Source organism: Mesoplodon bidens, assembly GCF_964165515.1.
Source record: "Mesoplodon bidens genome assembly, chromosome: X".
Taxonomy (NCBI): Eukaryota; Metazoa; Chordata; class Mammalia; order Artiodactyla; family Ziphiidae; genus Mesoplodon; species Mesoplodon bidens.
In genome coordinates this window covers 96,411,502-96,524,908 of record NC_138163.1, presented here as the reverse complement: position 1 = coordinate 96,524,908, position 113,407 = coordinate 96,411,502, and the positions used below count along the sequence as shown (strand labels likewise).

Genomic DNA, 113,407 nt, shown 5'->3' with positions numbered 1-113,407 from the left:
GATTCTGTTCTCCGCCTCTAATTTTTTAAAAATAAAAGCCTTGATGCAACTGGATTGCTTGTGAGAACCAGAGAAAGCACAGGTAATACAAAATGCCCTCCCAGAGTTCAGCCACAGTAGTTTTGTGTGAATAACTACCATCTCTATATAGGTACCCAGACAGGGAACAAGGCATATGATGCCAGCCTTCCTAAGGCTCCCAGTCTAGGGATGAGACAGATAATAAATAAGCAGAAAAGTAAATACATAATTTCAAATTGTGATAACTAACAGGAAGAAGAAATATCAAGAGAAAGTAATGAGCAGAGGGCCTACTTTAGATTTGGTATACAGAGAAGGCCGATCTCAGGAGGCATTACCTCAGCTGAGACCTAAAGATTAAGCTGCCAGCAGTACAAAGCCTGGGTGGGAGTTGGGGAGAGTGCTCCAGGTGAGGGGAGCAATGAGAGAGAGAAAGATTAAAAAGAAGAAGAAAGCATAAGGGGAAATATTAGTAGGAGATATTACATCCCCTGAGGCTCAGGGTAAGTGACCTGCTCAATACCACACAGCTAGTCAGCGACAAATGAGAGGATTGCTGAGCTCTATCCTGAGAGATAAAACTGAACAGAAGGCTTCTGGGGCTTCAAGGAAGCATCTAGCAAGAGACGTAGGGACAAAACAACAGGGACAGGGACTCGGAGTACTTTCTAAGATTCTGGAACTTTTGTCAATATTCCAGTTTTAGTAATTTTTGTTAACCCCTCTCTGTTTCCCTGAAGGGGCTGACAGCAAAACCTTTGAATGAAAATCATGAGTATCAAATTACTACAAGTTTCCCGGGTGCCAGGCCATGGCCCCTTGTCCCTGGGGGCAGCAAAGAAGGGGGGACTGCAGGCCTGGATTCCACATCTCAGTCAATCCTGCGAAAGCTGAACCTCAAGACACAGAGCAAAGGCTGACAGCTCCAGAAGGAGAGAAAAGCAAGCTGAATGCCTGGGTTTGTGGAAGAATCCAAAGCAGGAGGGCTAGATGGTTGGGTGCATGGTGGGGGATTGAAGGGATGGAGGGGGCTCAACAGTTTATCAGAAGACTCAGACAGAGGTTATCTTGCTGAAGGTCCCATAGCAAAGCCAGGAGCAGAACCCAGGTCTGACACATTCCACAGCCTTTCTATTAAATCACTTCAGATGATTTCTCCCACAAGGCCTCTTTAATGTTGCTGTTAGGTTGTTTTTAGAATGATTTTTTTTTTAAAGTGTGTGTGAGTGAGAAGAGTGTGAGTGTGTGTTGAAGAGGGGCCCGATTAGATGAATGTGCTTCTGCTCTTTTATTTGCACATTTCCTCTGTGTTTACCTATGACTTCGTGGGATTATTCAATAAACGCATTTCTTGCTGATGAGGGAACCTAATTCCAGAGAATTCAGGGAAATCCCTGAACCTGAAGAGAGGGGCCTGAAAAATATTGAGAATCCCCTTCTGACCAGACCGTTTGGACTCTTGGGACAGCTGAGCAAGGGTAGAGAGGAAGCGTCCAATGGTGTCCATGGGCAGCCATCCTGAGCTGTAGGCTGGGCCTCCATGATTGAGGTTCTGTGGGAATATAAACCTGGAAGGAAAGTCAGACAGTGACAGAGGTAGAGACACCAGTCTTCCAGTGTTAGAGAAGGACGAGGCAGCTGAATGTTGAAAGAGCAAGAACAGGATAAGAGATCTGGGCAGCTTGTCATCTTTTCCTGATCCTTTCTTTCACTGTGTAGATTCCTTCAACTGCAACTGCTATCAGTTTCCAGCTTCTCAAACACAGTATAGATGTTAAGAGCAGAAACTCTGAAGTCTCCAGTAACCTTGGCAAATCACTTAACTTCTCTGAACCTGGTTTTCCCCATGTGTAAAACAGGAATAAGGATGGTACTCATCTCATAGGATTGCTAATGAGGTTAAGTGGTATGGAAAGCAATTGGAACAGAGCCTGGAACACAGTGGGCCACTAGTGCACAGTATATATTATTATTTCTTACATTGAATGCAAATGTCAATGACTATTGAATTATCTATACCACTGTGTACTACTTTGAGGCCAAGTTACAGAACCACTGGCCTGGAAGGAATGCTAGAGATTATCTATTGCTCTTTTAAAATTTGAGACACGAGGAACCTAAGACCCAGGGGAGACAAGTGCATCTGAGGAAAAGGAAAAAGCTTGTGCAAAAGCAAAAGGTAAGAAAGGGAATGAAAACGGATTTAAAGTGGTTGTAAGCCAGATGAATGAGTGTGTGTATGCATGTGCTGGAGGGGTGGGGAGAAGGGAGGAAGACTGGAGGGTATATAAGGCTATAGAAGAAGCAAAGACAAGAATATGATGTGCTTTTGTGTCAAAGTCAGGAGTTTGGACTTTACCTAGACCAGTACAGTCTATTAAAAATATAATGTGAGTGGTGATCATTTTCAAATGTACAGAAATACCAAATCACTATGTTGTGTACCAGGAACTAACACAGTGCTGTAGGTCAATTATATTTCAAAAACAAACAAGCAAACAAACTCATAGAAAAAGAGATCAGATTTGTGGTTACCAGAGGAGGGAGGTGGGAGTAGGGGGAATTGGATGAAGGTGGTCAAATGTACGAACTTTCAGTTATAAGATGAATAAGTACTAGGGATGTAATGTACAACATGATAAAGATAATTCACACTGCTGTATGTTAAGAGAGTAAATCCTAAGAGTTCTCACCACAAGGGAAATTTTTTTCTTTTATTTTGCATCTATGTGAGATGATGGATATTCACTAAACTTATCGTGGTAATCATTTCTTGCTGTGTGTAAGTCAAATCATGCTGTACACCTTAAACTTATACAGTTCTGTATGCCAATATATCTCAATAAAACTAGAAGGAAAAAAAATAATGTGAGCCACATATGCAATTTTAAATTGTCTGATAACCACATTAAAAAAAGAAAAAAGCAACAGACAATATCAACTTTAATATTATATTTTATTTAAACAAATATATAAAAATATTTCAACATGTAATTAATATAAACAATTATTAATGACATATTTTACATTCTTTTTTAGTACTGAATCATTGAAATCTGACATGTATTTTACATTTATAGTGCATCTCAATTTGAAGTAGCCACAGTTCAAATGCTTAAGAGCCATGGGTGACTAGTGGCTAGTGTATCTGTTAGTGCAGATCTAAGTGATGGGGAGCCACTGAAAGGTTTCAAGCTAGGGAATGCCATAGTCTGATGTGTGCTTCAGAGCAAGAACTCTGGTGATGATGGGAAGGGTGGATCGTGACAGGGACTCCTCAGGATTGCTATGTATAATTGCGCTGGTTGTATGGTACAAGAAGCATGAAAGGGGGCTGAGATCTAGCCCACATTCCACTTATCATGCCAAGTACTGGCCCAACACTGCCAGCTCAGAGGAAAGTGAGCCTTTCCTTAACTGGTTAGCCCAGAGGCAATGCCTGTTTCCTAATTTTCACAAAGATGCTATATGTGCTAGCAGTAGCCCTGGGGAATACCAGACCAGTGTTGGAGGCACAAACCTCATTCCACAACTCCAATGGATAAGAAATATCACTGCTCTTTATAAATCAGAGTTAATTCCATTTTGAGCTCCCAATCCCATAAGTCTGGAGGGAAACTCAACCTAAGTTATTCTTGGGACCCCTGACTCTGAGTTGTGCCTAGGTTCTGGAATTCTATATGCACCAGCACATGGCAGTATGGCCCTCTAGTCATCAAGCCATCTGCTCACACTGGTAAATGTTGACATACACATTGACCCCTGTGCAGGGTCCTTCAGGTCCGGCAGCACTGTGATGCTTTTGTGAAAAACTTTTGCTTCTGGTCTCAACTTCCTAGGTTCCCTACCTCACCACTTCTCACTAGGGCCTTCCCCATACGCTGCCCAGAAGCCAGGCCAGGCTCTGCCACTCTGGAATCCACAGAGCTCTTTCTCTCCTTCCTTTATATTGGAGAAGTCTCTTTTTTAATCTGGGAAATTCCTCTTCCTTTTCTATTTATTCCAAGATGTTTTTTCTTTACTGCAGATTTTTCCCTCCCTCTGGGGCTCAAGGCTCTTGTGAACAAAAGCCAGCAAGTATTGTGGGAACTGTCAGTTTTCTGCTCTTCTACAAACCTCCTGGTGACCAAGAGGGCCAGAACCTGCTTAATGGAAGAAAATAAAAGGAGAAATATATGGGGTGAAAAAAATATATATATAAGCATATTAATCTCCTAAAATATTATCCAACTATAGAGCAACAGGAACTCTCATACACCACTAGTGGAGGTATAAATTGGTACAACCTCTCTGGAAAATAATTTACCAGTATCTTTTAAAGATGAACATATGCATGTCAGAAATATAATATATAGTTATACATCAAGTATAAATGAGTGCCTATGCCACCAAAAGACGTGTATAAGAGTATTTGTAGCAGCACTATTCTTAATAGGCCCAGAGTGGAAATAACCCAAATATCCATCAATCATAAAATGTATGATTTAACATACAATGGAATATTATACAGAAGTGAGAATAAAACAACACACAACAACATGGTTGATTCTCACAAACATAATGTTGAGCTAAGGAAATTAAGCACAAGAAAATCATACAGTATGATTCTATTTATACATAAAGTTTTTAAAATGGCAGAGCCTAGCTGTGGTGTTGAGAGCCAGTATAGCGGTCACCTACAGGGTGAAGGGAAGGGGTAGTATTTGAGAGGAAGCATGAAAGAGGGCCTTTTGGATGCTGGTAATGTTCTGTTTCTTGACCAGGGTAAGTTCAGCTTGTGGTAATTTATCAATAATATATTGGGCTTAAGACATGGAAGCAACCTAAATGTCCATCAACAGATGAATGGATAAAGATGTGGTACTTATATACAATGGAATGTTACTCAGCCATAAAAAAGAATGAAATAATGCCATTTGCAGCAACATTGGTGGACCTAGAGATTATCATATATTAAGTGAAGTAAGACAGAGAAGACAAATATCATATGATATCACTTATATGTAGAATCTAAAAAAAATGATACAAATGAACTTATTTACAAAACAGAAATAGATTCACAGACATAGAAAACAAACTTATGGTTACCAAAGGGGATAGCAGGGAGGGGGGGAGATAAATCAGGAGTTTGAGATTAACATATACACCCTACTATATATAAAATAGGTAAACAATAAAGACCCACTATATAGCATAGGGAACTATAGTCAATATCTTGTAATAAACTATAATGGAAAAGAACCTGAAAAAGAATATATATATATATATATATATATATATATATATATATATATATATATATATATATATAACTGCTGTACATTTGAAACTAACACAACATTGTAAATTAACTATACTTCCATAAAAATGCATAAAAATAATAATATATTGGGCTTATAATTTTGTGTGTTTTTGTGTATATAGCCAATACAAAGTAGAAAGTTGAATAAAAAAATAAAAATATCAGCCTGTCACACCAATTAGCTGACTGTAGCAATAATCCAGGTAGTAAAGAATAAAGACCTGAATAATTTATGATTGTGGAAATGAGGGAGAAGCAAGGATCAATGAATTATTGGATGTGGACAGTATAGAGGGGGAGGGGTCAAAGACAATGCCTGGGATTTGGGCTTGGACAACTGTGCAAATTATGGTGTGATGGTTGAGATAGGGATCATTGGAAGAGGTAAAACTAGGTGAATGAATGGGTAATGAAATCTGGTTGGCACATGATGAGCTCATAGTGTCTCTGGGACATTTGTGTGGAGAGGCATTATGGCATGGGGTTTAGAAGTGAGGGTTGATTTTTGATTCTGGATATGATCGAGTAAACACACACCTCTCTTTATCACCTACTGAGCTTGACTCTAAAACTTGTACAGAAAGCATGAGCAACTCTTTAAGAACTCGGCATATATCAGCAGACAAATCAGAGAACACTAGAAATAAAAGTAACACCAAACTGGTGGTAAGTTTACCACTTTTGTTCCTCCAGCATCTCCCACCACACACTCCACACATTCTGAAAACTGGAAGTGAGCAGAGTGGTGCAAAAGGAGATCCAGGAGGAAGCCTCTAGTTCTGGATGGAGGAGCAGCAAAGGGAAATCCTAAGCCCCAGACAGAGTGCAGAAAATACACGGGTGCTTTCTTCTCCCTCCTCTTTTTTCTGTTCCCTCACGCCCCGGTCACCAGGTAGTCCCACAGCCGGGTATGGGAAACGGCAGAAGCCAAAACTCTGAAGGAGAAGACCCTTCCTCTCTCTTCAATGCACCTGCAGCCCTAAGAGGGAGAGGCGTCTCTGTCACCCCCTTCCTTGTCCCCTCCCACTTGTCCCCTCCCAGTCCCAGCGCAATCCTGGACATGGGTTCTTTCTAGCCCAGAGAACCAAACATGGAAGCCTGGGGAATGAGGAAGTACTGGAGAGATAACGAAGTATGAGGAGCTCAGGAAAGCCGCCCGATAGAGCTGTTTACTCTTGACCCCTGGGTGCTTTAAACTGCTCCTAATTAGCATAACGCAGATGGAAAACTGAACTGTTCTTCACGAGGACCCAACTGACTACTGGTTGGAGAATGCATAGGAAAGACCTGCTAAACGGTGCACAATTTAAAAAACCCTGACATTGGAAACACAGCCTCCAGAAGGAACAAAACAAAAAATGACAACATTCTTCATAGGAGGGGGTGAGGAGTGACTATAAAGGGACAGCACCAGGGCGGTTTTGGGGGATGATGGAACTGTTCTGTATCCTAGAACTGAAAATCAAACAAAGAAAAAGTCAATTTTATTGAATAATAGTTTTAAAAATAAAATGAAAAAAAAAGTGAAGGCTCTAGAGACAGGACTGCCTGGATTCAAATTCTGGGACCTTACTTACTAGCTGTGTGACCCTGAACAAGTTACCACCCCGCTGGGCTTCAGTTCCCTCATCCATTAAATAGGGACAATCACTCCTAATTTAATCAATTAGGAGTCTGGGATTAACAGATCCACACCACTATATATAAAGTAGATAAACAACAGATTTACTGTACAGCACGGGGAACTATATTCAATATCTTATAATAACCTATAACAGAAAAGGATCTGGGGGAATTCCCTGGTGGTCCAGTGGTTAGGACTCCACTCTTTCACTGCAGAGGGCCTGGGTTCAATCCCTGGTCAGGGAAGAAAAGATCTGAGATATATATATATTATAATATATATAATTATATAATTATAATTACATAATATATATAATATAATATATAATATATATAATTATATATATTATATATATAATTATATAATATATATATAATATATATATAATTATATATATACATCTGAATCACTTTGCTCTACACCTGACACTAACACAATATTGTAAATCAACTATACTTCATTTTAAAAATCAAAAAAATAGGGACAATCACGGTTCTTGCCTCCTAGAGAGATTGTGGTGGTAAAGGTTCAATGAGGTAATACATGTAATGTGCTTAGAACAGTGCCTGACACAGAGTATATGTTCAATAAATGCCATGACAGATCAGCATAAGGGCTTGGGGCACAGGAGACAGGTGAGAGGACTGTAGAAATTACCGGGTGAATCACTGCTGGGTGTATTTCAGTATTTGTAACCCTGGGAAGAGTAGCTGCTGTGACCTTTTACTTTTAAGCCATCCAATCTGCCCAGCCACCACACTTCTTCACTTCCCTCCTGACCTCCTTTCAGTTTTCACACACTTCCTGAGTCTCTGTTTTTGGCCCTAGGCTTGCCCTTCAGTTCATTGACTGGTTATGATCTCTCCAAACTAAAGTATTCTCTAAGTTGTTCTCTACCTTGGCTGTAGATCAGACATTCTTCAGAACTATTGGCCTGGACTAGAAAATGTCAGTGTCATAAAAGACCAGCAAAAAGGCCGGGGAACTGTTCTAGATGACAGGGGGCTAAAGGATAACTCCATGCAATAAGTGGCTTTTGGATGGGATAGAGGGGAATGTCTACAGAAGTCATTATTGGGATATTTAAGGAAAATGAGTATGAATTATATGTGGAAGAATGTCCTTGATCCTAGGACATACACACTGAGGTACTTGAATATTCTGATATCTGCAGCTAACTTTCAAATGGTTCAGCAAAATAATAATTATTATGTTATAGAATAATAATTATACTTTCACCATTTTTAAAAATACATAAACATATATCCCCACATGTTTCACCATTTTAGTCAGTTGTGTGCTAGATAGATAGATAAAGCAAGATTGCAAAATATTAATAGTTGGTGAAACTGGATAAAGGGTATATGGGTACTCGTGCCAATCTTATAACTTTCTGTACGTTTTAATTATTTTCAAAATAAAAAGGATTGATAGACCATCCCCTGAAGATTTTTCAAAATACACATGCCTGTGTTGCTGCTTCAAGCTGACGAACGAAGACCTTCCCTGGGCAGGACCTAGGGATCTGCATTTTAAAAGTTCGGGGCCACCCCCCTCCCCAGCAAAGAAGCGCCACTGTGGAATTTCATCTCAGACACAGCTCTACCTCCTCTGGTTCTTGGTTTCCTTCAGGACCCAAACGTCGGCACTAGTTCTCTTTGGCAATGTTGCAGCTCGGCCTTCCTTTGTAAAGCAGGTGCAGCTAGGGAGTGGGAGTGGTGAGAAGATGAAGTGAGGGTGAATCTGGGGGTACTCCAACATTTATCAGATGGGCAGAGAAAAAGGATTCCATGAGAGACTGAGAAGGAGGGGCCAGGGAAGTAGGATGGAAACCCCAAGAGTATACTCAAAGGCAGATAAAGATATATGACAAATCATTCTAGGTGTGCCTGGTCTAGAAGTTGCATCAGGATGAGAAGTAAGTTGCTATATCAGTTCAGAAGTGGGCCCTTCGTTGACAGGGATTTCCCTGGCAAGCCCCCTCTTCCCTCCAGCAGATAGTCTGTGCCACAAGGCTGGCTGACAGGCACCTGAAATCTCAGACAGGAGAAATCTCTTTTTCAAAAGCAAGGTTTCTGGGAGACAGATGCTATCAAACCCCAAGAGGAAGGTTAGCAGGTCAGGCTGTTTGACTTTGCTTCTGCCTCCTGCCGAGTTCTGGAAAAGGATTTATATTTTCTGGGAGGTGTTGTGTGAAACCCCTTCAGGGTCAGAAAAAATACACCCATTTGTCATTTGGGGGTTGGGGGGAGAATGGAATCTGGAGTAGACTGTTCTTAGCATCTGGTGAGAGTGAGAGTGTGAAATACAGGCGGTGAGACAAAGTGCAGGCATAGGGAAGGTAAGTGAAAACCTACCACTCTCCCCTTTACCAATTGGCTCCATCACAGCTGGGGTTTTCCTGACAGTCATCCTTTACCTCCCCCACCTGCCCTCCAAGAGATGTGCTGGCCCTGATATGGATAAATCCTTTCAACTGTCAGTAAAGTCCAGTGAGGTTGGCATTTTAAAAATGAAAAATGAAAGGGAGGAAATAACCAGAAATAAACAAAGGAAGTAAAGAACAGTTGAGCAGCACTCCCTCCAATCTATCCATCCCACAGCAGATCGAGTGAACATTCCAGAACATAAATCTCACCCTGAAACTGCTGGGCTTCCAACCTTTCAAATGGTTTTTCATTGACCTTAGAAGTGAGTCCAAAATTGTAAACATGATATACAAGGCCCTTTGCAATCGGACGCCAGCTAACTTTTCTAGCTTTGTCACCCATCACCTCCCCTTCACACACTCTGCATTCCAGCTACATATGTCTCCCCACTTCCTAAACAAGCCACACTTTATTCATCTCTGAACTTTTGCACACGTATGGCCACCCACCAGCCACTTAAATCAAGCACAGTAGTTAAGAGTACAGACTCCAGAATCAGGCTGCTTGGGCTTAATCCCAGTTGTGGGCAAGTTTCTGATCTTTTTTGCTTTCATTTTTTCAGTTGCAGAGTGGGGCTACCAAGAGGGGTGCTGTGAGGATCAGATGAGAGACATGGCACAGAATCAGCACACAATCCACATTAGCTGTTGCTCAACAAACATCGGTTGGCTGGCTGCCCAGTAGGTGGGAGGTCCTTTGCATCCATCCATCCATCCATTCATCCATCCATCCATCCATCCACCCATCCATTTATTTAGTTATTTATTTATTTAACATCTTTATTGGAGTATAATTGCTTTACAATGGTGTGTTAATTTCTGCTGTATAACAAAGTGAATCAGTTATACATATACATATATCCCCTTATCTCTTCCCTCTTGCATCTCCCTCCCACCCTCCCTATCCCACCCCTCTAGGTGGTCACAAAGCACCGAGCTGATCTCCCTGTGCTATGCGGCTGCTTCCCACTAGCTATCTATTTTACATTTGGTAGTGTATATATGTCCATGCCACTCTCTCACTTTGTCCCAGCTTACACTTCCCCCTCCCCGTGTCCTCAAGTCCATTCTCTACGTCTGCATCTTTATTCCTGTCCTGCCCCTAGGTTCTTCATTTTTTCTCCATTTTTTCTTTAGATTCCATATATATGTCGCATCCATTTATTACATGCTACTTCCAGTCTAGAGGAAAGGCAGACATGTAAACAGGACGTTATAATACAGCGTGATCAAAGTGAGGATGGAGCTGTGTGAGCCAGAAGGAGCAACTTGTGGGGTCCCTCCCTTCCACCCTTAGCTGGATGCACCTCAGATGACACCTCAAATTCAGTTTTTAGCCAGGCCCTGAGGCTTGAGAAAGACAGGAGAAAGTAAAGAATTTCCAACCTAGGGCTGGCATTCAGACTTTAGGCACCAGTACAACCCTACTGGCTGTTAAAATATTGAAATAACTTTCATACTCATTGACAAAGGCCCTAAGCACCCCAAGTCTTCCATAATGCCTCCTTCCCCTCTGCCTCATGCAGCCTGGATCTGGGGAACACTGAATGGACACCATCAGGGACCACCCTTATTCCCCCCAGGGCACATGCCTGCCAGCTTGTCTGGAGGTTTTTTTCACTCTGGTTCCCCTCCCCCCTAACCCCCAGGACCCACCCTCCATCAGTCGTGGCCCTGGGGACTGTGAGCAAATGTGAATTACCAGTTTATCCCCTGAGGATGCATTTTGAGCATCACCTCTACTTGAACTTGGGGGTACTCCCTGTTCCATGAGTCCCAGGAGCTGTGTCTGCTTGTTTGTTGAGATGACTGCTGCTTTGGGGGTAGCTTTTGGCCTTCTTCTGGGCCCTGGCTTATGCCTGCAGTACCCTTTGGAAATCTCTGCTTTTCCACCAACCTGGATTCCTTCCAGCCAGCCAGCCAGCCCACTCCAGAGGTTCCTGTCACCTCCTAGATGTGTCTACTCCATTCTGCACTACACCAGGACTTATCCTGACAAGTGACTTTATGGACAAGGCCCTGGTATTCTATGAAGCAGTACAGAGTGGGAGCTTTGGAGCCAGGATTATCTGGGTTTGAATACCAACTCTACCACTTCTAACTGTGCAAGTTTCTCAGCTTCTCTGGGCCTCAGTTGCCTCATCTGCAAAGTGGGACAATAAGAGTACCTACCTCATAGAGTTGTTGGGAAGATTAAAGGACAAAATAGTGGGAAACACTTAGATGAATGTCTGGCATATAGTAAAAGTTCAGTAAATGTTAGAGATTTATTAGTTTTATTTTGCACTGAAGCTTTAATGGGCACATTTAGGTCTATTTTTAAACATTTTCACCTTGCTTGTTGCCTCTTTGCACAACACCTCCAGAGAGGTAGATATTGAAAGATATTGATTAGCATCCTGATTTTTGAGGTGAGGAAACATACTTGGCTACTATATCAAATGATGAAGTGGTATTAAGTGGCCATGGTTAAAGACAAATTTTCTGATTCCCCATTTAATGTTATTTGTCCCCGTCAGGGAACACTGAAATAGGTGGATAGTTATTCATTCAATAAATATTTATTGAATGGCTACCATGTGCCAGGCACAGTGCTGGGCACTGTGGATACAGTAGTGAACAAGACAGGCAGGTCCCTGTGCTCCTGGAGTTACCATTCTAGAGGGAAGAGACGGTCAATAGGCAAGTAAGTTATGATAAAGAGGATGTATCAGTTAGTGTGATGAAAATAAAGCAGGGTCATGTAATAAAGAGTAACTGTGGCAGATAGGGTGATGAAGGAAGTTTTTTCTGAGAAGGAGACTTTTATGACAAGAAGTGGGGTGAGCTGAAAACCTTTTCCCCTTGGATACGTATCTGGGATCTGGGCGGGAAGTTCTATAAAGGGGGAGCTCCCAAGGTCCTGCTCTGGGCCACCGCAAACAAGTGGAAGGGGCAGGAGGGAGGGCTGCAAGTTAAAGGTGGCTGAGAGCCTGAAGTCAGAAAGACTTGCTGAATTGGAGACTTTCTGGAAAGAGGCAGAGGAGCAGAGAAACTTGTGAACAGTGGAAGGGGATTTTTTTTTTCCTACAGGTATTAAGTGTAAATATATTTAAAAATAAACTTTATTGATCTAACTTAGACAGAATAATGTTAACTAATTTTAAGTGTACAGTTTGATCAGTCTTGAGAAATGTATACACCTATGTTAAATGTTTACATATCCCCTATCAGGATACATAGTTAACATTTCCACAACTCTAAAACGTTCCCTTCATGACCCTTTGGAATCAATTCTGGTCAGCTATTTTGTAGAATGTCCCTCAATTTAGGTTTATCTGGTAGTTTCTCATGATTAGACTGGGATTATGGGTTTTTGGCAAGAATGCCCTTCTGTTGACATTATATCAGGAGGTACATGATACCAAGGTGTCTTTACTGATGGTGTTAACCTTGATCACATAATTAAGGTGTTACTGGTGGGCTCATCCATTGTAAAGTTACTCTTTCCCCTTGGTAAGTAATAACTATCTTGGGGGAGATACTTTGAAACTACCCCATAAAGATTTAAATTGGCTTTATATGAAACCTATATGTTGAATTAGAAAGTGTTTTATTTTACTTAGTTTGACTAGTTAGGAGCATGGTCTATTTTTCTATTTACCTGTTTTTCTTTTTCTCATTCATATATTATAGTTGTTTAATAAACATGGATTCTGAATTAATGGGAAGACAGTGTGATAGAATGGAAAAAGAATAGTGTTTGGCATGAGGCAAACCTGGATTTGAATTCCAACTCTCCCACTTACTGATGTATAACTTTTAAAAAAGGCCTTTAAACCTGACCCTCTAATTTCACAGCTGTAAAAAGCAGCTAATAACAAACCATCTCACAAGGTTTTTAAAAGAACTAAAGCACCCGGTAGTGTCTGGCACTCAGTAAGTTCTCTGTAAATGTCATTTCTTGCCTTCCTTAATACATAGGTGTTTAATATTATTGTCACTATGGTAATTAGACTCTCCTCTTTCTGGCTGGGTGGCTCGAGGATAGAGAAATTCAATCAATTCTTCCAGATTTTTTTCATGTTCTGACACCACAGAGACCTCAGTGCAGTGGAACTGCTGGACTTTTTACATGTCTCTGAGTCAGTGAGGAGAAAGCAGCTGCAATTGTTTTATAGTTGATGGCAAATTCTTACAGCTCACAAGTAAATTCTATCCTATACCTTTGCAAAGCTCATTCACTGCCTCTCATATTTGGGGATTTGATTTTCATGGACGTAAAAATATATCATTTGCAAAGGTGGCATTTTTATTTTTATTACTCCTATATTTCTACTTTTTACTTTTCTTCTTCCATTATTAGAACTATTGTAAAGTAGAATTTTAACTGGGGCAATCTTGTGTGGTTCCTGTTTTTAACCAGAATTAATCTGAGCTTTCTTTGGAAAGATATACTCTTAAGTTTAGCAAGAGAGAGAACACTGCGATACCCCTCTCCTCACCCCTGATTGTTTTTTAAGGTTTAAGTGAAACTTTGCTTTCTCTGTCTTTTGTTTCCTTGCTCCAAATTTTATTTCCCCTTTCCTAAACTTGTTTGATTTATTATTTGTTCCCTCCCGAAGTTCTTTAGGCAGGGATTTAATTCATTGTTGCTTTTTTGTACTGATGAAGGCTTTCAGGGCTATACATTCTCTAAGTACTGCCTTGGCAATCTCCCATAAAGTGGTCCTCCCATAAAATGTCTTACCAATTTTTCCTTTTACCACATGCTCCATTATGTTTTGGCCTGGCACTATTACTAATCCTCTGTATTACAATATTTGACATTTTGATACTCTGAATTAATTTTGATTTCTTAAATGGTACATTAAATCTATTGATTCTGGGAGTTTGGGATTAGCAGATGCAAACTATTATAGATATAGGATGAATAAACAACAAGGTCCTACTGTATAGCACAGGGAACTATATTCATTATCCTGTGATAAACCATATGGAAAAGCATATGAAAAAGTATATATGTATAACAGAGTCACTTTGCTGTACAGCAAAAATTAACACAACATTGTAAATCAACTATACTTCAATTAAGAAAAAAACTATTGATTTTGATTACCAAGCTTTTTCTGCTGCCCCCTTAAATTTTGCCCCTGAGGAAAATGTCTCTCTTGCCTCACCTCAGCCTAGGCCTGGCCCTGTGGTAACCTCCCAGATGAGTTCTGCTCACAACTTTCTTGTGAAATGGAGGCCTGATGTTCAGAAAGACTAAAATTGTCAGCGATATCAAACCAGTGATACTGCCTGCCAGGAGATAATCCTGTTTTCCTTCTCCTTCTGCTCCTGTCATCCCTTTCCTACTGTATGTGGGGCTTACAGCTCAGCAGAAGCCCTTGTCCATTTCTAGCTGCTGGCAGTGAGCATGGCCACATTGCTAATAGGATGCCTGGGATCATTTCCCCATTTCGAGGGGTGAAAGGTCAGGGTCTCACCCTCCAGGAATAAACCCCAAGGACTGTTGAGCTCCTCCAGATCCTTGCCAGGGCCCTGTCTGGCCCAAAGCATTCCTTTCTCTGCTGGAGTCTGTCAGTTAGCTCTGGCAAAAATCAAGTTTCCTCACCCTCATCTTACCTCATCCACACAAGTTTCCCTGAGAAATTATGGAAGAGAAACGCTTAGAATCCTCAAATGTCAGAGCTGGAAGGGCCCTTAGAGACCATTTTGCCCCAATGGCCCTCATTTAACAGAACATATAACTTCCTTTGCTCTATTTCCACGTTCCAAAGAATCCCCAAGGCCACCTCATAATAAAAATCAGGAGTAAGTCAAGAGCCGAGTTAATCAAGGAAGTAAACTACTATGGGACCCAGCTGTGCTCAGGGAGGACTGAGTCATCAGAAATGCAGACCTGGTCCCGGGATTTGTTTATTAAGGATTTTCTTCAAGGACAAAGAGAAGGTTCTGTGGTAGCTTAACTCCAAAGCTTTTCGTGGGGTCGGGATGCGACTAGAAAAGGTTTGATTAGCTTTAGCAGGGCTGGGGAGTTTTAAAATCCTGGCTTTGAAGGAGCCTACCTTTACTTCTATCTGACTGGTCCAGGCATTGTGGAGAAGTTGTTAAAGTTTGTCTCTATGCTTCTTACCTCCCCCAAAATGTGCCTTTCTGGGTCCCACACTCAGAGAATCTTGCTTTCAGTTTGGAAATATATCAAGGGCACTTGCAACTGTGTTAGGATGGGCTTTGAGAGGTACAACTTCAATCCCATATCTAATTTGTAACAAGCTTCTCTTTGCAAAGCATCATTACATCTATTCCTCTAGTTTAACCTCTAAACGGGGGGGGGCTAATTTTTGTCTACATTTTACAGATAAAGGAAAAGCCTCAGAGTCTACCTAGGTGACTCTAAGGCCATGCAACTAGTAAGAGGCCAAAGCTTTAACTTTTGAGTCGAGAAGGAAGCCACATCCTGTGCTTGTTCTACTAAGCCACAAGCACCTCAAAGGTGCCAAGGTATGCCACAGCAAACTAGCTAACAGAGGACCACAGGGCTGAAACCACTGTCTTGATCTGATTTGTAATGAGTTATAGTATTGTGATAGACTTCTGAGAAGCATAGAACATATCTAGGAATTTAGTGCTAGTCTCAAAAGAGACATTGGGATTCACATAAGGTGGCTGTGAAGAATTTACCATTCCGTAGCTTTGTTCTCTGCAAATTTTTCTCTCAGACTGCTGGAAAACAAGGAAATCTCATCAGTTGAAGGAAATGACTTATAAGGAAGCTTTATTTTGTGTTGGGAAGGATCAGATCCCATTGTAGTTCTGGATAGTGTTTAGCCATGTGCAGTGAACACTGGGAGTGTATGTGTGTCCATGGGTAATATACTTTCTTTGGTTTGTTTTTCATCTAAGCTAGCCCATCTGCAAACTCTTAAAAGTGATCAAGAAAGCTGCATCCTTGGGATTAGAAGGGGGATTATCAAGTTAACTGTGCAATTCTGGGAGAAAGAGGGGGACCACAGGTGGCAAAACTCTAAATAGCTTGTGAACTGAGATTTGGATAAACCGGATGACTTAGGAACTTGGACATGGGTTATATCCCTGTGTCTTGGGTACTTAGAAAATAACCCAGGGTGAGATCCGGACACAAGTCCAACACTGTATCACCAGTCCTTGAAATTGGACGCATTCCCCTCCCTTGCCTCGGATATATCTGACCAAGAAAACAATGACACAATTTAAAAAAAGTTTTTTTATTCACGTTCTTGCCCAGTTTGTTGGACACCCTGTATTTGCACAGTCCAACTGCTCAGATGTACTGGAAAATACAGTCGTGCAGCGTGCAGTTCACTGGCCTGATGGTAGAGGGTGCTCCAGCTGGGATAGAATGCTGCTGGGGGAGGGGAGTAAACGGTGAGGAGGAGAAAGAATTGTTGGCTCACAGGTTAGTGAGCAGCCAGTCTAGCAGCTGCTTTCTAGCCACGTTTCCCACGGCTTCATCCAGTGGTTGTTCCTTGGTGAACTTCATGACCTCTTGAAGAAGATCTCCTACACTGTACCCCTTCTCTGCTGCTTTAGCTGAAACTTCAGGAAGCTGTGGAGAGAGCAGATAGCTTGAGTCACATGATGCTTTTGGAGCCAGGGCCCCGACAGAGAAAGTCAACTACACCCCACCACCTTCCTGCCTATGATTCTAGGATTAAAGGCTGCCACAGGTACAGGACTGGAGGCTGCTGACATGGCTTTCCTTTTTTCTGGACCCTCCACTAATGGCATAGACTAAAATGCCAAAGGTCCTTTCTTTTTGAGCTTCAAAAAACAAACTCTGGAATCAATTGTGTTCACTAATACTTCTCATCAGGTACTGGGATCCTTCAGTTAATCTGTACTGATTTCTAGGTCAAGGTTAGGGGTTGCCATTCCCCTGCCTCCCTAAAAAAAGTACATGAGATTGGAAATAGGGAGGATAATTTGGTTCAGTATTTTATTTCTCTGGAATCCATCTAATGTAGGAAACACAGCTGTGGTGTGTGTGTGTGTGTGTGTGTGTGTGTGTGTGCACGCACATGCACGTGTGCAAAACATAAGACTTAAAAATTGCTCCCTGATGTTTTACCAAATAGTTTGTTGAAAGGATTACTCATAAAATGAGCTAATCTCACTCTCCTCCTCTTGGAAGTACACAGGCCTTGAGGTGTCCAGAGCCCCACGTAATTAATGGTTCATCACTTTTGTGTCTTTATGAGGTGAGAGTAATTCATGAGTCACATGATAAAGAACAGACTCAAAAAAATGGACTGCTTCTTGGGCTCTAAGTACAATACCGCCTCCCTGCCCCTACCCATTCCAACCCTCTTTCTTCTTGTTCCTTGTTGCATTGCTTACCTTCTTCAGTTGTCCAGCATCATCTCCCATTAAGTAGAGCATGGGTATGTTAAACTGTGAGGCTGCAATCCACTGCAGGACAGCCTGGAGCTGCTTTCGCAAGCTACTTGTTGAGCACTGATTATTGACAATGACTTCAGGTCCAGGAGAGTCTTGATAGTTCTGTGACATCGCAGCATCATGACTACATCTGGGGCCACCGGCCTGGTAGTTGGGGTTGTTGGTCAAGGCTGCTTGTTCTTCCAACTCAGCAAGGGCTGCCCCATTGTTGCTATACTTAGCCATGATAAGGCACAGCTTCATCACAGACTCTACCAGTTGATCTATAAATTGTTGGTTCACTTGCTTCATCCCACTGATAAGGTCAAGTTCTTGATTGTCCTGGCATTGTTCTTCCCCTTTGTCAGGCCTCTTGGACATGGAGGCTCCTTTGTCTGTCCTGGGCTCAGAACGTTTGTTCTCACCTTCACATAGATCTCCACAGTTGAAGGAGCTCTCACTAAGTAGTTTCTGAATCAGTGACAGAACGATGTTTGACATATCCAGCCTCTGGGAGTCCAGGTATTGATTCTCCTTTAGAGAAGTGGATGATCCAGGTGCTCCACGAGATTCTAGATGTTTCATTGAAAGTGCCTTGTCACTTTGGCTACCTCTGCACTTTTTGTATTGGGCACTCTGAGTCATATAGCCAGTGGTAGAACAAGGACAGTCTTTAAATGCATCTTTGCCCTTGGCCTGCTGGGTCAGATAGTATTGGATCAGCCTAAGGGCAGAGACAATCACGTCCTTTGCCAGTGAATCCATGGAAAGGCTGATCTCTCTCCTTTCCTCCTTATTGGCGCATGCTTTGCCAGCCATCTTGCCTTGATTGCCTTGATTTTGGTTCCACATTGTCAGGCTCTCCTTGAGGGTATGTCCACTGACTTTCTCCACACTGGTCGATGACTTGCACTCCTCTGGTTTCATTTTGCCTTTGCCCTTCCCCTTCATCTTGGCCTTCATAGCTGAGAATTCGAGACTTTTGTTCTTGCATCTGGGATCATGGCACCCAGGCTTCAAGGATGCATATGACGAACTCTGAGACTTAGTTTCCTTTTTTCCCCCAAGAAGAGCACAGACAAGATGCTTCAGCATGGCCTCCATGATATCAGCAGTGTTTTGTTTCCCATGGTTGAACAGATTCCTCTTGACAGTTGAGACAAAGTCTGAGTTGGCCATCAGGACCCTGGTGATATTATGTAGGTTCTTCTCGCAGGAGTCAATCAAATCGGACACAATTTCCTTGGTGTGTTTTAACAGCACCCTCCTCAGGACCACACAAGCTGGAATTGTCTTCCCAGAGCTATGAATGCTCAAGTTCTGCATGACAGAGACCATCGTGTCAGATGCTGCTTGATTTGCATAAACCATGGACATTTTGCTGATCGAATCTGCAAATTCTTTGTTGTCTCTTTGGCACATCTGTTTGTCTCCACCTTTGCTCTTGTTGGATAATTCACTATACAGAAACGTTTTTTGGCCACCTTCCCTACACTCCTCCCCAGTGCCCTGCCTCTCTGCAGAGGTCACTTCCACAGCATCATGGGCCATTTCTGAAGTGATCTTGCTCACAGCACTACGAGAGCTGTTTTTCCCTTTGTCCCCACTGGGTGGATAGATTGAATGATGAAGACATTTGCTTCCACCTTCCAACTTCTTGATTTTCTTATGGGCCATCTGGATCACCAGAGGAGATAGTCGGTTGACATAGAAGGAAGGGTCGTCCGTAGAACATTCTCCATCAGGGGAGATAACTGCCCTCTGATTGCTAGGAGATTTGGCTGGTGGGGTGGAAGGACTCTGGTTATTGGTGTTTTGGGCCGTTGTCATTTCCAGATGTTGGCCTTGAGGTCCTTTGGCCATGTAATCTATTTTCAGTTGATCGGCATAGACTCTGTAGTAGTTCCCAGTGGGCAGTTTGTGATATTTGCCCTCTGTGTCTCCTACTTTATGTCTACAGCTAGAGGATGAGGAGCTAAGTGCATGTTGGAAACACAAGGTGTACTTCTGAAGATCACTGAATAGACAATTGAGGACACTTATAGGATTAGAAGGAGCTTGTTGGAAAAGGCACATTGATCTCTCCATCTAAAAAAAGAAGACCTATCAATAAGGCTTTGGGTAGGCTACTTCTTTCCCCTATTGTATTTAGAAGATATATCTTCTAAGTTGCACAGATTAGGGATTTGGCCTTTAGTATATGCATGGGCGCATAACACACAATTATATCCATTAATACACGTTCAAGCACAAGTAGTAGCAACAAAAGCTCAGAGTAGATACATTTGTACACTTAACTATACACAAGTGTTATCAATATGTTTGTCAATTTCATCTGAGTATGCGTGCTTATTTCAATATATGTCAGTGTCTCTGTCGTGTGTGTATATGCACATCAATATATCAATTCATGAGTGTGAACATGTGTCAGTGTGTATGTGTGTGCATATGTGTATGTCAATGCACAATGTGTGATGTCACCGTGTGTAAGCATGTGTCATAATGTGCTGACATCATACCCATTGTATATGTCAACTGTAGAGGCCAGCATGTGCATGTTAGTATGTATATTTTGTATATGTGTGTGAATGTAAAAATATGAGTGTGTATATCAGTGTGTCTCTGAATATGAAAACAGGCAAGTGCCGAGTTGAGAGAGCTGCATATGTGTTTATGATATAAATCCAATAGCATGTATCATGCAGCTATAAATGTATTTATATATGTTGAAGCATACATTCAGGTATTAGCATACATACTCATCAATATATTAATATATAATTAATGTATAATATATTAATAAATATGTCTGTTAAAAATGAATATGTATAAATAGGTGATTGTATAATGACTGTGTATATTGATATATTAGGTATCAGTTTATGTTATATTTATGTACTATGTCAATGATTGATGTATGTCAGTGTTGCATACACACTGGCATTTGAGTGTGTCTGAGTACATGAGTGGGGATATCACTGCATTTGTGTCAATATGTGTATCAGTGTACACAAGCATGTGCGTTAATGTGTCACTTTGTTAAAGTTTGTATGTGTGTTTATCAACATGAGGTATATTTATTTTTTTTTATTTATTTTATTTTATTTTTTTTTAAATTTTATTTTATTTTTTATTTTTTCGGTACGCGGGCCTCTCACTGTTGTGGCCTCTCCCGTTGCAGAGCACAGGCTCCGGACACGCAGGTTCAGCGGCCATGGCTCACGGGTCCAGCCGCTCCACGTCATGTGGGATCCTCCCAGACTGGGGCACGAACCCGTGTCCCCTGCATTGGCAGGCGGACTCTCAACCGCTGCGCCACCAGGGAAGCCCATGAGGTATATTTATAAGTGAGTATGTCTGTACCTGAGTCTGCATGGTCTGTTTTGATCAAGGCCCGTGTGTATCAATGTGAGTGTGTGTTTATGCATAGTGTGCCTGGATGTATATATAAATGTTTATGTGTATCACATGTGGGCACATTAGTGTGTCTGACTCTGTATAACTGTATATCTTTGCATATGTGTGTAAGTCATTGTTATGACTAGATCGCTATACATAAGTTTGTTATTTCAATGCTTGTGTGTGTTTGTCAGTGTCACATGTAGCCAGGCATGTGTGTGGCCTGGCTACAAATTATTATGAATTATTTTATAAATTATTTTTTGTTAATGTATATACATGTATATATTTATGTGTATGTCACTTTGTGTAAACGTATATGTGTATATCTATACTTGTGACTGTGTATGCCCATGTTTGGATATGTGTATACATATTGTGTACACATCTACTCAACACTAAGTACCATTGCCCTCTTTGCTCCATTCATTGCTTCATCACCATGAATTCCTGGAAACGTGAGGTCATAATAAGGTCCACTTTTTGAAAATGGGCTTCAGTTACAATCAAGTAGACCTGCATTGTGTGTAGTAAATATGGGCTCCTCTTTTAAAAACAAACAAACACCAGAGATTGGTTCAGGATGGCAGAGTAGAAGGACATGCTCTCAATCTCTCTCGCGAGAACAACAGAATCACAACTAACTGCTGAATAATCATCGACAGGAAGACACTGGAACTCACCAAAAAAGATACCCCACATCCAAAGACAAAGGAGAAGCCACAATGAGACGGTAGGAGGGGCACAATCACAATAAAATCAAATCCCATAAATGCTGGGTGGGCGACTCACAAACTTGAGAACACATACCACAGAAGTCCACCCACTGGAGTGAAGGTTCTGAGCCCCATGTCAGCCTTCCAAACCTGCGGCTCCACAACGGGAGGAGGAATTCCTAGAGAATCAGACTTTGAAGGCTAGTGGGATTTCATTGCAGGACTTCGACAGGACTGGGGGAAACAGACACTCCACTCTTGGAGGGCACACACAGAGTAGTGTGCACATGGGGAACCAGGGGAAGGAGCAGTGACCCCATGGGAGACTGAACCAGACCTACCCGCTAGTGTTGGAGGGTCTCCTGCAGAGGCAAGGGGTGGCTCTGTCTCACTGTGAGGACGAGGACACTGGCAGCACAAGTTCTGGGAAGGACTCCTTGGCGTGAGCCCTCCCAGAGTCCACCATTTGCCCCACCAAAGAGCCCAGGTAGGCTCCAGTGTTGGGTCACCTCAGGCCAAACAACCAACAGGGAGGGAACTCAGCCCCACCCATCAGCATTCAAGCAGATTAGAGTATTACTGAGCTCTGCCCACCGGAGCAACAGTCAGCTCTACCCACCACCAGTCCCTCCCATCAGGAAACTTGCACAAGCCTCTTAGATAGCCTCATCCACCAGAGGGCAGACAGCAGAAGCAAGAAGAACTACAATCCTGCAGCCTGTGGAACAAAAACCACATTCATAGAAAGAGAGACAAGATGAAAAGGCAGAGGGCTATGTACCAGATGAAGAAACAGATAAAACCCCAGAAAAACAACTAAATGAAGTGCAGATAGGCAACCTTCCAGAAAAAGAATTCAGAATAATGATAGTGAAGATGATCCAGGACCCTGGAAAAAGAATGGAGGCAAAGATCGAGAAGATGCAACAAAGGTCTAACAAACCTAGAAGAATTAAAGAACAAACAAACAGAGGTGAACAATACAATAAGTGAAATGAAAAATACACTAGAAGGAATCAATAGCAGAATAACTGAAGCAAAAGAACGGATAAGTGACCTGGAAGACAGAATGGTGGAATTCACTGCTGAGGAACAGAATAAAGAAAAAAGAATGAAAAGAAATGAAGACAGCCTGAGAGACCTCTGGGACAACATTAAATGCAACAACATTCACATTATAGGGGTCCCAGAAGAAGGAGAGAGAGAGAAAGGACCCGAGAAAATATTTGAAGAGATTATAGTCGAAAACTTCACTAACATGGGAAAGGAAATAGCCACCCAAGTCCAGGAAGTGCAGAGAGTCCCATACAGGATAAACCCAAGGAGAAACATACCAAGACACATAGTAATCAAATTAGCAAAGATTAAAGACAAAGAAAAATTGTTGAAAGCAGCGAGGGAAAATGACAACATACAAGGGAACTCCCATAAGGTTAACAGCTGATTTCTCAGCAGAAACTCCACAAGCCAGAAGGGAGTGGCATGATATACTTAAAGTGATGAAAGGGAAGAACATACAAGCAAGATTACTCTACCCAGCAAGGATCTCATTCAGATTCGATGGAGAAATCAAAAGCTTTACAGACAAACAAAAGCTAAGAGAATTCAGCACCACCAAACCAGCTCTACAACAAACGCTAAAGGAACTTCTCTAAGTGGGAAACACAAGAGAAGTAAAGGACTTACAAAAGCAAACCCAAAACAATTAAGAAAATGGTCAGAGGAACATACATATCGATAATTACCTTAAACGTGAATGGATTAAATGCTCCAACCAAAAGACACAGGTTTGCTGAATGGATACAAAAACAAAACCCATATATATGCTGTCTAAAACAAACCCACCTCAGACCTAGGGAGACAACAGACCTGTATGCAGAAAACTATAAGACACTGATGAAATAATTAAAGATGATACCAACAGATGGAGAGATATACCATGTTCCTGGATTGGAAGAGTCAATATTGTGAACATGACTATACTATGCAAAGCAATCTACAGATTCAGTGCAATCCCTGTCAAATTACCAATGGCATTTTTTTACGGAACTAGAACAAAAAATCTTAAAATTTGTATGGAGACACAAAAGACCCCGAATAGCCAAAGAAGTCTTGAGGGAAAAAAGCAGAGCTGCAGGAATCAGACTCCCTGGCTTCAGACTATACTACCAAGCTACAGTAATCAAGGCAACATGGTACTGGCACAAAAACAGAAATATAGATCAATGGAACAAGATAGAAAGCCCAGACATAAACCCACGCACCTATGGTCAACTAATCTATGACAAAGGAGGCAAGGATATACAATGGAGAAAAGACAGTTTCTTCAGTAAGTGGTGCTGGGAAAACTGGACAGCTACATGTAAAAGAATGGAATTAGAACACTCCCTAACACCATACACAAAAATAAACTAAAAATGGATTAGAGACCTAAACGTAAGACTGGACACTGTAAAACTCTTAAAGGAAAACATACGAAGAACACTCTTTGACATGAATCACCGCAAGATCTTTTTTGATCCTCCTCCTAGGGTAATGGAAATAAAAACAAAAATTAACAAAAGAGATCTAATGAAACTTCAAAGCTTTTGCACAACAAAGGAAACCATAAACAAGACGAAAAGACAATCCTCAGAATGGGAGAAAATATTTGCAAACGAATCAACAGACAAAGGATTAATCTCCAAAGTATACAAACAGCTCATGCAGCTCAGTGTTTAAAAAACAAACAGCCCAATCAAAAAATGGGCAGAAGACCTAAATAGATATTTCTCCAAAGAAGACATACAGATGGCCAAGAAGCACATGAAAAGTTGCTCAATATCACTAATTATTAGAGAAATGCAAATCAAAACTACAGTGAGGTATCACCTCAGACCAGTTAGAATGGGCATCATCAGAAAATCTACAAAGGACAAATGCTGGAGAGGGTGTGGAGAAAAGGGAACCCTCTTGCACTGTTGGTGGGAATATAAACTGATACAGCCACTATGGAGAACAGTATGGAGGTTCCTTAAAAAACTAAAAATAGAATTATCATATGACCCAGCAATCCCACTACTGGGCATATACTGAGAGAAAACCATAATTCAAAAAGACACATGCACCCCAAAGTTCATTGCAGCACTATTTACAATAGCCAGGTCATGGAAGCAACCTAAGTGCCCATCGACAGACGAATGGATAAAGAAGATGTGGTACATATATACAATGGAATATTACTCAGCCATAAAAAGGAAAAAATTAGGTCATTTGTAGAGACGTGGATGGATCTAGAGACTGTAATACAGAGTGAAGTAAGTCAGAAAGAGAAAAACAAATATCGTGTATTAAAGCATATATGTGGAACCTAGAAAAATGGTACAGATGAACCGGTTTGCAGGGCAGAAAGTGAGACACAGATGTAGAGAACAAACATATGGACACCAATGGGGGAAAGTGGCAGGGGATGGGGGTGGTGGTGTGATGAATTGGGAGATTGGGATTGACCTGTATACACTGATGTGTATAAAATGGATGACTAATAAGAACCTGCTGTATAAAAAAATAAATAAAATAAAATTCAAAAAACAGAATAACAAAAAACCCCCAAACACCAGGTATATCCTTTTATTAAGACCCCAAAATGGAGTTGGCCACCCCCAACTGAACCCAAGACTCTTTGGAGAATATTTTTTAACTGGTTTTCCCTTCCTCAGGGGCTACTCTCATCACTCCAAAGGAATCTGGGGTCAGAAATGATGTTTCTGGTTATAATATGAGCCTAGGAACACAGAACAAGAAATATTTGACTCCTTTGCACTGAAGCCAAATATCCTGTTCCAATATCAGCGACTCGAGGCTTCTAGGACTGTGAGAGTGACTTGTCATGTGCTCTAATGCCTACCCCAAACCAGCCTGCCAGGTGTAATTTGGGATATTTACACAAAAACAAAAGGATTCCATATCTGACAGTGGTGTGCAAGCGTAATGGTGTTGAACTTTATGCTACCCAACAGCCTGGGTAATCTCTTAGACGACAGGGTAGGGCAACTACAGTTTTTGGTTGTTGTGGATTCGCTCTTCTTCATATCCTCTTTCTTCGTTGTTGGACACTGGGCAATGTGGGGCACACAAGTCCATTACAAGCCAGCAAAGAACATTGCAAAGGATCTTGCTTATAAGCCCATATCTTTGTTAAGATAAGCATAGCAAGATTTTTTGCTGTAGGTACCTGAAATTAGCAGAGGGCATTCTGAGCCTCTGTGATAGTGTCATTGTAAGCTACCTGAGCATTGAACTTACTGTGACTGTGAGCTTAGACCTGTGTTCTCTAGAATATCATAATATTTAAATTTTGGGCCTGTTTGACAATAGTTCTCTTACTATCTCTGAACCAGAGTCCTCAGATTCAGCATTGGGCTCTGGGAATGAGAAAGGGTAGACTCAGAGTCTAAGTCTATACCTTAGAGGAGTCTGGCTTCTCAGTATCCTTGATCACAATAATTTCTTCTTCTTCCAGGTTCTCCAGGTTTAAGTCACCTTCTGAATTGGAAACAGCAGCATCCTATGGAATTAAAGGGCAAGATTCTTGTGAAAAGTTGCTTTTTGAGACTTCTCCAAGCTGACCGCTAGGCTACTACTTCAAAGCATGAATGTCATGTCTCCTATTATCCCCTTTCTTTCTGAAGGAAACGTAGGCTTGTAAGGCTAGCTAGTCTTTGAAGAATGAGATAAAGCTCCCTCTACAAATTACTACTCCCTCCCACTCCACTGAAGGTATTCACAAAGCCATCAGTCTCAGGAACCATATTCCATTAAACATCAACCTTTTGGACAGGGTTTCCCCCCCACACACCACTTTTCTGACATGCTATCTTCCATGCTTTCATTCTTTTAGCCCTACCAGCAACTTAAGTGGCTTATAAAATGAGATTTGTTATCAAGAATGACAGTAAATTCCAAACCACGGATCATGGGCTCATGAGAATGATGGCTTCCCACCTGAGTCCCCGTCACCTTTCCACCCTCTGCCACAACCTTTCCCTTTCCTCATGCTGAAACTGATAACCCTTCTCAGCATCCTCCCACCCATTCCAACTCTGATGGAAGCAGAGAGTACCCGCCTTAGAATCTTTATCTTCCATGTTCAGGGTGGACACATCAACAAAGCATATCTGCATCAAATTAGGATGGTGAATTTAGAAAAATTCTAGAGAAAAGGCTTTAATTTCTCTGGGAGATGAGAGTAGCACCTACCTTATCGGGTTCTTGTGAGGATTGATTGAGATAGTGCGTGTAAAGCTTTCAGTAGAGCACCTAGACACAGTTAAGTACTCAATAAACAATAGACAAATGAGTTTTATTAGGCAGACAGGATGTTTTGTAAATGTTTGAATTTTATTTATTTTTTATACAGCAGATTCTTATTAGTCATCAATTTTATACACATCAGTGTATACATGTCAATCCCTATCGCCCAATTCAGCACTCCACCATCCCCACCTCACCGCGGATTTCCCCCCTTGGTGTCCATATGTTTGTTCTCTACATCTGTGTCTCAACTTCTAGGTAGACAGAATCTTAATGTTACTATATTTCCTAAATGAGAATACCTACCTGTGAGAGAAAGAGGCCCCAAATACAACATCCACATTTATTGAGAAAACTGAGAAGAGAGATGGCTTGCCCTACTGACACAGACTCAAAAGTGGAACTTGTATTACAACTCGATTCCCCTGGCTCCCAGTTTGGAGCACTTTCTACTACACTAATGTTGCCAAAATGTGGTGTTTTTACTGTTGATGACATAGAAGATTTTAAGTGGTACATGGATAAACATTTATGTGTTTAATGGGTGCTTTTTATTGTTATTCATTAGGAAAAATACATATTTTGCCCTCCTGAAGGAGTCCAGCTTTAGGGTAACTTACTGGTAGCTAGGCGACATTATTATGACTTCAGAGGTGTGAGATAATAGAGGCTGGTAACTAGGCAACCACCACCCCTGGCTCCCCTCAGGCTCCCCCACCAGCCTCCCCTCCTCAGCTCCTTCACATCACTCCTCATCTTGCCCCTCCCTTGAATTGTCCCTGTGTGATGTGTGAGCCCATTTGTCCCCCACAGACCTTACTGAGCGTGATTCCTTGGAGAAGTCACAGTACCACTATCCATTAGTCTATCCTGGGCCCCAGGATATCTATACCCAAATGCCAAGCCTTTCTTGGTAGGAGTCATTTTGTATATTACCACATTCTGGTCCTGATCTTGCTGTCCTGTTGGGCTGTAGAGATCTACCTTGCACATGCCCCTGTGGCTATGTAACCAGTCAATATTATTATCAGACATCTGGAAAGAGAAAGAAAATAAATCTGAAAGTCTTATATGTGACTTTTAGAAACTGAATCAGTTTGAATAAGAATCCCTGAAGGGGGTTCTGAAACCCATCTCTGTTTCATATAGGTTTAGGCTAGGAACTGGTGGGGTAAGCCATGGGGGAAGAACACTCTGAAATGTTTGAACCTGATGACCAAGATCATTATCTTTTAGCTCAATCCATAGTCTTCTTTAATTTAGATTCCCCACAGCAGGTATTTGGAATCATGGGAGTATCATATTGACTTGGGAAAATGCCAGTCAGGAAAAATGACAGGCTGGGAAGTAAATTTAAAAGGAGGTCTAGAGACTGTGGGGTTAAATTTAGTGATTTACTTCTCCCCAACCTCATTAACTAAATCTCACCTGTATCCTCTTTTCTTTACCCACTCTTGGGTACCTTCAAATAGTCAAGCTCAATCCCCTTTAACTGGATTTTAGCTAAACCTAGTCTAACCCGAGTCTTTCTCATTACATTAAAGAAAAGTGAAATTACTTACCACATAGGGCCACTAGAAAAGACTAAGGTCAGTACCAGTAAAGTGAATAATTCTTTTTATTAAAACAACATATAGAAAAAGTTTCTGAATACTGGGAACACTCAGTCTAATAGCCATAAGTATACCTAAGGGACAAATGTCTGCGGGAAGACCAGACCCTGATCCCATACGACAAAGTTTATTTGAAAGAGAGAATGATCTCTGCCAACTTCCTTCAACTGCCCTGCCACCTCCCACCCCAGCCTGGAACTAAAAGTAAAAAGGAAATGGCAGAAGCCACTGACTGATTTTCCCTATGTAAGACACATTTGGGAGGATACAGTTAAGAGCTCAGTAGAATTGTTTTGGTATCTGGGGTTGAATTTGATTTATCTTTAAAATTTAACAAGAGAAACATTTTGGGCCAAGTATTAGAGGGCAGTTGAATTCCTTTCCCTTCACTTCCTTCAAAATTTAGACCCCTTTAACCTCTGGCTCCCTCCCTCCCTCCCTCCCCCTTCTTTCCGCCTCTCTCCCCTTCTCTCCCTCAGACCTTCCTTCCCTCTCTCTCCCTCCCTCCATTCTCCCTCCCTCCCTCCCTCCCTCCATTCTCCCTCCTTCCCTCTCTCTGCCTCCCTTCCTCTTTCCCTCTCTCCCTCTGCCTCTCTCTTCCTGTCTCACTCTCAACATTTTAGTAACAACTATCCTCTGATGGCTAGCCTTTCACAGGATACTACTACATTTTGACACTTTACCATTCCCCTTACCCCGCTCCATCTCATTTCCCCAGACCTTCTTGGACTCTCCCTTCAAAAATCTCTAGAAATCCCTGAAAAAGTTTTAGGAAGAGGTTTTCCACATCCTCAGAAGAGGGAGTTTCTTTTTTTCAAGAGCTAGAGATCACTAGCCTAGAGAAAAAGAGGGGGAGGCATAGAGGTCCCTCATGTGATTTGGATATAACCTCAGTCCAAATCCTAAAAAAGACTGCAAAAAATAAAATTTATGAACTTATTACCTTGATAATGAAGTTATTTTAGACCTTGGCTGAAAATGTGCCACCTAGAAGGGAGATGTGCCCCTTGAGATGGAAGTGGGCAATGCCAAGTTCTTGGGCACCTGCTGCTGGCTGCCACCCCGTCAGCTGTTGGATGAGACTGAAGGAGCCAGGCTCTCCTCGCTGCTTCTGACCCTGGCACATGATAACAGGGTTTGTTGGGTCATAATGCCTGAAACAGTAGGAACCTTAGCAAAGCGGGGCAGGCTGGCAAACTCAGTAGCCCTTCTCATGAAAAGCACACCAGGCTGTCTGCTGTACATTTTTTCTGTTCTGTCTAGAAGGGTACACATATTTCGTTTACATTTTGTCCAGCTCACAACTCCTTAAGACCTTCCTTCTCATTACTCTTCAGGCTAGACTTCCAGAACAATCTAGTCATATTAGTTACCAGTGGAGGTCTGTATTTTTCATATACAGAATGACCACCAGCCTCTGTGAATAAAACAGTATTAATTTTCACATCTTAGCTTATTTCTCTTTGGGTTTCCCTCTAGATATTTAGAGTTATGTGGCAAGAGATCTTTGGATTTATGTAGAAACAGAGAAATGTTAAAGTCCTTTCTGGGTATCCTGAATAAAAATATGAATGTAGAAAGTTTGAGGCTGCCTTAGCAGCTTCTGTGGTTTCACCTCATCATCAAGACACCCCCTTGGCTAGTCAAAAAGAAGTCAGAAGATGCCCCTACCTTTGTAGTATCAGAGTAGGCTATTTCGTAGGAACTTGGAATGATTTTTTCTTGTAAATTTGGATGCTGTGATGACCCTTCCAGTCTGACTCAAGATGTTGCTACTTTCCTCAACCCTCCAAACTATCCTAAAGACTTGACTGCCAGTTGGTACCAGAACTTCTACTTCATGACATCATTCTTTCTATAGAGAACAGTGACAACACAAAGACAGGGGCTCTATCCTTAGGATTCTGGTTGTCTAAGTGGTCCAGCAAGCTTTAACCTTTATCATGAGACATAATTAGCCCCCCCCCCCAAAGTCAATCCACTTAGGTCAGGGTCAGCCTTTCAGAGACTCCTCAAGCCATGAAAAGACCTGAGCGCCACTTATTCTTTTACATTATGGTCAGTGCTAGATGGCTGGTTACAGTATTCCTTAAAGCATTATCCATTACACTTTGAGATGCGTTCAGTTTAGCCCCAGTTTGGAAACATTAGCCCATAACCAAATGCTCTCATTGTGCCCAAGTCTCATCTCGTTTTCTCCTTGTCCTTTCTTCACCTGCCTTCACGTTAACCTCGTGTGAATAACTGTATCTGAATTAAAAATCAGTTGAGATTACCACCTAAATCATAGAGTTTCATATCCTTGGTTCTACTTCCATTTCTTCTTTTATCTGTTACCCTAAAATTACATGTCTTAACCCTCCTCTACAATTCTGACCTTGTCAATTCATGGCATCAGAGACAAACAGAGCTTGACCTTTGTTAAAGGTGGCAAGACCTATTTTATTCAGGCTACTGAAGTAAGGGAGAGACTTCAGATGAACAGAACTCAACTCCACTGAAACAAAAGGCTTTTTAAATACTGGGGAGTGCTAAAGGAAAAGTGCTGAGGGAAATTTTTGGGGTGGGAGGTTGATCAATGTGATCAGGGCATCTGTGTTTGCTAACTGGTACTTAACAAAGTTAGGTTCCTACCCTTTCATAGACACTGAGAGATAGGGGCCCTATCTTTCTTGATGATTACATTTCAAAGGGATGACTCCCAGGTCTCTGAGAAAGATTTTCCTGGGTTGTAGAAGATACATCTCAAAAGGAGAGAGAAAGGATTTACAATCACAAGTTTTCTAAAGTAAATGTTCTGAGAAAAGGGAGGTCAGGGGGCTATAGTAAGGTTTTGGCTGGAATAAACAGTAAATTCTTTTGGCACTTTTGAACTTTCTCAGGCAGGCATTTTAAAGAGTCTGGGGTCATCATCCTAGAGACATGGGCTTGAGGTGACAGAAGCTATGCTGGTGTTTGTTCAAGTCTCTTAATGTAGGGAGTGGATGGAATTGTGCTGAAAGTTGTAGTTCTTATAAGGCCAAGGTTGAGGCCTAGTTGAGAAGGCAGCTCAGAGGAGCCTGACTATATCAAATCATCATGTTGTACACCTTAAATATATACAATTTTTATTTAAAAATAAGTTTGGGTCAGGAGGGAGGCTTTGTCAATGGTGATGAGTTAGAATACATAATATAGGACCTGCTTTTCCTATACCACCCATTTGTCAAGGGGAGCTTTTAATGATTAAAGAAAAAGTTGGAACTCCTGTGTCTGGCTCATGTCTGTGGAATAAGAAGCAAAGTAAGAAAATGTTTATTTATTCTTCAATCACAAGAATGTATACCCCTAAGATAAAAACAAATAGACAGTAACCACCAAAAAACCAAAAACTTCTGTCTCCCAGCCCAGAAGGGAACAACTGTGATCCTGGCCTGGAAAATGTCTTACCATATCCCCTAAATGACAAAGAGAGAACTATTATGGATGATTAGAGGCCTGTCCCTTGGCACCCCAATCCTGTCATCTTGGAGGCTAACCAGGAGCAAACAAGAGCAGCATTTGAATTGGATGGGGAACCAATAATGAAATGTAAGGAGGTTTAGTCATAGGTTACAGTGTATCCACTGCCTCTTTTTCTCCTGCTGAAGCTCTCAGACTGGTCTGTACTGACTAGAGATGGGGATAGATGGGGGAGAAGGGATATCCAAAGAGTTAAAAGAAGGAATATGGGGGCTTCCCTGGTGGCACAGTGGTCAAAAATCCACCTGCCAAAGCAGGGGACATGGGTTTGAGCCCTGGTCTGGGAAGATCCTACATGCCACGGAACAACTAAGCCCGTGCGCCACAACTACTGAGCCTGCGCTCTAGAGCCTGTGAGCCACAACTACTGAGCCCACATGCCACGACTACTGAAGCCCGCGCGCCTGGAGCCCGTGCTCCGCAACAAGAGAAGTCACCCTAATGAGAAGTCCGTGCACCACAATGAAGAGTAGCCCCTGCTTGCTGCAACCAGAGAAAGCCCGTGTGCTGCAACGAAGACCCAATGCAGCCAAAAACAAACAAACAGGTAAATAAATAAACAAAAAGAAGGAATATGCTATGTAAGTGTACGAGTATGTGTGAAGTAGTATGCACTTAGGTTAACCTTTAAGAGCCAAACACAGAGATGTTAAACACAGAAGCTTTGGTTATCATTTTTTCCCCTAATCATCATCTGTTTTCTAACCTTGTTTATTCTACCCGAACATCTCTTCCACACAAACTTGTGAATAATTATACAAGTCAACACTTTAAATATGCTTTCAGTTTGCATTTGGTTTGAAAGAGCTATTAAGATAATAAAAATGGGACCTGTGTCTGTAATGTAATTATTATGAATAATGGCAAAGTGAAATTTAAATGAGTTGAATGATCAGCCTACATGAAATCACTTTCTGCCTGTTAGTCCCACTAAGGATCTTCCAGACTCAAATTTAGCCTACCTAATTTAGTTTATGTGATGACACAGTGACCATTTGGAAAATGGGCCGTGATGCTAATGATTATCAGACATTATTTATTGTGGACCAATACAAATGGGAACTCCACTTCTTTTTCTCCTGAACTGTTTTCCAGACATGAGAATACACAATGTCATTTAGAGTAGCTTCATGCAACCACACTAAAGTGAAAAATTAGATAGCTATTCTGAACATCTCAGCAATGGTGCTGCATAATTACTTCTGTCAAGTATTTATGTTATGTCTGTACTGTGCATATCAGTCTGTCCTTTCCTATGAGTGATTGAAGCAGTGGAGGGAGAAAATAAAAGACTCTTTAAAAGCTATAAACATTCTCATTTTTTAAATTTCAGAGGGCAGCTGTTAAAGGAAAGCAGACTCAGATATGTTGGGATTTCCTTTCAGGTAGTGACTAAATTAGGCAGCTAAGGTCTGTTCTATTGCCTTGTAGAGAATGACTTACAGCTATTTTTGAGGGGTGGGCTTGGCTTGGCAGTGGCCATTTCTAGTCAGGCCCCTCCCTCTTATAATTGTGAAATTTCCCTCCTGTGATTTCCTAGAACATTTGTTTATCATCTGTATAATTCATCTAACATTGACTAGGTCTGACCTCCTAGAGTTAATTAACTTTCCCTATTCCTGGATAACCTACATTGAAAGCCTGGGAGGCAGGTTTTCTGTCTCTTTCGTTGTATCTGTCACACTACTGGGCACACAGCTGGGCTCAAGAAACAAATGATGGCTTTGAAATTTCAGGCAGGAAACAAGTCAGAAACCACATAAACATGGAATCTATAATAATGACAAAAACCTTGGTTAGCTATTTGAGGGGGCAGCCTTCTTCTTCGAGCAATAATTCTTATACTTCAGTGTGCATCAGAATCACCTGAAGGGCTTGTTAAAACAGTTGGGGAGCTCCCAGGATCAAGAGGGTAATGTACCTGAAAGGGGCATGAAAGTTCTGCGTACACTTATCCCCACCCCATACTTTGCCCTGTACATCCCTTCTTTTTGGCTGTTCCAGAGTTATAAACCAGTAAATGTAAGTAAAGTGTTAAAAAAAAAAAAACCAAAACTAAAAACAGATAGTTGGTCCCCAACCCAGAGTTTCTAATTCTGCAGGTCTGGAATGGGGCCTGAAAATTTGTTTGGTACTGTGTTTTGTATGCATTATCTCATTAAATTCTCACACAATCTTCTGAAATGGGTACTATTTTCGATTCCGATTTTTTTTTTTTTGGCAGTACGTGGGCCTCTCACTGCCGTGGCCCCTCCCTATGCAGAGCACAAGCTCCGGACACACAGGCCCAACAGCCATAGCTCACGGGACCAGCCGCTCCGCGGCATATGGGATCCTCCCGAACCGGGGCACGAACCCCCGTCGTCTGCATCGGCGGCGGACGCTCAACCACCGCGCCACCAGTGAAGCCCTCGATTCTGATTTTATGAAGGGGTAGCTGGAGCAGAGAGGCCATTTGGTTGGTGGTCTGGCACTGGCCACTACCATCACCTTGGAGGTGGGTGTCTGTGTGTGTGAGCAGAGATTAGTAGGCCTTTTCTTTCTTCTCGGGTCCGAAGACGCAGAAGAGAAATTCCTTGAGAAGAAAAGTATCGAGGTATCTACTCTGATCTTTTGGCCCCATCTGGTGGCTTCAGGTCTGACTGAACCAAGTGCTGCTACGTTATCTCCCCCTGCTGGTGAGAATGGTGTGGTCCAACCGCGAGCCTGAGAGATCGCTTTTCCTGAGGCAGCTTTTCCTGAGGCAGCCTTTCCTGAGGCGGTTTTTTCTGAAGGCGGTTATACTGAGGAGATTATTCTGAGACGGTTAGTACCCCCGACCCCAACCCCCAGCCCCTCTTCCGTGTGTATTTGTTTTCTTTGTTTTGTATTTTTTCCGTTTCTGGTTGGTTAGGAGCTCCTATCCAATGTATAGCATTATTCGAATCCCTCTGTGGCTTGTTAAAGGTACAACATATTTTTCTAGGTATTAAAAGAGCCTTTTGCCTTATATATATAAACATATAAATATATAATTATATCCCGTGTCAGAGCTGGAGATGTTGGTGAGGCAACTTGGCTGTTAATCGGATTCTTTTTTTCCTGTCAAACCCACAAACTTGTCTCGAACATCTGACAAAAAAATATTTAAATACTTAAATATTTAAATACTTAAATACTTAAATTATTAACTGATGACAGAGTTTTTACCCTTCCCTCCAGCTTGTATCATTATCAGCGAGTGAATGTTTTAAACGAAGACCACCGTGGAGGAGAGGAAGGGGATCTGGGAGCACGATGCCTCTCAGGTTCCCTCACAGCCCTTGTAGCGGGTCCCCACCTGCCCCAACAAGCACACTTAAGGATCATTAAAATAGGATGAAGACTACCCTAGTCTTCAGCTTTGCGGTGTAGTGTGGCCCCGTGGGGCTATCTTTTTAATCAAGATGGCAATGGGGGTAATGAGTTCCTGTGGCCACTAGGAGGTCGCAGCTGCTTGGAAAACGTGTTTGCACACAGTACAAATATCACCCCCGTACACAAGCCCACTTTGCCAAGGCGTTCCTCAAATGTAAAGGGAAATTGGTGAGTGCTTCCTGCCAGAATCACTCCCCATCCTAAAAACTGCATGTTTGTGTATATTATATTTATTGATATATTTCCTTAATGGCCCTATCATAAAGATGTGTATAGGTTCAAGGAAAGCAGTGACTGTCCAACTCTATAGAGCACCTAACAGGACCTCGTGTACTTAGCCACTCAGTAATCAGTAATCACTTTTGGTGATGTCAGAGTGATTACGACAATAGTGATGGTGTTAAAATAATCACTCAGCAAGTGTCCTCTGAAGTCCTTCTCAGTTTTACATTCACCTTGCTTTGGGGCTTATCACACTCTGCCTTGTGTTATAGTTAATTCATTAGGAGCTTTATCTTTCCAAATACAGAAATGCTTGAGGAGAATGACTGTTTTACTCATTTTCATTTACCCTGCAAGAAATAGTACTAGGTTGGTCTGTATTAGTAAGTGCTTAAGGATGCTTACATAACTGAAAATTAGTGTGTACACCTGAAACCAATATAATGTTCTATGTCAATCCTATCTCAGTAAGAAAAGAAAGACAATCATTGGTAATGGTTGTTCAAGAATTGCTATGCCCGGAACCATACAGAAGTGCCTGGCCACGGCCAAGAATACTGGATCATGTTGGTCCAAACTGCCTGGCTTATTTCAATACCTTCCTAACTGGTTCCACTGAGTTTTTCCCTTGCCACTCTTCAACAGAATATTTTTAGAAGAACAATATATTGTATTAGCTACTGTTATTTTTTATAACAGCTTTATTGAAATGTAATTCAAATACCATGTAATTCACCTAACGTGTACAATTCAATGATTTTTAGTGTACTCACAGAGTTGTGCAAACATCGTCATAATAAATTTTAGAACATTTTCATCGCCAAAAAAAATGGAACCTCATACCCTTTACCTATCACACCTCAGCTCCCCCAACCCTATACCTCGTCAGCCTTAGGCAGCCACTATTCTACTTTCTGTCTCTATAGATTTGCCTATTTTGAACATTTAATATGTGGAATCATACGATATGTGGTCTTTTGTAACTGATTTCCTTCACTTAGCATAACTTTTCCCAGTAAAGGGTTGTGACAACATGTGTGAAATGTTGTTTTGTGAAGGAAGCTCATTAGAGACTCAGTCATGCAGGCACCCTCTGCCTATAGCACATACCAAAAGTCCAGAGTCCCAGGAGGAAAACTGGTGTTCATCAGAAACCATGTTGTTTGGACAAACAGTTAAAGCACAGTGAGCTATTCTTATCAGTTAGGGTGGTGGGAACCCTCCCCAAACTCAAGTTCCCAGATCCTAGCCAAGGGCCAAACTTGCCAGCAGGATTTTCAATTGATAGCATTCTCAGGCCTGCTATGTTAACTCTTTGCTATACAGATTTTGATAGGGATTGCACTGATTCTGTAGATCAATTTGAGGAGAATTGCCATCTTAACAATATTAAATATTTCAACCAACGAACATGGGATGCCTTTACATTTATTTAGGTCTTTAATATCTCTCAGTGATGTTTTGTGGTTTTCAGTACGCAAGTCTTTTTTTTTAACATCTTTATTGGAGTATAATTGCTTTACAATGGTGTGTTAGTTTCTGCTTGATAACAAAGTGAATCAGTTATACATATACATATGTTCCCATATCTCTTCCCTCTTGTGTCTCCCTCCTTCCCACCCTCCCTATCCCACCCCTCTAGGTGGTCACAAAGCACCGAGCTGATCTCCCTGTGCTATGTGACTGCTTCCCACTAGCTAGTGATTTTATATTTGGTAGTGTATATATGTCCGTGCCACTCTCTCACTTCGTCCCAGCTTACCCTTCCCCTTCCCTTGTCCTCAAGTCCATTTTCTAGTAGGTCTGCGTCTTTATGCCCCTCCTGCTGCTATGTACTTTATAACCATTATTTTTTTTAGATTCCATATATATATGTGTTAGCATACGGTATTTGTTTTTCTCTTTCTGACTTACTTCACACTGTGTGACAGACTCTAGGTCCATCCACCTCACTACAAATAACTCAATTTCGTTTCTTTTTATGGCTGAGGAATATTCCATTGTATATATGTGCCACATCTTTTTTTTTAACATCTTTATTGGAGTATAATTGCTTTACAGTGGTGTGTTAGTTTCTGCTTTATAACAAAGTAAATCAGTTATACATATACATATATCCCCATATCTCTTCCCTCTTGCGTCTCCCTCCTTCCCACCCTCCCTATCCCACCCCTATAGGTGGTCACAAACCACCGAGCTGGTCTCCCTGTGCTATGCGGCTGCTTCCCACTAGCTATCTATTTTACGTTTGGTAGTGTGTATACGTCCATGCCACTCTCTCACTTTGTCCCAGCTTACCCTTCCCCCTCCCCATATCTTCAAGTCCATTCTCTAGTAGGTCTGTGTCATTATTCCCATCTAACCCCTAGGTTCTTCATGACCTTTTTTTCCCCTTAGATTCCATATATGTGTTAGCATACGGTATTTGTTTTTCTCTTTCTGACTTACTTCACTCTGTATGACAGGCTCTAGGTCCATCCACCTCACTACAAATATCTCAATTTCATTTCTTTTTATGGCTGAGTAATATTCCATTGTATATATGTGCCACATCTTCTTAATCAATTCATCTGTCGATGGGCACTTAGGTTGCTTCCATGTCCTGGCTATTGTAAATAGAGCTGCAATGAATATTTTGGTACATGACTCTTTTTGAATTATGGTTTTCTCAGGGTATATGTCCAATAGTGGGATTGCTGGGTCATATGGTAGTTCTCTTTTTAGTTTTTTAAGGAACCTCCATACTGTTCTCCGTGGTGGCTGTATCAATTTACATTCCCAGCGACAGTGCAAGAGGGTTCCCTTTTCTCCACACCTTCTCCAGCATTTATTGTTTGTAGATTTTTTGACGATGGCCATTCTGACTGGTGTGAGGTGATACCTCATTGTAGTTTTGATTTGCATTTCTCTAATGATTAGTGCTGTTGAGCATCATTTCATGTGCTTGTTGGCAATCTGTATATCTTCTTTGGAGAAATGTCTATTTAGGTTTTCCGCCCATTTTTGGATTGGCTTGTTTGTTTTTTTGATATTGAGCTGCATGAGCTGCTTGTAAATTTTGGAGATTAATCCTTTGTCAGTTGCTTCATTTGCAAATATTTTCTCCCATTCTGAGGGTTGTCTCTTCATCTTGTTTATGGTTTCCTTTGCAGTGCAAAAGCTTTTAAGTTTCATTAGGTCCCATTAAAAATTTTTTTTTAAAGGGCTTCAAATGCTTGGCTTTTTATTTATTTATTTATTTATTTATTTATGGCTGTGTTGGGTCTTCGTTTCTGAGCCAGGGCTTTCTCTAGTTGTGGCAAGCGGGGGCCACTCTTCATCGCGGTGCATGGGCCTCTCACTATTGTGGCCTCTCCTGTTGCAGAGCACAGGCTCCAGACGCGCAGGCTCAGTAGTTGTTGCTCACGGGCCTAGTTGCTCCACGACATGTGGGATCCTCCCAGACCAGGGCTTGAACCTGTGTCCCTTGCATTATCAGGCAGATTCTCAACCACTGCGCCACCAGTGATGCCCTGATTTTTGTTTTTATTTCCATTTCTCTAGGAGGTGGGTCAAAAAGGATCTTGCTGTGATTTATGTCATAGAGTGTTCTGCCTATGTTTTCCTCTAAGAGTTTTATAGTGTCTGGCCTTACACTTAGGTCTTTAATCCATTTTGAGTTTATGTTTGTGTATGGTGGTAGGGAGTGTTCTAATTTCATTGTTTTCCATGTAGCTGTCCAGTTTTCCCAGCCCCACTTATGAAGAGGCTGTCTTTTCTCCATTGTATATTCTTGCCTCCTTTATCAAAAGTAAGGTGACCATATGTGTGTGGGCTTCTCTCTGGGATTTCTATCCTGTTCCATTGATCTATATTTCTGTTTCTGTGCCAGTATCATACTGTCTTGATTACTGTAGCTTTCTAGTATAGTCTGAAGTCAGGGAGCCTGATTCCTCCAGCTCTGTTTTTCTTTCTCAAGATTGCTTTGGCTATTCATGGTCTTTTGTGTTTCCATACAAATTGTGTAACTTTCTGTTCCTGTTCTGTGAAAAATGCCATTGGTAGTTTGATAGGGTTTGCATTGAATCTGTAGATTGTTTTGGGGAGTATAGTCATTTTCACAAGGTTGATACTTCCAATCCAAGAACATGGTATATGTCTCCATCTGTTTGTATCATCTTTGATTTCTTTCATCAGTGTCTTATAGTTTTCTGCATACGGGTCTTTGTCTCCTTAGGTAGGCTTTTTCCTAGGTATTTTATTCTTTTTGCTGCAGTGGTAAATGGGAGTGTTTCCTTAATTTCTCTTTCAGATTTTTCATCATTAGTGTATAGGAATACAAGAGATTTCTGTGCATTAATTTTGTATCCTGCAACTTTACCAAATTCATTGATTAGCTCTAGTAGTTGTCTGGTGGCATCTTTAGGATTCTCTCTGTATAGTATCATGTCATCTGCAAACAGTGACAGCTGTACTTCTTCTTTTCCAATTTAGATTTGCATGTATCTTTTTCAGTTAATGTTTTTTTAAAATAGATATATACCCAGGAGTGGAATTGCTGGGTCATATGTTAGTTCTATTTTTAGTTTTTCGAGAAACCTTTATATTGTTTTCCACAGTGGCTGCACCAATTTACATTCCCACCAACAGTGTACTAGGCTTCCCTTTTCTCAACATCCTCACAAACACTCGTATGTGTTGTCTTTTTTGATGATAGCCATTCTGACAGGTGTGAGGTGGTATCTTATTGTAGTTTTGATTTATTATGCATTTCCCTGATGATTAGCAATGTTGAGCATCTTTTCATATATCTCTTGGCCATCTGCATTTCCCCTTTGGAAAAATGTCCATTCAGGTCTTCTGTCCATTTTTTAATCAGAGTGTTTGTGTTTTTGATGTTGAGTTGTATATAGCTTTTTTAGTGCATGTTCTAGGTATTACATTATATATACACAACATATCACAATCTACTGGAGTTGACATTTTATCAGTTTGAGAAAGTCTAGAAACTTTTCCTCCCTTTACTCTCCTACATCTATATTATTATTTTAAACATTTCCTCTACATACATTGAGAACCATATCAGACAGTTATACATTTTGCTATAACTGTCAGACATAATTGAGAAAGCAGCATCAGAAGGAGTCTATTGTATCTACCTGTATTTTTACTCTTTCCACTGTTCTTTCTCCCTGATGTTACAAGATTCCTTCTATTACTATTTTTCCTACTTTGTAAACTTTCTATTCTTTTAAGGGGGGCACCCAAGAATGGCTTGATTTCCCCTTCACTCCTGAAGGATATTTTACTTGGATATAGAATTCTGAGCTGACAGCTCTTTTTTTTTTTTTTTTAGTACTGGGAAAATATTGTCACCTTCTTCTGGCCTGCATGGTTTCTGATAAGAAATCTATTGTCTTCAACAAAATTTTGCTCTTTTAGAAAGGTGTCATTTCTCTCTTGCTGCTTTCAAGGTTTTTGTTTTGTTTTTTCTTTAGTTTTCAGAAGTTTGATTATGATGTGTCTTTGTTTGAATTTCTTTGGGTTTACCCTGTTTGGGGTTCGCTTAGCTTCTTGAATCTGTAGGTTTATGTCTCTCTCAAATTTGGAAAACTTGCCTAAGTATTTATGTAGGAAAGATTACCAGAAGTAGAATCTCTGGGTAAAGGGGTTCAAACTTTAAAAATTCACTAGAGGGCTTCCCTGGTGGCGCAGTGGTTAAGAATCTGCCTGCCAATGCAGGGGACACGGGTTCGAGCCCTGGTCCGGGAAGATCCCGTATGCCGTGGAGCAACTAAGCCCGTGTGCCACAACTACTGAGCCTGCACTCCAGATCCTGCGTGCCTAGAGCCCGTGCTCCACAACAAGAGAAGCCACTGCAATGAGAAGCCTGCTCACTGGAATGAAGAGTAGTCCCTGCTCACTGCAACTAGAGAAAGCTTGCATGCAGCAATGAAGACCCAATGCAGCCAAAAATAGAAAAAAAAGATCACTAGATATTTTCAAATAACCCTCCCAAAGTTAGTGGAAGTTTTTATTTCTGCTGGCAATGAATAAAAATGCCTGTTTACGCACCCCTTTACCAACAGAAATTATTATTAATCTATTAAACCTTTGCCAATGTCCTAAATAAAACAATGCATTGTTGTTTTAATCTACATTTATTTTTAGTGAAATTGAGCATATTTTTATGTTTATTGACCATTTGTATTTCTTCTCTAATTGTTCATTTTCTTGTCAAATTTTTTGGTGGGTGGTTCTTCTTTTTCTTGCTGATCATGCAATTCTCTTTGTACATTTTGGAAATTATTCCTTTGTCATCCGTGTTGACAATGTTTTTGGTCAGTTTGTTGTTAAGTTTTTTAACCTTGTTTTTGTTTTTGTTTACTTGTTTTGCCAAACAAAAAATTAAAAAATTTTAGCTACTAAAATTTATTGAGCCTGTTGCTATCTCTAGATTTTTGTCCTGTTTAGAAAGGTTTTTCTTTCTGCAAGGTTATAAAAATTTTTAAAATATCTTGTCTAGTATTTCCATGGTTTCATTTTCACAATTAAATCTTGGATCCATGAGAAATATATTTTCATGTAACAGTGAGGTAGGTAATAGCAGATCTTTCCTATCAGGTTTTAATACAGGGATGTAGTGGGGAGGGGAAAGGAGAGTTCATGAAATGGTTGTATGCCTGGGTGGAGGGAAATACTGGAAAATGGTAGAGTCAAAGGGCTGTCTCCTCTTTTCTTAGTGTTCCCTCTGACTGCTACCCAAAGGAAAGGTTAAGTCCACTGGAGGTTTGAAGGTTGTGAGAAAATTTTTTTTTTGATTTTTGGAAAATTATAATTTTTACTCATTAACTTTTTTGTTTTTGTGAAGAAGTGGAAAGAAACAGGAAAAATAAAATTGCTTGTTTTGTGATTTTTGTGTTGCTGTTGTTTTGGTGGATGGACCTTTTCCTCTTTTGACTAAAGAAGACTTGTTGTGACTTGTGTTAATACTATATTTCCTTTATAGTGCATCCCAGTGGGACCCTTGTCCACAGTGATGACCCTTAAAGGAAGATACTCCTTTACTTGGTTAACAAATATTAATATTTTTCATCCATCTGTCAAGGAGGCAGGTATAGGGTAGTGCTTATATGTTTGGTCTCTGGAATCAGACTGCTTGGGTTTGAACCCCAATCCAATAGCTTACTATCTGTGTGATCTTGGGCAAGTTACTAAACTTCTCTGTACTACAAGTTCCTCTTCTGAAAAACAGGGACATTAGCAACTCATTGTATTGTTGTGAGTGTCAGAACAGTGTCAAATATATTGTAAGCAATTGATAAATGTGAACTCTTCTTAATGCTAATCACTGGAGATAAGAGCACAATAGGAGTAGTCCTTGCAGTTGTGGACCTTCCATTCTTGAGTGAGGAGGTAGGTTAAAAAATTACAAATAGCAATAATTACTCTAAAAGAAATGTAAGGACCTAAATGGGAAGGAAATCTAAAAAAGAGTGGATATATGTATATATATAACTGATTCACTTTGCTGTACAGCAAGAAACTAACACAACATTGTAAAGTAACTATACTCCAATAAAAATTAAAAGAAAAAAGAAATGCAAGGGGCTGAGGTAAAATATTAGGAAGTGGGAGAAGAATCCTACTCTAGATCACATGGTCAAGGAAGGCCTCTCTGAAGAGTGGATATTTAAGGTGAGACTTAAAGCATGAGAAAAAAATAGTAATTTAAAGAAGAGAGGGAAGAATGTTTCTGACAGTGGGAACATCATGTGCAAAGTTCCCGAGAAGAGGGATTTTCTGTATGTTCAAAGTTTGGGAAGAAGATCATTATGGCTGCAATGGAGTAAATGAGAAAGAGAGTGGTATGAGACAAGGTTAGTGAGATAGGCGGGACTTGTAGGCCAGGGTAAGGAGTCTGGATTTTATTTTAACTTCTGTGGGAAACCACAAAAGTAGGAGAGGGACATGATACACATTTTTTTAAAAAAAGACTGATCATACTGTATTGTATTTGCATTAGAGAAGACCCAGACTGGAAAGGGGGAGAGCAGCTTGGAAGCTTTTGACTGTGGTCCAATCGAGAGACTATGGTTGTAGTGGAGATGGAGGGAAGTGGATGGATATAAAATATATTTTTGAGGTAGAATCAACAGGACTTGCTGAAGGATTGGATTTGGTAGGGTAAGGTGGTGGAAAAGAGTTTGAATCAAGGATGATACCCAGGTTTCTGGCTTGATTAACAGGCTTGATGTGGTACCAGTTTCTGAAATGGGGGACATTGGAGGAAGGATCAGGTTTGGTGAAGGTTGTGAATACATTAAGTTTGAGATGTCTATTAGACATCCAAGTGGAGATGTGGAGTAGTCAGTTGGATTTATGAGTCTGGAGTTCAGGGCCAGCTTTTAGATGCTACTTAAAGTCATGGATCTGGATGTGATAACCTAGGGATATTAAAAAGAGAAGAGGGCCTGGGATCATGTGACTATTTTCCATTTATTGTAGAAGCTATGAGATAGTAAAAGGAGAATGGACTAATAATAAGTGTAAAGATGCAGTTTAGTGGTGGAGTGTCTGTTGTATATGCAGGAATTCCTAGATTTTATTCCTGGCATCTCCATTCTCTCTCCCTCCTCAGAAGACAGGGCAGGGCTATACACTCTTCAAGTCTTTTGTCAGTTACTCATATATATATTTTTTAGCTCCTGGAACAAAGCAGGTGCTCAATAAATATTTGTTGAATGAATGAATTAATGTAGGAATGAAATGAATGAGCATACCGGTTGTATTACCTGCTTTGCCACAATGTAGCATTGTGACATTAGGCAGTTAGCAAGCTACAGTTTTGTTGTCTGTAAAACGGCAATAATAAAAGTACCTACCTTTTTGGACAGTGTTGAAAACAATTTAAAAATTTATAGCAATTAGCACAGAGCTATTGCTCAATTAATGTTAGCTACTATTAGCTCTCTGCACTTTGGGGGCTATCCATAAAATAAGGGCAATAATTTCTGCTCTGCTTCCCTCACAAAGGCACGTTTTGGCCGCGACGCGCAGGCTTGCGGGTCTTAGTTCCCTCACCAGGGATTGAACCTGGGCCACGGAAGTGAAAGTGGCGAGTCCTAACCACTGGACCGCCAGGGAATTCCCAAAAGCTTATTAATATTAATGTTTTAATTGCTCTGAACTTCACTACATAATGCAGCGGCTCTCGTCATCCTCCAGCAGGATTATTTAAATGAAAACGAGTCTTTTTAAAGAGACCCAGCGCTCCCGCTTGTCAGCCCAGCCCAGTCCCACCAGGGTTACAGGAAACCACGCCCCGTTGTGAAGTCAATTAGCTGCGGAGTTCAGTTTAAAAATACCCAGCCCCGCCCCTCCTTGCTAGGCGAGCTCAAGTCTCAACTGCACGCTGATTTGCCCTTGCTGGCCAATCACCACTGCTCTGCCTCCTGGGCTGTAATTTTCAAAATTCGCTACTGGGCTGATTGGAGAGAGCACAGGGTAAGTTGAGACGGACGCCAGTTGCTGCGACGCGGAGCTCCGGTCATTTCCCGGGCCTCTCCTGGGCTAGGACTGCGTCCGTGGTCTTTCGTCTTCTGCCCTCAATCTCGATATGAGGTAGGCGCCTTTGAACTTGTACTGCCCGCTTGAATGTCCGGTTGTGTCGCACGCGGGTGGGTCCTTGAGCCTCACTCCAGTCCCTTGTAACTCACTGTCTTCCTTTGCCGGGATGCATGGGATCCCTGACACGAAACCTTTGCTTTTTCCTGTCAGTCAGCAGTCTGCGGAGAGAGCCCTGTACGAGGTTGGGCAGGGAGTGTGTATTAGTGGGAGAGATGGCAAAGCAAAAAAACAAACAAAAACAACAAAAAAACAAAACTGGGTCCCAGTTTTTAAATGGGGCTACCAGCACACATGCCTGAATCAGAGTACATTTACATAACGTCTTTTCACAGGCGAAACTGTGCTGGATCAATTTCATCCACAGGACGTATTTAAGCTAGAGAATGCTACTTGAGGGATGCCTTTTGAACTACACGTTGAAGGATATGAAGGAAGATGGAAACATGTGTCCTTCCTCCCTTGTTGTCTCCACTGGCTCTCTTCTATCACCACCTCCAACCCCTCCAACTCTGGCTTTCCACTGCTCTCTGCTATGGACCCTCTTGGAATCTTAGAATGTCAGAAGTTGAAGGGATCCTAGAACAGTGCTTCTTAAATTTTAAAGTGCATACAGATCACTTGGGGTTATTAACTTGCACTTCCTGATTTGGTAAGGCCTACCTCGGGGACTGAGATTTTAAATTGCTAACAAGCTCCCAGGTGATGCTAATATTGCTGGTCCATTGACCATGGTTTAAATGTCGAGGAGACTCTGGTCCCACTATCTCATTTTATTAGGTGGGGGAAGGAGGCCTGGAGAGGGAAAAGGGACCTGCCCAGTGTCACTCAGCCAGCTAGGGCAGGTTTAGAACTAGACCCTAGGCATCCGTCCCAGCTCAGTGCCGCTTTCATTGACACCATGCTGCTTTCTCTCCCCAGTGTCTTGCTGTCTGTAACCTGCCTTTATATATAAAAAGAAGTCGCTACTGTTCCTGAGATTGCCTTGATCTGCAGTTTTGGACTCTGAGCAATTGGGCTTCTAAACAAGCCAACTTGCCCCTGTGTGGGTTTCAGCACCAGTCCTGGGATGCCCAATGGAGTCTTCAGCACTCATCAGTGTGTATGTAGGGGAGATGGAAAGTCTGGAAAGTAGAAAGGATTTTAATTTTTTTGTCCAAGTAAGGCTAAGGGTTCTGTAGGTAGTAGAAGTTGAGAGTGTTGTGCAGAGTGTCCTTTTATGAAAGCATGTTTTTGGTGATGTCAATCCCCTCCCCCCACCTAGTGGCAGGGAAATTAGTTACTTAAGTCAGTGTCTGTGTCCCCCAAAGCAAGTGATTATTGTTCAGGATAATGAAGGTGATACATGACCATCATCTGAAAAACCTTATTCTCTCTGAGGTTTAGTCAACCTGTGATGTCATCAGCTGAAAGTTTTCTGGCCTGTTGACTCCAGTTTGATTTTTTCTTTCCGCTTGAAAGATAAAGATTTCAGAACATGAGTCTTTGGTCATCTATAAAAAATTGTATGAGGTGTGAATAATAATAGCGGAGTGAGTGGTTTTCATACAGTGCAGTTAAGGGTGGGTTCACTCAATTTAGCTTTATTGCTGCTTGGCTGAGTTTTGAGGGATGAGATGGAAAATAGGTTTGGATTTGGAGGAGGAGAAGGAGAATAAGACGCACCATTTATTCTGAGTACCAGGTTAAGCTTTGCACATACAAATTTACATTTGAGCCACACAATACCTCTGCAAGTAAGAGGTGGTATAGCTCTTTTGCAAATGAGGAAACTGAGGCTCTAAGATGCTAAGTTGTCTAATTTAGGAGCCCAATTGCTTCTTTAAAAAAAGTCTGTTCATTCTAACTCCTCATTACTCCTCATACTACCACACTATGGCCTTTCACTTTGGACTGTAGGCTATTTTGGAATCTTTTTTGCATACGATCAGAGAGACTGGATGGTATTTTAGGAACGAGCCCTGGAAAGAGCTGGGTGTTCTATGCTGCTTAATAATTTGTCCTGTGTAGTAAGTCACTTAACTCATCTGGGACTATAAAATGGAAAGAATGGTACTTGCCCTGCTTACCCCCACAGTTTTGTTGGGAGGATTAACTGACATAGTAAATGTGAAGGCACATACTTGCACTGACTTTTCCTTGCCGACAAAATATTTAATATTCTCCATCCAAAGGAAAGCCCAAGTTAGCCTTTCTTCTTTCTTAAACCTTCCCCTCAAACTGCAGTCTTCTCTGCAGTCTTACCAGCGTGGCCCCAGCCTAGCTTGCAGCCTCTTTCTAACTCCTCCCCAACACATTATTTATACTCCACACTCCAGGCAACCTGGATGTTCCCAAACTTGCTGTGCTCTGTGTGTTCAACCCTCCGCCTAGGCTCAGGCTTTCTTTGCCTGGAAAGCTCCCCTGTGTACTTGGGAACCTTTTTGTCATTTAAAGTCCAGATGGAATCTCCCACAAGATTACTGACTTTCCATTGTGTTTCTAAAGTACTTTTTATCTACCGTTTTTAAATCATTTGTCATATTTTTATGTTACTGTTAGAGCTGTGCCTGTGAATACTTCTAGGGTAAGATACATGATTTATTTGTGTTTGTATCTCCATTGCCTGAAGTATCTGGTGCATTGCCTTTAGGGTCTCTCTTATGGAAGCCTGTTCTTTGTCAAATGCAGTTGAACTTGGACACTGAAAATGGGTGGGGTTGGAAGGGCAGTTGTATTTGAGTGGGAAGGGTCTCTTGGATATCCAAGAACTGATTCCTCCTAATTATGTATTTGCTTGTAAGATACATAAGTATACCATAACTATTGGGAACTCACAAACTAAAAGAAATTTAAGGAATGTAGAATGGGATCCCACACTGAGATGGGATGAAGGTAGGACTCTCCCAAGGTCTGTAATGACTGTTAAATTTTTATGTCAAGTGATTTTCAACAAGTTAGTTCCTTCTGCTGTTATCTTTTTATTTTATTTTTTTCTGACTGGGTGTCTGGAACTGGATTACAGTTTCTTGATTGAATGCAGCCTTTGAATACCCTCTGGCCTATTGTGCATACGTGTGTGTGTGTGTGTGTGTGTGTGCAGTGTATTCTTTTGCTTTCTCTGTAGCATCATTATAATTGCTGTGGCCAGGACCCCATGCCATTTTTTTTTTTTTTTTTTGCGGTATGCGGGCCTCTCACTGTTGTGGCCTCTCCCGTTGTGGAGCACAGGCTCTGGACGCTCAGGCTCAGCGGCCATGGCTCACGAGCCCAGCTGCTCCGCGGCATGTGGGATCTTCCTGGACTGGGGCACGAACCCGTGTCCCCTGCATCGGCAGGCGGACTCTCAACCACTGCACCACCAGGGAAGCCCAGACCCCATGCCTTTTAAAGAACATTAACCCTACCAGCGAGCCTCCATACTGTATGATCTGTCATGTTCTTGATTATTTTGTATGCAAAACTGTTAATTTGTCCCCAGTGTTCCTAGGCTAAACTAGGGGGTAGGCCACAGTCCCAGTGCCCACAGGGGGTGGAAGGCACTGTACTGAGCTTTTTACATAGAGTATCTCATTTAATTTGAACAGTGCCCTGCAGAGGTACGTATACTTATCTCCATTTTACAGATGAGATAACTGAAGCCTAGGGAGTTTAAGTCACTTGCCCATGATTAAGTGTGGTAGAACCAAGATTTGAGCCCAGATCTGCCTAAATCAAAGTATGTTTTCTCCTAGGGATGCTATAGAGAGACTGGGTTTTCTCAAGGATCTCCAGAGAATTCTGATATTTCTGGTGAATGGTGTTTTAAAGAGTCCTTTTCTGATTGCAGCCCTGCCTTGGATAGATGCTGCTGAATCCATAAGAAATGCCACTGCCACTACCACTGCAACGCTCCAGATGTGAGACTAAGAAATCTCAGTCCAGCAGAATTATGCCCAGTGATCATGGCCCATCTGAAAAGGTTAGAGCAAGCTGTCCCTCCCAACAGTGTTTCAAATAAGCTCTTCCTGTGTTGGTTCAGTCCCTATCCTTATCCCTACATCTTCTGAAATATGTGTGGTTTAATCTGAGAAAGTGGGAAAGGGTGGCAGACCTTGTAGTTGGAGAAGATCAGCAAATTAGGACTTAGGGAGAAAGTGTCAACTCTTCTTTCCCATAAATGCATGGCTAAGATGAAGGCCGTCCTCCATAACCTTCAAAAGCAAACAATACTCAGTTCTCATTAGTGATCACATCTATACTCTTACTTTCTCTGAGATGCTCGAAGCACCTTGCCAGGTGGCTGCTTGGTACATCCTGGGGAGAGTATGAAGACTAGGTCAACAAATGTATTATAATGCTTCTTACAGCTATTACATTTGAAGAATGGGCCAATTTTCAGCCTGCTGTTTTAACCTTGTGGATAGTTTGTCATTCCGACCCTGCGATGTTCTATGTTCCTCATCATTCATATTTTAATCAGAATTTTACTAACCTGATGAATTGTCATTAAGAGAGTATTTCCTGGAGCAAACATCATTAGGCCAATTTATTTTCCTTGATTGGTTTTTTCTCAGCACAGATAAACACTTTCTAATCATTTTCATTTTTGTCTCACTGAAATGATTTTCTTGGAGGGGCCAAATGTGTTTTTCCTATGTAAATTTGGCAAGAAAGATTTGATACATTGATCAGATTTTTGTCCATATCAAATTTTCTGATTAGAGTTCTGCCACTGTAAGTTTTCTTTTGTGGCAGTTATTTTTCCAAATCCAACTCTCTCAGGGCACATTTTGCAAATATAAAGTTTATTGAGTTCAGTTTCACCCATTGATTTTATTTGGGGCTGGTTATTTCTACCAGTAATATTAAGTAGGAATTGGATAACAGACCAACAGTTAATTTCTTAGCCAATTTGAGAGAAAATACTAATTTATTTTTTGCTAATTATTTCCACTAGGATTATTTATCATGAACTAGATAAGAGACTAATAGTGTACTTATTTCTTAGCTTAATCAATTAAAAAACAGAAGTAATTCTTCTCAGCTCTTTCAGGATTGCTCCACTGTGCTAGATTGTTCTATTGTAATATGAATCCAGTTCTCTAAATTTGTAATCACTTACTGTGTCATGTACTAACTGTCCATGATGTAAATAGAGAACAGGGAAAATAAATGGTCTGACCTCAATGTTCTGCTTCATATTATAACAACTCTCTGACATAGGTAGGGCAGGGTTCTCAATTCATAAAGGAAATCTGATACTTAGGAGACTTTCACCAAGTGAAAACTGTTAGGGAACAGAAAAGCCCTACAGCGTGATTTACCTTAACCTCTAACCCCACAGAGACAGTCTTGCTCATTTGGGAGTGGGGTAAGGCATGTGTAGATAAACACTACCTAGAAAGGAAGCTCCCTTTGATCCAAAATATTCACCCTTCCTCCTTTCCCCCACCTCTCTCTTGTATACACTAAAAGGGATTAATATGAATTACCAAACTCCTTTCTTAAAATACAGAATTTTCCCTATGAGGTTTAAAAACATATTGGACTATATACTTTTAAAATACTATTTCTGCCCATTACAGTTTACATAGATTTTTAAAAAACATGTTTTCTCTTATCTGATCTTCAAATGAGGTAGGTTATTATTCCAATTTTACTGATGAGGCAATTGAGTCTCAGAAACTAAGTGACTTGTGCGAGGTCAATAGCTAATAAAGAGCTGATTCTGGATCAGTATCTAGGTATGTGTGTTATTGTCCTTATTGAGAATGTCTTAAATCAACTACTTAACTTAAGAGACACTTAAATTTTGTTAAATAATTGAACTAATTTACCTGGGAACGTCCATATTAAAGGAATGACTGGGAGTTGTAGGGTGGTGGGGGTGGTGATGGTTAATCTTGGCTAGTATAGCCATGAATATGAGAGGAGTAAGAGAGAAAATTAGCTTCACCAAGCTAGTTTGCTCATTCTGAGAGTTACACTGACAGTCATCTTTTCTCCTCCCAGCCTTGTCCCTATCATCAATGATTACCTCCTTCAGGGACTCTCTAAGCAGTGGGTGCCAAAATTTCCTTTTGTTGTAGTTTATTGGGGTTTATTATAGGCGTCTGTAGTTGCTTGGAGTTTCAGCCATTCCCCCCCTGAGCCCCAAAGATGACCTGAAGTCCCTGAAAAGACTGTTCACAATTGGATATACGCATTTACCTCTTTTACTTTTTTAGAGAGAGGAGAATTACCAAACAAAGATATCTCCATCTTCACCTCAGGGACCACTCAAAAAGAGGTCAGCTTTTGAAGATCTCACCAACGTGAGTATGCTAGTCCAATCCTCTGCCATGGTATTGCATAAGGTTTAGACAACCTCTTCCTTGAGGGACCTTTCCAGTTTACCAAACTCTGACCCTCTCTAGAATGTTGAGAGCCAATTTTATTTGGAATCAATGACCCAATTTCAGAAACTGCAGTGGCTCTTCTGCTGGCACATACCATCTGGATTAATTGATGGAGCTCTCTGGAAGCAATAAGAGTGATTATCAGGTATGAAATTGTAGACAAATATGAGAACTTTGGGATCTTGCATTTAGATAAAGTCCAGAGGTGGCTCAGCTGGTTGTGTAGGCCTTGGAGGCAAGTACTTTGGTAGATTCATTGTAGTCTAGGGCGGTGTTTATCAATTCAAGCACTCTGGGCATTTTGAACAGGAGAGTTTTTCTATTGTATACGACTGACTTCATCCAGCATTCCTAGTCCCTAGCATTAAGTTCCAGCAGCATCCCAGTCATAATGACAATCAAAAATGTCATCTGATGTACAGAACCATTGATGACCACAGTTCCATGATCTGGTTTTCAACTATGGAGATCTAGAAACTCAATTTTGGCTAGAATTCTTGAGTTCACTTCCAAGTTACCTCCCTTCTGGTGTTATTAAGGTGCCAGCAAAAAAAATCAAATTTACTAGTTAGAAAGTTACTAACTGAATATAGAATTGAGTCAGAGGTAATCTTTGGTCTTAGAAAATAATAATAACTGATGTCTCCTGAGTGTTTACCACATGTCAAGCGCTATTCTAAGAGTTTTCCCCTGTATCCACTCTTAATCCTCATAAAATCCTTTGAGGCAGATACTATAATTATCTCCACTTCACAGATAAAGACTTGCCCAATGTTGGTTTTGAAGTCTGTTTCATCTAGGATACAGAGAACCCTAGTGAACCCTATCCTGCCCTCTATAACAGTGTCCTTCTGTGGCTACCAGAATTCTTACATCTGCTAGATAATATTTTACCCCCTTGGGCAGGATTGGATAAGCATTGGCAAAGTTCTCCCCTTTGTATCTCTGCTCTTTAGATGCTATGTGACCACCTTTGTGCTAAAACAGTCTTTTCCCCATGCAGATTACAACATGTATGATTGTGTTACAGCTTCCTGCATAATCAGATTTACTCTAGATTGGTTGAAAGAGCTACCTCCCACACAGACCTGTAAGGTTAGATTCATTTCCTGACTTTTTTAACCATGGCTCTAGAAACTTGGTTGAAATAAGGTAGCCACACAAATCAGGAGCAGATGCAGCCCATCTTAATGTAGCTTCCCTTGGCCTCCAGAGTCCCGGATGGGAGTCCAGTGACACTGTGCAAAGCAAAGTCTAACTGCATATGAAAAACTTCCCTGCCATGTCTCAGTCCTTTTTTTTTGTTGTGAAGTTTATATCATCATTTATAAAGAACAAACACAAATAAATTAATAGGAAACACATGCTAGGACCCTCCTGATTCTCCAACTGAATTCAACATCTGTTAGGCCACATACTTGTCCAGGGTTGGGGATGCAAGGCATCCCTGAGCAGTATCTCTGCCTCTAGCTTTTCAGAAGCTCAGAAAGCCCATTTCCCTTTTGCGTTCAAGTCCTGGTCACCTTGAATGATTTTTGGTGCTTTCCAGACAAAGTTCTATCATTACAGTGTACCTAAGCCATTCCAGGGTTGGGCATTTCTGCAGACGTCTGAGCTCATTTCTTTGAGGGTTGAGGACTCCTTTCTCTCTGAATTTTGGGGATTCCCTTTATGATGATTTGCTTCTTCCTGTCAGTATTACTTCGTTTCCATGTCCCCATATCTGTCTTCTCCTCAACATTCACCACAGTGAGGTCCTGGCTTGCCAAAAGAGCTGATCTGTTTTAATTAGTTAGTCTGCTGTGAGTGTTCTTTTTTTCCCTCTCCTTTATCCTTTCAGCATGGGAAGGACTTTTGATTTGTTAGAGCTGGTCCAAAGCCAGTGGATGAGGAGATAAAGTCTATTTCCTAAATTATTTTTTGTCAGTAGGATTGTCATCTCTATTTTCCTATTTTTTGGTGAAAGAATTACGGGGAGACACTGGTAAAGGTCCCCTTGAGCTTAGATCTGAAAATATTAGTGCTTTGAACCTTCACATATGGCAAGTTGAAAGTTTCACCCTGAGGATTAGGGTCTCCACCTCTCTCCTGCCAAGAATGCACATCTTTTCCAATGCTGGATCTCAGCCTGACACATAAGGAGTTTGTAAAACTTTAGGTGAAATTAAAATGGAAACTGTGTCAAGCTCTTTGAAGAGCAGAAGTGGACAACGACTTGAGGGCCTAAGAAAGAATTCCCTGTTGGATTGTAGTTACTTATTATGATACGATGATACAAAGGCATAATTTTTTTCATACTTCATTTGGAAATAATTTCAAATTTATAAAAAGTTGCAAAAATAGAAAAACAGTACAAAGAACACACATATGCTGTTTACCTAGATTCATGTATTACTAACATTTTATCCTATCTGCTTACATACACACATATGCTGTTTACCTAGATTCATGTATTACTAAGATTTTATCCTATCTGCTTACATACATCATGGTCCTTTACCATGAAGTACTTAGGGTATTTCAGTGTATATAGAGAAAGAGTCTCTATACACTATTTCTCCTCAGAGAAATAGTCTTATATAAACACAGTGCAGTCAACAACTTTATAAATTTACATCGATATAGTGTTTTTATGTAATCTATTGTCCATATTCCAATTTTTTTCCATTGACTTTGTAAAGTCAATGTTATAAGCATTTTTTCCCCTCCAGTAAAGGATCCAGTCTAGGGTCGTTTACTTGTCATGTCTCTAGCTTCTTTTAATCTGGAAAACTTCCATAGCCTTTCTTTGTTTTTTATGATATTTTTGAAGAATACAGTCCCACCCAACCCCCCCTTTTAAAAATAGAACATTCCTCATTTTGTGTTTGTCTCATGTTTCCATGTGATTAGATTGATGTCATGTACGCTTGGCTGGAGTACTGTATAGGTGATGTTCTGTCCTTAGAGTATCACATCTGGAGGCACACGACATCCATCTGTCCCTCATTGGTGAGGTTAATTTTGATCACCCAGTCAAGATGTCGTCTGGTTTCTCCGCTGTATAATTACTGTTTTTTTTTTCCTCTTGCAACTGCTAATCTGTGGGACACACTCTAAGAGACTCCAAATAGCCACTCTTCATCAAAATGTCCCCTAGATTTAGCATTCATTGATGATTTTTGCCTAACACAACCTTTATGATGATTTTTCCAACTCTAGCACTTGCTCCCCATTTACCAGTCTACAAGCAGAGGCCTCCCTTCTTCCCTGTTTATTTATTATTGGTATAGACTTATGACTTCCTGTTTTTTCAGTGGTTTGTTGTTCAGCATTGTATTTTATTATTTTGGTGCTCAAATTGTCCCAGATTTGGTCACTAGGGTCCCCTTTAATCTGACTACTGTGTCTTTGTGACATACTATCATCATTTTTTGAGCATTTTCTTTCCAGCATAACAGGATGTTCCAGGACGTTCTTGTACCTATTTTATTGCCATGGAGTCAACCATTTCTGTGAAGAATTCCTGTTCCTTTTAGTGGGGAATGGTATTAGAGACCAAGATCTCAGTGCTAGGTGTGCTACTGGGGTGTCTGCTTTTTCTGCCTTTTCTGCATACAGAGTTAGGAAATGTCTGCATGTATATATACATATAGATACACACATATCTGTACTTAAACATATATATATATATATACACATATACACATATGTCTATATATACAAATACACACACTCCTGTATACTCAGATGTTATACACATATACCTATTTAAGAAGTCATGAGTCCACACAGCTCCCATTCCAAAACGTACAGGGTTCTTTCTTGTATTCCTCAATCCATGTTTATATGTTCCTTCTCTACAATGAGAACCATGGTTCCCAAGATCATCAACACATTTACTCAATACTATAATACATCTAAAAGAGTTTCAGAATTACTTCTTCCACACCACCATAATAAACACACCTACTAAAAAGAGTTCCAGATTTATTTGCAATATTCTCCACCATCCCACAAACGCATCCTGACTGAGGACGTATTTGGTGAGGGTGTATAGTCTGTGTTTACTTGGATTAGTTGTTTACTATCTTGTATTTCCTTCTGTTTTCTTTCTTTTGTCTTTCAGTGTGGTTATGGTATTTATTTGGAATATAATTAGATTCAATTTGTTTCATTTTAAAGGCATAACTTTTAAGATTATTTTTACTGACATTATTCACAGTCCCATGGTCTCTTCTACTGTTTAATAGAATTAGTCATGATTAGAGTTTCTGGTGGAGCTCTCCAGAGCCCCATGTTAAATAAATATCCCCTCAGTGAGATGGGATAGATGTATCACAGGTAGTGTTGTATTAGAGGTCTATCCTGAAAAGCTAGTTGATCTTGGTATACTCAGGCAGCAAAGCCAGTTATATTGCCTTTCCCCCCCACCCTCTGAACATCTTATGGGGTCAAAATGGAATGTGATGTTTACAAAACATCTTTTTGAGAATTTGCCAGCCAGTATGCCTGACATTGGTGATCAGAACTACATCATATGTATCTTGAAATCACTTAGGGCTGCTATTTAGCTAATATGCACCAGGACTACTGTACTGCTAGCTTCCATCATGACTAGTTGGCACCAGTACCATACTGGTTGTAAGACGTTTTGATCAATGTTCCTGGGAACACCCAAACAAGGTGTCCAGGGTGTGGATGTGTGTCAGGACCTTCCTGTGAGAACCACCTATTGGTTAATTTGAGGTTCTCTCCCTCTATCTCTCCATTTCCTTGCTTCCTCCTCCAGACCAGCCCCCCACCTTTATTTTTTTCTTGCAGGCTTCTCAAAGTCAACCTGCCAAGCCCAAGAAGGAAGCCAGTAATGAGCTTGTTAAAGTTGTTTCCAAGAAGATAAACAGGAGCACACCTGCTCCTCGGTGAGTATGAGGGCACTCAGATGGCATTGTTTTATATGGTAAAGGAGAGGGTGTGACATCCTTTTGACTGCCTTTTGTCCCCATTGAGAACATTTTTAGTGAGCTACAGTGGTGAGTACTACATTAACTCTGGGTACTTAGATGGACTAAATTGCTGAAGAATTACAGGCCTCATCTCACCACCACCCCCAATCTTTCTCTCTCTCTCTCTCTCTCTCTCTCCCCCCCCCCCCGTCTCCCTCCCTCTTCCTCTCTCTCTTTCTCTCCCCCTCCCTCTCCCTCCCTCCCCCTCCCTCCCTCTCCCTCTCCCTCTCCCTCTCTCTCTCCCCCTCCCTCTCCCTCCCTCCCTCCCCCTCCCTCCCTCTCCCTCTCCCTCTCTCTCTCTCTCCCCCTCCCTCTCCCTCCCTCCCTCCCCCTCCCTCCCTCTCCCTCTCCCTCTCCCTCTCTCTCTCTCTCTCTCTTTCTCTCTCTCTCTCTCTCCCTCTCTCCCTCTGTCACCCACCCACATGGTGTGTGCATATTGAAAGAGCTGTTGTCATTGAGGAATTTGACAAAAGGTCTTGTGCTCATCTTTTCTCTATTTTAGTACTTCAGTCCTTGACTGAGCTACTCTGTGGTTGAGAGTGTGGACTCAACTTAACTTTTCAGGGGATTCTCAGCAGCTGGCTGATAGCTTGCCAGTCTGCTTATCCCATTAGAACCCTTAGGGGGATGTTTGTTCTTTGTTACTGTAGAGAAACTACTATCTCCTTAGGCCAAAAATGTGTGTTTTCTAGCTGTTATAGGGAACTGATCACAGGTTCTGCAAGTAGATAGGAGTATTCTCATCTAGGATCGGGAAAAGGATTTACTCCTAGGAAATCTTCTATTAGAAGAAGAGTTAGAAAGTGGAGTGAGACCTTTTTATATCCTCTCCTCATTCCAGTGGGAATTACTTCTTTCTGGAAGAATAGAATAGATCAGCTAGATAGCTATAACCCGGCTAAGCATGGGTTCCAAATGGTAAGGGGAAAAGTTTGGGGAACTCCAAAAAATTAACATGCCAGGTCCACAGGACACTTTGCTAATTACCCAGTAGAAAGAAATCATACCAGAAGATTAGCATTTAGCCCTACTCAGTTTCTTGCTGAAATGAAATTCCTGGGATTTGCATGTGTATTTTGACCTTAATTTCCTGTGTTATTTTGTCTTGAATTTCTTTCAGCATTCTGACTTTAGCAGGGAAATCCTCACAAAATGCCATAAACATTCTTGTCCTCATTCAGAGTTCAGTGAAATGGACCCTAATAATAGTGCTAGAGCTAATAGCTAACATCTATTGAGAGTTCACTGTAATCACACATTATCCTAAGTGGGTTTTTTTTTGGTAACAGCTTTATTAAGATATAATTCACATACACAATTCACCCTCTTAAAATGTACAATTCAATGTTTTTTTAGTATATTCACAGAGTTATGCAGCCATCACCACAGTGAGTTTTAGGATGTTTTCATCAACCCCAAAAGGAACTCTACCTTTAGCTACCACCTCTCAGTCCTCCCCATCTGTAGGCAACCACTAGTCTACTTTCTCTATAGATTTATCCATACTGGATGTTTCCCAGAAATGGAATTGTACAATGTGTCATCTTTTGTATCTGGCTTCTTTCACTCAGAATGATGTTTAAGGGTTCATCCGTGTTGTAGCAGGTATCAGTACTTCATCCTCTTTTATTGTCAAATAATATTCCATTGTATGAATGTACCATATTTTGTCTATCCACTCATCAGTTGATGAACGTTTGAATTGTTTCCACCTTTTGGTTATTGTGAATAGTGCTGCTGTGAACACCTGTGTAAAGTTTTTGTTTGAACGCCTGTTTTTAATTCTTTTGCATATGTAACTAGAAATGTAATTGCTGGGTCATATGGTAATTCTATGTTGAACTCATTGAGGAACGGCCAAACTGTATTCTATAGTGGTTGCACTATCTTACATTCCTACCAGCAGTGGATGAGGGTTTTGAATTTTCCACATCATTGCCGTTTTCTGGGTTTTTTGTTTGTTTGTTGTTTTTTTAACAGCCATTCTAGTGAGAGTGGGATGGTATCTCATTGTGGTTTAGATTTGCAGTTCTCTGATGACTAATGATTTGGGAATCTTTCATGTGCTTATTGGCCACTTGCATATCTTCTTTGGAGGAATGTCTATTCAGATCCTTTGCCGATTTAAAATATTTGGTTATTGATCTTTTTATTATTGAGTTGTAAGAATTCTTTATATAGTTTACGTACAAGTCCCTGATCAGATATATGATTAGGAAGTACTTTTCTTCCATTCTGTAGGTCTTTTCATTTACTTCTTGGTGTTCCTTGAGGCATAAATGTTTTTAATTGTAATGAAATCCAATTTATTCTTTTGTTGCTTATGCTTTTGGTATCATAATCTAAGAAACCATTGCCAAATCCAAGGTTATGAACATTTACTTTTAAGATTTTTTTCTTTTTAGAGATTTAAATTTTTAGCTCTTAACTTAGATTGTTGATCCATTTTGAGTTAATTTTTCTTGTTGGTGTATGTTAGGGGTCTAACTTCATTGATTTGCATGTATTGATAGATACCCAGTTGCCTTGGCACCATTTATTGAAAAGACTAATCTTTCTCCACTTAATTGTCTTGTCACCCTTGTTGAAAATCAGCTGACTGTAAATGTGTTTATTTCTGAACTCTCAATTTTATTCCATTGACCTACATGTCTTTCATTATGCCAGTACTATGCTATCTTGATTATTGTTGTTCTGTAGTGTGTTTTGAAATTGGGAAGTGTGATTCCTCCAACTTTGTTCTTCTTTTTCAAGATTGTTTTGGCTCTTCTGGGTTCTCTGCAATTCCATATAAATTTTAGAATCAGCTTGTCAATTTCTACTAATAAGCCAGCTGGGATTCTTATAGAAGTTGCCTTGAACCTGTAAATCAATTTGGGGAGTATTACCATCTTAATACTAAGTCTTCCAATCCAGGAACATGGGATGTCTTTTCATTTATTTAGATCTTTAATTTCTTTTAACATATTTTTGTACTTTTCAGAGTATAAATTTCTCACCTCTTTTATTAAATTTATTTCTAAGCATTTTATTCTTCTTGATTCTATTGTAGATGGAATTGTTTTCATAATTTCATTTTCATGTTGTTCACTGCAAGGATATAGAAATACATGTGATTTCTGTATATTGATCTTGAATCACAGAACTTTGCTGAACTTGTATATTAGTTCTAATAATATTTGTGTGTGGGTTCCTTAGGATTTTCTATGTATAAGACTATGTCATCTGCTAATATAAGTAGTTTTACTTCTTCCTTTCCAATCTGGATCCCTTTTATTTTATTTTCTTCCCTAATTGCCCTGGCTAGAACCTTTAGTACTGTGTTGAATAGAAGTGTTCAGAGTTGAACATCCTTACCATCCAAGAGTTGAATGACTGACTTATTCTGGTTTTCCTAGGACTTTCCCAGTTTTAACATTGAAAGTCTTGCATCCCAGGACCCCTCTCAGTCCTAGACAAACAAGGACAGTTGGTCACTCTATTGAGGAAGCCTACTCTGATCACCCCAGGCTTTAGACATCATAGACACTAAATATCTACTTTCTATACCAGTGTTTTTTAAGAGCTGGATTTGGAGAGGCAGGCAGGAGCAAGATCACCATGGCCTTATGGACCATGGCAAAGAGTTTGTACTTTATTCAAAGAACAGAGGGGTTCAGTTCTAAAGCGTCAGCAATGCTATATTAGTTATTCACTACTACATGACAAATCCTCCACCCCCCAAAAAGAGAGTTGGACATCCTCGTGTTCTCCTTGATCTTAGGGGGAAAGCATCAGTCTTTTACAATTAGCTGTGACATTAGCTTTGGGTATTTCATAGATGTTCTTTCATAGTAAAGGAATCTCCTTTCTAGTCCTAGTTTGTTGAGTGCTTTTATCATGAAAAGGTATTGAATTTTGTCAAATGATTTTTCTAGATCTATTGAGATGGTCATGTAGCTTTCGTTTTTATTCCATTAATATGGTGTGATAACATGAATTGATTTTCAGGTGTTAAACTAAGTTTGCATTCCTGGGATAAATCCTAGTTGGTCACAGTGTATAATCCTTTTATATACTGCTGGATTTGGTTTGCTAGGATTTTGTGGAGGATTTTTGCATCTGTGTTCATAAGATATATCAGACTTGAGTTTTCTTCTGATGTTTTTGTTTTTGGTATCAGAATAATATTGGCCTCATAGAATGACTTGGGAACTATTCTTACCTCTTCCTGAGTTCATGTAATATTGGTATTAGTTCTTCTTTAAATGTTTGGTAGAATTCATCAGTGAAGCCATCTGGGCTTAGATTTTTCTTTGTGGGCAGTTTTTGATTATTAATTCAGTGTCTTTACTTGTTATAGCCTGTTCAGATTTTCTGTTTTTGAGTCTGTTTTGGTAGTTTGTACCTCCCTAAGAATTTGTCCACTTTGTCTAAATTATCTGATTTATTGGCATGTAATTGTTCTAACAATGATTTGTTTTAAGTGTTTTTATGCATATCAATTGCTCAAATCTTTACAATGATTCTATAGAAGAGGTAATATTATGACCCTCATTTTACAGGTGAAAAAAGTGAAGCATAGAGCATTAACTTGCCCAAGGTCACCCACCCAGTAAATGGAGGAGCCAGGGTTTGGATCCAGGCAGTCTAGATTCAGAATGCATGCTCTATCATAACTAGCCTATCTGAAGACTACTTCTAAAAGTTCTCATCAGGAGGGACCTGGAACCTATCTGGTCAGATGGAACCTTTTGAGGCACTTCCTTTTCTTTTTTTTTAACAATTCAGTAATTTTTAAAAAAATTATATTTATAGAGTTGTATAGCCATCAGCACCATCTAATTTTAGAACTTTTTCAGCACTCCCCCAAAGAAACTCATACCTATAGTCCCTTCTCTTTCCCAGTCCCTTTCTACCCTCCTCCCTACCCCTTCCCAGCTTCAGGCAACCACCAACCTATTTTCTGTTACGGATATACCTCTATGGATATGTCTCCTCTGGATGTTTCATATAAAAGGAATAATATAATATCTAGTCTTTTGAAGGTACTTACTCTTGTTCAGACTGATCGTATTTACCTTTAATTCTCTCCCTTTTCTTATTCTGATTTCTAGTCATCCAGATATTTGGTCACACCAGGTTAGTCACTCTGATTGGATATGCAGTCCTATTCAAAACAAAGCTTTGCATCTGACACATGTGAACAAATGTTTATGTTGGTCTTTTTTATTATCTCCACTAGGAAAGCATCTTGTGAATAGCCTAGAGTGAAAGGAATATGGTTAGATACCATGAACAATAAGTACCAGCCCAACTTTCTCTTATAAGCCTTTTATAAGCCTCTCTCTTATAATCCTCTCTCATAAGCCTTCAAACAATATTAATTTCAACCTGAATTTTATCAGATGCCTAGTGCTGATAGACAAAGACAAATAAATGCAGCTAGTGAGGGAGACATATATAAGCCAGTCACTCATACAATGTGGTATTATAATAAAAGCCTTTGTATATAAATAAAGCTAATATATATGAGAAAGCATAAATAACATGGATTTCAGGGGAAATTTTTTAGAAAAGCATGGGGGCCTAGGTCATAGAAACTATACCGTGTGCTACTTAGTTGATTTACTATGGTACCCATTGATTTTGACCCTCTAGTCTCTTGGGGTTGAAGCCCTTTCCACTTCCATACATTTAGTAAGTAGAGTGACAAAACGAGATGGTAGGTGAGGATTCTAGGAACTACATTCTTCTTACCCAGACATTGTTTCCTTTACAGGTGTAATAAGCTGGAACTCTCACCAGTAGTAGTCTCAACCACCATGGTGCCAAATATTATAGATAAACCGCACATTCTGGAGATATCTACCAGCTCCAAGACACCCACTACTGAGGAGTCATCTCTTTTCAAAAAGCCATTCATTTTAAAAGAGGAACCCACTACTGAGGATACAATCCTCATCAAGAGGTCATTAAAGAAGAGCATAAATCAGGGAGAGGTGTCCCTCTTAGAGAAGCCACTATCCTTGCAGGAGGAGACTGACAGTGATGTTGTAGTGCCAGTGACTTTTGGGAAGAAGCATAAAACTGAGAAGGCAGCCATCAACAAGAGTACATTATCTTTAAAGAATATGTGCACACATCAGGGGAAGCAGTCCTGCACGAGGGAGGAGTTGGCCTTGCAGAACATCAGTGTTGAAGAGGATTCTTTCTTTATGGAGCCCACGAACTTTAGGAAGAAGCCTAAAACTGAGGAGGCAACCACCACCAAGGAGCTGTTATCTTTAAAGAAAAAGTGTACCACTCAAGGGAAGATGTCCTATATGAAGAAGCCACTAGTATTGCAGAAGATCACCTCTGAAGAGAAGTCACTCGCTAAGGAGCTGTTGTCTTTTAAGAGAAAACCTACCACTGAGAAGGAGTGCCTTTTCCAGGAGCCATCTACGTTGCCAAAGAAGCACACCACTGAACAAGAACTGTCCATCTTGAAGAAATCATTGGCCTTGCAGGAGAAGATCGACACTGAAGAGGACTCCGTCTTTAAGGAACCATTGGCTTTTAAGAAACAACCTACCACAGCGGAGACAACCCTCACCACAAGGCCATTATCTTTAAAGAAGAAGTGCACTACTCAGGGGAAGATAGCCCACTTGAAGAAGCCATTAGTATTTCAGAAGACCATCTCTGGAGAGAAGGCATTCATTAAAGAGTCACTGTCCTTTAAAAAGAAGCCTACTACTAAGGAGGAGTCCCTCTTCCAGCAGCTATCTGTGTCGCAAGAGAAGCACACCACTGGTGGGGAGGTTACCCTTTTGAAGAAGCCAGGGGCATTGCAGGAGAAAAAGGATGGTGAAGATGAATCTCTTATGGAGCCAATTTCCTTGAGGAAGAAGCATACTACTAAGGAGGCAACCCTTTCCAAGAAGTCATTACCTTTAAAGAAGAAGCGTACCACTTGGGGGAAGAGGTACCGCTTGAAGAAGCCACTAGTATTACAGGAGACCACCTCTGAAGAGAAGTCACTCATTAAGGATCCATTATCCCTTAAGAAGAAGCCTACCACTAAGGAGTCCCTTTTCCAAGAGCCATCAGCATTGCAGGAGAGGCACACCACTCAGGAGGAGGTGTCCATCTTGGAGAAGCCATTGGTCTTGCAAAAGACTCCAACTGAGGAGGAGTCCCTTTTAAGGGAGCCTTTGGCTTTTAACAAGAAGCGTACCATTGAGGAGGCAACCTCCTCTAATAAGCTGTTATCTTTAAAGAAGAAGTGTACCAGTCAGGGTAAGATGTCCTGTTTGACCAAGCCACTAGTATCGCAGACCATTTCTGAAGAGAAGTCACTCATTAAGGAGCCATTATCCTTTAAAAAAAAGCCTACCACTGAGGAGGAGTCCCCCTTGAAGAAACCATCTGCACTGCAAGAGAAGCACACCATTCAGGGGGATGTGGCCCTCTTGAAGAAGCTATGGCCATTGCAGGAGAATATAGACAGTAAAGATGAATTTCTTATGGAGCCAGTGTCATTTAGGAAGAAACATACCACAGATGTGGCAGTCTCTACCAAGGAGTCATTATCTTTAAAGAAGAAAAAGTGTACCACTCAAATGATGATGCCTATCTTCCAAGAACAGTTGGACTTGCAGAATATGATTGGTGAAGGTGAGGACTCCTCCTTTATGGAGCCAATGTCATTTAGGAAGAAGTCTTCAACTGATGAGGCAATTCTTACCAAGACACCGGTATCTTTAAAAAAGAGGCAAATGACTCAGGGGAAGACGTTCCTCTTAAAGAAGCCACTGGTCATAGAGAAGACTACCTCTGAAGAGGAATCACTCTTTAAGGAGCTGTTGCCCTTTAAAAAAAAGTCTACAACTGAAGAGGAGTTCCTCTTCCAGGATCCATCTGTACTGAAAGAGAGACACACCACTGTGCAAGAGGTGTCCTTCTCAAAGAAGCCATTGGCCTTGCAGGAGAATATCACCACTGAAGAAGAATCATATATTAAGGAGCCACTGACCTTGGAGGAGAGGTCTACCACTGAGGAGGAATTCCCCTTTCAGGAGCTATTTTTATTGCATGTTAAACCTACCAACAAAGATGAGCCCCTCTGCAGGAAGTCTTTTGCCTTGCAGAAGAAGAATGATAACAAAGAGGACTCCTTGAAGGCACTGTTGGCTTTGCAGGACAAAAGCACCACTGAAGAGGAGTTTCTTTTCAAGAAACCATTGGTTCTGAAGGAAGAGCTCTCCCCTGAGGTGGCAGTGAGCATAGAGGGGCAATTATCTTTAAAGAAGAAGCCCACTGCTCAGGGGGAGGTGTTCCTCTTGAAAAAGCAGTTGGCCTTGCAAGAAAACATCACCAGTGAAGAGGAGTCCCTTATTAAGCAGCCACAGGCCTTGCAGGAGAAGCCCAGCATTGAGAAGGAAATCATCTTGAGGGAGTCCTTGGCCTTGCAGGAGAAGCCCACGAGTGAGAAAGAGACCCTCTTTGAGGAGCCCTTGGCCTTGCAGGAGAATCCCACAATTGAGGAGGAGGCTATCCTGAAGGAGCCCTTGGCCTTGCAGGAGAAGCCCAGCAGTGAGAAAGACTTGTCTTCCAAGGAGCCATTGGCCTTGCAAAAGAATCTCACTCACAAAGAAGACACGTTTCTCAAAGATTTCATCATCCTCCAAGTTGAAACCAGCCCACATGTGTCCACCATTGCCCCTGACTCTAGAACAGGCTTGTCCAGCACTGTCACCATGTCCAGTGTGGGCAAGTTCAGTACCACAAGCCAGTCCAGTACTTGTGAATACAGTTCCAGTGAACCTTTCTCATCTCAGGACAAGAGATCAGAGAAGGAGGTATTCTGCTTTCTTTCTTATTAAATTAGATGAAGTGTTCTTTGTTGTCCTGGAGGTGGCTGCTAGCAAAGATATTTTTTTTGCCTTCCTAAGCAATTGGTATTAAATCAAGTGGGCCTTGTAGAATCTCTTGACTTCGTGATTAGCATAGTGATGTACCTGAGCAATTAGAAAGTATTTATTCCAGGAATACCCCCAAGGGTCTGGAATACTGTGTGTGTGTAAATATATATATATATATGTGTGTGTGTGTGTGTGTGTGTGTGTGTGTATGTATGTATGTATATATGTATGTATGTATATATACGCCTTTCAGTAGTGGTTAGACAATTTCTTTCAGGAAATTGCCTTTCTTAGTAATTGCAATCTGCATTACATTGGACCTTAGCTAAAGATGGGTTAAGTTCACAGAGGCATCTTCCAAGGAAGATGGTCTTTAAGTTGTAAATTGGAAGGACTAAAGGATGAGATTTGGCAAGCAGGAGAAGAAAGACCCCTCTTGTAGGCAGAACAACCTGGTTAAAGGTGTAGAAGGGAGGAAAAGGCTAACAAGAAGATGAACTGGGCCAGATCAAAGCACTGAGACATAACAAGGGACCTAAGAAGACAGGTGACATAATTTGAAAGAGTAAGACAAGAATGTCTTTCTTGGAGAATCTTGAGCTTACCTGTAAAAATAGTGTCAGGTTCTTAGGGCAGAGCAGGTGTGTACAGGAGGACTAAGCATTTCTTGGTTACTCAACAGTATGAGGATTACAGGGCCAAGGGGTGCTCTGTTATGGCCCAGGACATATAAGGCTTGAGGAACCTTAGGAGAAGATGACAGTGGGAAGAAAAGAGTCATTTTTTATGTATGTGTGCTAAGCTTTTCTTGGAATCTTTCTCTTAATATGTCTTTCTGGTGATTTCCAAGCAGATGACCCCACTGGAGGATATTGACAAGGACCACAGTGATCCAGTTTTCAACTCAATATATGCTAAGGATATCTTCAGTTACATGAAGGAGAGAGAGGTGTGTAGGTGGTGAGGGTAAAGGGCAATGATTTCCAGTTCTCATTTTCTCATCACACATCCTTCAACTGCAAGTGTAAAGGGGAGGTAATAATGATGATGAAAACAATAGTAGCAGCAACTGACATCTACTGGTAGCATACTATGAGTTAAGTATTGTGCTAAGGGATTTATAAACATTATCTTGTTTAATTTTCCCAATAACTTCATGATGGTAGGTATTATTATCTCCTTTTCATAGTTGGGGGAAACTGCTCAGTCAACACAAATAGTATGTGGTAGATCTGGGATATGAACTAAAGTCTAATTACCTTGGAGACCATAAGCCTACACCTCTAATTGCTGAGGAGGTAATCTCAGACACAAAATTGTCAAGCGGGCTCTTTCTGAGTGACTGCTCTTAGGGATCTTTTCCCTTCTCTATGCAAGTTTCTGGCATCATATGTAAAACCAGACCTTTTATTCCAGCTCTCCAGCCTGTTGAAATTTTCTTTCTCCTTTGAAATCTGCCAGTCTCTTTTACCACTAATATTCATCAATTCCAAATTTTCTTCTGTCTCTCAGTGGAACAGATGGGACCAAGGTTATCTACTAACTAGAATTTTAGCAGGCCATGCATAAGAGGAAGGATGAATATCTCATCTTCTCCCTAGAGACACAGCAATAGATTAACTGACTCCAGAGCCTGTACTTTTTCTAGTATACCTTGGAGGAAGCAAGAGATAATTTTACTATACTAAAAGTGCAGGCCTTAGCTCAGCAGTATTGGTGTCACTTGAGGATCTTATGGGAGATTGGGATTGACATATATACAGTAATATGTATAAAATCAATAACTAATAAGAACGTGCTGTATAAAAAAATAAATAGAATTAAATTTAAAAAAAAAAGGAATGCAGAAACCTAGCCTCACCCCAGACCTTCTAAATTAGAATGTGAATTTTAAAGATCCCCAAGTATCTTTCACATATGCATATTAAAGTTTGAGAAGGATTCCTCTACACAGCCTGGTATCGTGCTTTAGACTGAATTGCAAAGAAGGGGCAGAATCTCTTTGGTATTCATCTATAGTCATAGGTGTATTCCTGCCCATATTCCATATTCTCCTGGACTCCTCCATATCTACCCTGACACTTAGATATCATGTGTGTCCATTTCCTAAGGATAACAGAAACTTGTCTGGAAAAGGATACTTTTATCTGCCCCTATCTGATACCAGCTGAAAATAATGATTTAGAACCCTGAGGAAATTACTTATGTTAGGTTACAATTTTTTTTTTCTGAGATATTAGTTGCAAATATTTTTTCCCAAGTTACGATTTTTGAACTACAAGAAGAGTTTACTTGTTAACACTTCTTTCTTCTTGCTGCCAGGAAAAGTTCATACTTAAAAAATACATGACCAGGCAGAATGATATCAACAGTGACATGAGGGCCATTCTCGTGGACTGGTTGGTGGAGGTGCAGGTAAGCCTGACAACTGCTACCTTAAGGGGCTGCTATTCTCTTTATCAATTATTCATTCAGCATTGCCAGGTCCCAAACGTAGTAAAAATTTACTGGGTCTACAGAGCTGAATAAGCCATGATTCCTGCCCTCAGGGAGCTTATGACCTAGGGGACAAGATAAGACAAGCAGGCAGATAAGAACAATACAAAGTAGAATATACTAAGTACTATAAGAATGTTATTAATAAGTCACTTGGAGAACCCAGTGGAAGGAGAGAGATTTCTAGAAAAGGCAATGATGGTGTGGCAGTTTAATCAGTCTCAAAATCCTGTAAAAGTATATCTTGTGATTTGGATAGAGGTTACTGACAAAGTCTCTCAAGCTTTGGATGGGATGGGTAATAGGAAGGACATTGTAGCCCCAAACAGGGCAGATGGCTGTTTGTTGAGGGTTGGATGTTGAGAGAATATTGTTATGAATACTTAATTATCACTTTATACTAACAAAGGATAGCCCAGAATAGTACCTGGACGTAGTGGGTGTCAATAAATATTTGTTGAATGAATGGAATTGAAAGGATTGCTGTGGAGTTTGCAAGGAAATATAAGGCATAGTATATGCCCAGCAGAGTCTTACTATATAATTGGGAAGAAAATGTAATATAGTTTAATATCCTTTAAGTACCAGAGTAATGGTTCAGGCTCACTTTGGAGTGACAGACCAGGGAAATGTGGTAGACATGGTATATTTGAACATCAGCAAAGCATGAAAATGTCATCTTATGGAAATGATGCAAAATAGTAAATTAGATAAGAGTAGAATTTGAGTAAATATTAAATAAATAAAATTGATCACAAAGATCGCTGATCATTACCAAGCAAGAAATAGATTTCTAGTAGACTGCCAGTGGACTTTGTTCTGATCAATATTTTTATAAGTGATGTAGATGAGAACAGGGAAGATTATCTCATCAAATTCACAGATGGCATGAAACTGGGAGTAGGGATAGGAAATAAATGGATAACAGATAAAATATCTCTAGCAGCAGGAATGATGAACTGAATCTTTTTTTAAAAAAAAGCTGTTATTATTTTATTGCACAAAATTCACAATTATTATAGCAAAGTAAGAAATTATAATTACTTATGATCCCATAACCTACAAACAGTGTTAACATTTGTGTGTTTATTATCCCCCGCTTTTTTTTTTTACATCTTTATTGGAGTATAATTGCTTTACATTGTTGTGTTAGTTGCTGCTGTAAAACGAAGTGAATCAGCTATATGTATACATATATCCCCATATCCCCTCCCTTTTGCATCTCCCTCCCACGCTCCCTATCCCACCCCTCAAGGTGGTCACAAAACATCGAGCTGATCTCCCTGTGTGATGCAGCTGCTTCCCACTAGTTATCTGTTTTACATTTGGTAGTGTATATATGTCAGTGCCACTCTCTCACTTCGTCTCAGCTTACCCTTCCCCCTCCCCGTGTCAAGTCCATTCTCTATGTCTGCATCTTTATTCCTGTCATAGCCCTAGGTTCTTCAGGACCATTTTTTTTTTAAGATTCGATATATATGTGTTAGCATATGGTATTTGTTTTTCTCTTTTTGACCTTTGTAACATTTTGAGATTGACTTTTATCACTCACCATAATTCCCTTGAGATCTGTCCAAGTTGTGTGTATCAATAGTTCATTCCTTTTTATTGCTGAGTAGTATTCCATGGTATGGATGTATCAAGGTTTGTTTAACCCTTCACCCATTGAAGGTCATTTGGGTTGTTTCCAGTTTCTGAGACTGTGAAAAGAACATCTATAAACATTAATTTAAAGCATTTTATGTGAATATAAGTTTTCATTCCTAACGTCAATACCCAGGAGTGGAATTGCTGTGTCATATGATAAACGTATGTTTAACTTAATGAGAAAGTGCTACAGAGTGACTGTATCATCTTGCACTCTCACCTGCAATATATGAGAGTTCTAGCTGCTCTGCATTCCTGGGCAGCACTGGGTATTGTTTTTTTTTTTTAAACTTTAGCCATATAGATGTGTAGAGGAATCTCACCATAGTTCTAATTTGCATTTGCCAATGATGTTGAACATCATACTTGTCATCTGTATATCCTCTTTGATGAAGTGTCTGTGTCTTTTGCCCAGTTTTAAATTGGGTAGTTTATTTTCTGTGTCAAGTTATGAGAGTTCTTTACATGTTCTGGATACAAATCCTTTGTTGGATGTGTGATTTACAAACATATCCTACCAGTCTGTAGTCTTTTGATTCTTTTATCTGTGTCTTTCACAGAGCAAAAATTTCTAATTTTGATAGTCCAGTTTTTCAGTGTTTTCTTTATGGATTGCAATTTTTGTGTCATGTCTAAGAACTCTGCTTAAACCTAGGTCATGAATATTTTCTCCCGTATTTTATCTAAAAGTTTTATAGCTTAACATTAAATCTATAATCCATTTTGAGTTAATTTTTGTACAAGGTATGCAGGTTTTGAAGTCAAGTTTCATTGTTTTGCATATGGATGTCTAATTGTTCTAATACCATTTGTGGAAAAATATACTTTCTCCACTAAATTGCTTTTGCACCTTTGCCAAAAATCTGTTTGCCTTATTTGTGTGGGTCTATTTCTATACTTTTTAAAATATTCTGTTTCATTGTTCTGTGTCTATCCCTTTGCCAGTATCACAGCCTTTATTTCTATAGTTTTATAGTAAGTCTTAAAACGAGGTAACATGATACTTCCAACTCTATTCTGTCTTTTTTTTCAAAATTGTTTTAGCTATTCTAGTGTCTTAGCCTTTCTAGACAAATTTTAGAATCAGTTTGTCTATATCTACTAAAAAATCCTGCTGAGGGTTTGATTGGAATTGAATTACATGTTGTGCAGAAAACAGTTAACATAACAGGCATGATGCTGCTAGCCTTAGAAAGGCCTGTTTGCAAGGTTGCCCTTTGGCTGGCATCTGGGAACTTGATTGGTAAACAGTTCCCTACACTGCTGTAAAATTCTCCCCTAATGATAACTGTGCCTAAACTCTTTGTGCAAACAATATGGTTTATTCTGAACACCTGCTTTCCTTCTGCGAGTCTGGAATTTTGGTCCATGTTAGGCAGAGTGTTTATGTGACCAGCTCCCAGTAAAATGTTAGGCACTGAGTCATTAATGAGCTTCCCTGTTACACAACACTTTACACATATTGTTCCATCTTATTGCTGGAGGAATTAACTGCATCCTGAGAGACTCTGCAGGAATAGGACTCTTGGAAGCTTGCTTCTGGTTTTCACCAATTTTTGCCCATGCTCCTTTTCTCTTCGCTTTGTATCTTTTGCTATAATAAATCATAGCCATGAGTGTGACTATGTGCTGAGTCCTGTGAGTCATCCTAGGAATCATTGTACCTGGGGGTGGTCTTGGGGACCCCCAATACACATCTATAGGTGAATTTGAATAGAATCAACAATTTTTTCTATGTTGAATCTTCCAACCCATGAACCGTGAATGTAGTATGTCTCTCATGTATTTAGATTATCTTTGATTTTTTATGAAGAACCATACAGATCCTGTACATGTTTTGTTAGATTTATACCCAAATATTTTCTTTTTTTGTAGCTATTGTAAATGGTATTTAAACATTTTTTTTGGTTTCCATTTGTACAGTGCCAATATGAAATATTGATACTTGTGTGTTGACCTTGTATTCTATGATCTTGCTAAAACTCACTTATTAAATCTTAGGAGTTCTTTTTTTGGTAGATTTCTTGAAGTTATCTACATAGACAATTATGTCATTTACAAATGGAGACAGTTTGATCCATTTCCAGCCTGTATACATTTAACTTCATTTTTGTGTCTTATTGCACTGTGCAGGACTTCATTATGATGTTGATAGGATCAGTAAGAGTGGACAGCCTTGCCTTGTCCCTGATCTTCGGAATAAAGCAGTTAATCTTTCACCATTAGTTTGATCTTAACTGTAGAGTTTTTGCTGCTACCTTTGATCAGGTTGAGAAATTTACTTTCCATTCTTAGTTTGGTGATATATATTTATCATGACAATGTTAAATTTGTCAAATGCTTTTTTCCTGCATCTACTGATTTATTTTTTTGGCTTTAGCCTATTGATGTGGTGGATTATATTGATTTTTAAATATTGAAGCAGGCTCATATTCCTGGGATAGACTCCACTTGGTTCTGGCGTATTATTCTTATATATTGCAAATCTTATATGCTAATATTTTGTTGAGGATTTTTGCGTCTGTGTTTATGATGGATGTTGGTCTGTAGTGTTCTTTTTAAAAATACCTTTGTACTGTCTTTTTCTGGTTCTTTAGTTCTTTCTGGAAGAACTAAAGAGCAAACAATGATGAACAACAAAATAAATGAAATTAAAAATTCTCTAGAAGGGTTCAATAGCAGAATAACTGAGGCAGAAGAACGGATAAGTGACCTGGAAGATAAAATAGAGGAAATAACTACAGCAGAGCAGAATAAAGAAAAAAGAATGAAAAGAATTGAGGACAGTCTCAGAGACCTCTGGGACAACATTAAACGCACCAACATTTGAATTATAGGGGTCCCAGAAGAAGAAGAGAAAAAAGAAAGGGACTGAGAAAATATTTGAAGAGATTATAGTTGAAAACTTCCCTAACATGGGAAAAGAAATAGTCAGTCATGTCTACGAAGCGCAGAGAGTCCCATACAGGATAAATCCAAGCAGAGACATGCCAAGACACATATTAATAAAACTATCAAAAATTATATACAATATAAAAATATTAAAAGCAGCAAGGGAAGAGCAAAAAATAATATACAAGGGAATCCCCATAAGGTTAACAGTTGATCTTTCAGCAGAAACTCTGCAAGCCAGAAGGGAGTGGCAGGACACATTTAAAGTGATGAAAGGGAAAAACCTACAACCAAGATTACTCTGCCCAGCAAGGATTTCATTCAGATTCGACAGAGAAATTAAAACCTTTACAGACAAGCAAAAGCTAAGAGAATTCAGCACCACCAAACCAGCTTTACAACAAATGCTAAAGGAACTTCTCTAGGCAAGAAACACAGCAGAAGGAATATACCTGCAATAATGAACCCAAAGCAATTAAGGAAATGGGAATAGGAACATACATATCGATAATTACCTTAAATGTAAATGGACTAAATGCTCCCACCAAAAGACACAGAATGGCTGAATGGATACACAAACAAGACCCATATATATGCTGTCTACAAGAGACCCACTTCAGACCTAGAGACGCATACAGATTGAAAGTAAGGGGATGGAAAAAGATATTCCATGCAAATGGAAATCAAAAGAAAGCTGGAGTAGCAATTCTTATATCAGACAAAATAGACTTTAAAATAAAGACTATTAGAAGAGACAAAGCAGGATACTACATAATGATCAAGGGATCGATCCAAGAAGATACAACAATTGTAAATATTTATGCACCCAACATAGGAGCACCTCAATACATAAGGCAAATACTAACAGCCATAAAAGGGGAAATCGACAGTAACACGTTCATAGTAGGGGACTTTAACATCCCACTTTCACCAATGGACAGATCATCCAAAATGAAAATAAATAAGGAAACACAAGCTTTAAATGATACACTAAACAAGATGGACTTAATTGATATTTATAGGACATTCCATCCAAAAACAACAGAATACACATTTTTCTCAAGTGCTCATGGAACATTCTCCAGGATAGATCATATCTTGGGTCACAAATCAAGCCTTGGTAAATTTAAGAAAATTGAAATTGTATCAAGTATCTTTTCCGACCACAATGCTATGAGACTAGATATCAATTACAGGAAAAGAGCTGTAAAAAATACAAACACATGGAGGCTAAACAATACACTACTCAATAACGAAGTGATCACTGAAGAAATCAAAGAGGAAATTAAAAAATACCTAGAAACAAATGACAATGGAGACACGACGACCCAAAACCTATGGGACGCAGCAAAAGCAGTTCTAAGAGGGAAGTTTATAGCAATACAATCCCACCTTAAGAAACAGGAAACATCTCGAATAAACAACCTAACCTTGCACCTAAAGCAATTAGAGAAAGAAGAACAAAAACATCCCAAAGTTAGCAGAAGGAAAGAAATCATAAAAATCAGATCAAAAATAAATGAAAACGAAATGAAGGAAATGATAGCAAAGATCAATAAAACTAAAAGCTGGTTCTTTGAGAAGATAAACAAAATTGATAAACCATTAGCCAGACTCATCAAGAAAAAAAGGGAGAAGACTCAAATCAATAGAATTAGAAATGAAAAAGGAGAAGTAACAACTGACACTGCAGAAATACAAAAGATCATGAGAGATTACTATAAGCAACTCTATGCCAATAAAATGGACAACCTGGAAGAAATGGACAAATTCTTAGAAATGCACAACCTGCCAAGACTGAATCAGGAAGAAATAGAAAATATGAACAGACCAATCACAAGCACTGAAATTGAAACTGTGATAAAAAATCTTCCAACAAACAAAAGCCCAGGACCAGATGGCTTCACTGGCGAATTCTATCAAGCATTTAGAGAAGAGCTCACACCTATCCTTCTGAAACTCTTCCAAAATATAGCAGAGGGAGGAATACTCCCAAACTCATTCTACGAGGCCACCATCACCTTGATACCAAAACCAGACAAGGATGTCACAAAGAAAGAAAACTACAGGCCAATATCACTGATGAACACAGATGCAAAAATCCTCAACAAAATACTAGCAAACAGAATCCAACAGCACATTAAAAGGATCATATACCATGATCAAGTGGGGTTTATTCCAGGAATGCAAGGATTCTTCAATATACGCAAATCAATCAACGTGATACACCATATTAACAAATTGAAGGAGAAAAACCATATGATCATCTCAATAGATGCAGAGAAAGCTTTCGACAAAATTCAACACCCATTTATGATAAAAACCCTGCAGAAAGTAGGCATAGAGGGAACTTTCCTAAACATAATAAAGGCCATATATGACAAACCCACAGCCAGCATCGTCCTCAATGGTGAAAAACTGAAACCATTTCCACTAAGATCAGGAACAAGACAAGGTTGCCCACTCTCACCACTCTTATTTAACCTAGTTTTGGAAGTTTTAGCCACAGCAATCAGAGAAGAAAAGGAAATAAAAGGAATCCAAATTGGAAAAGAAGAAGTAAAGCTGTCACTGTTTGCAGATGACATGATACTATACATAGAGAATCCTAAAGATGCTACCAGAAAACTACTAGAGCTAATCAATGAATTTGGTAAAGTTGCAGGATACAAAATTAATGCACAGAAATCTCTGGCATTCCTATATACTAATGATGAAAAATCTGAAAGTGAAATCAAGGAAACACTCCCATTTACCACTGCAACAAAAAGAATAAAATATCTAGGAATAAACCTACCTAAGGAGACAAAAGACCTGTATGCAGAAAATTATAAGGCACTGATGAAAGAAATTAAAGATGATACAAATAGATGGAGAGATGTACCATGTTCTTGGATTGGAAGAATCAACATTGTGAAAATGAGTCTACTACCCAAAGCAATCTACAGATTCAATGCAATCCCTATCAAACTACCACTGGCATTTTTCACAGAACTAGAACAAAAAATTTCACAATTTGTATGGAAACACAAAAGACCCCGAATAGCCAAAGCAATCTTGAGAACGAAAAATGGAGCTGGAGGAATCAGGCTCCCTGACTTCAGACTATACTACAAAGCTACAGTAATCAAGACAGTATGGTACTGGCACAAAAACAGAAAGATAGATCAATGGAACAGGATAGAAAGCCCAGAGTTAAACCCATGGACATATGGTCACCTTATCTTTGATAAAGGAGGCAGGAATGTACAGTGGAGAAAGGACAGTCTCTTCAATAAGTGGTGCTGGGAAAACTGGATGGGGACATGTAAAAGTATGAGATTAGATCACTCCCTAACACCATACACAAAAATAAGCTCAAAATGGATTAAAGACCTAAATGTAAGGCCAGACACTATCAAACTCTTAGAGGAAAACATAGGCAGAACACTCTATGACATAAATCACAGCAATATCCTTTTTGACCCACCTCCTAGAGAAATGGAAATAAAGACAAAAATAAAGACATGGGACCTAATGAAACTTCAAATCTTTTGCACAGCAAAGGAAACCATAAAGAAGACCAAAAGACAACCCTCAGAATGGGAGAAAATATTTGCAAATGAAGCAACTGACAAAGGATTAATCTCCAAAATTTATAAGCAGCTCATGCAGCTCAATAACAAAAAAACAAACAACCCAATCCAAAAATGGGCAGAAGACCTAAATAGACATTTCTCCACAGAAGATATACAGAATGCCAACAAACACATGAAAGGATGCTCAACATCTTTACTCATTAGAGAAATGCAAATCAAAACTACAATGAGATATCATCTCACACCAGTCAGAATGGCCATCATCAAAAAATCTAGAAGCAATAAATGCTGGAGAGGGTGTGGAAAAAAGGGAACACTCTTGCACTGCTGGTGGGAATGTGAATTGGTACCGCTGCTATGGAGAACGGTATGGAGGTTCCTTAAAAAACTACAAATAGAACTACCATATGACCCAGCAATCCCACTACTGGGCATATACCCTGAGAAAACCATAATTCAAAAAGAGACATGTACCAAAATGTTCATAGCAGCCCTATTTACAATAGCCCGGAGATGGACACAACCTAAGTGTCCATCATCGGATGAATGGGTAAAGAAGATGTGGCACATATATACAATGGAATATTACTCAGCCATAAAAAGAAATGAAATCGAGCTATTTGTAATGAGGTGGATAGACCTAGAGTCTGTCATACAGAGTGAAGTAAGTCAGAAAGAGAAAGACAAATACTGTATGCTAACACATATATATGGAATTTAAGAAAAAAAATGTCATGAAGAACATAGGGGTGAGACAGGAATAAAGACTCAGACCTGCTAGAGAATGGACTTGAGGATATGGGGAGGGGGAAGGGTAAGCTGTGACAAAGTGAAAGAGCGGCATGGACATATATACACTAACAAACGTAAGGTAGATAGCTAGTGGGAAGCAGCTGCATTCCAGAGGGAGAGCAACTTGGTGCTTTGTGACCACCTAGATGGGTGGGATAGGGAGAGTTGGAGGGAGATGTAAGAAGGAGGTGATATGGGGATATATCTATACACATAGCTGATTCACTTTGTTATACAGCAGAAAGTAGCACAACATTGTAAAGCAATTATACTCCAATAAAGATGTTAAAAATATAATATAATTTGGGAAGTATTCCCTTCTCTTCTCTTTTCTAGAAGAGATGTGTAGAATTTATGTTATTTATTCTTTAAATGTTTGGTAGAATTTGCAAGTGAAACCATCTGGGCCTGAAGTTTTTTCTTTTCTCTGAAGAATTTTATCTAAGAATATAATTTCTTTAATAGTTATGAGATTTTTCAAGTTATCTGTTCATGTCAGATGATATTTGGATGTTTGTGGTTTTCAAAGAATTGGTCCTTTCATTTAAGTTGTTGTATTTATGTTCATAGCATTTCCTGATTATGCTGTCTTTCATTCTTGATATTTGGTAATGTGTGTCTTCTCTCTTTTTGTTTATCAGTCTTACTAAGAGTTTATCATTTTTATTGATATTTGCAAAGAACCAGGTTTTGCTTTCATTTGTTTTCTGTTTTTCTGTTTTCAGTTTTATTGATATCTACTCTAATTTTTATTGTTTCCTTTTTCTTGCTTTGGGTTTAATTTGCTCTTCTTTTCATAGTTTGAGGTGGAAGATTAGATTATTGACTTCACACTTTTCTTCTTTCCTTTTTTTAAAATTTATTATTTTATTTTTTAATTTTCACACACACACTGTATTTTATTTTTACAAGAGATAAATAAACTGACACCAAGCATTGTAAATGGATGACCACAACAAAAGCAACAATGATTGCAATTACCAAACACAAAACACACTCATACTATGTCATAATATTGACATTCAGTCCAGTAATCCTCTGCTGTAACAGCTCCTTTACTTTGCAGTGAAAATTGATTTGTATATTTTTTGCCTCTGAGTCCTTGTGGGATTTTTATTTTATTCAAACAGAAAGTCACAAAAATTATAATCATCCTCATCAGTTCACCCCGTCCCATATAATATTTTTTTTATATTCATCTTTTGTTAGCACTTTTATGAATTCATCAGTTTTCCATTAGAGTTCCGAAAATGCTTATTCATTCAGTTCAGCAGTATAGTCAGTTACCAGAAACCTGTACTTGTCAGAGTCTTTTCCATGCATTCCTTGAAGATGAAACCCTTTTATAGGAACATTTTTGCAAAAGAATCAGACTACACCCAGAACTGTCTGTAAATGACAAAAGACTTAAAAATGACCATAGTTAAAGATTTGATGAAAGTTCATAATAACACAATTGACAACGAAATTTAGTTATTTCTGAGATATACATTTTAAAGTAATAACTAGAATTATGACTTATAGCATTATACCAGAACATATAAGATTTTTAGAAATTTCATGTAATGTCTGAAACATTTATATTAACATATTTCCATACAAATAACCCAAAGAAATTTTAGTATTAGTTGTTTTTTTAGTTTGTTTGTTTTTTTATACTGCAGGTTCTTATTAGTCATCAATTTTATACACATCAGTGTATACATGTCAATCCCAATCGCCCAATTCAGCACTCCACCATCCCCACCTCACCGTGGATTTCCCCCCTTGGTGTCCATATGTTTGTTCTCTACATCTGTGTCTCAGCTTTTGCCCTGCAAACCGGTTCATCTGTACCATTTTTCTAGGTTCCACATACATGCATTAATATATGATATTAGTTTTTCTTCTTCTGACTTACTTCACTCTGTATGACAGTCTTTAGATCCATCTACGTCTCAACAAATGACTCAACTTCATTCCTTTTTATGGCTGAGTAATATTCCATTGTATATATGTACCAAAACTTCTTTATCCATTCATCTGTCGATGGACATTTAGGTTGCTTCCATGACCTGGCTATTGTAAATAGTGCTGCAGTGAACATTGGAGTGCATGTATCTTTTTGAATTATGGTTTTCTCTGGGTATATGCCCAGTAGTGTGATTGCTGGATCATATGGTAATTCTATTTTTAGTTTTTTAAGGAACCTCCATACTGTTCTCCATAGTGGCTGTATCAATTTACATTCCCACCAAGAGTGCAAGAGGGTTCCCTTTTCTCCACACCCTCTCCACCACTCGTTGTTTGTAGATTTTCTGATGACGCACATTCTAACTGGTGTCAGGTGATACCTCATTGTAGTTTTGATTTGCATTTCTCTAATAATTAGTGATGTTGAGCAGCTTTTCATGTGCTTCTTGTCCATCTGTATGTCTTCTTTGGAGAAATGTCTATTTAGGTCTTCTGCCCATTTTTGGATTGGGTTGTTTGTTTCTTTAATGTTGAGGTGCATGAGCTGTTTATATATTTTGGAGATTAATCCTTTGTCCGTTGATTCATTTGTAAATATTTACTCCCATTCTGAGGGTTGTCTTTTCATCTTGTTTATGGTTTCCTTTGCTGTGCAAAAGCTTTTAAGTTTCATTAGGTCCCATTTATTTATTTTTGTTTTTATTTCCATTACTCTAGGAGGTGGATCAAAAAAGACCTTGCTGTGATTTATGTCATAGAGTGTTCATCCTATGTTTTCCTCTAAGAGTTTTATAGTGTGTGGCCTTACACTTAGGTCTTTAATCCATTTTGAGTTTATTTTTGTGTATGGTGTTAGGGAGTGTTCTAATTTCATTCTTTTACATGTAGCTGTCCAGTTTTCCCAGCACCACTTATTGAAGAGACTGTCTTTTCTCCATTGTATATCTTTGCCTCCTTTGTCATAGATTAATTGACCATAGGTGTGTGGGTTAAACTTTGGGCTTTGTATCTTGTTCTGTTGATCTGTGTTTCTGTTTTTGTGCCAGTACCGTATTGTCTTGATTACTGTACCTTTGTAGTATAGTCTGAAGTCAGGGAGTCTGATTCCTCCAGCTCTGTTTTTTTCCCTCAAGAGTGCTTTGGCTATTTGGAGTCTTTTGTGTCTCCATACAAATTTTAAGGTGATTTATTCTAGTTCTGTAAAAAATGCCATTGGTAATATGATAGGGATTGCATTGAATCTGTAGTTTGCTTTGGGTAGTATAGTCATTTTCAGAATATTGATTCTTCCAATTCAAGAACATGGTATACCTCTCCATCTGTAGATATCATCTTTAATTTCTTTCATCAGTGTCTTATAGTTTTCTGCATACACATCTTTTGTTTCCTTTGGTCGGTTTATTCCTAGGTATTTTATTCTTTTTGTTGCAATGGTAAAAGGGAGTGTTTCCATAATTTCTCTTTCAGATTTTTCATCATTAGTGTATAGGAATGCAAGAGATTTCTGTGCATTAATTTTGTATCCCGCAACTTTAGCAAATTCATTGATTAGCTCTAGTAGTTTTCTGGTGGCATTTTTAGGATTCTCTATGTATAATATCGTGTCATCTGCAAACAGTGACAATTTTACTTCTTCTATTCCAATTTGTATTCCTCTTATTTCTTTTTCTTCTCTGATTGCCGTGGCTAGGACTTCCAAAAGTATGTTGAATAATAGTGGTGAGAATGGACATCCTTGTCTTGTTCCTGATCTTAGGGGAAATGCTTTCAGTTTTTCAGCACTGAGAATGATGCTTGCTGTGGGTTTGTCATATGTGCCCTTTATTATGATGAGGTAGGTTTCCTCTATGCCCACTTTCTGGAGAGTTTTTATCATAAATGGGTGTTGAATTTTGTCCAAAGCTTTTTCTGCATCTGTTGAGGTGATCATATGGTTTTTATTCTTCAATTTGTTAATATGGTATATCATATTGATTAATTTGCCTATATTGAAGAATCCTTGCATCCCTGGGATAAATCCCACTTGATCATGGTGTCTGATCCTTTTAATGTGTTGTCGGATTCTGTTTGCTAGTATTTTGTTGAGGATTTTTGCATCTATATTCATCAGTGATATTGGTCTGTAATTTTCTTTTTTTGTTCTTTTTTAACATCTTTATTGGAATATAATTGCTTTACAATGGTGTGTTAGTTTCTGCTTTATAACAAAGTGAATCAGTTATACATGTACATATGTTCCCATATCTCTTCCCTCTTGTGTCTCCCTCCCTCCCACCCTCCCTATCCCACCCCTCTAGGTGGTCACAAAGCACCGAGCTGATCTCCGTGTGCTATGCGGCTGCTTCCCACTAGCTATCTATTTTACATTTGCTATTGTATATATGTCCATGCTGCTCTCTCACTTTGTCACAGCTTACCCTTTCCCCTCCCCATATCCTCAAGTCCATTCTCTAGTAGGTCTGTGTCTTTATTCCCATCTTGCCCCTGGTTCTTTATGACCTTTTTTTTCCCCCTTAGATTCCATATATATGTGTTAGCATACGGTATTTGTTTTTCTCTTTCTGACTTAGTTCACTCTGTATGACAGACTCTGGGTCCATTCACCTCACTAAAAATAACTCAGTTTCATTCGTTTTTATGGCTGAGTAATATTCCATTGTATATATGTGCCACATCTTCTTTATCCATTCATCTGTTGATGGACACTTAGGTTGCTTCCATGACCTTTCTATGGTAAATAGAGCTGCAATGAACATTTTGGTACATGATTCTTTTTGAATTATGGTTTTCTCAGGGTATATACCCAGTAGTGGGATTGCTGGGTCGTATGCTAGTTCTATGTTTAGGTTTTTTTTTTTGCACATGAATGCTTATAGCAGCTTTATTCATAATCATCAAAACCTGGAAACAACCAAGATTTTATTCAGTAAGTTAATGAATAAACAAACTCTGATGTATCTGTGCAATGGAATGTTATTCAGTGCTAAAAGAAATAAGTTATTAAACAGCAAGAAGACAAGGAGGGTCCTTGAATGCATATTGCTAAGTGAAATAAGTTAGCCTGAAAATGTTACATGATGTATTTTGTAAAAGACAACTATGGAGACAGTAAAAATATCTTAGAGTAGTAAAATTATTCTGTATGATACAATAGTGGTAGGTAAATAATATTATATTATTTGTGGAAACCCATAGAACTAAACACAAAAAGTGAAACTGAATCTATTGACCTTAGTTAATAATTATATGTCAGTATTGGTTCATTAATTGTAACAAATATGTCTCACTAATGCAACATGTTAATAAGAGGGAAAATTGAGAGGGGAGAGGAGTATATGGAAATCTCTATACTACCTGCACAACTTTTCCTTACATATAAAATGGTTTAAAAAATACAGAAGGCGTACAGGCACATGAAAAGATGCTCAGCATCGCTAATCATTATAGATATGCAAATCAAAACCACAAAGAGGTATCACCTCATATCAGTCAGAATGACTTTTGTCAAAATATCTACAAGTAATAAACACACTTATGGTTGCCAAAGGGGAAAGGGATGTGGAGGGGTAAATTAGGAGTGTGGGATTAACAGATACAAACTACTATATATAAAATAGATAAGCAGCAAGGACCTACTGTATAGCAGAGGGAACTATAGTCAATATCCTGTAATAACCTATCATGGAAAGAAATCTGAAAAAAGAATATATACAACTGAAAAAAAATAAAGTCTGCTATTTATTTATTTATTTATTTATTGCGGTACGCGGGCCTCTTACTGTTGTGGCCTCTCCCGTTGCAGAGCACAGGCTCCAGTCGTGCAGGCTCAGCGGCCATGGCTCACGGGCCTAGCTGCTCTGCGGCATGTAGGATCTTCCCGGATCGGGGCACGAACCCGTGTCCCCTGCATTGGCAGGCGGACTCTCAACCACTGCGCCACCAGGGAAGCCCTAATGTCTGTTATTTTAAATAAAAGGCACTAGTGACAGTAGAATATAAATGAATAAAAGATTTTGTGGTTAACTTTCCCACATTTTCAGAAGAAACATTTTTAGACTTTGTTGTAGTAAATAGACATGGCGCCTCACAAATATGATTTTGTGCTGGGAAGACAGACCTAACAGTACATTTTCCCACAAACGTGGAGGGATAGCAAATTACCTGGCCAGTAAGAAGCAGAATGATCTTCACTGGAGTGATGAATGATCTGTATTTAATAGGATAAATGACAATGTTTGCACATATGGAGTACTATTTTGACATCCACTTTGAGTTAACTTTTGTGTATGGTTGGAGGTTATTTTCAGAATTCATTTTTTGACATGCAGACATTGGTTGTTGTACCATTTGATGAATAGTACTATCATGTCTCCATTGCATTACCCTGACACTCTGTCAAGTACCTTCATAATATATGTGTGGATATACCTGGTCTGTTTTCTGTTCCATTGAGGTTTATGTGTATCCTTATGCAGATACCACCCTGTCTTGATTACTGTAGTTTTCTGGGATTGTTTATTTGTTTATTTGTTTATTTATGGCTGTCTTGGGTCTTCGCTGCTGCACACGGGCTTTCTCTAGTTGTGCTGAGCGGGGGCTACTCTTGGTTGTGGTGCGTGGGCTTCTGATTGCGGTGGCTTCTCTTGTTGTGGAGCATGGGCTCTAGGCATGCGGGCTTCAGTAGTTGTGGCTCACAGGCTCTAGAGCGAAGGCTCAGTAGTTCTGGCACACGGGCTTAGTTGCTGCGTGGCATGTGGGATCTTCCCGGGCCATGGAATGAACCCATGTCCCCTGCATTGCCAGGCGGATTCTGTTTTTTTTTTTTTTTTTTTTTTTACATCTTTATTGGAGTATAATTGCTTTACAATGGTGTGTTACTTTCTGTTTTATAACAAAGTGAATCACTTATACATATACATACGTTCCCATATCTCTTCCCTCTTGTGTCTCCCTCCCTCCCACCCTCCCTATCCCACCCCTCCAGGCTGTCACAAAGCACCGAGCTGATCTCCCTGTGCTATGCGGCTGCTTCCCACTAGCTATCTACCTTTCGTTTGGTAGTGTATATATGTCCATGCCTCTTTCCCGCTTTGTCACAGCTTACCCTTCACCCTCCCCATATCCTCAAGTCCATTCTCTAGTAGGTCTGTGTCTTTATTCCTGTCTTACCCCTAGGTTCTTCATGACATTTTTTTTCTTAAATGCCATATATATGTGTCAGCATACAGTATTTGTCTTTCTCTTTCTGACTTACTTCACTCTGTATGACAGACTCTAGGTCCATCCACCTCACTACAAATAACTCAATTTCGTTTCTTTATATGGCTGAGTAATATTCCATTGTATATATGTACCACATTTTCTTTATCCATTCATCCGATGATGGACACTTAGGTTGTTTCCATCTCCTGGCTATTGTAAATAGCGCTGCAATGAACATTTTGGTACATGACTCTTTTTGAATTATGGTTTTCTCAGGGTGTATGCCCAGTAGTGGAATCGCTGGGTCATATGGTAGTTCTATTTGTAGTTTTTAAAGGAACCTCCATACTGTTCTCCATAGTGGCTGTACCAATTCACATTCCCACCAGCAGTGGAAGAGTGTTCTCTTTTATCCACACCCTTTCCAGCATTTATTGTTTCTAGATTTTTTGACGATGGCCATTCTGACTAGTGTGAGATCATATCTCATTGTAGTTTTGATTCGCACTTCTCCAACGATCAGTGATGTTGAGCATTCTTTCATGTGTTTGTTGGCAGTCTGTATATCTTCTTTGGATAAATGTCTATTTAGGTCTTTAGCCCATTTTTGGATTGGGTTGTTTGTTTTTTTGATATTGAGCTGCATGTGCTGCTTATAAATTTTGGAAATTAATCCTTTGTCAGTTGCTTCATTTGCAATTATTTTCTCCCATTCTGAGGGTTGTCTTTTGGTCTTGTTTATGGTTTCCTTTGCTGTGCAAAAGCCTTTAAGTTTCACTAGGTCCCATTTGCTTTTTTTTGTTTTTATTTCCGTTTCTCTAGGAGGTGGGTCAAATAGGATCTTGCTGTGATTTATGCCATAGAGTGTTCTGCCTATGTTTTCCTCTATGAGTTTGATAGTGTCTGGCCTTACATTTAGGTCTTTAATCCATTTTGAGTTTATTTTTGTGTATGGTATTAGGGAGTGTTCTAATTTCATACTTTTACATGTCCCTGTCCAGTTTTCCCAGCACCACTTATTGAATAGGCTGTCTTTTCTCCACTGTGTATTCTTGCCTCCTTTATCAAAGATAATGTGACCTTATGTACGTGAGTTTATCTCTGGGCTTTCTGTCCTGTTGCATTGATCTATCTTTCTGTTTTTGTGCCAGTACCATACTGTCTTGATTACTGTAGCTTTGTAGTATAGTCTGAAGTCAGGGAGCCTGATTCCTCCAGCTCCATTTTTCATTCTCAAGATTGCTTTGGCTATTCGGGGTCTTTTGTGTTTCCATACAAATTGTGAATTTTTTTTGTTGTAGTCCTGTGAAAAATACCACTGGTAGTTTGATAGGGTTTGCATTAAATCTGTAGATTGCTTTGGGTAGTAGAGTCGTTTTCACAATGTTGATTCTTCCAATCCAAGGACATAGTATATCTATCCATCTATTTGTATCATCTTTAATTTCTTTCATCAGTGCCTTATAATTTTCTGCAAACAGGTCTTTTGTAGGTATATTCCTAAATATTTTATTGTTTTTGTTGCAGTGGTAAGTGGGAATGTTTTCTTAATATCACTTTCAGATTTTTCATCATTAGTGTATAGGAATGCCAGAGATTTCTGTGCATTAATTTTGTGTCCTGCTACTTTACCAAATTCCTTGATTAGCTCTAGTAGTTTTCTGGTAGCATCTTTAGGATTCTCTATGTATAGTATCATGTCGTCTGCAAACAGTGACAGCTTTAATTTCTTCTTTTCCACTTTGGATTCCTTTTATTTTTTTTCTTCTCTGATTGCTGTGGCTAAAACTTCCAAAAGTATGTTGAATAAGAGTGGTGAGAGTGGGCAGCCTTGTCTGCTTCCTGATATTACTGGAAATGGTTTCAGTTTTTCACCATTGAAGGCGATGTTATCTGTGGGTTTGTCATATATGGCCTTTATTATGTTGAGGAAAGTTCCCTCTTTGCCTACTTTCTGCAGGGTTTTTATCATAAATGGGTGTTGAATTTTGTCGAAAGCTTTCTCTGCATCGATTGAGATGATCATATGGTTTTTCTCCTTCAATTTGTTAATATGATGTATCACATTGATTGATTTGCATATATTGAAGAATCCTTGAATTCCTGGAATAAACCCCACTTGATCATGGTATATGATCCTTTTATCATTTTGTTGCATTCTGTTTGCTAGTATTTTGTTGAGGATTTTTGTATCTATGTTCATCAGTGATATTGGCCTGTAGTTTTATTTCTCTGTGACATCTTTCTCTTGTTTTGGTGTCAGGGTGATGGTGGCCTTGTAGAATGAGTTTGGGAGTGTTCCTCCCTCTGCTATATCTTGGAAAAATTTGAGAAGGATAGGAGTTAGCTCTTCTCTAAATGTTTGATAGAATTCGCCTGTGAAGCCATCTGGTCCTGGGCTTTTGTTTGTTGGAAGATTTTTAATCACAGTTTCAATTCCAGTGCTAGTGTTTGGTCTGTTCATATTTTCTATTTCTTCCTGGTTTAGTCTCAGCAGGTCTTGCATTTGTAAGAATTTGTCCATTTCTTCCAGGTTGTCCATTTTATTGGCATAGAGTTTCTTTTTTTTTTTTTTTTTTTTTTTTTTTTGGTGGTATGTGGGCCTCTCACTGCTGTGGCCTCTCCCGCTGCGGAGCACAGACTCCGGACGCGCAGGCCCAGCAGCCATGGCTCACGGGCCCAGCCGCTCCGCGGCATGCGGGATCCCCCCGGACCGGGGCACGAACCCGTGTCCCCTGCATCGGCAGGCAGACTCTCAACCACTGCGCCACCAGGGAAGCCCTGGCATAGAGTTTCTTGTAGTAATCTCTCATGATCCTTTTTATTTCAGCAGTGTCAGTTGTTACTTCTCCTTTTTCATATCTAATTCTACTGATTTGAGTCTTCTCCCTTTTTTCCTTGATGAGTCCGCCTAATGGTTTATCCATTTTGTTTATCTTCTCAAAGAATCATGTTTTAGTTTTATTGATCTTTGCTTTCATTTCTTTCATTTCTTTTTCATTTATTTCTTATCTGATCCTTATGATTTCTTTCCTTCTGCTAACTTTGGGGTTTTTTTTGTTCTTCTTTCTCTAATTGCTTTAGGTGTAAGGTTAGGTTGTTTATTTGAGATGTTTCTTGTTTCTTGAGGTAGGATTGCATTGCTATATACTTCCCTCTTAGGACTGCTTTTGCTGCATCCCATAGGTTTTGGGTCGTCGTGTTCTCATTGTCATTTGTTTCTAGGTATTTTTTTATTTCCTCTTTGATTTCTTCAGTGACCACTTGGTTATTAAGTAGTGTATTGTTTAGCCTCCATGTGTTTGTATTTCTTACAGATCTTTTCCTATAATTGATATCTAATCTCATAACATTGTGGTCGGAAAAGATCGTTGATACAATTTCAATTTTCTTAAATTTACCAAGGCTTGATTTGTGACCCAAAATATGATCTATCCTGTAGAATGTTCCATGAGCACTTGAGAAGAATGTGTATTCTGTTGTTTTTGGATGGAATGTCCTATAAATATCAGTTAAGTCCATCTTGTTTAACGTATCATTTAAAGCTTTTGTTTCCTTATTTATTTTCATTTTGGATGATCTGTCCATTGGTGAAAGTGGGGTGTTGAAGTTCCCTACTATGATTGTGTTACTGTCAATTTCCCCTTTTATGGCTGGTAGCAGTTGCCTTATGTGTTGAGGTGCTCCTATGTTGGGTGCATATATATTTATAATTGTTACATCTTCTTCTTGCTTTGATCCCTTGATCATTATGCAGTGTCCTTACTGTCTCTTGTAACATTCTTTATTTTAAAGTCTGTTTTATCTGATATGAGTATAGCTAGTGCAGGTTTCTTTTGATTTCCATTTACATGGAATATCTTTTTCCATCCCCTCACTTTCAGTCTGTATGTGTCCCTAGGTCTGAAGTGGGTCTCTTGTAGACAGCATATATATGGGTCTTTTTTTTTTGTATCCATTCAGCAAGCCTGTGTCTTTTGGTTGGAGCATTTAATCCATTCACGTTTAAGGTAGTTATCGATATGTATGTTCCTATTACCATTTTCTTAATTGTTTTGGTTTTTTTTTTTTTGGTAGGTCCTTTACTTCTCTTGTGTTTCCCACTTAGATAAGTTCCTTTAGCATTTGTTGTAGAGCTGGTTTGGTGGTGCTGAATTGTCTGAGCTTTTGCTTGTCTGTAAAGCTTTTGATTTCTCCATCGAATCTGAATGAGCTCCTTGCCAGGTATTGTAATCTTGGTTGTAGGTTCTTCTCTTTCTTTACTTTAAGTATGTCATGCCACTCCCTTCTGGCTTGTAGAGTTTCTCCTGAGAAATTAGCTGTTAACCTTATGGGAGTTCCCTTGTATGTTATTTGTTGTTTTTCCCTTGCTGCTTTCAGTAATTTTTCTTTGCCTTAATTTTTGCCAATTTGATTAATATGTGTCTTGGCGTGTTTCTCCTTGGGTTTATCCTGTATGGGACTTGCTGTGCTTACTGGACTTGGATGGCTATTTCCTTTCCCATGTTAGGGAAGTTTTTGACTATAATCTTTTCACATATTTTTTCCGGTCCTTTCTCTGTCTCTTCTCCTTCTGGGACCCCTATAATGTGAATGTTGTTGGGTTTAATTTTGTCCCAGATGTCTCTTAAGCTGTCTTCATTTCTTTTCATTCTTTTTTCTTTAGTCTGTTCTGCAGCAGTGAATTCCACCATTCTGTCTTCTAGGTCACTTATCCGTTCTTCTGCCTCAGTTATTCTGCTATTGATTCCTTCTAGTGTTGTTTTCATTTCAGTTATCATATTGTTTATCTTTGTTTGTTTGTTCTTTAATTCTTCTAGGTCTTTGTTAAACATTTCTTGCATGTTCTTGGTCTTTGCCTCCATTATTTTTCCGAAGTCCTCGATCATCTTCACTATCATTATTCTGAATTCTTTTTCTGGAAGGTTGCCTATCTCGCCTTCATTTAGTTGTTTTTCTGGGGTTTTATCTTGTTCCTTCATCTGGTACATAGCCCTCTGCCTTTTCATCTTGTCTCTGTTTCTGTGGATGTGGTTTTTCTTCCCCAGGCTGCTGGACTGTAGTTCTTCTTGCTTCTACTGTCTGCCCTCTGGTGGATGAGTCTTCTTTTCTAATATAAGCATTTAATGCTATAATTTTCTCCCTAAGCACTGCTTTAACAACTTGAATTATTTAGAAGTGCGTTGTTTAATTTCTAACTGTTTGGAGATTTCACTATTATTTTTGTTATTGATTTCTAGTTTAATTCCACTGTGGTCAAAGAAAACACTTTGTATGATTTTAATTCTTCAAAAAAATTTTAGGTTTATCACCCAGGATATTGTCTGTCTTGGTGACATGTTCACTTGAGAAGAATGTGTATTCTGCTGTTGTTGGATGGAGTGAGTGTTCTATAAAATGTCAAATTCAGTTGGTTCATGTTGTTGTTAATTTCATTATTATTTTTGCTCGTTTTCTGTGCACTAATTCTGTTACTGAGAGAAGTGTACTGAAGTTTTCAACTATAATTATAAATTTTTCTATTTCTCTTTTCAATTTTGGCATTTTTTTGCTCTGTGTATTTTGAAAATCTGTTGTTAGGAGCATATACATTTAGGATTGTCATGTCTTCTTTATATTGCCTTGTGTCTTGCTTTTTTTCTCATGTAACAGTGCTCTTGTAATTGCAAATATCTTTCCAGTTAAATTGACATATTTCTACATCAGTTTTGTCAACTGTATAGTATTCTGTTCTTCAACTGTCATTATTTACCCAGCCTCCTATTAATGGACATTTAGCTTATTTCCAAATTTTGCTCTTAGAATAATAATCCTGTTGTGAACATGCATACATTTGCATTGGTCATAATTGTACTCATGTTTTTCTGGAATAAATTACTAGAAATAGAAATATTAGATCAAAACAATGCATATTTAAAATTTTTGTGTGGATAGCTGTGCTTCTGAAGTGTCATGCCCATTTGTACTTTTACCAGAACTGAATGAAAGTCATTCTTTTCTTATAATCTTACCAACATAGCATGTTATATTTTTTGCTTTCTGTTAAGTGAAAGTTTTTAATGTATTATTTTGGTTTGATGTACAGGAACATTGGCATTTTAAGTAGTCAGGTCTGTCAGTTATTTCTTTTATGATTTTAGGATTTGTTTCTTCCTTAGAAAAGCCTTCTTTAGTCATAATTATATAAATATTTCTCTGAATTTTTTTCTAGAGCATTTTAGTTTCATGTTCACATTTAAATCTTTATCTGGAATTTATTTTGGTTTTGGTGTCAGCATTTATACACCTTTCCCCAATGATTGCCCAGTTATTCTAATACCATTTATTGTTTTTCATTATCCACTGGTTTGAAATGACATCTTTAATTATATATACTTGGATTTGTTTATGGTCTTTTCTATTCTTTGGTATGTTTGTCTATTCTAACATCAGTAGTATGCCATTTTTATTATTATAACTTTTAATACATTTATTACTTCTTTACTAACCTTTTACAAAATATTCATGGTTGTTCTTACACATTAATTGTTCCAGGTGAGATATAGAATAATTTTGTCAAATTTTCAAAAATAGCCTGTAGGGATTAATTCAGGGAGAAATCACAGATTTCACAATATTGAACTTTCCAAGCCAGTTATGTTGTGTCTATTTCATTAGCAGGCCTTCTTTTATAATTTTCAGTTTTAAGAGATTCTCTTCATATAAGTCTCACTGACTTAAAAATGTTTTTCTTGGGTATTGATGAATTTTTTTAAATGTTATGAGTGTTGTCCTTTTTCCTTTAATTTTAAAATCTATTGCTAGTATATTAGGAAAGCAGTTTATTTTTTCTGTATTTATTTTTTATTCATCTACTTTGTTGAATTTAGTCATGGTTTATTTAATGTACTCTTGGATTTAGTGTGCTTATACTTAGAGTTTTGCTTCTATAATCACAAATAAGATTATAAGTTTTTGGTGAAAAGGATGCTGTCTTTATTAAGTTTTGGTACCAAGATTACTCTAGCTTATTAATTAATTAATAAGGGAAATTAATTAGGGAGATTTTCCTATTGTATTAAGTTTAACAGAAAAGTTCTTTTCCTAGAAGAACTTGCCCATGAACCCATTGAGGCATGATGCCTTTTGTGTGTCATTCTTTGATAAATTTTCTAATAACATTGATGGTTATTGGCCTACTAAGGTTTTATTACTCTTCTTGAGTCATTTTTGTAGTTTATATTTTCCTTAAAAATCATCCATTTCATGGATATTTGCACAGTTGTTATTATAGATTGTACATGGTATTCTTTCATAATCCTTTGTAATTATTTCTTTCCTCATTCAAAATGTTGTGTGTGATGTGTTATCTCTCTCCCATGTGTTTGCATGCATGTATACACTCTTTTCCTCAATTTTCCTGATAAAAGATTCATTCAGTCCTCTGGTCAAAGAACCAGGTCATGGGTAAATGTATAACTTTTTCTTTTTAATAAAATTCATTAACATCTTCTTTCATTTTTAAAATTTTATTCTTATTTTATTGAGGTTTATTTTGTTGTTTTCCCCTAGCTTCTTAAAATAGATACTTAGTCTATGTTAATTTTTTCTGACTTCATAATAAAAGCTCCAAAAGTATACATTTTCTTCTAAGTAACAATTCTGACTACATCCCATTAGTTTTGAAAGATAGTGTTGTAGCTATCTTTTTTTCCCCTCAATAATCTGCAATTACAATTTTTATTTTCCCTTTGACCCAGGTTTTGTTTTTTTTCTTTAGGAATAATGCTTACCATTTTATTCAGATGCCTTGCTTTTCCGTAGTTCGTTTGGTTTACCCTTTTATTGCCCATTTCTAGATTTATTGTATTGCCTATTGAGAATGTGACCTGAATGATAATTTCTGCTTTTCTTAGGTTAATGAGATTTTCTTCACAGCTTCAGATATAATGGGTTTTTGTAAAGAATTCACTGATATTTGAAGAAAATATGTATCCTCTTTAAGGTACAAAAATCATTATATCAATTAATTTTGGCTTAATTATTATATAATTTATACACTAATTTATTTTTTCTGCTTAACTTATCAAATCTAAGAGCAATGTGGTAACCACCCATAATCATTGTTTAGTTAATTTCTCCTGGCATTTCTTCACCCCCTCTATCTCACCTTAACCACTCTGTCCCATACAGTTTTTTTAAACTACAAAATTAATACATGTTTATAATATGTGTGTATGTATTCACATATATTTGTGTGTGTGTATGTACAAAACAACAACCTTAAAAAATATTTATTTATTTATTTGGCTGTGCTGGGTCTTAGTTGTGGCACGTGGGATCTAGTTCCCTGACCAGAGATCAAACCTCGGCCCCCTGCAATGGGAGCACGGAGTTCAGCCACTGGACCACCAGGGAAGTCCCATAACTATAGTTTAGAGTGTATCTTTCCAGATCTTTTTTATGTGTCTTATCACTTTTATTAAGTTTTTGACTATCCTTTCTTTAAAAATCTTAAATTATATGAATAATACATGAATGCATATACATATATGATATATGCACATATAAAAATACAGCTTTTTACTGAGTGTGGGTTTTTTGGTATTTTTTGTTGTATAAATAAGTCATGCTGTACACATTGCTCTGCAACTTGTCTTCTCTTAAGAATAAGTCTTAGTAATCTTCCCATATAAGTATAGATCTACCTCATTGTTTTAAACTGCTACATAATAGTCTACCATATGGATATAGTTGTTACTTAGTTAACCAACTCCTTTGGTGGACCTGATCTATTAATTGACCCTCAAGAAAGATGAGATAATCAGCATACTTTTAGTTTATTTCTTCTTCTATTTTTAGTCAAAATAATCTAGATTTTTAAATCCAGATTATTATTGTTTAATATATTACCTTCCCTATAAATAATTATTTTTTACACATCTAGATGTATGTCTGTTTTCCTTAAATTTATCTGGTATATTGTGGGTCCTTGTAGTCTAAAGGTTCAGTCTTTCTTTGGCTCAGAGAAAATTTTATTATTTATTATTTCTCTTCTACCTTTTCTCTCATTTTGATTCTCTGTGTGTGTGTGTGTGTGTGTGTGTGTATCTCCAGAATCTATTCTCCTTGGGTCTCAAGTTTTCATTCATTATCTTCAACTTTCTTTTTCCTCTCAGTTCTGGGAGAATTTCTTAAGGTGGCCTTTGAATCATTGATTTGGTTTTCGTCATAATCTAATATACTGTTCACTGCCTCTATTGCATTTTATTAAAGGAACTGCTTTTTCATTAGAAATCAGCCTTTCTAGATCCTGGAGTGTTCTCTTTTCATAGATTCAGTGTCCTCTTAGACCTTGTTGACAGTATACTTTTAAAAAGTTTATTCTAGTTCTTTGGAGTGAAAAGGTTTCATATGTAGACACTTGCTCTGGTTCCTCAGAGCATTTCTCCTTGAAAAATTACTTGTTCTTTTTCATATATCTGGTAAATTTTCTCTGTTTATTCATCTTTGTAGAAGATGGTCTTTGAGTGTTTGAATTTTGGATGAATTTTGTCATATTTACCTCCTAGTTCAAGATTAAGAGTAATCTTTACATTTCTATAGTTTTGATTGATTTATCACTTCCTTTTTGTTTTTTCTTATCCATTTCCAGGTATGGAAAAGAGTTGTTTTTGAATAATTGGAAGGATATGCTAGCCAAAGGCAGTCGTGAGGGAGAGAACCTTGCTACTGTGCTAAAGGCTTCTTGTCCTCATTTGGTGTAGCTGCTTGGAATTACCCAGAGCACTGCCACTCTTTTCTAACTGGCACAAAGTTAGGCTCCTCATGTGGAGCCTGATGCTGAGGGGTCAAAAAACCCATATCATGTGAAGAATAGTTAGAGGAAGTCAAGTTATTTGGTCTAGAATGAAAATGGATAGGAAACATAATAACTGTCTTCAATAGCTGAGGGGCTGTCACAAGCAGGATTAGACTTGCATGTAGTCCCAAGTGGTAGAATTATGTTAGAAGAGTGTTGTCTCACATTCAAGGAAGGAGGATTGCTGTAACTGACACAGCTGCTCATTTAAATATTTGTTGACTCCAAATTTCAGCCATTCATTCAGATATTACCTACACTTTTTGATGTTACCATTTGCTAACAGTGTGCTGCATGGTTGGCCAGGTACCTATGTGAGGTGCTGTACGGAGGCTATACAAGCACTGTCTTTGTCATTTGCTCACAAAGGCACCATCCTCAGAGAACTGCTGCTTTCCATTCTTACACATTTTTTTCTGTAATTATTTGACCTCAATTTTTTGATACTTAGAGGTGATAGTCATTACTCTTTATCTGCATGAACTCTCGCCATTTCTTTCTTATGACATTCCTTTGGAAAATGTAGTAGGCAGAATAATATGTCTGCATCCTGATCCCCAGAACCTGTGAATATGTTACCTTATATGGCAGTGGAAAATTAGACTATGGAATTAAGTTTATAATCAGCTGAAGATAGGGTGATTATCCAGGATTATCCAAGTGGGCCCAATTATAATCACAAGGATCCTTAAGTGTGGAAGAGGGAGGCAGAGAGTTATGCAATGTGAGAAAGACTCGGCTGGCTATTGCAGGCTTTGAAGATGGAAGGGACCACAAACGAAGGAATGTGGGCAGCTTCTAGAGGCTTAAAAAAGGATTTTCTACTAGACCCTTCAGAAAGAAACACAGCCCTGCTAACACTTTGATTTTTTTTAGCCTAGCAAGTCCCAAGGACTTATGACGTCTAGATCTGTAAGGTAATGAATCTGTGTTGTTTTAAGCCACTAAGTGTGTGGTAATTTATTACAGAAGCAATAGGAAACTAATAAAGCCAGATTTCTGAGAAGATCCAAGGCCATATCCCAGGAACAATAAGAGTAGCCTCATGGTATTTCTGTTATTCAGAAATGTAATATATCAATTGCTGAACCAATGTATTCAGCCATCTTCTGATAATCATTTGCCCATCCAATTATACATCAATTTCTCCACTGCTTTTTATGGACTTACTTTTTGGTCATCTAGGCTCCAGTCAATAAGAGTAGCCAATACAAAAGGAGGCCCAATGAAGTAAGTGAAGCTTACAGTGAGGTTGATTTCTACTCAGTAGAAGGAAGAATTTTCTGTTAAAACCATTCAAAGAGAAATCAGGTTGTATTTGGAGGTTCTGTGGCAGGAACTGAATATTTGGTGGAGATGTTAAAGAGGGGATTCATGCATTGGACTGTTACCAAGCCCAAGCTCATTCTGCTTGCTGCAAAACAGGCCAATAAATTCGGAGATGAGGGAATAGCGACCTTTATTTGGGAGGCTGGGAGTCCAAGAAGACAGCGAACTAGTGTCCTCGAGAACCATCTTGTTGGGGTCTGGATGCTATTTTTTTTTATAGAACAAAGAGGGCACAGGTGAGCAGGTAAAGTAAAAGGCCATAAACTGTTGCAAATATTTCCTGGTTTCCACCAGATTCTGTAAGGGGGCGTGTTAGTTTCTTATTTCTGGCAGCCATTCATAGCTGGGCTGGGTCAGGATGTTTCCTTTGAGCTGAACAAAGGTATTTTAGTTTAACATTCAGGCCTGGGGGTGGGGGCAGGATTACCAGAGATGGGCCATTAAGTATACCTTAAGCTATAGGCAACATCCCTTTAGTGATTAACTTGTAGCAAAAGCAATAGAATACAAAGGTTAAAGTAAAAGAAACAGATCTAACATGGAGTCAGATTTGTTATTCCCTATTACAAGGCTAGTATTGATTTTATTGCTTTTGAATCCTAAGAACCTAAGGTGTTGTGAGGAAGAAGCATCACTGAGGATTGTGTAGGACCACTGTGTACAGTGCAAATTGTGCCTATGCACAGCTTCCAGCCAAGGTAAAAGCAAGCAGTGGAATCCAGCTCATACCCTTACTTGCCAAGCTGTGCATTCTGACTGAATAAAGCTCACTCTTTATTCATTAATTTAAAACATAGGAGCAGGAATTTAAAGCCTGGGAAGAGAAAAAAATCAGTCCAAATGGTCACTTATCAAAACCAACCAAGATCTCTAAAACAAAGACGCCTCAGTGGGAGGTGGCCTGACTCTATCTAGTCTTGGGGCTGGCACTGTGTTCATTGGAGATAGCCATCCTTGAAGTGGATGCCTCTTTTTCTTTTTTTTTTAACATCTTTATTGGAGTATAATTGCTTTACATTCTTAGGTGCTGCTGTATAACAAAGTGAATCAGCTATACATATACATATATCACCATATCCCCTCCCAGTTGCATATCCTTCCCACATTCCCTATCCCAAACCTCTAGGTGGTCACAAAGCACCGAGCTGATCTCCCTGTGCTATGTGGCTGCTTCCTACTAGCTAGGTATTTTACATTTGGTAGTGTATATATGTATATATTGGCAATGCCACTCTTTCGCTTCGTCCCAGCTTACCCTTCCACCTCCCCGTGTACTCAAGTCTATTCTCTACGTCTGCGTCTTTATTCCTGTCCTGCCCCTAGGTTCTTCAGAACCCTTTTTTTTTTTAGATTCCATATATATGTGTTAACATATGGTATTTGTTTATCTTTTTCTGACTTACTTCACTCTGTATGACAGACTCTGGGTCCATCCACCTCATTACAAATAACTCCATTTCTTTTTATGGCTGAGTAATATTCCACTGTATATATGTGCCACATCTTCTTTTTTTTAATTTATTTATTTTTTAAATTAGTTTCTGCTTTATAACAAAGTGAATCAGTCATACATATACATCTGTTCCCACATCCCTTCCCTCATGCATCTCCCTCCCTCCCACCCTCCCCATCCCACCCCTCCAGGCGGTCACAAAACACCGAGCTGATCTCCCTGTGCTCTGTGGCTGCTTCCCACTATCTATCTACCTTACGTTTGGTAGTGTATATATGTCCATGCCTCTCTTTCGCTTTGTCACAGCTTACGATTCCCCCTCCCCATATCCTCAAGTCCATTCTCAAGTAGGTCTGTGTCTTTATTCCCGTTTTACCCCTAGGTTCTTCATGACATTTTTTTTAATTCCATATATATGTGTTAGCATACGGTATTTGTCTTTCTCTTTCTGACTTACTTCACTCTGTATGACAGACTCTAGGTCTATCCACCTCATTACAAATAGCTCAGTTTCGTTTCTTTTTATGGCTGAGTAATATTCCATTGTATATATGTGCCACATCTTCTTTATCCATTCATCTGATGATGGACACTTAGGTTGCTTCCATCTCCTGACTATTGTAAATAGAGCTGCAATGAACATTGTGGTACATGACTCTTTTTGAATTATGGTTTTCTCAGGGTATTTGCCCAGTAGTGGGATTGCTGGGTTGTATGGCAGTTCAATTTTTAGTTTTTTAAGGAATCTCCATACTGTTCTCCATAGTGGCTGTATCAATATATATTCTCACCAACAGTGCAAGAGGGTACACTTTTCTCCACACCCTTTCCAGCATTTATTGTTTGTAGATTTTTTGATGATGGCCATTCTGACTGGAGTGAGGGGATACCTCATTGTGGTTTTGATTTGCATTTCTCTAATGATTAGTGATGTTGAGCATCCTTTCATGTGTTTGTTGGCAATCTGTATATCTTCTCTGAAGAAATGTCTATATAGGTCTTCTGCCCATTTTTGGATTGGGTTGTTTGTTTTTTTGATATAGATCTGCATGAGCTGCTTGTATATTTCGAAGATTAATCCTTTGTCAGTTGCTTCATTTGCAAATATTTTCTCTCATTCTGAGGGTTGTCTTTTTGTCTTGTTTATGGTTTCCTTTGCTGTGCAAAATCCTTTAAGTTTCACTAGGTCCCATTTGTTTATTTTTGTTTTTATTTCCATTTCTCTAGGGGGTGGGTCAAAAAGGACCTCACTGTGATTTATGTCATAGAGTGTTCTGCCTATGTTTTCCTCTAAAAGTTTTATAGTGTCTGACCTCACATTTAGGTCCTTAATCTATTTTGAGTTTATTTTTGTGTATGGTGTTAAGGAATGTTCTGATTTCAGTCTTTTACATGCAGTTGTCCAGTTTTCCCAGCACCACTTACTGAAGAGGCTGTCTTTTCTCCATTGTATATTCTTGCCTCCTTTATCAAAGTTAAGGTGACCATATGTGGATGGGTTTATCTCTGGGCTTTCTGTCCTGTTCCACTGATCTATATTTCTGTTTTTGTGTCACTACCATACTGTCTTGATTACTGTAGCTTTGTAGTATAGTCTGAAGTCAGGGAGCCTGATTCCTCCAGCTCCATTTTTCTTTCTCAAGATTGCTTTGGCTATTCGGGGTCTTTTGTGTTTCCATACAAATTGCAAATTTTTTTGTTCTAGTTCTGTGAAAAACGCTATTGGTAATTTGACAGGGATTGCATTGAATCTGTAGATTGCTTTGGGTAGTATACTCATGTTCACAATATTGATTCTTCCCATCCAAGAATATGGTATATCTCTCCATCTGTCTGTATCATCTTTAATTTCTTTCATCAGTGTCTTATAGTTTTCTGCATAAAGGCCTTTTGTCTCCTGAGGTACGTTTATTCCTAGGTATTTTATTCTTTTTGTTACAGTGGTAAATGACACTGTTTCCTTAATTTCTCGTTTCAGATTTTTGATCGTTAGTGTATAGGAATGCAAGAGATTTCTGTGCATTAATTTTTTATCCTGTTACTTTACCAAATTCATTGATTAGCCCTAGTAATTTTCTGGTAGCATCTTTAGGATTCTCTCAGTATAGTATCATGTCATCTGCAAACAATGACATTTTTACTTCTTTTCCAATTTGGATTCCTTTTATCCCTTTTTCTTCTCTGTTTGCTGTGGCTAAAACTTCCAAAGCTGTGTTGAATAATAGTGGTGAGAGTGGGTAACCTTGTCTTGTTGCTGATCTTAGTGGAAATGGTTTCAGTTTTTCACCATTGAGAATGATGTGGGCTGTGGGTTTGTCATATATGGCCTTTGTTGAGGAAAGTTCTCTTTATGCCTACTTTCTGGAGAGTTGTTATCATAAATGGGTGTTGAATTTTGTCAAAAGGTTTTCTGCATCTACTGAGAATGTCGTATGGTTTCTATCCTTCAGTTTGTTAATATGGTGTATCACATTGATTGATTTGCATATATTGAAGAATCCTTGCATTCCTGGGATAAACACAACACCACTTAATCATGGTGTATGATAGTTTTAATGTGCTGCTGGATTCTGTTTACTAGTATTTTGTTGAGGATTTTTGCATCTATGTTCATTAGTGATATTGCCCTGTAGTTTTCTGTTTTTTTTGACATCTTTGTCTGGTTTTGGTGTCAACGTGATAGTGGCCTTGTAGAATGAGTTTGGGAATGTTCCTCCTTCTGCTATATTTTGGAAGAGTTTGATAAGGTTAGGTGTTAGCTTTTCTCTAAATGTTTGATAGAATTCGCCTGTGAAGCCATCTGGTCCTGGGCTTTTGTTTGTTGGAAGATTTTTTATCACAGTCTCAATTTCAGTGCTTGTGATTGGTCTGTTTATATTTTCTATTTCTTCCTGGTTCAGCCTTGTTAGGTTGTGCTTTTCTAAGAATTTGTCCATTTCTTCTAGGTTGTCCATTTTATTGGCATAGAGTTGCTTGTAGTAATCTCTCATGATCCTTTGTATTTCTGCAATGTCAGTTATTACTTCCCCTTTTTCATTTCTAGTTCTATTGATTTGAGTCTCTTCCCTTTTTTCCTTGATGAGTCTGGCTAATGGTTTATCCATTTTGTTTATCTTCTCAAAGAACCAGCTTTTAGCTTTAATGATCTTTGCTATCATTTCCTTCATTTCTTTTTATTTATTTCTGACCTGATCTTTATGGTTTCTTTCCTTCTGCTAACTTTAGGGGTTTTTTTGTTCTTCTTTCTCTAATTGCTTTAGGTGTAAGATTAGGTTGTTTATTTGAGATGTTTCTTGTTTCTTGAGGTAGGACTGTATTGCTGTAAGCTTCCCTCTTAGGACTGCTTTTGCTGCATCCTATAGGTTTTGGGCTGTCGTGTTCTCATTGGCATTTGTTTCTAGGTATTTTTTTATTTCCTCTTTGATTTCTTCAGTGATCTCTTGGTTATTTAGTAGTGTATTGTTTAGCCTCCACGTGTTTGTACTTTTTACAGTTTTTTTTCCTGTGATTGATATCTAGTCTCATAGCATTGTGGTTGGAAAAGATACTTGATATGATTTCAGTTTTCTTAAATTTACCAGGGCTTGATTTGTGACCCAAGATATGAGCTATCCTGGGGAATGTTCCATGAGCACTTGAGGAAAAAGTGTATTCTGTTGTTTTTGGATGGAATGTCCTATAAATATCAATTAAGTCCATCTTGTTTAATGTATCATTTAAAGCTTGTGTTTCCTTATTTATATTCATTTTGCATCATCTGTCCATTGGTGAAAGTGGGCTGTTAAAGTCCCCTACTATGATTATGTTACTGTAGATTTCCCCTTTTATGGCTGTTAGCAGTTGGCTTATGTTTTCAGGTGCTCCTATGTTGGGTTCATAAATATTTACAATTTTTTTTTTTCTTTTTGCGGTATGCGGGCCTCTCACTCTTGTGGCCTCTCCCGTTGCGGAGCACAGGCTCCGGATGCGCAGGCCCAGCGGCCATGGCTCACGGGCCCAGCTGCTCCGCGGCATATGGGATCCTCCCAGACCGGGGCACGAACCCATATCCCCTGCATCGGCAGGCGGACTCTCAACCACTGCGCCACCAGGGAGGCCCTACAATTTTTATATCTTCTTCTTGGATTGATCCCTTGATCATTATGTAGTGTCCTTCTTTGTCTCTTGCAATAGTCTTTATTTTAAAGTCTATTTTGTCTGATATGAGAATTGCTGCTCCAGCTTTCTTTTGATTTCCATTTACATGGAATATCTTTTTCCATCCCCTCACTTTCAGTCTGTATGTGTCCCTAGGTCTGAAATGGGTCTCTTGTAGACAGCCTATATACAGATCTTGTTTTTGTATCCATTCCGCCAGTCTGTGTCTTTTGTTGGGAGCATTTAATCCATTTACCTTTAAGGTAATTATCGATATGTATATTCCTATTACCATTTTCTTAATTGTTTTTGGTTTGTTATTGTAGGTCTTCTCCTTCTGTTCTGTGTCCTGCCTAGAGAAGTTCCTTTAGCATTTGTTGTAAAGCTGGTTTGGTGGTGCTGAATTCTCTTAACTTTTGCTTGTCTCTAAAGGTTTTATTTTCTCTGTTGAACCTGAATGAGATCCTTGCTGGGTAGAATAGTCTTCGTTGTAGGCTTTCCCCTTTCATCACTTTAAATATGTCCTGCCACTCCCTTCTGTCTTGCAGCGTTTCTGCTGAAAAATCGGCTGTTAACCTTATCGGGATTCCCTTGTATGTTGTTTGTTGCTTTCCCTGCTTCTTTTAATATTTTTTCTTTGTATTTAATTTTTTATACTTTGTTTAATATGTGTCTTGGCGTGTTTCTCCTTGGATTTATCCTGGATGGGACTCTGTTTGCTTCCTGGACGTGATTGACTATTTCCTTTCCCATATTAGGGAAGTTTTCAACTGTAATCTCTTTAAGTATTTTCTCTGTCCCTTTCTTTTTCTCTTCTTCTTCTGGGACCCCTATAATTCAAATGTTGGTGTGTTTAATGTTGTCCCAGAGGTCTCTGAGACTGTCCTCAGTTCTTCTCATTCTTTTTTCTTTATTCTGCTCTGCTGTAGTTATTTCCACTATTTTATCTTCCAGGTCACTTATCCATTCTTCTGTCTCAATCAATTCTGCTATTGATTCCTTCTAGAGAATTTTTAATTTCTTTTATTGTGTTGTTCATCATTTTTTGTTTGCTCTTTAGTTCTTCTAGTCCTTGTTAAACGTTTCTTGTATTTTCTCCATTCTATTTCCAAGATTGTTCATCTTTGCTATCATTATCCTGAATTCTTTTTCAGGTAGACTGCCTATTTCCTCTTCATTCCCAAAGTCCACCACCTCAATTTTGGGTGATTCGTTGTCTATTCAGGTGTTCCAGAAATGCAGGGTACATCAAGTTGATTGTGGAGGTTTAATCTGCTGCTTCTGTGGCTGCAAGGAGACAGTTCCTTTTCTCTTCTTTGTTTGCACAGCTCCTCGCGCTCAGCTTTGGATTTGGCCCTTCCTCTGAATGTAGGTTGCCCTCTGGTGTCGACAGGAGGGGGTTAAAGGAGAACTACCATACGACCCAGCAATCCCACTACTGGGCATATACCCTGAGAAAACCATAATTCAAAAAGAGTCATGTACCAAAATGTTCATTGCAGCTCTGTTTACAATAGCCAGGACATGGAAGCAACCTAAGTCCATCATCTGATTAATGGATAAAGAAGATGTGGCACATATATACAATGGAATATTACTCAGCCATAAAAAGAAACCCAATTGAGTTATTTGTAATGAGGTGGATAGACCTAGAGTCTGTCATACAGAGTGAAGTAAGTCAGAAAGAGAAAAACAAATACCGTATGCTAACACATATATATGAAATTTAAGGAAAAAAAAGGTCATGAAGAACCTGTGGGTAAGACGGGAATAAAGACACAGACCTACTAGAGAATGGACTTGAGGATATGGGGAGGGGGAAGGGTAAGCTGTGACAAAGTGAGAGAGTGGCATGGACATATATACACTACCAAACGTAAAATAGATAGCTAGTGGGAAGCAGCCATGTGGCACAGGGAGATCAGCTCAGTGCTTTGTGACCACCTAGCGGGGTGGGATAGGGAGGGTGGGAGGGAGGGAGATGCAAGAGGGAAGAGATATGGAAACATATGTATATGTATAACTGATTCACTTTGTTATAAAGCAGAAACTAACACACCATTGTAAAGCAATTATACTCCAATAAAGATGTTAAAAAAAAAAAGGAGTGGCTGATTAGCGGGCTCTGCCTCACTCAGGCCGGGGGAGGAAGGTGTATAGAAGGCGGGGTGAGCCTGTGGAGGCAGAGGCCTGAGTGATGTTGCAATAGCCTGAGGCGTGCTTTTTGTTCTCCTGGGGAAGTTGTCCCTGGATCACAGGACCCTGGCAGTGGTGGGCTGCACAGGCTCCTTGGAGTGGAGCTGTGGATAGTGACCTGTGCTTGCACACAGGAGTTTTGGTGGCTGCAGCAGCAGCATTAGCATTTCATGCCCATCTCTGTTGTCTGCGGTGGTAGCCGGCGGTTTGTGCCCATCTCTGAAGCTCTTTTAAGCGGTGTTCTGAATCTCCTCTCCTCTTGCACCCTGACACAATGGTCTCTTGCCTCTTAGGCAGTTCCAGACTTTTTCCCAGACTCCCTCCCTGTTAGCTGTGGCGCACTAGCCCTATTCAGGCTGTGTTCTCTCAGCCAAGCCCAGTCCTCTCCCTGGGATCTGACCTCCAACACCGGAGCCTCAGCTCCTAGCCCCCACCCACCCCGGCGGGTGAGTAGAGAAGCATGTCAGGCTGGTGAGTGCTGGATGGCACCGATCCTCTGTGCGGGGATCTCTCTGGTTTGTCCTCTGCACCCCTGTTGCTGTACTTTCCTCTGTGGCTCCGAAGCGTCCCAGCCACCCACCCACACCCCGTCTCTGCCAGTGAAGGGGCTTCCTAGTGTGTGCAGACTTTTCTTCCTTCACAGCTCCCTCCCAGAGATGCAGGTCCCGTCCCTATTCTACTGTCTTTGTTCTTTCTTTTTTCTGTTGCCCTACCCAGGTACATGGGGGAGTTTCTTGCCTTTTCGGAAGTCTGAGGTCTTCTGCCAGCATTCAGTAGCTGTTCTGTAGGAGTTGTTCCACATGTAGATGTATTTTTGATATATTTGTGGGGAGGAAGGTTATCTCCACGTCTTACTCCTCTGCCATCTTGAAGATGTCTCCCTAATATCTGGATGCCTCTTTGAAGTGGATGCTTTGGCAATCAAAGCTTAAGTCAGCCACTTGCATTACAAAACGTCAACCTTCAGAGTTTACACTACAAAGTAGCAAATGGGGAAAGCAAGAATCTAAGTTTTGGAGATGAAAGAGAGAGGGTGTGTTCACTCAAGGCTCTCATAGAGAAGGCAGAGCATCTCCCTCTGATGTAAGATTGGTCATTTACCCAAATGTGTAGGGATAGATAATGCCAGGGTCCTCAAAGGCACTAGAGATATAGGCCCCTAACTGATTGAGTTCTTGCATTCATAGCAGAGTTTCAGCTGGCCAGGCCTGGTAGCACCACTGTCCTCAATACCACAGACCAGGTAGTTACACCTATCTGGATGTGCCTTGGGAGTTGGACAATATGTGGATTCCTGCCCTGTTTGTGTGTTCCTCCAGATGACCTTTGAGATGAGTCATGAGACCCTGTACTTGGCAGTGAAGCTGGTAGATCACTACCTTATGGAGGTAATATGCAAGAGGGACAAGCTACAACTCCTTGGTTCCACTGCTTTTCTGATTGCAGCAAAATTTGAGGTGAGCCTGAGTCCATAGGACCTGGAGGAAACTAAACAATCGGTTTCTATCCAAGCCAGATATATATGTATGTATGTATGTATGTGCATTTACATATGTATGTATATGTATATGTATGCATATGTATAATGTGTGTATATGTATGTATTATATACATACATATACACATGTGTATACATTCACATATGTGTATTTGTGTGGGTATACAATTATATACATGCACACAAATAAGTTTTCCTACTGATTTTTTGTCTTCCTAAGCAGGGAAACTGGTGTTGGGTGCAAATGGTGGTGTATTTGTTTCCTGGCGTCAACAAAATTCTCCCTTTTCCTCTTTGAAGATGTGTGTAGGTGGGCATATTCCTTGTTAAATGGATTGTTCTTTTTAAAGCTTCTTTCTGGACCATAATTCTCTGTCCCCACCCCATTTTCTTCTTCCAGCAACTCCACCTCCGTCTAGTGGAGTCTTGAATTGCACATATAAGGAAGCATTTCCAAATCTAGGTGCTGGAGACATTTAAGAGAAAATGGCCTGGTGTAGATGGTAGTGAGTCCAAGTAAATTAGTTATTTTTGAAGTAGCAGTATAAAAGCATGTAGCTGGCCTTTCCTTCATAACCGTATCCATCTAACTACTTTATCTGAGTCTTTCTTCTTCCTTAGATGCTAAATGATCTTGTTCTACTCTCATTTTTCCTTCAGATAGGCTAATAGTATAAAACCTTAGGGTTTAGAAACAGAGAAGTAGCAACTTTTATGAGTACAAAAACCTTTAGAACTGTGGATTCATCTTTGTGTTTCCTACTCAGCTCTATCCCTAACTAGCTTTCTGCTTCCCTTCTTCACTTTCTCCTTTACTCACTAGCTCCTACCTCGATCAGTACCTCCCTCTTTAACTCCACCCCTCCTTTGTTCCTTACTTGCCTCCCTCTCTCACCACTTCCAGCCCTCACTCCACTTCTGGCCCTCACTGCACTTCCACCCTCTCTTCACTCCTGCCCTCTCTCCACTTCCACCCTTGCTCCACTTCTGCCCTTACTCGGTAGCTCCCTTCCTCCCTCTAGCCTTCTTTCAATCCCTTCCTTGATCCCTCAATCCCTGTTTTGTACACTCGCTCACTCCATGCTGGGCCCCTCCCTCCATCCCACCCACCCACTCTCTGTTGCTCTTTCTAACCCTCCTTTTCTCTATCCTTCTCTCGCTCACTCCTTCCCCTCCTCACTTGATCCCTCCTTCTGTGACCCTCTCCCTTCCACCCAGGTTCTATCCCTCACTCCTCCATGCCTTCCCACCCACCTACCCACCCCATCGCGCCTTCCCTCCTACTCCACCCTCCCTCCCTTCCTCCCTTCCTGTCCCCTTCCTTTGTTCACTCTCTTCTCTCCTTCCCTAGCTAATGCTCTTCCCTCTGTCACTCCCTCTCTCCCTTCCTCCTCCTTCCCTCTCCTCCCTGTTGCTTCTCTAGTGTGTGCTCCCCTCCCTCCTCCTTTGCTTCCTCTTCCCCTCCTCCCTCACCCTTCCTTTTCTGCTGGTTCCTTCTCTTCCCTCCCTGTTTGCTCCTTCCCTCCATATCTCCCATCCTTGCTCCATGGTACTCTGGCACCGTGACTCCCCCAACCTTAACTTCCACCCTCCCTCCCTGTCTCCTTCCTTTTTCCTCCTTCTCTCTCTTCTTCCTCCCTCCCTCCCTCCCTCCCTCGTTTTCCCCATTTCCCTCTCTGGCTCACTTCCTTCCCTACTCTCTTGCTCCCTGGTTCCCTTGCTCCCCCTCACTCCCTGCTCCCTCTCTGCTCAGCTCCCTCTCATTCACTTCCCTGGTCACTCCCTCCCACCCACTCATGCTTGTTCCCTTCCACCCTCTTTCCTTCCCTGGCTCCTTTTCTCCTTGGTCCTCTCCCTCCTTCCCATCCTCCCTCCCTCCTTCCTGCCCTTGCTCCCTAGCCTCCTCCTACCCTTTCTTCCTCTTTCCCTTCCTCCTCCCTCACTCTCTCCCCTGTTCCCTGCTTCGCTCTCTAGCTCATTTCCTTCCCTGCTCACTGGCTTCCTGGTTCATTCCCTTGCTCCCCTTCCTTTCTCTTTTTATGTCTCTCCCTCTCTCCTCCTCCCTCCACCTACCTAGGGATGTCCTTGTGGCTTAATTAAGTGCTCCCTGTCTCAGCCTCAAGGGGGTTAAAAAAGCAGCTGGGGGTTCCTGGACAATGAAGAGCAGGAGGGAGAAGGAGTGTGCAAGGTGCTCTTGTTAGCAAATTTTGGAACCAGGAGCACCCCTCTTCTGGTTATCAGGACAAAGGACCTCCACTAAGTTTTTTGGAGCAGGGGTGTCTTCCCCTCACAGGATTGAGAAGTACAGAAAGACTTTTTCAAGGGGAGGTATGGAGATGATATGAGAAGAGAAGAAAGGAAGGAGCCACTGGTGAGTAGAGCAGTGGAAGGGAGAGTTTCTTGTCCTGGTCTTGTCACTAGGTTGCTATGTGACCTTGAGCAAGTCATTTCCTCTCTCTGGGCCTCAATTTCCCTGTCTGCAAACCCAGAATGTTGGTCCAGTTTGTGATCTGAAAATAAAGGTGTGAGAAGAAGGCTGGAGTGGGCAGTGAGGTGCAGCTAGAGAAAAGATTCAGGGGTCTTCCTGCCTCCTAGTTCTTTCCCCAAAACTAAGGTTCAACCTGCAGAGGACAGGACATGGAAAGGTACCCCAGATTGTGGAGGGGGGGACGTTCTTCTCACCCTTGGCTTGGCTTGGACCTTCCCAGTCTAGCCCTCTTGCACATCTCCCATCCCTTGGTCTTCAGTCTCTGCTTAGGTTCCCTCTGTGCCTATCTCTCTCTGTCTCTCACTGCCTATTACCCCAGCAGTGCCCCCTCCCAAACATCCTTATTCATTCCTTAGACAAGAAAACAAAGTGAGGGCTTATTTTCCATCTCTAGCTCCCCTCCTGTGGTCTCCTTCCCTCTGTTCCCCCCAGAGTAGGCCTTAGATTTCCTATTTCTGGCTCTCACTCATTAGAAGAGAGATCAGTGCTTCCAGTCCCTGTGCCATATTATGCCGCTTCCAGTGCTATAAGAATCTACCCCAAGAGGCCCTATCCTCTCTCCTCCTATCTCTCTGATTTTGTTTTTCAGATGTACTACTCAAAAACCAGAAGCTGGCTCTCAGAGCTACCCTGAAGGTTCATGCCAGGGAATGTTATTACCTCCTATCCTTCACCCCTCTCCTCCCCTGCCTTTCATCTCCAAGCAGAGAGGAGTGGGCTGTCTTTGCCTGGTTGTGACTGCCTCTCCTCTCCACCCATAGGAGACCTGCCCACCTTGTGTGGATGACTTCCTGTACATCTGTGATGATATTTATAAGCGAGATGAGATGCTCGCCATGGAAATCAGCATCCTAAAAACCCTCAGATATGATATCAACATTCCCATCGCCTATCATTTTCTGCGCAGATATGCTAAGGTAAGACAGGGGAGGTACATCTTCATTTTCCCACTGCTGGGTTTGTCCCCTCCATTCCCAGAGTGGCTGCTTGAGTCGTAGGAAAAGGGAAAGGGACAACTGGGGACAGGGGAATTTCTTCTTCAGTCCACCCTCCTAGATTGGCAATCTGTATGGAGTGTGGGGGGAAGAAAATTGCAGATTTCCATGGTATGCCTATAAAGTTGTGAGGTGAGGGCCGAGTAGGGGAGGGGAAGAAGATTCTTTGATCAGGAAGGGACACTTGGGAAGTTTAGGGGAGATGCTGTCAAAGTTCTCTTCCTTCACCTGAATATTGGTTATAGGGGAAGTCACTTTGTATTATACAAGTGTGTCTTGTTGTAGGATCTGTGTGTGTGTGTGTGTGTGTATACACACACACACATATATTCAAACAAGAAAAGGGAAGGAGTTCTTTTGGAGCATGGAATACCTCCTAGTCTGGAGCCCAGTGAAAAGTCAACAGTTGGAGGCCTTCGGCTCTTCAAAGGATGACATGTACAGAAAGGGGAGGTGGAGGGTACCACAATCACACTTGATAATTTGGTTTAAAACCCTGAAAATGGCAAATACCATTGCCAATTTCATAATCCCCCCTCCTAAAGATTCTGTGCTTTGGGGGAAGGGTCCTTAGTGTGAGTCATGGTGGCAAAAGAGGTACACTGTTCAGGCAGAGAGCCATTTAGGCCCAAGGTGGGATAACTGGAGTGAGTGAGTGCAGGGGGTTTTCTGCTTGGTGCCAGTGTTCTGAATTGATTGCTGAGCCAGTCTTCTTCCTGCCTTTAGTGTGTCCATGCCAACATGAAGACACTGACCTTGTCCCGCTTCATCTGTGAAATGACCCTGCAGGAATACGACTATGTCCAGGAGAGGGCTTCCAAGCTAGCTGCTGGCTCCTTCCTCCTGGCCCTCTACATGAAGAAGCTCGGACACTTGGTAAACACTTGTGGGAGGTGGGGAAGAAGGAGTAGGGATTTTTAAAGACATATTTATTTATTTATTTTATTTTTGGCCGCATCGGGTCTCAGTTGCAGCATGTGGGCTCTTCATTGCAGCATGCGGGCTTCTCTTTAGTTGTGGCACATGGGCTCCAAAGTGTGTGGGCTCAGTAGTTGCGGTGCATGGGCTTAGTTGCCCTGTGGCATGTGGGATCTTAGTTCCCTGCCCAGGGATCGAACCCCCGTCCCCTGCATTGGAAGGCAGATTCTTAACCAGTGGACCACCAGGAAAGTCCCAGGGATAGGGATTTAAAAGCACAGGGTCAGCTCAGGAGGAAGGTGTAAGCTACGGCTGTGGGAAACTCTGTGACAAAACTACTACATACCTGCCGTTATGAATCCTTTAACATGTTGACATCTTAAGGGCCTGGCTGCCTAAAGGGTTTCTAGAGCCATGGTTTTAAAGTATTTTATTTCACTTTTCTTCATCACAGTACCCTTTCTTCCAAAGACAGCTTACCTGAAAGCCCAGTATCACAAAACAGACTAATGTGAAATTATTCTGATTGCAGCAGGGGGTGGGGTGGACCCACTTCTTGCCTGACCCCATTCCATCCCTGCTCCTTGCAGTCCCCTCAGCAAGGTTGGCCCCCCAAGGGAGCTCATTGGAACAGGATTTGGAAAGCACTGACCCAGAGAACAGAGTAGTGAAAGCAACTGTCCATGTGTATAACAGGGGACTCAGAGATATACTATTGTGCTCTTCTCTGAGGAGGAAGGCCCCCACAGCCTCCTTACCCAATACAAATAAAATGCATATTTGATGCTTTCTCAATTTTATAAAAAATTGTGAATAAAAGCAACTTTAGAAAACTATGAATTTTTATTGACGTGTAACATGCAATCCAATAGAAAGAGTATGCTTGCAAATGAGCATACTCTTCCCAACCACTCCTAAGCCCCTGCGGCCTAGAAGTTCTAGCACCACTACTGATGGAGAAACCTCTGTGTGCTGAGGAAGAACCCTATAAACAGTTGTGTGAACTTGGACAAGGCACTGAAATTTCTTGGGACAGAGAAAGCATTAAGTAAATGGCAGGGATGACGATGAGAAAGAATACGTAATAATAATGGCTAGCATTTATTGAGTGCTTAGACAGTGAGCTAAACACTTTGTCTATTAACTCAATCTTCACAACAACCCTATGAGATCAGCACTATTATCCCTATTGTACAGATAAGAAATAACTGCCCGTGTTTGGCTAATGAGAGGCAGAGCTAGGCTTTGGGAACTAGGAGTCTGTTCAAAGAATATACCTACTCAATAATCAGAATGGATGTGGCGGTAGCCCTAGAGCCATGATCTTGGAGGCCCCATGCTGACCCAGGCTTTTACCCTTGGATCCTGGGGAAGGCTGGTAGGTCCTGAGGGAGGACAGTTGAGAGGCTCAGGGCAGCAAACTGCTTGCCAACCAGTATAAAAATATTTCAGTGTTTTAACACTTGGCATGGCTGTACCAGTGAGTATCAGCTAAGTGTCAGCCCTGATCTGAACCCAGGTAGTCTGGCTCCACAGTCCTCTACACTATATATACTGCTATAGATGAGAAAGGCTTCACAGAGGAGGTGACTTTTGAGTTGGGTCTTGAGAGATGAGTAGGAACCTTGAGAAGAGACATCCTAGGCAGAGGGAACAATAATTGAAAAGATGTGAAGGCAATAAGAAAACAGTGTGATGTATTCAGGGCAGAATAAGACATTTCCTATGGATAGAGAAGAGGACGTATGAGTAGGGAATGGTGAGAGGTGAGACCAGAATGGTAGAGTGTGGTCAGATTGTGAGAGGCCTTTGATGCCATGCTGAAAGATCCATTTTACACTATGGCACTGCAAGTTTTTAAGGCAGGGGAGTGACATCTTCCTGTTTGTATGTTTTGGAAACAGTACTAGTATATAGCAGTACAGAAGGTATGTTAGATGAGAGAGCGTATGTGAACGTATCAACACCAGTGAGTGGGGCTTTTATAATAATCAATGTGAAGCGTTGGGGCAGTGAACAGTTGAACAATTGAACAATGTGAACAATGTGAACAATTGGGGCAGTGACAGTAGGGCTGTTAATCTTAATTAACACACCCAATATGATGTGTTATCCCATGTGTTACTCCCTTGCTCAGCATGCCAATGACTGCCCTTTGCCTGTGGCAGTGGTTTCCAAAGAGTATTCAGTAGAGCCCTGGGATTCCTGCAGAAGTATCTCAGGGGCCATGTAAAAGGTAAAGGGATCCAAATTGGTGGGCTTCTTAGTTCCCGCCCCCAATTCCAGGTAAGATATTTGGGAAAACATGATTTCAGGGAAAATAATTTAAGACATTTTAAGAAAACCACTGCTTCACAGAATAATGAATTTTCTTTTCTCTACTTGTGGAACTCCCACTAGACTTTCAGTACCTATTGAAGACGTGCCCTCCTCTGCAAAGCTTTTTGTGACTTTCCCAACCAAAATTCATGGGTCCTGCAGCTCTGTTGCTCCACTGTCCATGCTCCCTTCCATTGTAGCACTTCCCACACATTTTGTAATTCTCTGTGTGCATGTCTGTCTCCCTCACTAGACTACAGACTCCTCAAGGGCAGGAGCCTTAGTCATCTCTTAGTCATCTTTGTATTCCCAGCATCCTGTATGGGGCTTGGTAATATCCTAGCTAGCATTGTTTGGGTATGTGCTAGACTCTCTTCCGTATGCTTTATGTCTGTTAACTCATTTAAGCCTATTATGTAATTACTGTAATCGTCCCTATTTGGCAGATTTGGAAACTGAGGCACCTAGAGGTTAAGTAACTGGCTCAAGGCCATGCTGTTAATGGAGCTGGAATTTGAACCCAGGCAGTTTGCCTCCAGAACCTTTGCTCTTAGACACTCTGCTATATTCCTTTTGCCACATGATAGGCATCCTTAAAGTTGACTGAGAAAATGAATGCATGAAATGATAGCTGTTTGAGCCAGAGAGGAGGAACAGCCTTAAGTTCCTGTTGGCTGTTTAGTTGGGACCTCAAGTTTGTTCTGAGGTTTGCCTGGCCATTGGCTCTTAACCTGAGAGTAAGTAACAAAGTCAGTCCTGTTCCTTAAATTCTTTGGTGGATTTCAGTTTAAATACCTATGGCTAGGGTTAATATCCAGCTGGTGCATATGGATATAGCCATACCACTAGCCTGCAGCTGGAACATAGTCTTCTAGGCAGTACCCTATAATTATTGGTCGGTGTCTGTGCTCTATGAGTCTTTGAATTGTTTGACTTTCTTCCCTGCCTGCACTATGGATAGGAAGTTTGGATTTGGGTATTGGAGACACAAAGTGTCTGCTTCCTGTTGTAAAAGTCACTGTCCGTGTTGCTTCTTCCAGGCTCCTACCCTGGAGTATTACAGTGGCTACAAGACCTCTGATCTTCACCCCTTGGTCAGGCAGCTGAACATCCTGCTGACTTTGTGTTTGGGCAATAGGCTCAAGACTGTGCAATCCAAGTATTCCCACCGGTAAGTACCAAGCTCCAGTTGAGGTTGGGTTTGCACTCAGTCATGGGGAGGCCCAGACTAACCTCATTTAAGGGAAAAGAAAGATTCAGGTACTTTTAACCTTAATTTATGCTCCAGAGTTAAAGCAAGATAGGAAACCAAGGGCCTATGTCCCACTTATTCCATGGAGCCTGCTTGCTTTGGGCTATTTTACACTGAGCAGACCCCTCTTCCTTTTGCAGGGTCTTCTTTGAAGTCACCCAAATCCCACCCTTGGACATGTTGAAACTGGAGGAGATTTTGAACTGCTGCTAATTCTGAGGCTGAGGGTCTGGTACTCTGGCAGCAGCCACCAGGGCCAGGCAGGCATGTAAATAAGCTGTATTTATTCTGTCCTTGAATTTGTCTTTTCATCACTTTTCTTCATTTTTACTGTTTATCTCTTCCCAAACTGATAATGTTGTAAATATTTGTGTTTTTTATGAAAGAGAAGAAATTATTGTTGTATTTGATTAGAAATTTAATAAAAATTAATGGTTGTTGCTAAAATGGCTCACTTCCCTTCTTATTGCTCAGGAGCCCCACACGTAGCCCTGTTTCTTTCCTGTCTAGTAAAGGCTGTGCCTCAGGGTCTAGCTTATCCAATTTCCCTCGCTGTTTGGAGACTTTCTCTTCACAGGAAGAGGAATTGAGCTAGGTGTGAACTGATGAATGAGTCTGTAGAAGGAGGATCCTGGTGGTGGGAGGGGTAGTCCAAAGAGACCCCAC

General features: G+C 40.0%; 2 protein-coding genes across 4 annotated transcripts; one reads left to right on the top strand and one right to left on the bottom strand.

Annotated features, from left to right (window-relative positions):
* Positions 1 to 16,792: 16,792 nt before the first annotated feature.
* Positions 16,793 to 28,915, bottom strand: AKAP4 (A-kinase anchoring protein 4; the record flags this gene model as incomplete). The annotated part of the gene is made up of 6 exons (XM_081222718.1): positions 28,748 to 28,915; positions 28,122 to 28,220; positions 26,999 to 27,049; positions 26,338 to 26,439; positions 17,740 to 19,866; positions 16,793 to 16,948 (listed from the first exon to the last, which is right to left on the bottom strand). Exons 2-6 carry the CDS (start codon positions 28,218 to 28,220, stop codon positions 16,793 to 16,795), a joined length of 2,535 nt encoding a protein of 844 aa, XP_081078844.1. The 5' UTR covers positions 28,748 to 28,915.
* A 16,487-nt stretch (positions 28,916 to 45,402) lies between these two features.
* On the top strand, positions 45,403 to 113,132 carry CCNB3 (cyclin B3). 3 transcript variants are annotated; one of them, XM_081223222.1, is made up of 12 exons: positions 45,403 to 45,520; positions 49,332 to 49,463; positions 51,712 to 51,798; positions 56,686 to 56,783; positions 62,629 to 65,692; positions 66,609 to 66,704; positions 68,078 to 68,170; positions 104,591 to 104,728; positions 108,019 to 108,174; positions 108,979 to 109,128; positions 112,530 to 112,660; positions 112,882 to 113,132. In XM_081223222.1, exons 2-12 carry the CDS (start codon positions 49,368 to 49,370, stop codon positions 112,952 to 112,954), a joined length of 4,182 nt encoding a protein of 1,393 aa, XP_081079348.1. In that variant the 5' UTR covers positions 45,403 to 45,520; positions 49,332 to 49,367; the 3' UTR covers positions 112,955 to 113,132. The 3 variants fall into 3 exon arrangements, with proteins under 3 accessions (XP_081079348.1, XP_081079346.1, XP_081079347.1); XM_081223220.1 differs by having other exon boundaries at positions 66,606 to 66,704; XM_081223221.1 differs by lacking the exon at positions 45,403 to 45,520 and adding an exon at positions 46,537 to 46,625 and having other exon boundaries at positions 66,606 to 66,704.
* The last annotated feature ends 275 nt before the right edge of the window (positions 113,133 to 113,407 follow it).

Coding starts and splice junctions, on each gene's coding strand:
- CCNB3 (XM_081223220.1), top strand. CDS start 49,368: ATGCCACTGCCACTACCACTGCAACGCTCCAGATGTGAGACTAAGAAA. Junction 68,171..104,590: donor ACTGGTTGGTGGAGGTGCAG/GTAAGCCTGACA, acceptor GTGTTCCTCCAG/ATGACCTTTGAGATGAGTCA. Junction 112,661..112,881: donor CAATCCAAGTATTCCCACCG/GTAAGTACCAAG, acceptor TTCCTTTTGCAG/GGTCTTCTTTGAAGTCACCC.